The 144,179-nt window shown below is 34.1% G+C and overlaps 1 protein-coding gene across 1 annotated transcript; it reads right to left on the minus strand.

Moving 5' to 3' along the window:
* Nucleotides 1-6,445: 6,445 nt before the first annotated feature.
* LOC126976736 (agrin-like) lies at nt 6,446-106,588 on the minus strand. Its single transcript, XM_050825288.1, has 27 exons — nt 106,453-106,588; nt 93,487-94,311; nt 86,029-86,064; nt 75,180-75,398; nt 73,625-73,837; nt 69,290-69,514; nt 63,213-63,428; nt 60,958-61,179; nt 53,708-53,811; nt 47,696-47,810; nt 39,720-39,959; nt 38,915-39,214; nt 38,301-38,453; nt 36,804-37,085; nt 35,891-36,037; nt 30,053-30,186; nt 26,297-26,597; nt 19,241-19,408; nt 18,312-18,675; nt 16,877-17,089; nt 15,153-15,547; nt 14,382-14,628; nt 12,847-13,011; nt 11,081-11,277; nt 10,190-10,376; nt 9,153-9,259; nt 6,446-6,580 (listed from the first exon to the last, which is right to left on the minus strand). The coding sequence occupies exons 2-26, from the start codon at nt 94,271-94,273 to the stop codon at nt 9,211-9,213; spliced, it is 5,679 nt and encodes a 1,892-aa protein (XP_050681245.1). The 5' UTR covers nt 94,274-94,311; nt 106,453-106,588; the 3' UTR covers nt 6,446-6,580; nt 9,153-9,210.
* Between the last annotated feature and the right edge of the window lie 37,591 nt (nt 106,589-144,179).

The raw sequence follows: 144,179 nt of genomic DNA on the forward strand, positions 1-144,179 counted from the left end.
ACGGCATACTGGTCCGGAGTGCCCCAAACTAGCCGAGGCTGTCAGGGAGTTGGTGTGATTCTTTCCGCTCGAATAGTAGAATGTGTGATAGAGCATGAACATGTTAGCCCAAGACTACTCTGGATTAGGTTAAAAGTCGGACTCACTCGCTTGTTTATCCTTGGGGTCTATGCACCGACGGATCTGTGCGGAGGTGGGTCATTAAAAGCCAAAAAAGAGAGAGAGGAATTTTAGGACAGTATGAGAGAGGTCTTGAATAAATGCGGAGAAAATGAACGGATCGTCATGTTAGGGGATTTTAATGGGTGGGTTGGAGTAAAGCGTGATGGGTATGAAGGAGTTCTGGGTACGTTTGGGGACGAGAGAGTGAATGAAAATGGGAAAAGCCTGCTTGAAGTATGCTTGGAATGGAATCTTTGCGTGGCCAACACAATGTTTAACCACAAAAAGATCCATTTGTATACAAGAGATGAGGGTGAGTCTAGAAGTATGATTGATTTTGTAATTGTAGATGAAAGACTGAGAAAGAAAGTACTAGATGCTCGGGCATACCGCGGTGTAGGCCTCGACACAGACCACTCCCTGGTCATAGCCCGAATGCGCGGCCTTTTTAAACGTTGGCGACACCGACGAGCTGAGCCTACGAGTGTTTTGGACAGAGTAAAAGTGGAAAATCTACAAGAAAAAGAAAGGAAAGACGAGTATGTAGAGAAACTGAAAGAAAGTTTTAAAGGCATAGAAGAGATAGGTGTGATTGAAGATTTGTGGGAGACATTTAAGAAAGGGGTCGTGAATGTTGCTGTTGAGGTATGCGGGGTAGCTAAAAGAAGGAAAGGAAGAAAGAACTATAATTTGTGGATGGATAAAGAGGTATAAATGGCGGTGCAAGAAAAGAAGAAAGCTTGGTTGGATTGGTTAGCAACAAAAGCTAACCAAAAAGTACAAAAGGCAACGGATGACGAGATAAAGGAAGCAAGAACGAAGTATAAAAGATTGAAATCAACAGCGAAAGCAGTTGTGTCTAGAAAGAAAGAAGAACGAAAGGATGATTTTGATAGGAGGCTCACTGAAGATTTCCAGTCAAACATTAAGTTCTTCTGGAAATCCATCAAAACAGCCAGAGGAAAAACGTCTACCTCGGAGCTCAGTATAATCAGGAGTCAAGATGGGAACATTATAAGAGGAGAAAAATGTGTGCTAAAGAGATGGAAAGAGTATTTTGAAAGTTTGTTTGAAAGAGAGGAAGTGCATGAACAACATCCGGCAGCTTCTATTGAAACTAATATAAATGTTGATGAAAGTGAGATAAGCATGGATGAAATAGTGAAAGCATTGAAAAGTATGAGATTAGGTTAAGCTGAAGGTTATGACAGGATTACCGTCGAGACGCTGAGGGCTGGTCAGGGCATAGTGGCTAGCCAGCTGTACCGCCTCTTCAATTTGTGCTGGCGAAATGGGCAAGTACCAGGAGACTGGTGCAAATCTGTAATCGTGCCATTGTATAAGGGAAATGGGTCACGACAAGACTGCAGAAATTACCGCGGTATAAGCCTTCTCAGCGTCATCGGTAAATTGTATGCAAAAGTGTTGATTGAAAGAGTTGTGAATGAAACAGACGAAAAAGTATGGGATGCACAAGCGGGATTTAGAAAGGGAATGGGATGTACGGATCAGGTCTTTTCCTTGCGGTGCAAAGCCGAAAAGTTTTTGGCTAAAAACAAAAAGGTCTATTGCGCGTTCGTGGATCTAGAAAAGGCCTATGATAGAGTGGCGAGGAATGAATTGTGGTCAGCATTGTCCACGAGCGGTGTGAGCAGTGTCCTCATACGAGCATTGCAATCTCTTTATAGAGATTCTAGTGCTTGTGTAAGGATAAACGGGGCATACACTGAATGGTTTAATATCGAAAAAGGTGTTAGACAGGTATGTGTAGCGTCACCGTGGCTGTTTAATCTGTTCGTGAACAATTGCTTGACAGGTTTAAAAGAGAATGACAGTGGTTTGAGTATGAATGAGTTACTCGTCAAATGTTTTCTCTATGCTGATGACCAAGTATTACTTGCATCTTCAGCCGAGGAGTTGCAAGAGATGGTAACTGCTATGAATGGAGCTTTTGGTAGAAAGGGAATGAAGATGAATGTAAAGAAGACGAAAGTGATGGTGCTTGAAAGAGATGAGGTAGTGACAGACTGCAATATCGTGATTGGAGATGAAAAAATTGAACAGGTGAATGAGTTTGTGTATCTGGGTTCTAAATTTACAAGAGATGGAAAGTATGAGAGTGATATTGAAAGAAGAGTGAATGCAGGAAACATGGTGAATGGAGCTTTGCACTCCTTTATGAACAGTCAGAAGGTGTTTAATAAGGCTCGCTTGGCTGTGCATGAGGGGATGTTGGTTCCAACACTCATGTACGGAAGTGAAAGTTGGGTATGGCAGAAGAAACATGAAAGCAGAATAAATGCAGTTGAGATAAGAGCGTTGAGAAGTATGATAGGAGTTAAACTAAGTGACAGGATAATAAATAGTGCGATAAGAAAACGTTGTGGTCTGAAAGAAGATGTTGTGACAAAAATTGAGAAAGGTATGCTGAGATGGTTTGGACATGTTGAGAGAATGAATGAAGAACGATTGACGAAGAAAGTGTATAAGGCCAGTGTGAATGAAAGTGTTGGAAGGGGTAGACCTAGGCGGCCGTTTCAAGATCAAGTCAGGGACGTCTTGAAAAAAGGCCAGGTCAAGAGTACCCTAAACCGGAGAGCATGTATGAAAGGAATAATGAAAGTGGACGAAGCGAAAGAAGTATGTAAGGATCGTAGCAAGTGAAAAAGTGAAAGAAGTGGTCTCTGCCTACCCCTACGGGAAAGAGGCGTGATTTTATGTATGTTTTATGTATGTATGTATGAAAATGTTTTAATAAAGAATTGTTAGGGAGTTAGAGTAAAACAACATCTGTATGCAGTCTCATTTATTTATTACTTTCATTACACTAGTAGATACATCAAACACACACTGCAATACAAATAAAATTTTTACGATATGTCGCAACGTTTCCATTTTGATATGACGTAACTTAGGATTTTTAAAACGTTAAAATGCATTCATTTTTTATCTGATTCGTCACAGATAGCAAACTATTCACTGAGAGTAATATTTTATTGAATACTTGCAACATGTACATAATCCTATGCTACGATTGATTGCCTAGCCCTATATCTAAAGTTACAATTAATAAGTGTACATGATAAGCGAATCTAACATGTAGTTACAGTAAATATACACATCAAATATAGATCTTAAATATTGTCTTTGATTTATTTTAACTCGAATTATACTTCAAAAGTATGTCTAACAATAAGATAATATACAATTTCTTGGGCGTCTAATAAACTAAAAAAATTAAAGGATGGAATAGGTATTCATATAATTTTTCTACATCAAGATAGCACATAACCTATTCTCAACATCTAGATAACTTTACAACAGTGCTACCGAACATTCAATAAAATTTTAATATTATTCAGTAACAGTTAAGCGGTAGTAAAAAAGAACTATTCTATTATTTACATATATTACATAGCGATAAAATGTTTATAATAAATTTTCCATGTTGTTGTAAAATATAATAGAAAAGTAGAAATTACTTGATCGGACAAATTTGCAATCGCAAACTGATAATAAATTAATATAAAAAGTTAATTTGAGTGAACAGTTTTATTGTCTTATTTTGTGATTACTTTAGATTGTGACGATTTTAAAAGCTGCTAATATATATTATTATTAAATATAAAGTAAAACTAAAACCATTAAATATCTACTGTACATAGTATGGCACTTGTGACTCAAAAAATGAAATACTACTATTAAATTAATACGTGTATGAACTTAACAATGTATCTAAATTACTAAAAATGTTAAATGAACAGTATGATATTTCATTTAAAAAAATATTTATACAGAAACGAAGCTCTTATACAAATACTTTAATTCATTATCATCATTATCAGCCGAAAGACGTCCACAGCTGGACAAAGGCCTCCCCTAAAGATTTCCACGACGATTGGTCCTGCGCTCCTCATCCAACCTATTTGGGCGATCTTGACCAGATCGTCGGTCCATTTTATGGGGGGCCTACCAACACTGCGTCTTCCGGTACGTGGTCACTATTCGAGAACTATACTGCCCCAATGGCCATCTGTCCGTCGAACTATGTGCCCTGCCCACTGCCACTTCAGTTTCGCAATCATTTGGACTATATCGGAAACTTAGGTTCTCCCACGGATCTCCTCATTTCTGATTCGATTTTGTAGGGAAATTCCGAACATAGCCCTGTCCGTTGCCCTTCGTCGTTGACCACGTCTGCGTACCGTAAGTCATTACTAATTAGTTTAATTCATACTTTTTCTATAATACAAAATGCCAATAAGTTATTAGTAAGTACAAAACGTTGAATAATATAGTCTTGCTTCTAAGGTCTATAAAGCGTAATTAGACTTTGCATAGACTTTACTTACGTAAAACTTAGCTCAGTGTACGTGAACTTGACTTTTGCATTAGGCTGTCTTAGCTTAAGTTCAGTATAGTTTTAGCTGTCAAATAACTATAAAAATCAAAGATTATTTTAAACTTACACTCAGCTGAGTTTTATGTAAGTAAAGTCTAAGTACACTCTAGATCTCAGTCTAAGAGCTGTATAAAAATTTAACATTAAAGAGATAACTATAATTAAAGATATGGAATGAAATATTCAGTCATGTTAAAGATTGCATGATATCATTGAAATAATCCTCGTACAAGTTTGTATCATAAACTTAATAATAATGGATGTTGTATGCCCACTCAGAATAATTTCATAATATTATTTAGTTGCTTCTTTATTTTAAAGTTATTTAATATTAATTAAAATTAGCCATCATTTAGCGTAAAGCATGTATTATTAATACGACTAAAATTTCTCATTTAATATTTATATGAAATGAACATTTTAATAATAAATATTGTAACATCGTTTCGTTATATTATAATGCGAGTAATCTAATAAGTTAATAATATTATATACTATAAAATTAAAGTTCATGTTTTGCCGTAAAAAGTATTTTTTTAAATATAGAGGTAAATAAAATATGGTTATGGCATCATTCATTTTGGTTAAAATTAAATACAATTACTAAAACCTAATGCTTATTCAAAATTAACGTTAAAGTGCCAAAAAAATTATACAATGTGAAATAAATAAATTTTCTTATACATTTACTGTAAGAGGATATGTATCGACAACGGTAGGTGTATTTTCGACAGGTACGTAGTTGATATTATCATAGTTATCTGAATAATACTTTTAACTATCACTCAATAATTGCATTTTTGAAGTGAAAACTACTTTAGCGGCGTTGAGCACTTTTCTTGGGATGGGTAAAAAATGTTTGCTCGTGTCAGGACACGTGATCTGATCAAAATTTGTAAGACTGAAGTTGATTTTTCTGAGAGATAAACTTTTTAAAGTAATATAATTGTAATAGTGTTAATTTATTTATGTAATGTAAATTATTATTACTGTGTACGATAGCACAATAAATGAATATTGTATTTAAACACATAAATGCTAGTACTTTTACACTGATAAATAAAGCATTTCGTGCGAAATTATTCCTCAACCATTCCAAAATATTCAAAAATGCACAACGTTAATGTTGAAGTTTTCACTTCTGCCGGCACTCCCGGAGTGCAACCCGTTATTTTCTTTTATTCTTAAATCATCCGCAATATTGCATTAAAGAAGTAGGTCGTATGGGCGAGGTGATGTCTATATGTCTCCCGTTTGATTTGACGCTCGAAACACATCCACGTAGGCCAGTGTAGAGTGATGGTGGTAATCCCAGGGGCAATGATGGTGATCCACCTAGTGAGGAAGTATTACACTCATAAAACAGTCATAAAACCAAAGTAAACTGAAGTATTCTAAACAAAAATTGATGTGAATAATAGATAATGTATTGTAAATATTTCAATGTTTTTGATATTAAAAAACTTCCCTGACCCAAACCTCGTGAATTCTATAAATAGTTGTTAAACAAAATTAATCTTTATAAATGAGCTGGTAAAACCCATAAATCTAATAAGCATACTATAAACAAATATAGCAGCGTTTCGTTCTTGTAACGTCCACGTCTACGTCAATTAACAATATTAAACACGTTAAAATAAAACATAATTCTTACCAATCCAAAGCTTGGGATTTGCTTTCGAGGGTACCAGCACAGATTGCGAATACCCTCTAACTGGTGGCGTATTATCGACCTGAAGCATTGCCAGCCTTTTTCTCCTTCTTACAACAGCCGTATGCCATAAGCCATCATCCACTCTAGTTTTCGACTCAATGCTTTGAAACCAATCTTCATAAGCTACAATAACTTCTTTAACATCCGTATCTGTATATATGAGTTGGAGTTTTCCATCGTTAAGACCAAGACCAATAAAGTCTCTTGGTCTTATACCTATCTTACGTCTCCATAGCAAAAGGCCAGAGTCGTTAAAAGTACGGAATTTAATTTCGTATCTAATACCACGAAGACTGCGATTTCTGAAATACGTTAAATTTGCTATGACATATTTTATGTGCTTTAATTAAAAACCTCATATCTGTTTTAATTTCAGTAAGCATATTTATATAAACAGGCAGAAACAAGTATTATTTAGCAAATTGCGCACACGGAGTAAGTTGATATTAGGCATAAATAAATGAAAAGATAAAATGTATATGTTATGAGCCATAAGACAAGCTTCATACGGTCAATTGATTCATTATTAACTTAACTTCATTATTTAGCATATTATCAGTTATGTGAATATTGCTATGTGATTTTCGGGCTATATGAAAATATGGACTTATTGGATGAGGTGCGGAGAGGAAAACAAAAGTATGACAAGTGTTGACGTGTTCTGTCCACGCAAAACCGAAAGTGCTGAAGAGGTAGCATATCTGCTAATTGATATTTTAACACTATGAAATGTATTGAGTATTCTACTCAGCGAAAATGGTAGAAAGTTTGAAAAATAATTGTTCAGTGAGTTTTAACGTGTGTTCTAAATTGAGACTTGAACATTGTATGGTTAGCCTTTTAAAAACAAGGGTGATAAGAAAGATCAAATTAAGACAGATATAAACAATATACTAAGTATATTGCTGGAGGATAATAATACTAATAAATGTTCATAAGGATTACGTTTTATACTTTTAATAAAAATTTAAATATTCACACAGTAATTAGTTGCACTCCATGTGAAGCCATATTTCGGGAAAAGTTGAAAATAAGGACTTAAAAGTTCTTCTTTAGCTCTCTCACATTAATTCAGAAGAAGATTTAGAAAAATTAAAAAAAAAACATCAGTTGGCCAAAAGCCGAAAGGAATCTAGTGGATTTCACCGAAAATGATTAAGTAGAATCACGAAGTCTTCATCGACAGTGAATATATATCCAAAAAAAAGTTTACGCTGTAGTGTCCAAGACTGAAGTGGCTGTACCTGATATGTGATACATACTACGCATAATGGATAGGCATTATACGTAATGTCAAATTCAATCATTTGGTCCATAACATATACATGTCCAAATGCATTAAGTAAATCAAACTAACTAATTACTTAAATAATGCTAATTTGAAATAAAATAAAAAATATATTAAAAGTGTGTTATTGATGAAATGATAGTAATGTTATTCATTGATAAATAATCTTTTATATTAACGCTAAATATGAAAAATAAAAAAAGTAATATCATATTACAACCTGTGAGCAAACATTTGCAGTAATAAATACAGAAAGACATGCCAGCACACAGACATGAAAGCATGAAAGACAAATGTTAGAATAGATAAAATATTTTAAAAGACCCTAAATCTGTGTACTAAATGTCAAAATTGTTTTATTCATTGAATCGAAACTAAATTAAATAAATTAAATAAAGAACAAGTATAAGCAAATACGCTGAATGAAAAGTATGTCGAGTATTTGTATGCGAACAATAGTCGTAATATTCCGAAAGTTATTGTAGATGTTTACTAAACAAATTTCAAATTCTATTATTCCAAGCACCATTTCCAACGTTTAAAACGTAGTTGAGAAAATTTTTATGCAAATAATATGAAAATAAATAATGAGATGCAATACAAATACACGTCTATGCGACAGCAGTTTTGAATTTATGCTTTTATGCAAATATGAGAAACTTTTGCATTAGTTTTATTTAACTCCTGCGAAATTTTGTATTCGGAATCATAAATTAAATTAATAGCCCCTCGTGTTAGATCATACAAACTTTTCTGTGTCATTTTAATATTAATATTTGCAAGCAAATAGTTTTCATGTTAGAAAAGTTAGAAAGTTAAGCAAGAAATGCATTTTAATAGTTAATAGAAGTAAAACATTAGCTAAATTGTTAAAATTTTAACTAAAACCGTAAACCTAGCACTTAGGCTGGGTTGCATCATATTAGCTATTGTTATAGTTAAGGTTTAAGCCAAATTTAACGTTAACAGTAACGATGACTTTAATATAAACTGCGAAATGTATTGCACCATCAGCTTTGCATAGTTAAAAGTAAAAAGTGAAATGTAAAATCAATATAGAACATTTATTTGAAACTTTTGACAGGTCGCCATTTAGATATTTAACTTAAACAATAGCTTTAACCGGCGAAAATTGGACTGTTACGGTTAGCAGTCAAAGTTACGACGTCATCTAAAAATTGTCAAATGGTGCAATTAATTTTTTGCATAACCGGTATTCTAACATGTTTGTTATTGCAAAAGATGTTTGGAGCCAGCCAGCCTAAGCAATCTAAAACTGAAATTTATCCAAGATAACTAAAGCCGTCACATAAATCATTTCAAAGTAGAGCCATCAACTATATAACTTTAAACTATCCATCTGTAACTAAAAGCATGTGTAGCGCTTAGCATATTCCTAAGCTTAACCAAGTCACGTGCGAGCACTTTGGTGTGATCTGATAGATTCAACTCAATTTACAAGGGCTAATGAAGCAAACTACGCGAACAAACTTCCAATAGACACGAATGGATTTGTATCATACACCTCTTGGATTTATTGTCTGTAAATTAGAACTCTATGACTACTACATCACAATTTATATTACCTAAATCTTAAAGTTGATCTTTTAATCTATAAGAATCGTTAAATTATTCTCCATAATGCTATCTTACATCGTAATGTCCATTACCAAACGGCGGGTTAGTGTGTAAACTAGAAAATAAAAGTTGGGTTAGTATTTGTTAGTTGTTCAAAATAAATCGCATATTAAAACATGTAACTGTAATAATTAGGCTGGAAAGTTTAATATTCTTCAAAAGTTATATTGATGTATAAATTAAATCAGTTTCAAACAACTTTCTTCCCCACAGTATTGTAAGTACTGTTGAAATATGAAGTGATAGTACTTAAATATTGTATTATTATAACGTCACTTAGGCTCGATTTCACCATATATTTTTATCTGACGGTTTAGTAACCGAGCGCTTTTAAATGAATAAGTTGCAAATGACCGAATGGTGTAACATTGCTGTGTAAAGATTACATCATATTCAGTTATAATTGCTTTTACCAAAATGACATCAAATATGGAAGGGTAATATAATAATGCTGCAAAATGTTATACGCGTTTCATTAAAGTTATGTCCATAACGTGAACGGCTTTTTCATTTAGCAACTTTCCTTCTGTCAATGTAATTGACATTTTTGTTGTTGCCAAAGATAGCCATGATAAATTATTATTGTAATAATAAATTATTTTTCATTGTATTCCTCAAAGTAATTTCTCCTTATTTGGAATAAACTGTAATTCAGAGCGTCTTACATTATTATTTTGAAACGTCTGTTTCAATGTATCTACATGTCACACAATTTACCACGTTATGGTGCAAAACAATGGTTAAGCTACGTGTGCTTTAAGAAGAGTGAGTTTACGAAGTCAATCGGTCAACGTACTTAATCAATGGTTAGTGCATGATGAACACTAAAATATTAATAAACGGCCGTTTTAACCTTAAACTGTTGTAAATTATTTAAACGACAGCTGGTGAAATCGGCTCTTAGTAATCAAAGACTTAAAATATCACGAGTGAATATACAGGTAGTATGAAGGCGTTGCACTAAGTGAGCATTAATTATACATACCTGCGTCCTCCCCTGCTTCTGTAGGAGAAGTAATTATTTCCGTCGAACTTAATAGGGGACTCATCATTCAACATCTCTACTTTTAATTGCACCTCACAGTTCCTCCCCTCGTAGCCGTCGCGACACACACATTTGTACTCGTTTAATAAGGGTATGCATGAACCGTTGTTCTTACACGGTGTGAGCCCTAAGAGAAATTCTGTCGCTTAATAGGATTTACGTTTTAATTTAAAACAAGTGAAGCGGTAAAATTAACGAATTCATCTGCATAAATAAACGCAAGGGCGTGAACAAATTTAGACAAAAATTTTCACTTTTCCTGAATTCGGTTATAGCAATTCATAGTTGTACAAAATAAAAATGTATTTAAATTTTATTTTGTATATTTTTAAAATTATCCTTATTCACAGCCCTTTCAATTAAAAACCCCTGTTGTTTTCTAAACTTACATTCAATAAAAAAATGTTATTTTGTACAAGCAAATGAAAAAAAAGGAGGGAAATGTTATGGATATTGTTTTCAAGTTGCATTTAAATTTTCCTCGGACACATCTACAGGCTCCATTGCATAGCATTTTTTTAACCCCATTCTTATATATATTTTTTTGAATCCTTAACTCATTGTAACTTATTCATTGTAGTATTGTACTTATAATAAGAGTGTGTAGTAGTTACATATAACTTAAATAGCTTGTAATTATTTAGTAATTTGTATTACTTTTGATTTGTGGTTTTTATCGTTACCTCAAACCTTAAACCGTCGTCTAATTTTTGGAAACTTCACTGCTGAAAGTGTGACTTTTAAGTTCTGTTAATATTTACTATTGTAATAATATTTCCTATACGTGAATAAATAAATAAATAACAGAGATATTGCACATAAAGTACTAACCATCTCCGCAAGGCGGTCCTGTGTACTTTGTTACCCCCGTAGTGGCGCAAGGCAACCGTTCCTCCTCAGGAACAACACCACACTTAGCTGTATCAGAACTGTACAGAGACAGTGGATTCCCATTCACGAAAACCTGTTGAATCGCTCCAATAAAACTGCTGGTCACCCCCGACATTTTGTGGGGCCGTATGTATGCGCTGAAAGTGTATGAATATATCAGTGTATTTCAATGCAACAAGCTTAACCCATATTAATGCAAAGGGGAGCTAATGCAATGGGGAGCAAAAATTTAATGTAAGAGCCTTAGATAATTTATACGTGTAAACAGACTATGACAGCTTTAAACACGTCGTAGAAAATTGCGGTGAAGTGTTAATCTACATTTTCAGCAACGCACGCACAATAAAACTAAGTGACATACGTATTGCAAGTATAAGACGTTGCTTATCATGTACACTAAAGTAATAAACCTGGCCTGTTTTCATGCGTTGCCAAACAGCAAGCGGCTCTATCATAACGTACAAATTATCTTATAAAGTCCCACGATGCTATTTATGGCACTTTAAGCATAATCGCTTACCTTGTTAAATGTTTGTTCTTATGTTTTAGTTCAATATGAGTTTTTAGTAAAAAAAAAGTATATTATAGATTCATACCATTTGGTCTTAAATTGATTTTTATATTTAGTTCTCTAACAAAATATCTTGTGAGTTTCAACTTTTGTTTTAATACGTTTAACAGTTTATGTGTTAAAATATATACACTGTAAATGATTCCCCACTGAAAACACTTTTGTACCCAACTTTTTTCGGATTATATGGAGAAAATTTATTGATATAATATACAACAAACCAAGAAACACAATTCCATATAAAAGGTACATACATACACTTACTACCGTTATAAATATTTTTTTTATACGTACTATATAAAATTTATAATATAATCTAGCAAATTAAACTTCACAACCTAATCAGGAAGTTTAATTAAAACAACGAGCAAAGTGTTCATTCAATGAGACGTGTTAAAAGAGACGAATTCAATAAAAATAATATCAGTACAGTCACGAATTATTGTGCTGTCAGGTGGTTTAAGCAATAGTATATTCAAAGTCTATGATATAAACACGTACGGCCTTACAAACAAAATTGTCACAATAAAGTTATACCTAAAAAATCAAGAATATGCAAAATGTTTACAAATAGACATTTTGCTTCCGATTGGTTTAGTCGGACGTATAAAGTTTCCCGCGTTTATTTGCAAGGCTGCTTGATATTCAGAAAACTTCAGAATTATCATTGTATTGACAGTTTTGTTAGCGATCGGCCGCTTTCAATAAACTATATCTCCATAGTTCTACATACTAGAAGTAGACAAATCTATGATTTTACGCTTATTTACTTTTCAATTACCTAACTTATTTCAAGATAGCATCTTCTACCAAAGTCTGTCTATCTGTCGTTAGGAGGACGGATAGTCTACTAGAGATAGACCTCACACACGGATTGTTCCTACTTGCATTTCAATAATAGTTTCAAGTTATTATCAAATTTCAATTTACATAGCAAATCACCTTGATTGTGAAACTCAAACCATGCCTATGTCTGGGATAGCAGTCTATCCGTACCTAAAAATAATTTATTGAAAACAGCCGATAGTCAATATTTTGCATATTCTTGGTTTATTCTCAGGTATAACTTAATGCCAAAATATTTTGTAAGGCCGTTAGAGAAATGTTATAGTGGATGTCAGCGGGAATTACTTACGGCAAAGATCCAATAAAGAGCGGCAGCGTTAATTCTAAGTGTGTGAGGGGCGGCGCCGAGTGGCCACGTTGTATCGGGTGATGGTCGAACTGCAGGCTGCCGTGGCGACCTACCCTCGCGACACGGACGCGGTGCCATCGACCTTTCGTTATACCCACCGGTGACCTGTTCAACATTAACGACACATTTTCTATGCAGCCATTCATTTGCACAGCTCTCATACTCTCTTTTTTATGGTTTATATTTTGCCTGTACAACTAATTTAAGAACTAAGTATTTATCAAATGCTTTTGAGTGTGTTTTAGTATTCAATATATACCATGAAACTTTTGAACTTTCCATTTTGACATCATAGGGGAAAAACTAATGTCACACACTCTGTCAAAAATGCAGCTGTTTAGCTATAGCGGTTTTTGAGATACACATAAAAGACATACGAACAGATAATTGGTGTAGGAATCCTAAGACCAGATTTTTTTATAACAACAAGAGACAAGAACAGCAGAACGTTCAGCAAATGGTAATCGATACGCCCTACCTATTACCACGCAGGGTCACTCAGGATTCTTGATACAACAATTGCGCTCGTCTCCTTGAGACATAAGATGTTAACTGTCATTTGCCCAGTAATTTCACTAGCTACAGCGCTCTTCAGACCGAAACACAATAGTGCTTACACATTACTGCTTACCCAAAATCTAGACGGCATCCTGTGCAAAGGAGCCTCCAACTGATAAATATCATTACAAAAGGAATTTTCATATCAACATTCTTTCACGTACAAACAAATTATGGATAAACTCTATGTGGAAAAACTCCAGGCACGATTATTCCAGGTCAATAACAAAATATTCCAACAACCCAAGAATGGCCGGGAACTTTCCACATCACACTGATATTGCAAGAGAGCATTATCATTGTCGTTTGCAAATTAATAAGTTGAAGATTATTGTAAAACTATTTTACAAAATATTAGTCAGTAACAATCTAAGTATTAAATAAGAGAGTAATAGTTATTTATGTAATAAGAGGTATTAAAACACGAATGTGGGATTATCACACGAGGCGAAGCCGAGTGTTTTAATATCTAATTATAAAAATTTGTATACAAGACTTTATCTACACCCATAACATGAATCCTCTATAAAAGATTCTGAAACAGTTAGCTTACTGCTAGCATTAAAAAAGCCAGTCCTAGTAAACATAATTTCATCCAAAGGACTGGTATTATGAAAACGGGTGTTATAATGTTATACTGAATTTCATTACAACACTCGTTTGTATAATGGAATTATTAATAGGACATTGGGTGTTTTAATGTTGGCAATAAGCTAACTGTTTTAGAATCTTTAATAGAGGATGTAAACCATGGGTGTAGATAAAACTAAATATTATACTTATCTATTTCTCGTACATCTAATTTGATCTTTACCTATATGTATTCGAAATTTATAAAAATATTGACCATGTTTTTATTGTAGGTTATTTCAATAAACAACACCAACTTAACTAATGAAATGAAATGTAATACTTACGTTATATTAGCAACTCCGCTCCCCAAGTTGTACCTAAACTGAAGGTACCCATTAACTAAGTTAATAGCTATAAAATCCCCCTTAGCTTTATTAGACTGGCCGGTGTAGAGCAACATTCCAGAAAATCGGTTCGTTAAAAACCAAATTTCGATGCGGAACGATTTACCCAGCCCTTCTAGGGGCATTAATTCAACATAGCTCGTCCCGTTGAATTGAGGGGACCACGTCTCTTCCACAACGTTTACATCTGCAAATAATTTTCACATTACTTTGATGAACAATTTCTCTGACTTTTTAATTACGACATAACTTGACTCACAACCACGCTCAACTATGTGAAGCAAAACTCTGCCTGCGCGTCTATTAGGCAGAGTTTTAATACAATAGACATTGAATTTAATGTTCAAACAAATAAAACTAAAAACAAAATTTAATGAACGATACGGGACTCGCAACCGCGACCTCTCAGCGCTCTTTCCAACTGAGCCAACCGTTCCAGTGACGTATCGTTTATAAAATCTTGTATGCTTTGTTCAACTCTCAGGTTGTGACTCAGGTTTCTCAAGTAAGGAGGAGCGCTCGCACGGAACGCGAGAGGTCGCGGGTTCGAGTCCCGCATCGTTCATAAAATTTTGTTTTCTGTTTTATTTGTGTAATTAATCCGAGAAGTTAAGGTTATCATTTTTAAAACATTTGATAAACTTTTATAGACGATTGGGAGACTGGTTGTTTATTATACGTATGTGATTACAACATATAGGTTTAACGTACCATTATTGCAAGTATTTCCATTTGATCCAATTTCACCCCCAAATAAACATCGACAGACGTGTCCTCCGTCAGGTCCGATGTCACACAATAGTCCTTCATCATTTCCGCAAGGATTCGATTCGCACGGATCTAATTTTTCATCGCAATTGGCTCCATGAAATCCGATAGGACACCTACAGGTATACTCAGTAGCTGACCTCTCGACACTTCTACAGATACCGCCATTTTTACACGGCATACTCATACAAGCATTCAATTGACACTCTTGGACGTTTTCTATAGAAACGACTAATGAATCCGGCCGTCCCAACTTCTTTGTTACTTGATGACGTATTATTTTCAAGTGCTTCACGCAGCCGACGAATCCCCTCCGCGTTCCAATGTTATCGTACACCCTATTAATACAATTCCTTTTATTACAAAAGTTTTACTTAGTAATAAGTATGAATTCTAAAATATTTAAATAACACCTGTAAAGGATTAAAACACGTGTAATTGTTACTATTTTTAAATAAGACTTTTGCGTAATTTATTGCCTCGGAGGTGGTATTTGCTGTAGACAGATACCACAAATACCACCGAAAACGAGATCTGGAAAGGTCTTGAAACGTCGGGTTAGCTAAAATAATAATGTAACTTTTACGCAAAATTATACAAATGATTTAGGTTTTCTTTAGTATTAATTCCGCCAATATTTGTTTTTAAAACAATTCGACACGTGTTCGGATCATCCCGAAAAATCACACTTCGCGAAACATTTAATTGATACAGGTCACTCACTCGGAAACAATAATAATTTTAATATTTTACATATATGTGAAAAAGGATTTCGCTTAAATGTGTTACAGCAATTAGAAATAATAAAACACAAAAATAACATGTTTACATTGTTGAATGAACAAACAAATTTAGCCCCATCACCTTTGTTACGTGTCTCTTCCGGGGGTAATACGTCACAACAGCCGACCAATCACAGCGCGTCATTTCATGGGACGAGGGTATAAAAGAGCGGCTTCCGGCTCATTTGATTCAGTCTCGTGCCAGATTTTGGCGACACAACACGTCCTGAGGATGCCTCGTGTAGAGGCGAAACACGTGTCGAATTGTTTTAAAAACAAATATTGGCGGAATTAACACTAAAGAAAATCTAAATCATTTGTATAATTATGGATTTCCGCAAAGTTTTTTTTTTTTACGCAAAAATCTAATGTTAAAACAGTTACAAATACACGCGTTTTAATCCTTATTATTACAACGGCTACTCACAATATTATATTTTATTTATTTGAAGCTATTTTGATCCGATGGTCTCACTCTAGAGAAGAAATGTAACAAAAAGACCCGAATCTATAGACGTCGTTAGTAGTGTGTGTCGTGTATTGGACAGTTAAATACCGAAACGAATTAAGACGGTACGTGGACAGGTTTTTTTATGAAAATAAGGGACGAGACTAGCAGGACGTTCAGCTGATGGTAATTGATACGCCCTGCCCTTTACAATGCAGTGCCTCTCAGGATTATTAAACAACCCAAACATTCTGAGCGGCACTACTACTGCGCTCGTCACCTTGAGACATAAGACGTCAAGTCTCATTTGCCCAGTAATTTCACTAGCTAAAGCGACCTTCAGAGCAGTTCGTGCAATTGGATCGAAATATCGGCTTTAAATAAATATATTAATATATATCGTGAAAGATAAAAGTTTAACAACATATTTTATATACCTGGTATAGTTTGTAGGAATATTTCCAATATAAGCGTCGTCAGCGAGATCTAAAGCTTTGAGATTGCCAGACGACTGACCGGCCACGTCGTCCATATTGTCCACAGATAATATTCCATCGCGATGATATCTTTTTGCAGAAACTTTGTGATATTCATTTAAACTTATCCTTTCAGGGGATTTAAGTATTATCGCTCCATTACCGAGGTTATATCTAAATTGAAAATAATATTCATTTAACGTTTGTTTCGCGTTTTAATTAATAACTATTTAACTCAATGCTTGCTATCCAAAGATTGGAAAAATGATTAAGAGATTTTTAACTCGTCAACAGATTTAAAATGAGGTTCATTTGATGTTACGTGCCAAATATAATTAGGTATTTTATTACGTACCAATCAATTATAATTCTAATTACTACTTATATTTATTGGACGACTCATAAATAGACTAGTGGTTAGTAACCCTGCCTACTGAGCTAGACTAGGTCCTAGGTCCCGGGTTCGACTCCCGGTAGGTGCAAACATTTAATTTATGATTATAGGTGTTTGTTTCCAAGTCATGGATGTTTATAAGTATTTATGTTTGTTTTTGTAAATATATAGTATTAGTAGGGCAAGATAATTTGTGTAAAAGTGTGTTAATATTATTATTAGTTTCACTCCAAATAACAATAAATTTTCAAATATTCATATTAAAACATATATAAATACATAATTAATATCGTTATCTCCAAAACAAACATTCGTAATTTACTGAGCTGTGTTTGTCTTTACGAACACTTCGCCCAGTAAAATTATGTGCCCTGCTATAGTCATATATATTTCAGAAGTCTGGAATAATGGGGACAAATGGAAACACAAGCATTTAGTTTACACATCACGACCAGATAATCCAGCCCACAAGTTAAGTTTGACAAACTATTTTAACGAAACTATTGTTTTATTATATAATTTATTATAAAACTTTATACTTTATGAAAAATAGGCGTCAGATGATATTTTTCATAAAGTAAATATAACATTAAATCCATTAAGATTTTTTTTATTAATAATAAGAGATGTAGAATGAACTCTCAATATTAAAAAAATGTTCTCATAAGTATTCAAACTTTTTTATCTATAATTTTATTTATTTATTTTTAGTTGTAAAATAGCAACAAATGTATGCATGCTTGAAGGTTCATTTTCATCATCACATACTTACTTCATATTTTGCTTGCAAAAAACTTATAAGTTATTTATTATATTAAATTATTAATTCAGTACATTTATAAATCTAAGCTCAACATTGAGAATACAGATATTCTTGATACTCGCTATAGATAGACATAAACAAAAACGATTGTCGTTCTACAGTATAAAGATCCTCAAGTAACATTTTATGCCGCAACAAAAATGCTATAAAACAGTTTTAAAGTGAAACCGATAAAATACCTGAACTCTAAATATCCATTCACGAGAGCGAGGGAAACAAAATCCCCAGTACCGTCGATTTTCTGCTGATTGTACAATATGACTCCGTTTTGCGAGTACGCCTTGAACTCAATATCAATATTAAACTTATGGTAAGCCTTCAATGGTTTCAAGCGAATATACGCTGATCCGTCAAAAGCCGGGGTATCTATGTATGTAATTGTAGAATCTTCTTTCAGGCCCGTTTCACAATTTATACCAGTGTAATGGTCAGCGCACACACAGGCGTAAGTGGAGCCGGGTAGGTCAATACAAGTGCCGAGATTATAGCAGGGTTCTGATAAACACGCACTGTATTCTTCTGTGGTCTCCTGTGCCGATTGTTCTGGAAATAATGCTCATGTTACACGCGTGACCTCGCTTAAATTATTCCATTTTATTATATTACCCAAGGTCTGGTGTAATTAGGTTACATTAATTGTTTTAACGCTTTCAAAGCTTTTATTAAGTTATCGCTATTTGGTACTAATAAAATGTAACAGAATACATGTAAATATTATTAAGAATGTACCCTCTTTTTATGTAAATGATATGATATGAGCGGGACGTTCAGCTGATGGTTATTGAGACGCCATGCCAGGATTATTGTAAAACCCAAAAATTCTGGACTGCACTATAATAATTGCGCTCGTCACCTTGAGACATAAGATGTCAAGTCTCGTTTGCCCAGTAATTTCACTAGCTACGGCACTCTTCACACCGAAACACAATAATGCTTACACATTACTGCTTCACGGCAGAAAAAGGCGACGTTGTGGTACCCATAATGTAGCCGGCATCCTGTGCAAAGGAGCCTCCCACTGGTTAAATTGTTCTAAATCAGACACAACAAAGCTAATTTTATAGATGCATGACAAACATAGATATTATTATGTTATTTAATGACTTACCAACACATGCCTTGCGATGCGTGGTCGGTATATAACCCAGGCGACAGACGCAACCTCCTCTAGCGCACTGGGCTCCTGGTAACGCGCTACAATCGGAGTCCTCAGTACAAAGATCTCCTAATAATGCACCCACTGCACCAACCGTGGCTGTTGTTGCTGTTTGTGAACCTATTAAAGTTACAAAAAAATAATTTAAACATGGCTTAGACACGTGTTTTCTAAACAGTGTCTAATTTTTTAAACGACGTCTAAAGATTGACGCTAAACAACAGAAAGACCCGGATTTGTAATAGAACTTTTTTAGAACAACACATGTTTAACTTTTTTGTAATAAGACCCATAATGTCTAAAAAGTTACTGCATTTCAATTCAAGTTCAATTATTTTAGTTCAAAATAGGATATGCAATTATTTATTTAACAACAGAAACCACTTATTCGACAATTTATGTCTCAGACCTGAGAAGGAGAGGCGCAAGAAACTCAACTGGATTCTTTGTTTATAAAATTACAATAAAACTTATTAATATCCTTAAGAAAGTAATTTATATTTTAGTTACTTTCACCGCAGTATATAGAACGTCTCTTAACAACTCTTTTGAATTTGTGAAACATTTCTTTTGAACATTTTCTAATGATAAATATTTTTAAGCAAAAGAGTAAGTAGATTAACCAATCTATTTGGATTGGGGAAGCTATTAAATTGTCAGTAGCCTTCGAAGTATATGTATAACAAAGAAAAATCGAAACTTCTTAGATAATCGAAATTACTTCTTAAAAAACCGTTACTTCAAAGATAAAAAAAAATAATTTTGGAGACGACAAAGTTGAGTGTACTTTTCCGAAGACAAACTTTTCGTATTATTTTGATGTAACTAATGATAACGTAACATAAAAAATCATTAATAACTAACACTCCCGTCGTGTCGTGCACTAAGTAATGAAAATTAATAATAAGCAAGATAAATCACAGAAGTTGTCCGAGGGAGGTTGTCATGAACTGACAAGGGCAACTTATACAACAAGCTGAAGTAACTTGAATAATCACATTGGAACAACGTGATTAAGACGAATTGTGTGTAAATTAACCGAATACTTTGTTTATTTCATTAAAGGCCTAAAAGGCATTTATTTTCTCAAAATTGATTCCTTTAGAATTCTTTTTGATGTCATTTCTAATTCTGCTTCGGAAACAAATGGCGCTCTGACAGAGAAGAAGCGGCGCAAGAAACTCTCCCAGCATTCTTTTTTTTGCGCTCTTTTCAATAAAAATATACAATATTGTACAGTCATTTCTATCGCTATAAAATAATCACAATCTAGTCCCAGGCTGTCCGATCATATAGATATTCAGCAGTGGAGTAATAGGATTTACGACAGAGCAATTTTTTTATTAAACATTTAAATTTATTTATAGATAATGCCTGAATAGTGGCTGGGACTTTATTATAGAAGTGTATACATGTACCCTTAATTGATTTGTTAAACAGAAGTTCAACTAACTTTATTATTTAAATAACACTTTTAAAGGATTAAAATACGCGATTAAAGTGTGTTTATATATTGGGTTTTCGCGTAAAAGTTACATTTTTATTTTTATTTTAGTTAACCCGACGTTTCAAGACCTTTCCAGGTCTCGTTTACACGCGTTTTAATCCTATAAAAGTGTTTTATTTAAATGTGTAACACTCGCGTTAATTAAAGAAAATACTATGACTTTGTTTCTAAAAATGAAATTGTTAAGATTATAATTTTAATGTGTATAAATCCAGTGTCCTGATGTTTGTTTTCAGTGAACTCCTAAACTAACGAACGGATTTTGATGGGGATTACTTCATGGAGTGCAGTTTAATCCCACTTGATAGGATATATTTGTTTTGTATGGATATACTTTCTATGAGAGAATTTATGGACGATCGGTTTGACAGTTCTGTTGTAAAATAATTTCATTATAACAACATCATATTTTACGAAATAATTCTTAGTATTATGAATGTTATTGATATATTTATATAAAAAAAACAGTTTTTTATTTATTATGTACAGGACAACCTCTTACAAAGCTAAAGTTTTTCTGTTACTGAGCTTATTTCCGGAACTACTATTGTGATTTTGTATAATTTTTGATAAAATATATACAAAAGTTTTTTTTTTAATTGAGAGGGGGCAAACGGGCAAGAGGCTCATGGGAGTATGCTGTTTTCCTGAAGGTCCCTAAGTCGTATCTGTTCGGGAAGACCGCTGCCGGTAATTGATTCCACAAAGTGGCTGTGCGAGGCAAAAACTAGTAGTAAGTAAGTAAGTACTACCAAAGCTCTACGAAATGTCGGTCTCATATACAGGCCACAATTAAACATTATATATTAAAAAAAACTATAGCTGTTCTGAAAAGTTGCAAACATGCGAGTGAGATACCTTGTTTAGATGATAAATAATTTGAATTTAAATGACCCAACAGATATTGATGTGGTTTTCACCAACACCTAAAAAAATTTTCACGGAAGGTTGTTTGCAACCAATTCGCCTAAAACTGTTGTGTTTTCACGGCTTTATAAAACTGCAGTTCTTTTAAAATACCCGAGAAAATTCTGCAATGGTATATCTATATAAGTTAAGATTGACAGTAACCATTACTTAAATCTTTATTTAAATTTGCATTACTAGTGACGTTTTGGACTCTTTTTCTTTATTAGTATTTGTTCAAGTAATTAATAATATTATGAGGCTTTCATTTTTAATGTAGATTATAATTGTCTTTTTCTATTTATCATTCTAGTGAACCCTTTAGAAAATATCAGAGGTGTATTTTTATTCAAACACAACAAATGTTATAACTATATTTACAATACTATGACAATGACAAGATAAATTAAAACTATCATTACGTGGAAGCGTACCAAGAATACTGGCAGCATTTCCGCGTTGGATTGCTAGGCCGATCCGTTGACCGAAACAGCTACCAGCTCTTGGATTTCCAGTAGCACTATTGAGGCGCGTAGATAGTACTTTGTACATTCTCTGTGCCTCTAAGCCCTACAGTGGAGACTACACGAAACGGCACAAACATGTAAGAGTCCCTGAGGCCGACATATTTGCGGCGCTTGCCGTCTTCGGCAGTCGAAACAGCAGCCCCAGCACCAACTGACGTAAATTGTGCATGAGAAGGAGCCAGAGTTGAAACAACCCAGACATACATCGTTGTGGCCTTAGACCTGATCGTTAAGTGCTTTTTCCATTGACCATATGCGGAGCCCTTTTGCTAGACGCTTTCATATTTGTTCGCATTGTGTTACAAAAAAACAGCTGCTAACACAAAAAACTATCGTTCTAAGTCACACCCATGCCAAGCCGCGGCAGGTCGCTAGTTTATTGATATAGGCTCAGAGTAAATATGTTAGATCGTCTTTATTTTCGAAATTCAATTTTCAATATTCAATTTTTATTCAAATAAGACATCGGAAGAGAAACGTGTCTCACTTTATAAATTGTTATCACTCCGGCCTGGAATACCAATGATGGCTATTTTTTATTTTGCTTCGTTGTTACGTGGCTGTTACTAAGAGAACTTAACAAACTAAAAGAACATTAAGACTTTTGGACAACGTTCCACACAACATCAACATTTTCTTTATCATTAAAATTTATAAAATATCTGTGATTTTTCCAACGATTTGGGTATATATTTTCATATGAGAACTTTGTTGTTATTTTTATGAATATCTTTTTTTTACTATGGCAAAGGAGGACAAACGAGTGTACGGGTCACCTGGTGTTAAGTGATCACCGCCGCCCACATTCTCTTGCAACACCAGAGGAATCACAAGAGCGTTGCCGGCCTTGAAGGAAGGTGTACGCGCTTTTTTTGAAGGTACCCATGTCGTATCGTCCCGGAAACACCGCACAAGGTAGTTCATTCCACAGCTTAGTAGTACGTGGAAGAAAGATCCTTGAAAACTGCACTGTGGAGGTCCGCCACCATCTGAATGGTGGGGATGTTACGATATCATCCCCTGTGGAGAGTCGTGAGAAGATGGAATTCGGCGGCAGGAATCAGGTGAAACAGCTCTTCGGAACACTTCCCATGATAAATGCCGTAGAAGACATACAATAAAGCGATGTCTCTACGCAACGCCAAGTTTTTACTGATTTAGTATGTTAAATTAATTTTAAGTAGCCATATTGAATTTGGATTAATGCTGGGAGAGTTTCTTGTGCCGCTTCTTCTCTCTCAGAGCGCCATTTGTTTCCGAAGCGGAAGTAGTATCTAGTATATTAGAAATGACATCAAAAAGAATTCTAAAAGCAAACAACTTCATAGAGTTTCAGCATATGGAGCGAATATAAGTAATAAAATAAGATATATACCCCATCTCACCTCATCAACTATGTTAAAAGTTTATGTAAGGCTAATTGACACGAAGTAAAATATTAAAAAGGCATAAAAGGCATTTATTTTCTCAAAATTGATTCCTTTAGAATTCTTTTTGATGTAATTTCTAATAACTACTAGATACTACTACCGCTTCGGAAACAAATGGCGCTCTGAGAGAGAAGAAGCGGCGCAAGAAACTCTCCCAGCATTCTTTTTGCCCTGTACTTTCCCCGGGGCATAAAAGAATAGGGGAGTCTCAGGCCCATGGGTGTCGTAAGAGGCGACTAAGGGCTTTTTAGAAGTGGGAGTGTCACGCTGCCGTCAGCACAATCGGGCCAGACTCGTCCGGGTTAATTACCACACTCGCACAGAATACCGGCGTGAAGTAGCGGTCTAGTGCCGCTATGTTTCGCATGGGTTAGTGTCGAGGACCGGTGGCCATTCCATTGTATTATTGCATGATTTCCTACCAATATTTGAATTTGATATTCATATCAGAACTGATTTGATGCGTAATAAATAAAAAATGGATCGTGCCGAAAACAAAACCAAGCAATTTTTGTATAAAAACGGGCTTAATTATTTGAAACAAAAAAGCATTAATACATTTTTAAATAAATCAATTGCAATGGGTTGATTTAAAGTTTCATTTGGATTTATTTACTTAAAACATGGCAAAAAATGTTTTCATTTAATTTTAATTAGGGAAATCCCTGTTTAGAGTTATTGTTATTGTTTAGAGTTTAAATATCGTAAGCTATCTGTCTTAATATATATATATACATAAATATCTTTTGTGCGTCTGTTGTAACTGAACTCCTTTAATGAAACTTTCTGTGTGTCTTCAGGTGGATTCGAGAATGGTTTAGATTGACAATTAAACTACCTCCTAAACGGCCGGACCGATTTTGATGATTTTTTGTGTGTTCTAGTGAATTTGAGATTGGTTTAGATTCTCAATTCCGTCCATATAAAATAATTCTCCTGCTCATGTGTATGTTAGTGAACTCCTCCTAGTTTCAACCTATGTATAGACTCATCACGATATCTCTGGAACACTCCTTTCTTCGAGAAGGGGTCAGCTAAGAATTTAACAAAATTCCACCTGCCCGAGTTTTTATTTAAATTATAAACAGAATAACGTCTTTCGGGTCAGCTAGTTTTATGTAAGAAATGTCATAATTATCAAAACATATTTAAAATACAGACTGACAATAATGATGGCAAATAAAATGTTGATAACATCTCTGTCGAAAAAATAAAACAACTCAAACTTATTGGAAAAGAAACAACTTACTGAAATGAGAATAAAATACGAACGTACCGAAAGTGGAACAGGTACCACCTGCGACCTAAATTTGTTCCTGATACAACGCAATTTTATAACATACTCTACTGGTGGGCGCCTAGCTTTAGTTTCTATTAAACTTTATGGCTTTATCTATCCATATCTATAAAAATGAATTGCTCATCGTTAGTCTCGCTAAAAATCGAGAGCGGCTGGACCGATTTGGCTAATTTTGGTCTTGAATTATTTGTGGAAGTCCAGGGAAGGTTTAAAAGGTGAATAAATATGAAAGTGTTCGGAATTAAATAAAAACAACAATTTTGTTTTTCCTTTGATGTGTTTGTCGTTCGTCCGATAATTGTTTTGTATGGACATATTTTCTATGAGAGAATATTTTATTGACGCACGGTTTGACAGTTCTGCTGTAAAACAATTTCATTACGACAACAGGATATTTTACGAAATAATTATTGATGTTATGAAATATTATTGACAAATTCATATAAAACAGTATTTTATTTATTATATACAGAACAACGTCTGTCGGTCAACTAGTTCGTTAATAAATAATATGAAAATCTTACGGATTTTTCCTTCTTAATTTAAAAAATAGCTGTATCAGTAAATATGGGTATATTTTATGAGTTAGTAGCTGACCCGATAGACGTTGTTCTGTGCATAATAAATAAAATAGTGTTTTTTTATGAATTTCTCAATAATATTTCGTAATACCAAGAATTATTTTGCAAAATATGCTCCCTATCAATCACGTTTTATATTATGTATAGAACTTCATTGCTCCCTGTTGTTATAATGAAATTGTTTCACAGAAGAACTGATAAACCGCGCGTCAATAAATTCTCTCATAGAAAATATGTCCAAACAAAACAAATATTGGAGATAAAAATAATTATAGGTCCCAAATCGAAATTGGAAATTTCCTATCTCTCAAGTTGAACTTAACTGCACTCCATGAAGTAATACCCATTAAAATCCGTTCATTAGTTTAGGAGTCCATCGCGGACAAACAACGTGACATTAACGTAATTTATATATTAATAAATTAGATTGGTTATAATCCAAGCGGTGGTAAATTCTTGAAAACTAAATGACTTTTTCTTAGATCATTTATATGTCCTACCAAGGCTGTGACGTCGGAAACCTCGAAAAACTGACGTTGACAGTTCTATTTTCCTCCTAACCTCTATTTTGAGCAATGTACGCACACTAACACAAAATGACATACAAATCGCGAGTGAAAGATGTAGCTTGCCACGAACATTAAAGTTATAAACTTGGCCTGTTTTCATCAATTGTCTAACAGAGGCTCTATCTAGATACATAAATTATCAAAGGACTTTTCAAATAGTAAAGAATTAATTGCTATTCTTTCCTTACCTTTGTGCTTTTGTCCAGATAGAATAGTATCAAAGTCGCTCGGAGTTTCCTTTTTCATCCAGTCATATTTATTATAATATTTGTCAGGGTTGAGTAAATGTCTTGTCGATTTTGATGCCGCCCCATCATCTTGTTGGGTGAACTGTATTGGTGATGAGGGTCTGTGAGGACCTGCCGTTCCTTGGACCTCAGACAATTTGCAAGGTCCAAACGCTTGGACTACGATATCCTCTTGTGTTCTACATGCTTGTAGTTTGAGATGACACTCCGATTCATATGTTTTCCCATCGCTCCCGCATACCTGATTGTTTTAAAGCATATTAGAAAAAAAAATCGAATTTATAATCAAAAAAAAATTTAATCCGAATGTCTTTCTCTCCATTTTTATTCTTTGAATATCAAAGTCATCAATACTATAATAAACATATATGTATATTAATATTCAATTCTGAAATGCTTGTTTTAATTCAATTCCTCGTATATGGGGTAATGATGAGAGGAGAAATGAAAGCCTAATGGTGAGTATAAATGCTTTCACGAGAACAAACTCTTAAACTTAGATCATTTATACGTCTTAATAGACTATGACAGCTGGGAAAACGTTAAAAAAAATTGAGTTAAGACCTAACCTCTATTATGAGCAATTCACGCACACTAACACAAAGTGTCACACTATCTAGGCGTATAAATTATCCAAGCCCTTAAATTTCTGACAGCTTATTCATAAAAACACATAAAAACGCTATAAATATTTAATAAGTTGAGATAACCTACAGCAAAAGTACGTCTTACATATAAATATTCCTACATACGTACAAACTTAAGACAGTTAAACATATCCTTTTGGGATCCTTATGCTCTCGTTTACAATTTTATTACAACCCTACTCAAACGTAGAATCTCATAACAAAATATAAAAACGAGAATAAGCGGCCGGCCATCAAATTGCTTCAAGTAGGTAAGAAAATAGGTCACGACTATTGTACAAACACTTCGTTGTAATAATTTTATTATTTGTTTAAATAACGACAAATAATCCATTATATTGATTTGAGTTGTACATAAAATGTTTACTTACGGCCGTTCCCAATATACTATCTACAGATATAGATAAATTACTACCTTCTACTGTCAGTAATTAGCTGTCAATAATCTGAAGCTGTGCCAATATGCCCGATGAGTCATTATCGCCTTATATTGGGACGCGTGAAATGAAATTTTCATACAAACTTCTATCGCTGGTAAGCTATACGTCGTCCCATTGACAGACAGCGTGTAACGGATAAAGTAAGTCACCGTCGATAAATAAAATTTGAAAAACAAAATTTTATGAACGATGTGGGATTCGAACCCACGACCTCCGGCGTTCCGAGCCGGTGCTCTAACCAACTCAGCTAACCGTACCAGTACTGCCTCGTTATAAAATTCTGTTTGCTTTGTTCAACTCTCAGGTTGTGGCTTCATCATCATTTTGTTTTTCAAATTTTATTTGTGTATTAACCATATTGTACCGTCGATAAGTTTATTGGGACAGAACAGTCAATGATAGTTACGATTTTTAGCTCAAGTCAGAGATATACTGAATATTGGGAACGGCCGTTAGAGATTGTTAATAAAATATTCAACCTCATTTCAGCGTATTGTTTCTTAAAATCTCCCCAGTTTAATTGTGCCATTAACGCTCTACTTAACGGGGAAAAGATATTTAACTCTTGAAGAATTTTACATTTATAGCATTTTATTTAATGGCTCAAGCGTTAAAGTGATGAATATTTTTAATAAAACGGTTTTTATGCTGAAATATTCATCACACTTTAAAATAGTCAGATATCCTTCCCTCTGATATTTACTAGGGTGAATACTTAAATAGCAAGGGCGGATGTAACTACATGTATATACAGATAAAATATCAGACTCTTTAGAATTCCTCTAGGAACAAAAAAATAGTTGTGAGGCGTAGTATATAGCACGTGGGGTCACCGATGACCCTCTCCCAGGTCAAGGGTGACATCAGAGGTTTGAGTTACTTCCATGAGGAGTTTTTTTTTAAATTTATTTAATCAATAAAGAGAGAGTCGCCTGTTGCGATACGATTAAATTTAGATATTTATATTATATAAAAACATAAATCTTGGAATAACTAAGAACTGTACATTAGAAGTTAGGTACTAATCTTGTTAACCCAACTTTCTTACAGTCGCATTGCGAAATTTAAGCGACCTTTTACATTGGAATGATTTAAAGAAAGCAAGATTAGCACTTTACTTGTTAATTAAATATTAACAGAACATACACCAACTACCCCAAAACAATCCTATATAAAAGTTGGCTTATATTTCGCAATGCAACTTTTTTTTATGAGAATAAGGGACCACACAAGCAGTACGTTCAGCTGATGGTAATTGATACGCCCTACGTATTACAATGCAATGCCGCTCAGGATTCTTGAAAAACCCAAAAATTCTGAGAAGGCACTACGATTGCGCTTGTCACCTTGAGACAAGATGTTAAGTCTCATTCTCCCATTAAGCTACGGCACCCTTCAGACCGAAACACAGTAATGTTTACACATTACTACTTCAAAGCAGAAATAGCCGCCGTTGTGGTACCCATAATCTAGCCGACTTCCTGTGCAAAGGAGCCTCCCACTGTAAAGAAGTTAACATGATTAGCACGCCAATGCTACCACGCAAAATATGCGTACAATAGAGACCCTGCGGTACAAGCCACCAGTTACTTGTTAGATATGCAAGTTGCATCTCTGGTGCCGTTTACATGGGTACCTATTTCTATTAGATTTTGACTTACGCTGTAGCTAGTGAAATTACCTGGCTTCGACTACATCTTATGTGGCTAGACGACGACTGCTTAGAACGATCCCTACCCGCACGGTATTGTCGTAGACACGACTCATATCACTTACCATCACGTATATGTCACTATAAGTCACCCCAGCTCTTGCCATAATAAAGACAAGTAGGTACCTATTTTTCGCCTAATATATTTATCCTTATATAGAATGTATTTGTCTCTAATTTATTTAAATGTTCACAAATATCAATATTAAGTGTTAACATCACAAAGTTTCATAATATTATTTCGACACATATTCTGAATGTACTCGGCATGGTTGACGGCTAGAAAAAGAGTCAAACCTCGCCAAGAATAAAAAGGCATAAAAGGCATTTATTTTCTCAAAATTGATTCCTTTAGAATTATTTTTGATGTCATTTCTTATACTACTAAATACTACTACCACTTCGGAAACAAATGGCGCTCTGAGAGAGAAGAAGTGGCGCAAGAAACTCTCCCAGCATTCTTTTTTTTGCGCTCTTTTCAATAAAAATATACAATAATATACAGTCATTTTTATCGCTATAAAATTATCACAATGTAGTCCCAGGCTGTCCGATCATTTAGATATTCAGCAGTGGAGTAATAGGATTCACGACAGAGCCATTTTTTTTATAAAACATTTAAATTTATTTATAGATAATGCCTGAACAGTGGCTGGGACTTTATTGTAGAAGTGTATACATTTACCCTTAAAGCTATTATGTATCTTATTAAGCCTACTAGAATTAGTTACAAGCATTCCCTTATTTATAGTGTTATAATAAAACTTCTTACTTAAGAAGCGGGTTGGAGTGATTTCATGTAACTTAGCATAAATAATACTATAGACCAGTATTTGTAAGATCTTATATCGCAATAGATTTCGCTTTCTGTTAATTTTCTAATTTAGTTAATTCTTACCAGCATGTTGAGATCACTGTCGGGGCACGCACCGGCTGCACATTCGCATAATGCTCCGCCAGTGCGCTCCGTGCACACGGCCCCGAAGTAACACGACAACTCGGCACAAGACTCCGCCACAGCTACGCTCTCAGCTAAGATAACGAACATTTATTATTCACCACAATAATTATAACACCAGCTTTACTAAGTGACTATTGTTTTGATAATTCATCTTATAAATATATATTTATCTACACCCATGCTTTAAATCCTCTATTAAAGATTCTGAAACAGTTAGCATATTACCAACATTAAAACACCCAATGTCGTAATAACCATTACATCATCCAAACGAGTGTTGTAATGTTGTACTGAATTTCATAACAACACTCCTTTGTTTTTTTTTTTCGATCCCTTCATGCGCAAAGAGTTGATACAAACAGCCACATTTTTATTGCTCGATGCGTGGTATCTGTATGAATTTCAAAAAAAGAACATTTTCGTTTACGCGCGTTCTACACTAACAGAACCTGGCGCGCCGTAAAAAAAAAGTAGGTTATTCGAAACCCCGCCATTTTTCTTGAAAAAATGAGCGATTGATGTTTTGACAGCACACCGCCGGATATTTTAAACGCTGCAAAAGAACATAATATTCAAATGAATTTTAATAATTGCACAATACAAAATGTAAATTACTACTAAAATAAATAATAAAGTATTTCATTAACACTTAGTTTAATTGTATAAAATCAGTAATGTATGATATTAAGTTACTACTAGGACTTGCTGTTTTAATGTTAGCAGTAAGCTAACTGTTACAGAATCTTTTAAATGATTCATATTCTGGGTGTAGATAAAGTCTTGTATGCAACTGTTGATAATTAGGTATTAAAACACTCATGTGATACTATTATTAACACTCGGCTTCGCCTCGTGTGATAAACCCACATTCGTGTTTTAATACCCCTTATTACACAACAGTTGCATAAATAACTATTAAATAGTGTTGTGGTACATCACTAGTGCAACTAGTGAGGCGCAGTTTAGCAAGCACGGTCAATCGTTGCGCACACTTCAAATTATCTATCAACACGGCTTTTGTTTAAGGCTCGGCACCGACTCAAAACCTATCAATAGGTAGCACATATAAAATATGATAGTATTTTATTAATATTAAAGGTAAAGGTTTGCATAAGAGCTGGTGTATTAAAATAAATTTTAGTTATTTTATACATTTTCGTTTTTGAAGTCGGTTTTTTAACCACATTTTTTTTTTCATTTAAATGTCAGTTAATAAAAATAATATATAAACAATCTGTATGAAAACTCCTACAAAAGTCGTACACAAAAAACAATTATATCATCCACGCAGACGAAAATCATCATAAAAAATGTTTATACTCGGCCAAACCAGGAATTACTTAAATCGGATCTCAGCGTAATCCGTGTACATACATAAATAAATACCGATTGAATTGAGAACCTCCTCCTTTTTGAAGTCTGTTAAAAAGTCAGTATAGTGTGATACTTATATAGTAACATAGTTTTGGCGTCCTTATTTTTAGATTTCCGCAAAGGAACAGGTCCTAAATGTGACAGAAATATTGGTGAAATTATACTTTGAGCAACCTGATTGATATTAAATAATGACATTGAACAGTGATAAGGACAGTCAATTTTTACGTTGAATACAGGCTTCCGGAAGGGTCAATCTTTTATACCAATCAAAATACGACCTCGTTAAAAAGCTATTTTTGACTATTACTTGTATAAATCTGTATATATAAAAATGAATTGCTGTTCGTTAGTCTCGCTAAAACTCGAAAACGGTTGGACCGATTTGGCTTATTTTGGTGTTGAATTATTTGTGGGAGTCCAGGGAAGGTTTAAAAGGTGAATAAATAGGAAAATGCTACTTAATTAAATAAAAACAACAAATTTGTTTTTCCTTTGATGAGTCCATACATAATTTCTATGAGAGCATTTATTGACGCACGGTTTGACAGTTCTGCTGTGAAACAATTTCATTACGACAACAGGTGCATATTTCACTAAGTAATTTTTGATGTTATGATATATTATTGACATATTCATATAAAAACATTATTTTATTTATTATATACAGAACAACGTCTGTCGGGTCAGCTCGTACTTAGTATAAATGTTATTCAGCATTTTTTTATTATACAAAATACATGTTGTAAAATAACTGAGTTGTTATTTGAAAATCGTTTTTGTTTCATGAGTCGGCAAAAAAGTAACAATGTTCGTAATTTTATATACAATTTTCCAACTTTAGGGAAAACAATATTTCCTTCCGACAAAGTAAGCGTTAAGTATTGTTTCACGCAAACAAGTCGCTTGTTACAAGTGTTGGTATGTTAGTGAACTTACTTCTCGTGTTTTCTTAAGTGTTTGAGATATTTGATGTAGATTATATTATTTTTTCCTCAAGGTTTACGGGAAATATAAAACATTAAAGTTATAATAGCTGTTTTATGGAAAAGAAGGACAAACGAGGGTACAGGTCACCTGGTGTTAAGTGATCACCGCCGCCCACATTCTCTTGCAACACAGGAGCGTTGCAGGCCTTTAAGGAAGATGTACTTCCTCTTGTTGACGGTACTCATGTCTTATCGTCCCGGAAACACCGCTTAAACTTATAGCTTAAACCATACATTACTTATTTGAATGTAACTCTGTCTGTTACTCTTTCACGCTTAAATACTAAACCAATGACATAATTATAACTATAAACTTAGTGTACTACCGTAATAGGCGAACCGTGTGTCAAAGTAATGTAACTACAAAAAACCTAGGTGTGAGAAAGAGACGGAATAGATGAAGACCATGAAACCTTTTTGAAACAATTTAATGTCCATTAGTTTCCTGTCAAGTTGGACCGCATTTTAATTTTAGTGTTTTTATCGTTATTATTCTGTATTTAAACGGATATTAATTAAAAAATATAAAGTTGGTCTCAGTGAATCATACATCTTTGTGCAGTTTGGTGTCGAGACACTTGGCCCGTGGGGCCCAGAGGCGCGGAGAATGTTCAAAATACTATCTTTGCGCCTCAATAAGGCTACTGGAAACCTAAGCGCTGGCAGCTATTTCGGTCAACGGATCAGCCTTGGTATCCAACGCGGTAATGCTGCCAGTATTCTTGGTACGCTTCCACGTAATGATAGTTTTAATTTTATCTTGTCATTGTCATAGTATTGTAAATATAGTTATAAGATTTGTTTTGTTTGAATAATAATATAATGGTGTCGTGTTCTGTATTAGATGATGTTGTTACATAATATAGATAATCTAACTAAAGAAACATTTTACAAGTTAATATTGATTCTTGATTTAAAATTTTCTTGCGCCCGTTTTATATCAGGTCTGAGGCATACTATTTTGAATGAGTGATTTTTGACGTGATTTTAAATCCTATTTTGAATATAAATATTTGAATTTGAATATGAATTTGATGTTATGCCGATATCAACAAGTGATGCGTATGTCATGATATTTAGATTTTGAAGAGAATTTATGTTAAAAATATCATAAGTGAACATCAGCAGACAATTTCAAATTGAAAAAATAAATATTATGGGGTCATATATTATATTAAAATAATATATTAATTGTTTTTTATATAAGAGGATTGAAGTGGTTCACGTAGATAGTGGCAAGAAGTTAAAACACACGTTGTCAGCCCTTAAGAAGGATAAATGAAATAAAATAAACAGTTAAAGAATTTATTTCTCATAAGAATTTACAAATTCACTTTTAGGGAAAACAATTTAATAGCTTAAATGTAAAAGTAAATGCTCGTAAATTTAGTTTTAATATAGTAAAAAAAAAATTAAAATAAAATAATTTATATATTTCATAGATTGCATAAATTGCAACAGAATAATAATATTGTAAGCATAATTTCAACCAGACGTTGGGATAAGTGATATTATTCTAAGAATGCGTAATTACACTTAATTTCAATTAACTTGGTTTATGTTGTAATTAAAAGCCCCTAAGCAAATAACCAATGGTTTAAAAGTGTAATAGAAGACTGAATCCTATTAAGGCTCGCATTGTTACCGTATAGTCACCCCGCAACGGCAAATACTCTACAAATTGAAATCTAACGTCGACCGCTCGGCAAACAACGATTCCGGATAATTATCCAAGTTTGTGAGAAACAAGATTAGTGTACAGATGTATGGATACCTTAAGCTGTGTATATTTTCTAGTTGTTACTGATATAAATAAATTGAAGTTTAATAATAAGCCGACCAAAAAATGTATTTTTAACTTAATGATGGAGGATTTTCATGATTTACTTATTAAGGTGATATTATGTATCCAATGGACTAAATTCCCTCTACGGTGCTAAAATAATGCAATACAAAAGTATTTTATTAGAACTCTGAATATCTAGATACATCTGAATTTGCTTTATATCGCGGCTTTTACAGAAAATCTTATTTTTTTTTATACATATAGATAGTACAGTGAATGACTTGCTTAAACAAAATAAGCTTGGTCAATTTGCTATCATATAATAGTTATTTATGCAACTGTTGCGTAATAAGGGGTATTCATACACGAATGTGGCTTTACCACGAAGCTAGGTGTGATAATAGTATCATCATAGTGTTTTAATACCTAATTATCAACAGTTGCATACAAGACTTTGTCCTAATAACCATTACATGATCCAAACGAGTGTTGTAATGAAATTCAGTACAACATTACAACACTCGTTTGGTTGACGTAATGGTTACTAGCACGGGCTTTTTCAATAAGTTAACTGTTTTAGAATCTTTTATACAGGATCATATTATGGGTGTAGATAAATATACATAAAATTTAAATAATAAACAAAGATTTTCTCAAGTTAAATTATTTCAATATAAAATAGATCAACTTAGATTAGTTTAAGTTATCACTTCTGTCCGGCATCCCGATATGCACACTTTTTTACACGCTTTTTATTAGCTTCACCTGTATATATATTTGTTAGTAACCGACTCATTTGGGTGCGATTTTGACCCAATTTAAACATCCAGATTTTGTTCAAACTTCGTAGATTTATTGAGGACCGATGACAATACATAATTTGATACAATTATTCCATTTTTCAATTTGCAAAATACGATTTTTGTTAATTTATATAATACTAAATCGATCGTTGATAGTGCAGGAAATTATGTTAATTTTAAATTATTATTATTATCTTTAACCGATTTATCTAAAATTAGGAAATTTCCGAATACCAAAGAGAATTTGGTGCTTTTTAGCGTGTTTTTAGTTTTTTTTAACTCTTATATAATATTATTTGCTTTCGATATGATATTTTGCATAAATACATTTGTTTAGAGCATAGTTTCTCAACCTTATTTTGCTCACCGCCCACTTTGAGAATATATTTTTTTCTAGAGTATTTTCGTGTATTTTTTTGCCTTTTTAGACTATATTTTTTAATCTAACCACGCCTCATCTGCGCCATCTCAATGCCCCCTTAATTTTCTCTGGGTCTTCTACTGCCCCCCCGAAAGTCTCTAACGCCCACAAGGGGGCGTTATCGCCCACGTTGAGAACCTATGGTTTAGGGGAAGCGAAGTGCGCCGGTGATCAGCTAGTAATAATAATAATAATCAACACCTAACAAAAAGCCACCATCTTTAAATACATGCCTAATTGTAAGTAAGTTCTTGCAAATTGACGAACACGACATTCCACCAAACACATAATTTTCCACACGAAACGCTGCATTTACTTGGTTTTGAACCGTAAATGCAGACAAACCAGCTAAAGGCTGAGAAAAATTATCAAGTATCAAAATAATAATAATGTATAACTCACGATCTGAGCATCCGTTTGGTCCAAGCCTCCTTCTGTGGTCTGCGCACACAGTACACTTTTGTCCCTGCACTGCAGTGCGGCACACACAACGTCCAGTCATCTGTTCGCAGTCTTCTCTCACCGATCCAAACGCCGAACAACCGCAAGCTATCAACAACATCAACAGTTACTCAACGGGCATCTGGATTATATTGTAGAAATCACAAGACTCTGGGGGATTAAGATAGGACTTTGAGAACAGAAACAATATATATATGAGAAAATTAATAGACGTTAAATAAAGTAATATCTCACCACGGCGAGGCTCCTTTGCACAAATTTGTGCTCCAAAACTCGGTGAAGCAGAAATTTGTAAGCATTACTGTGTTTCGGTCTGATGGACGCCGTAGCTAGTGAAATTACCGGGCAAATCAGACTTGACAACTTATGTCTGAAGGTGAAGAGCGCAGTTGTAATGCCGTTCAGAAATTTGGGTCTTTCAAGAATCCTGAGGGGCACTGCATTAAAATGAGCAGAGCGTATTTGTTACTATCAGCTTAACTTCCTGTTCGTTCCTTATGAATCAAGATTCTTTTATTTTGGAGTGATCTCTCCTATTCCTAGGCTGTGCAAGATGGTAAACACATATAGCGATTACATCGTTATTAATATCACGTCTTCTGTCCAATAAGTTCGTAAATTATTTGATTGTAAGTTTAGTCAGTAAAATGTTGTCATAATAATTATATTTCTTAGTGTTATATAATAATAATTTAATACCAAATCATTAAACTATTATTACCTCTTAGCATACATGTTTTTTACTAATATTTACTTTGTGAAAATTATTAAAGTATGTGTTAGGTAATGCAACAATGTAAACTTATGTAAATGTTGGTATTTCTAAATAAATAAATAAATAATTGTCACTTACGAATACAGCCAGTATGTCCTGAGCCGATACGTGGCAGTCCCCAATAGCCGGGCTCGCATCGATCGCACTTAAGGCCGCCCACACCCGGCCGACACACGCACTGACCGCTATCGTCACAACGATCAGAGAGCGAGCCAAGTCTATTGCAACCGCAACTGGAACTCGTAATCGGACACCCCTCCTCGTTAGGACCGATGGCTGCACTCGACCCGTCCGCACAACACCCATATTTACTCTCCGTACAGAGCACAATCCGCTTATCTTCCACTTGTTTTGTCTCATCTGCATATAAATTCAGGAAAATGAATAAACGGCGCCGTGCTTCACATAAACTAAGGCTGAAAGTGCATTTTTATAACACGAGAATAAAGGACTCAAAGCTGTAACAGCTCGCGTGATTTTATCCAATTTACTCGACGGTCCTTTGCTATCTTACAACGTTATTTCACACAAAATAGTTTCATGTTTAACGAAATTTTCGCATTTTGTGAACGTGTGAATATTTAAAAGATGAGTTCATTTTATATGCCGCGGTATTAAATGGAGCTATACAGAATTTTTCACTGAAATAATCACGTATTCGGTAGTAACCCCCGAAAATACTTCTCTGCGCTGTAGGAATGAGTTTACCATTTTATTTTATATTTCAAATGTAATGAAGCATCTTTATGTTGGAATTTGTAAGTTTCTGTATAAATTTTGTGTTGAAAATATACCCGTCAGTTTATTTCATCATACATTTTAAAGCTATGTCATTTGTGTTTCATATTAGCTTTACTTATTACTTAAATTAGGTATTTTTTTTGTGTATACTGTATATAATATGTATAGAAAAGTTTGAAATTTTCTATTTTAGTTATTATCTATATTTAGAATATCATACATAATACTGAAGGTATAAGTTATTTTTATAACAAGTTCATGACATGAAACTTAAAATAAATGCAAAATAAATATTAAATATTCATCAACTTTTAGAAGTTATACTTTTTTAGGCGCGTTATGAAAAAATTATGAGAGTGAAATTTTAAGCATCACTGTAACACAAAAGTAACAGGGTGAAGTTGGTTCCTAAAATTTTATAACGTTAGCGACATTCGTTATTATTTTTTTGTTTTCTTCGTCCATTATTAGGACTGGCAAAGGTGCAAGCCCATACAGCCGTATTCGTTATTTAATAATTAATTATCAAAGCCACATTTGCAAGTTTTTAACAATATTATTCGATCTACAAACGTAGAATAGCACGAGGAATAAATAGTTTTAAGGATTATTGCTCTGTTACCCCAAAGAAATATAACTTATTGCGTGCAAACAGAGTACTCACACACTTTTTTTTATCGAAAGCATCGATACTGGCCATCTTAAAAACTAATTTATTTACGATCACTGAGCGAACACTTCTTGTCATAAAGATACTAAACCACCAATTGTTATGCTAGAGTTTTAAATGTAATTATAAATTGATATCATTGTCGGTGAAGACTTTCTACTAACTTTTCGGGCAACATCTCGCAGCTGTAAGCGTGATGTGGCAGTAACTCCCCACGGGACAGTCCTGCCGATGAGGTCCATTTCCGCAGTCTATTTCCAGGCCCGTAGATAAATCGATCATTGCCTTGTTGTTCCCGCAGGGTCTAACCTCCATGCCTACAAATATTTGATTACTTAGAAATTCTCATCCCGCTTCATAAATCAGTTCTAACCCAATATTTCACATCCGTAAAAGTTTTCTTTATATTACAACACATAGTAAAATGTATAGTATCTTAGTTTAAGACACTTATCTTTATGATGAATTGGACAATTATTATCTATATATTTAAAGCTTAATACACGTCCAACCGGTGTAGCTAGATAGGTTGGAAAGTAGCAAGAATTTTCACGACCCCGAACTCATATTTCTGACTCTCATCATAGACCTCCATAGGTCCAAAACTACCACGAATAACATGAGTCAAATTTGATAAAAGGGGATAATTATTATCTGGACTGCTATCATAAACAAACCCGTGAAAAATTTTGAAAATAATAAACACAGAATATATTTTAATATTTGTATTAGTATAAGCAGCTAAGATTGTTAATAAGCTTAGAAGATAAAGTCAAACCTTTGCATAAGTCGAGGGGTCGCAAGCGAAGTTCCAATTGTTTCTGACAGCCTTCCTTCCGCATAACGCACAAACTTGGATAAAGTCTGAAGTCAGACGCGCAGACGGGGAAGTACTCGTCCTCTGTCGGACACTCAAAGAGGCACGAGCATCGGGGATAGCCATCCGAACCGATCTCACAGCTGGCATCAAAATCGCAACGGATGTCGCGACAGGCCGACGCGCTCGTCGTTCCAAATTCAGTCGCACCCAAGAATCCCGTAGATTCTACCGCCTCTGTTGTGGTCATTGCGGTTGTTGCTACCCACACCCATGCAAATATTTGCGAGTTAGTTAAGCGATTAAGCGGAAAGTTAATTGATCTAGGACGGGTCACTTTATTGGAATTACAGGGGATGCCAGTAAATATTTTGTATATTCACAATATAAGCGGCTCCGCGATAACAATTTACGCTTACCTAATTCATTTTTATATTAATTATATTTAAGACGTAAGCTTAAACTTGTCAAGAGTAATAAAGACACAATTAATTAGATTACTTAGATTACTCTCGCTTATATCAAGATATATTTATCGAGTAGGAAATCTTTCAGATTTTAGATCAATTAATATCATGAAATTACAATATTGATTAATAAGATAAATTTAATAAAATTATAATCTTTTGCTTGTGAACTAACTTCTTCAATGTGTTAAATGCTTTTTCTTAAATATAAATTATTAATGCCAACTCTATATAGATTGTCGTTAGTAAAGGGAATTTGGCGACAGAAAATAATGGCCTTAAAATGAACAGATACGTACTCATAGCTATAGGTGGTACAACAGCGAGCCTGTCTTTGCAATCTCCGTAGAAAATAACGTGAAGTCTTGTAGGTGGAGAAATTCCGCAAGCAGCTTTTTGTATCTCACACTCATTGGGGTAAGTTTCCATTGTGCTGGCACACACAGGTTCGTGAGGCGCCCCAGTACAATCAGTTGGACACACACATTCCCCGGCCAAACAATGCGCCCCATACGAACACTGAACTCCATCGCAAAGAGCTATAAAAACAACACATCACAATTACTATTCGCATATCATGTGCATACAAAACTGCTCCCTAACAATGTTTTCCCTCGTTATTGTATACTTGTATCTACATATCTATTGTATTCGTATTATAAGGAAAGAATTGTGAAAATTTAATAAAAATTGTTCACAACTTCTGTAAAAAATGAAATACTCGCTAAGGCGGCAGATTACTGCGCCGTGAAAGGACTAGATGCTAATAATTAAAAAATATTTTGCTTCGAAAGGAGAAAAAGGGAAAATGAAAACGGTATGGATGCTAATTAAAAGTTTTGGATTACTTTGCAGTGAGAAAGGATAGAATATCGTCAGAAGGATAAAAATGATAATATCATTTTTTATTCAATTTCATATCACGGATGGATAAATCGCTAATCTGAATTTAGTATACATAAAGAAACATACATTTTTCTTAATCAATGAAAAGTAAACTTTGTTTTCTATAAAAACATCATCAACTCAAATATATTTGATGATGTATAAATAATCACTTAAGTTTAAAACGGAATAACAGGGGCTTACATAATCTAGTAAAATAGGTGCTTTATACATCGCTTAATCGAAAAATAATAACAATATCAAACAGGACATAATTGTTGTATAGAACAATGGAACAACACTCATCAAACCATAATATCTTTTCTTGTCTTTACTTTCGATTAGAAAAGCTATTGTTTAGTGTTTTATTGCCAGCCTTTGTCATTCGTATCTATATTTATAATTTTCTATTATCATCTACATTTTACCAAATTATTTTACCAACAGTACAAACTTAGCATTTTGGTAAGTAAGATCTTTATTTGTTGAGAATGGTAATACATTATATATGATTTAATTAATTATTTATAATGATTTATATATATAATAATTGGTACTCAAAACCTCTCAAAGCTCAAAGTTGTCATTTGACATTTACCTAAGCTAATACTAACCTGTTCAGCGTAAGTTATGAATAAAAGTTTTGTTTCAATAGTCTTTTATGTCAATTTAGTTTCACATTGTATAAGTTACAATAAAAATAGTTATTCTATTATCAAAAACTTTTAAACATTTATCGATTTTTTTCAGTATTGATTGTCCCTTGCCGCTAGCGGATATGTAAAAAAAAATCGAATTTATAATACTTAGCTCTCAGGTTGTGCCTTCATCTACAGTCGAACAGGGCATATAAGATTTTATGACGATACGTCACTCGAACGGTTAACTCAGTTGGCAGAGCACTGGCACGAAACGCCAGAGGTCGTGGGTTCGAGTCCCGCATAGTTCATAAAATTTTGTTTTCAAATTATTAATCCCAGAAGTGAGTGTTATCACTTTAAAAACATAACAAATTGTTTAAATTATAATATAGTCCTAAGACTAAACTATTGTTCTCCTATATATATATGATATTCTAAGCTATACTATGTCGATATATAGATCTTTTAGACAAATAATCGCAAAATTCACAATTTAACATCGTCCTTTATTGTATAATAATAATGCACAACGACGGAGGCTGATTAAAATTTTGGGCGACCTGCCTTCCTATATTGATGTCAACATTCACTTATACATTCCTTCTCTTTGTCCTCGTCTCAATTTGTCAGTTTCATTTCTTTTTGATGATTAATTAAATTTATGTGCAATCTATAATCTTCTGCAATTAAGTTCTCATATTCTATTTTATGTGGTCTTTATTATATAACCAGCTTACAGCTGTACTATAGTACTGTATCTATAGAATAATGTACTCTACCTTTATATATCTAATGCCACTGTTATAGATATAATATATGTAACAGTAACATTATCATCTAAGTTGTAACGTATCAAAAAAAAACGAACTGCAAGTCTATCCTGACCTCATTACCTTTTAATGTGATTATTGCATTACATAAAACATTTATTTATTTTTAAATAATGTAGCTCTGAGCGGAATTTACTCACAACCAGGTAGCGACAATGTACCATTACTTTTGTAGAGTCTGTAACGAAAAAACAATGCCTAGTTTATTTACAATTCTTGAGGTGCTTTGTTCACGAAGAAATGAGCTCATGACATTTTAGAGTGCGTTATTGAAATTATTGAAGATAGATTAGATACTTTAAGTCTATTTAAAAATATTAAACAATTCTATTGCAAGTTACACTTTTAAATAATATACATTAAACGTACAATGAAACCACAAACATCGTATTTTATATTATATTTGTGATAAAATGTCGCACTGAAAGTTTTTACTATTCTCTATGCCCGTGACGTTGATATAAATCATATACTTGCTTTAAAGTTAATCAAAATGAAAGTGAAATAGTGACACAAAGAAAAGTTGGTACAGCGTAGATACGTCACTTCACTGTGTCGTCGAATATTCTTCTCACCTCCTGTGTGAGGGCTGAAATGTTAAAACAGAAGGACATATCCAGATACTGAAGATGATATTCGGTTCAATAGTTATTGCGCGATGATAGAATCCAGATCGGTGTGACCCTAGCATGTAGTGACGAATCTAACAATACCCAAAAACTCTCCCAATGCCTTGGGAGAAGACTGCCTCCTTCAGCCCTTATACAGGACGTGAGAAGAAAATTCAACAGATCAGTGAAGTGATATATCTACGCTACGCCAACTTTTCTTAATGTCACTATTTCACTTTCATTTTAATTAACTTTAAAGCAAGTATATGATTTATACTAAGCTCAGTGGCACAAAGAATGGACAAAACTTTTAGTGCGACATTTTATCACAAATACAATATTAAATACTATGTTTTGTAACAAAGTTCAGGAGGGCGCGCTTTTATAAGTTTTATTTGTGTAATTAGGCAACGGTCCTCCTACACAGTCTACCAGCTAACGAAATCCCTATATTTTAAGGTCTTGTGAGTCTGTGGTTTCATTGTACGTTTAATGCATATTACTTAAAAGTATAACTTACAAAATAACTGTTTGAACTTTTTAATTTTGACTCAAGCTTGGAGATTTTTTGCGATATTAAAGATACAATTTATTTTTCGAAATCGTAGTCTCAAAAATTTTAATTATCTAAAATCGGAACGAACATTTCGAATTAAAAATACAGAAACAAAATAAGGGCGTAAAATTCCATGTTCCATACCATTCCATCGTGGAATCCTAAAAGTGGAATGATCAGTGCGACTTGATGAGTCTTGTATTACAATAAACAGCGCTTTAGGTCCTCTTTCAATGTGATCTGGCGCAGGTTATATCTTAACATTAAGATCTTGAAATTAAGTGGGGTCTTTTTCTGTTTCTCCTATGAGAAAAAAATTTAGGACAGACAATAAACTTTAAACAATATTAAAATAAAAACAATCATATTTTCCATCTAATCTATATAAATAAACCAAAATTTACTATTCATGCGTCACTCGAATGATTGGCTCAGTTGGTAAGAGCGTTCGTACGGAACCTGAGAGGCGCGGGTTCGCGTCCCGCATCGTCGATGAATTTTGATTACAAATTTAATTTGTATAATTATTAATCCCAGACGTGAGTGATATCACTTTAAAGATACAAATTATGTAAATAATTATTTTGGAAGTTATACTTCTCTAGGCGCGTTATGAAAAAATTATGAGAGTGAAATTTTAATATGCGCGCGCATCACTGTAACACAAAATTAACAGGTTGAAGTTGGTTCCTAAAATTTTCTGACGTTTGCGCCAATCGTTATTTTTTTTTTTTTGGTTTCTTCATTATTCGGATAGGCAAAGGGTTCAAGCCCATACTGCCGTATTCATTATTTAATAATTAACTGTCAAAGCCATCTTTTCTAGATTTTTACAAAATTGTTCTTTCTATAAACGTAGAATAGCGCGAGGTATAAATCATTTTAATGATTTTTGCTTCGTTAGGCCAAAGAAGTATAACTTACATACATAAGTACACGCATTTTTTTTAATATAATATTCATAGTATAAACTCGTTCGATTTTACTACGCAGACAGACAAAAGTTATGTATGTATGTTTTAGACAGGCTAAGATAAATTGGAGAGGCCAATCCAATAGAGCGATGTTAGCTATAAATCTACTCAACCGCCAACTAACCAACGGTGGTACAGTATTGTATTCAGTTTGACGTAAATTGCTTATCTAAGATCAGGTTACGCTAAATATAACTCTGGTAATTAAGGTCAAATTTGACTAGAACATCTACATATATATATATACAAAGATCATTTTCACAATATAAATATTGTGAAAATTGATTTTGTTTGAGGCTCAATCACGCCTAAGCCACTGATCTTATCAACATGAAACACCACCACAACGCGAAATTTATCCAAGACGATTTATGTCTACTTATTTTTTTAATTCCAACGTTCCTTCATTAAGTTATTTCCTTTTAAAATTCACCCAGCGAAGCGGGCGAGAACGACTAGTTTAAATTTATATATGATACTAGTTGACCCGACAGACGTTGTTCTGTATATAATAAATAAAATAATGTTATTATATGAATTTGTCAATAATATATAAAAACATCAAAAATTACTTCGTAAAATATGCACCCTGCTGTCGTAATGAAATTGTTTCACAGCAGAACTGTCAAACCGTGCGTCAATAAATTCTCTCATAGAGATTATGTATGGACACATCAAAGGAAAAACAAATTTGTTGTTTTTATTTATTCACCTTTTAAACCTTCTCTGGACTTCCACAAATAATTCAAGACCTAAGTTTGCAAAATCGGTCCAGCCGTTCTCGAGTTTTATCGAGACTAACGAACAGCAATTCATTTTTATATATATATAGGTATGGACTTTGATTGTAAAAAATAGGATCTCACGTGAAGTGCACCGCGAAAAAAGGGAGGTATAAGTATAGTTTGTTCATTTATATTTCTAACAGACATGAGTTTTTTTTTCATGTATGGCCTTAATTGTCGAGTTATGTGCTTCTGATAAATTGACAAAGTTTGAGGACATGTTTGACCGTTGTTTTTGCAATAGTAAGTCACAATTAAAGTTGAAGGTTGAAAAGACACAGTTCATTTTACATTAAAACATAAATCAATTTTAACTGACCATGACGTCATATTTTGAGGACTGGATAAAATATGCGATATTCAAATGATCAGTAATTACATTTTGTTTATTTCAAATTATTTACATATGACTTAATAATTAAAAACACTATTTATATAAAAAATAATGAAATAAAACTTAAATAATCTATTAAAATAAAATACATATAGTAAATATCATTAAGAACGCTGTCGGCAGGTAAGGTGGCCATGAAGCTGACAACGCTACCTCTTTGTATGGCCAAACTTATCCTTTGACAGAGGTACGTACCAGATCTTGGGTCACCTGTTAAATCGGTTAGACGCCCGGATAACTCCTGTATGAGTTTTGTGCCGATGAACCCCAAGGACCCATCGCCTCCACTCCAAAGGGAACAAATATGTATTCATCACCGAGTGATGCATATTTCTTTCGCTTTAGGTTTTCGGCAGATTCCGCCGCTGCACCTCCCCCTCTAGATGTGTATTCAATAAAAGAGGGGGCTAGCGTGTCCACACAAGTAGTTACATAAATAAAAATTAAAAATTACGATAGTTGCGTAATATCAAACCATATTAAACAAGGACGCTGGGGTTGCAGATTTTGGAATCTATCATTAGCGAATACGAACTTGGCTATTGATCTTATGATTTAAAAGTATTTGTGAGGGTACAGCAATGAAATGGAAAATAAGTGCCTTATATTTTACTTAATGAAATATTGAAACTTTATCACTTCCCATATTTTTTTTATCACTTCATTAACTTAATCAGCACTACTGGATTGTTCACTGTGAAAACTGGCTGATGATAGTTATAAAATTCTCTCTCATATTTATATTTAAGTCACGTGCCAGTCTCTAGACCTGGTCAATAGACAGAAATATTTTTGATAGTTTCAATTCAATAGCATCCTTGATTTATTTATACCTTTTCTCTTATTTTTTATCTTTTATTGTTTCCTAGTTAGTAAAAATACTGTACTAATTCAAATTAAAATATTTTTATTCAAAATAGGATGTGAAATCACTTATTGAAAGTCAAAAAAAACTACCACCTATTCCAAAGTGAATGCCTCAGGCCTGAGTAGAATGGGCCCAACAAACTCAGCGGGCTTTTTTTTCATCAAAAATATGTTTTACAATTAAAGTAACATTTACATAGTAACATTGTACAATTAAACTTATTATTTAATAGCCTGAGGCCGGTCGCTCCATTCCCAATCTGTGGTATCATTAAGAAAGTCATTTATGTTATAGTAACCTTTACCACACAAACGTTTTTTAACAATTCTTTTGAATAACGTAACACCTTTGTTTTGAACATTTTCTGGGATCTTGTTGTAAAAGCATATACATCGCCCCACAAAAGACTTACTAACTCGACTAAGCCGATTAGTAGGCATCATCAGTTTATGTGTGTTCCTGGTGTTAACATTATGGTTATGACAGTTGCTGGCAAATTCATTTATGTGCCTATGAACATACATTACATTATCAAGAATATATTGAGAAGCAACTGTCAAGATGTTAATTTCTTTGAATTTTGCTCTCAATGAGTCTCTAGGACCTAGGTTATAAATAGCGCGAATAGCCCTCTTCTGCAGCACAAATATTGTATTAATATCAGCAGCGTTGCCCCATAGCAATATACGGAGAGAGATATAATGAGAGTTAACATGTTCTGTCGAAAAGTGATGAGCGCAATTGCAATGCCGCAAATAATTAAAAAAATTGTGTTGCTGAGCGACACTACATTGAAATGGGCAGGCCGTATTACTAACCGTTACGTGAAGGTTTTGCTCTTTTTCTCGTATAAAACTAATTAGAAAAGAAATAGTAACTTATGTATGATATTTTTCAATTATGTCAAAATGCAATCAACTCATGAATATTTTATCCCAGATACTTTAGTTATTTCCATAGTATTATGTCCTATGGAATATTGCTATGGGGCAACGCTGCCGATATTATTACAATATTTGTGCTGCAGAAGAGGGCTATTCGCGCTATTTATAACCTAGGTCCTAAATAATCATTGAGAGCAAAATTCAAAGAAATTAACATCTTGACTGTTGCTTGTCAAAATATTCTTGATTATGTAATGTATGTTCATAGGCACATAAGTGAATTTGCCAGAAACTGTCATAACCATAATGTTAACACCAGGAACAGACATAAACTTATGATGCCTACTACTCGGCTAAGTAGAGTTAGTAAGTCTTTTTGTGTGGCGATGTATTACGTTATTCAAAAGAATTGTTATAAAAGTTTGTGTTGTTTGTGTGGTAAAGGTTACTATAACATAAATGACTTTCTTAATGATACCACAGATTGGGAATGGAGTGATCGCCCTCAGGCTATTAAATAATAAGTTTAATTGTACAATATTACTTTGCAAACATATTTTTTCGATGAAAAAAGAAAAAGCCCGCTGTGTTTGTTGCTTCCGTTCTTCTCAGGTCTGAGGCATTCATTTTAGAATGTAATTTTGGTGGTAGTTTTTGACTTTTAATGTGATGTCACATCCTATTTGAATAAAAATATTTGAATTTTAATTTGAATTTGAACTACAGTGATTATAAGAACGATAATTACACTTACATCAACAAAGACAACTTAACAAAGTCTTCTAATGAAACGTTGATATATTCAGCACAAATCTGCGTATAAAATGTATTAGTAATGAACACTTACCGCAGTCACCGCTGAATGCAAGCCGCAGATCGCTCTGTTCTCGGCACGCCGTCGACTCTAGATCGCATTGTGACCGATATGTTAGTCCGTCCGTACCACACACCACCTCTGACTCCTATCAAATACATCACAATACTAATCAAGTCCTTTATTTTTTTAATAATTTATTATTACATGGAAACATAACAAACACATCACAAGATTGAACAATATAGGAAAAGTTACAAAATATATATATTGATGCGTCCTAACACATGTTTTATAGATACAATAATAACAAAGAGAAAAATCAAAGTTAAACAGTCACAAACGCTAACATTCAAATAAATGATTAATTTGATTATGTGTATTGATAAAACTACTTAAATTAAATTAAACTTGGGGCAACGATAAAAACGATTTTAATTTTAATTCTAAACCGTGTCTGAGCACAGCAAGGGAGCATAAAAATATGTCCATGTTAAGAAAACAATTGTTATAAGATTTACACATCCTGTGTAATGGCGAAATAACGAAATCCAATGCTTGTTCTTGGGTCGTCCCCAAGTTCAAAAGAAATGTTTGAGCGGAGAGACTTGGCTGGGACGTGAACGCCTACGAGACTGAGGAGCTCAGAAGAAGTCAGCTCACCAGAACATATCTTCTTTAACGTTACACAGTCTGTTATAGTGCGGCGCTGACATAGCTGAAGAAAGTTATATTTCAGCCAACAAATCATTATAGTGGGCTCGGTGTCCTTTTACACATAATTTAATGTGCGTAAGAACATTTTTTGAACAGTCTTGACTCTTTTTTCGCGGATTGAGTAAAAAGGATTCCATATTGGGCTTGCATATTCTAATTGGGGCCGCACGCGGGACTTAAATAGATATGTAATCTTAAATAGTATGTAAAATGCTTGGTTACACGTGTTATGGAGCCTAGCATGAGAAGAGAGATATTCAAAATATGGTCAAGTCTTTAAAATAATATAAATTTAACTGTTTGTATTGGATTGTCGTGTTAAAGCAGTAACGTTCAAATATCAAAATATTAACTAAAATATTGTCACTAGTAAATGAGACTACACTAAGTCAAGACTGAGACTTAGCCAAGCTATTATTATCCATAAGTATTTTTTTATGGACAAGGAGGACAAACGAGCGTACCTGGTGTTAAGTGATCACCGCCGCCCACATTCTCTTGCAACACCAGAGGAATCACAGAAGCGTTGCCGGCCTTTAAGGAAGGTGTAAGCGCTTTTTTTGGAGGAACTCATGTCGTATCGTCCCGGAAACACCGCACAAGGATGTTTATTCCACAGCTTTGTAGTATGTGGAAGAAAGCCTTGAAAACCGCATTGTGGCGGACTGCCACACATCTAGTTGGTGGGGATGATATCCTAACTTGTGGCGTGTCGTACGAATCAGAAAAAAGCAGGAATGGAATTTTATAGGAAATTGATGCAACTAAGGCATCCAGCCTTATTGTATACAAAATATAAAATAATGTGTATTATATAATAGTGGTACATAAATGTACGGATACCTTCAGGAGCTTATTACATAGACATTACATATAACTGAATTTAAAAAAAATAAAAGTGTTTAAATTTTTATGTTTTTACATCAGAACTCCGTTCTATTTTCTGTCATTTGGATTCTTTTTTTATTTGAAAAATATACTTTTATATTAATTCGACTACTAGAATGTATTGAATTTGATATAAGGATCCATGAGTGATTTTTGTGAGGGAACCCCCCAAGTTTCATAGTTTTAATGTAATATATTTTTACCTAACAAAGGCGCTAAAATTGTACACCACTTAAGTTTGGTGTGTTTTGGTTTAACAAAGAAGCCCTGGTACATGTTGCTTAGATGACTCATGATTTCATTATGAAAGACATTACTATCACCGCTACTATATTTATGTTCTCCTAGAGTCTATGTAGTAATAAGTCGTGCGCATGACGTTAGAATATATTAAGGTATACTCGCATCATACATACAATCCCTTCTTCAGCTATGATCGCCTGGTACCATAACACTGTATAATGCTTCCTATCCCATTTTCTCCACGTTAAATCTTATGAATTATGTGTGTCTCCTTTTACTGTCGCTTTTTCGTTTCAGTGACTTTTAAATCACAACGATTCTAAAGAAGTATTTACTTCGATAAATTAAAAACACTAAGAAGACGCTTTATGTAAGACAACATAAAATAAAACGAACCATCGAATTACAGAAGATATTTCACTATCATTAGTTTATTTCGTTTCATTCAATTACAGTTCAATTAATCAAACACGCGCAGCAATCCAACAATGACCTTATATTTCCTCGCTTGAAAAACAGCGGCACGAAATAATATCAAATAATACCTCAGGATGTATAAAGCAATAAAGATTTATTACTACGGCCATAAAAAAGCATATATTTTCCATACAATATATGGATTGACATAATTGCTATTCATATTGGGTCAATTGGTTCGAAAGTGTAACGAGGTACCTTTGTTGAAGCTACATTAAAACTTCCTTCGGTGTAAACCTATTATGAAAAGCAGTCCATGAGTGAGCATGGACTGTATTTCATAAAAGGTTTCTTCATTCTTATGTAATTTTATTTGCTTTACTCAGAACTTTAAAAAAAATGGAATATTAAGATACGATTTTTTTAATTCCTGGCAAAAGAACTAAAATCTTGAGATTTTTTTTTTACTTTTGCTATCTCATAGTATTCATACCAATTGAAAGCAATATAAGAATATATATCAGCTTATCTGAAAGCCTTTGCTCTATTTTTGATGATTTTATAAAAGCCAATTTTAAAAAATAAAGTAATTTATTTACAAATTCGGATTTATATGGATTACAATACATGTGACTAATGGACAACACGTGTATAACCTTATATACTCATGACTGCCGCCTTTGATGTATAATTCAATAGTACCAGGGCTACTGGAAACCCAAGCGCTGGCAGCTATTTCGGTCAACGGATGAGCCTATCCAACTCGGAAATTCTGCCAGTATTCTTGGTACACTTCCCCGTAACGATATTTATAAATTAATGTTATCATAGTATTGTAAATATAGCTATAAGATTTGTTTTGTTTGAATAATATTAGTTTTATAATATTATTTACTATACTTTGTCTGGCCAAAAATACTGTTATAAATTAAAAATAAACAAAAGAATGAATGGTCCTTCCAGCAAGATTCGTCGCCATTTCATAAAAGTTTCGGACTCCATCAGAGCTGAAGACTGGCCTCGTCTAGTCCCGCTCTTACTCTGCTGGATTGTGATTTATGATCAGTTTTAGAGAGTAAGACTTGCTCTAAACGCTATGATAATTTGGAGTCTCTAAAACAATCCGTACGATTGGCAGTGAAGAATTTTCCAATGGAAAGAGTGCGTGCTTCTATTGATAACTGGCCTCAACGTTTAAAATACTGTGTTGAGACCACTTCGAGTAAGATTTTTATATTGTTATATCTTTTTTATATTTATATATTAAACTAACACACTGTATAAAAGTAATAAATGTTATATTATTAAAACTTTCGTGAGTCTTTATTAAATTATTTATTAATACGGCTTTGCTCACGTTTTTGTAGGTGTCGGTAGTGACTAGTTTCGGACCATTCGAAAGTCCTTCATCAGGGTGAGTGTAGTGCGTTCGCGATAACGTCCCACCTCTTACTGTGACTTGGGCCAGTGTATCAAAACGCGTCTCGCAATAAGACCCATAGTGCCGATGATCACGTAGTGGACATTGTGAGAACATTCTGTGCATCCGTGGACACCAATAGTGACACAGTATCAATGATACCGTGCACGTCATCACCGACGCACCCCGCGCCCCCCGCATCCCATTTATAAATAATGTAATAAATGTTATTTGCAATAGAAATTTTTTTTTCTTTGTTCCAGTATTTATGGCAAGTCTACGTATAGTACCAGGTGGACATAAGTGCTATAGTGGTGATAATAATATTTATAAATGTGTCGTCTTGAAGAAACGTACCAGGACTCCATATTATTTAGTTACGCCAAACTATAGAAATATTTAAAGTATTACAGAGGTAAGAGACTTAAGTTTTTGTATAATTGTAAACGTGCCCTTACAATAATATCACCATAATTTTATGAAAAAAAGAAACCCGAGGAGTTCCTTGCGCCCGTTCTTCTCAAGTCTCAGGCATACTTTTTCGAATGGGTTCTAGTTTTTGACTTCAATAAGTGATATCATATCCTATTTTGGATAAAATATTTGAATTTGTAACTTTGATGAACCTAACAGCATAATATCTATATTATTAAAATGATACCCATTTTTTCTAAAATACTTAAACCAATATAAATTTATAACTGAAATGATTTGCAGATGTTGTAACTATTATGTACCTATATAGAATACTTTATCTTAATTTATCAACCACGCCTTGGTGAAAATGGCACACAATCTCAAACCTAACACATATTTTCTTTTAACTGCAAACTCTTCATCATGTTTATTTATAAAAATTGAGAAATTCCCTCAATTATCTACTCAGGTATTTATATCCTCACACCACAGAGAGAGAAAAAAAATCCAAATCATGACAGAATGAAGGAGGTAACAAACATTAAAAAAATACAAACGATTTGATAAAAACACACTCGCCCTATATTAAAGTCAGTAAAAACTTTATCCTAGGGTGTTTTTGGACATATTGTCCTTTTCTTTGTCGATATAATTTATATAAATTATATAACTCTAAAGAGAAACTTTTCACGACACAAGTGCCAACTTTATCTTGATATGTCAGTCCTTTCCTCCGTTTATTCTTATCCTGAACTGTGGGAAAAGGGAACCAACTTCTTCCCTTTATGTATAAGAAATAAGTTAAGGCTGAAGTTGGTATTTTCTTGTAAATTAATAAATTTTGTTTATTTTTATGAAGTGGTATATTTATATAAGATACTTAAATAAGTACTACATAAGACATGATGTTCGTAAAATAAGATATGATGATCTTATATGACGCGTTTCGTCGTCTTTTCGCGGTGTTAGCGACACGAGTATATTAATAATTTTTCGAGTGGAAATGGGGGAAGCTTTTTGGATAGTTGCACCTTTCATTTATGAAACTCGACTTTGGCCCGTTTTATAAACCCACGCTTTTTTAGCGTAATAGACAAACACTCTCCTCATTACGGTGAGACTAAATTTAAAATGTTCATGTGTGTTATTTTTACTGATGTGTTAGTGAAGTGTGTAGTATTTTGCTTTTAGACAATCCCTATGACAAATATTGACAAACGGCGTCATATTCACGTATACAATATTTTATTTTTATACACATTTATTTGTAAATTAATATAATTTTCAGAAAATGGAGTATTAACACTGAAAAAAGATAGAGAGAATAGACACTTAATTTGTTTCAATATGGTTTCTCTCTCCATCTATTCCGTCTCTTTTTCACACCTAGGTTTATATTATGTAAGGATAGTTATCTCACTCTCACACAGGGTTATGTATATATGTTTATCTACATCCATATTTTAAATCCTCTATTAAAGATTCTAAAACAGTTAGCTTATTGCCAATATTAAAACAATGTCCTAATAACCATTACATCATCCAAACTAGTGTTATAATGAAATTCAGTACAACATTATATCATCCGTTTTCATAATAACACTCCTTTGGATCATATTATGGTTTCTAGGTCTGGCTTTTTTGATGTTAGCAGTAAGCTAACTGTTTCTGAATCTTTTATAGAGGATTTAAAATATTGGTGTAGATAAAGTCTTGTATGCAACAGTTGATAATTTGTTATTAACAGACTCATGTGATACTATTATCACAATATTGGCTTCGCCTCATGTGGCAACCCCCATTCGTGTTTTAATACCCCTTATTACATACACAACAGTTGCATAAATAACCATTAATGCCCTTCATTATGTACAGTGACATAAACTCACAGAACAGATAAAGTACATGAGAGCATAAACTACTATTATAATATTAAAACGTACCTGTGGTTCCGTACAGTTGTGGTTACATCTACAGATGGGTCGGCCGGATCCACTATCCAATTCACAGTCCCCGCCGCCAAGACACACGATGTCCGAGCATGTTTCTAAACATAAAATACATAATTTGAAAATCTTTCAGTCTTTTTAACTAGCTATATACCTGCGACATTGTTCGTCTAAACATAACATTAATAATAATAAGTGATAATCTATTTTTCTAATATCAATGCTGAGAATTTGGGTGTGCGTCATATTTTATTTACATCTATCTATTCAGATGTTTTGAGTAAGAAATATACAGGACGTTCAAACTTTCACATTTATAATATTAAGGCGAAGAGTAAGCAGAGAACACGCAAACATGATGTTTTAAGACAAGTTTTGTGGTGAAATTATAGTATTTCAAGCTATGAACACTACTTAATCCTGTTACACATATCCTTAAGTCTTATTTGTAGGTTGCTAATGCTTGCTGTTGGTTATAGTTAACACTGCCGAGCCTTTTTGAGCTACCACTTTTCTTTGAAGTTAAACAAGTTTTTTGGCATAGCGTGACGCATTTTTTTGGTACTTCTCTCAGAAAAGTTATTCTTATAGCTTGTACTTTTTTTGTGTAGATTCATTTATTCAGATTAGTAGTGAATAACGAGGATTGTAAGCATATAAACTGTTTTCCACGCAAGAATTTTGAAAATATTATATAAAATATTGGCTTTGTTACATTGATGGTGGGCCGGCAGCCGTGAACTCATATCGCTCAAGGTCGCTGGCATTTTGTGTCGCCTTAAGTAAAGATTGACCTGACAGATATTTTTAACAATATAATGGAAACTGAAATGATACCTGCCGATTGGACGAAATCTACAATAATTTTGTTGCACAAAAAAGGAGACAAAGAAGATATTGGGAACTACCGTCCTATAAGCCTTATGTCCAATATTTACAAAATTTTCTCGAAACTATTATTAAATCGTATCTCACCCATTTTAGAAGAAAATCAACCAAAAGAACAAGCAGGCTTCCGGAGTAATTTTTCAACTGCAGATCATATACACGTATTAAGACAGATCTTACAAAAATATAATGAGTACAACAAAATATATTTCATAGGATTTATCGACTTTAATAAAGCATTTGATTCTCTGGAACATGATTACATTTGGGATGCACTGCGAAAACAAGGAGTAAACAACAAGTACATTCGTCTTCTCCAAAATGTATACCTGAACAGTACTGCACAGGTCAAACTGGAGACAGCCGGAGAAGAGTTCCGCATCGAGAGGGGTGTCCGTCAAGGCGATCCTATTTCTCCTAAGCTCTTCACAGCAGTCCTAGAGATGATTTTCAGGAACCTAGAGTGGGAATGTTTTGGCCTAAATATAAACGGCGAAAAATTGAACCATTTACGATTCGCAGATGACATCATTCTATTTTCGGAGAGTGAAAACTACCTAGAGCAAATGTTGCAACAACTTGCAAACGAAAGTGCTAAAGCCGGCTTAAAAATAAATGCGTCCAAAACGAAAATCTTGACCAACTCATCCGGCCCAACTGGTTCGATAGTAGTTTACAATGAAACAGTAGAATATGTCACAGAATATATCTATTTAGGACAGTTAATAACCCCTAGAAATAACATGAAGCAAGAAATAGACAGACGCATTTGTAATACATGGAAAAGATACTGGTCTTTGAGTGAAATCATGAAAAACCCCGAGATACCTATAGGAATAAAAAAAAAAGTCTATAACACGTGTATACTCCCATGTCTAACATATGGATGTCAAACTTGGGCTCTAACAGACCATCTCTCGGAAAAAGTAAAAGTGTGCCAAAACTCCATAGAAAGAAGCGTAATTGGAGTTCGGAGACGAGACAAAGTTACGTTAGAAAACATAAAGAGTCAGACAAAATTCAAAAACGCACACAAGCTCTGTCAAAAGCAAAAGTGGAAATGGACTGGACACATTCTGAGGGAAGAGAAAGAGAAATGGACAAAAACCGTTACAGAATGGTATCCAAGAGACGGGAAACGAAGGAAAGGTAGACAGATTAGAAGGTGGGAGGACGATTTTAAAAGAATAGCAGGACCGGACTGGATGAGAGTAGCCAGAGACCGAATAAGGTGGAAGTCTTTAGAGGAGGCCTTTGTCGAGAGACAAATTACTAGTTAAGATAATTTAAGTTTTATTTATAAGAAAAAAAAAAAAAATTAAGTCACTAGTAATAATAAAGGCTATTTTATTTTATTTATTTATTTATTTAAGTAAAGATTTGTAATATGAATAGCCACCGGCATGTTAATGGGATTGTCAGCATTTTAAAGTTTCTTGTAGAATTTACTTTTAAATCGAAAAACGATACCATTTCTTGACTGTAGCTCTTTCATGAACTAAACTTGGCTTTTGTGAATATAGCTAGCAAGTCCAGCTCAGTTTCTGTGACATATTTTTTTCAGGCCTGAGTCATTATAACCTTCCGAAATCGGCGTGCCCCCGCCCCGCGTTATGTCTTAGATCGGCGAGATTTTGGCGAGCGTGCAACGGTCTGTCAATGTGTATTATTTTACGTGTATTAATAGATTACTTATAATTATGATGATTTGAGTGAAGGTATAAGAAAGCTATTTAAACAAGCTATAAGACCATGCAAAATAAGCCATTTGATAAACCAAATGTGGGTCACAACTTAGTCAAGCGTAGTGTACCGTACGGCACTTCCGATTTTGTTGTATCTGTAAAATCTAATGACATATTGCGCTTCCTGATTTCGAGAGGAAAAGACATCTTAAATAATCAATATGTTATGTTTTTAAAGTGATAACCCTCACTTCTAGGATTAATACCCAAATTTTGTGAACGATGCGGGACTCGAACCCACGACCTCCGGCGTTCCGTGCCGGTGCTCTAACCAACTGAGCTTACCGTTCTAGTACCGCCTCGTTACAAAATTCTGTTTGCTTTGTTCAACTCTCAGGTTGTGGCTTCATCTACAGGATCTACTCTACAGTTGATAACCTGCTCAACCCCAATATATGCATATTAGGAAATTGACTTGAGATGTCGCTCTTGTAAATCTAAACAATATGTTATGTTTTTAAAGTGATAATCCTCACTTCTAGGATTAATACACAAATAAAATTTGAAAAACAAAATTTTATGAACGATGCGGGACTCGAACCCACGACCTCCGGCGTTCCGTGCCGCTTCTCTAACCAACTGAGCTTAATTTTGTTTTTCAAATTTTATTTGTATCTTAAATAATATTTTAGAAATATAATTTAAAGTTTTAGTATGCACGCTCTCAATGTAGAGATGTATAAAACGTAAATAACTATTTTAAAACATCTTTCTAACATTACCAAGATAAAAAATGTAAATTTCTAAAAGGAATCCTCTTCAAGAAATTCAAACAAAAATCCCAATGCAGCGTTGTAGACGAAACAGATTTTAGAGAATCAAAGAGCATCTTAGAAAGCAATTCTTAAAGTAGCTAACAGAAACGTCTGAAAGAGATTTCATTAAAATATGAAAGCTATTCAAAAAGAAAGCGTGGTCCAGTATTGATTCAGAAAACAAATAAGATTGTGTTAAATTAATACTTTCTCTCGGTTCAGTAATCTGCGTCTCTTTCCCTTGAGGCGGTTTATGGTTTTAATTGATTTAATCAACACAAGCTCTAAAAGCTTTCATTCTATAATTAACATATTCACTGTATTTCACAAGAATTAACAAAAATAGTAAACGTTAATAGTGATCTGACATGTAAATTAAATAATGAGTTTTTGATTTAAATACGTACTATGTAAAAATGCAAACAATTTGTTATTTTTTAGTGATTTGATTTGATTCACTTTTGGGATTGACCAACCTGAGAGTTGAACAAGACATAACAAAATTTCGGTCGATGCCTCACTCGCCTCACTCGGATGGTTGGCTCAGTTGGTAAGAGCCGCAGACGAAACCTGAGAGGCGCGGATACTAATCCCGCATCGTCCATGAATTTTGGTATACTTACATTAAATTTGTAAAAATGGTTTGTTTTGTTTGACAAACCCATTTGATGGATGTCATTCGGCCAACAAGTTTTTTCAATCAATTGTATCAATTAGCAACAGCTTATATGGTATAAGCGTTAGCAACAGCTTATATAGTTTAAGCATTATACGTCTAGATAGACTATTACAGCTTTAAAACACTTTTCGGACACAGCAAAGTAATTTTCGGGTTTAAAACTACCCGCTATTTTGAACAATTCATGCACGATTACATAAAGTGTCATACAAATCGCGAGTGGCCTACGTAGCTTGTCTCGAACACTAAACTAATATTCCTGGCCTGATTTATCAGTCGTCTAATAACAAAAGACTCTTTATTCTTTTAATTTTATTTTATTCTTACTTAATTATTTATGTTGTAAAACAATCTTTAAATTTGAATGAGATAATCTAAGATTATAGACACTTACATATTTGTATGTTACGCTTTAAGTTATTTGTATGTTGTGTATTTGTATATTCTTTAAATGACAAACCCAATAGCCCCTAATATGCAAAAGTGTTAAAATTGAAATTAAAAAAAATAATATTCAACATAATCCCCACATTTAATCGACGCTACAAACAAATTTCCTCTTTAATAAACCTTTTTATGCCAAAAGAATCCTGTGCGCCTTCTATTGACAACTTTATAAAAGGCGAAGATTTTCATCACAAGAAATTGATAGCGATTTTTCTTCCGAGTGGAATTTTATAATTGATTTCATCTTTACTTTTAAATTCACCGCGGCGAGGCGAGTCTTAAGCCTGAATGACTGATGAAAACGTTTTTGGCCTCGTTAAATATTAGCAAATGGAAAAATGACACAAAATTCTCCAAGGAGTTTCAATATTTTTATTTATAGCTTTATAGAGACTCGATCGCATTTGCCTTTGAGCACTCACTAATTACCTGAGCTTTTTACGCTTGGTATAGTTTTAATGATAGAGTGTTAAAGCACGGAGGGAAGGATAAAACTTTATGAATAGCGGAAGGGATCGTTAGCTAAGCATTTCAATTTAAATTCAGTCGAACGTTTAATTTTGACTGGATTAAAAGTTTTATCGACTGTTCGAATTCTCTCATTTATTACTGTACGCCGTCGGAATTATCTTACTAATACTTTTAGTATGTTTTTATATACATTAATTGAGTATCGACACCTTTATGTGTATGTTGCATTAAGACTACTTTAGTTACGGTTGATGTGTATATGATGATTTTTGGTGTAGATACCGCACTAATTAAGAACAATAGCTTTTTTATTACGGCAACTATTAGATACTTATGTGCGTGGCATCTTGACACTCAATGGCATCTTTCAAATTTTGTAACATACGCTTCGTGTTATTTTACATTGAAATTAATAAAATACAAAATAATTACTGAAGATATGTGATCCCAGTGTCTTTCATATTTCTTGTAGTATTATTTTTACAAAGTTATACTACGCGGCATTTTAGTTTCAAATATTGGCAAAGTTTAACAAAACATTTGGCATGTCAACGTAACACATTGTTCGAGACTTGCTCGAGTACGCCCGCTTGAGCGTAGTATTTGTTGCCGCACTTTGCGACCACGTCTGCGGTATCTAGTTGGAGCGCAGCGGAGACCAATCCTTAATATAAGGTATATATGTTATTTTATGTAGACTGGTTGATATATATACATATATATATATATATATATATATATATATATATATATCTGCTGAAATTTTCTTTTGTTACGCTTAAAGAAAAACGGTTTGACCTGAATTCTGACGCCAAATTCCACCTTTGCACGACACGCCACAAACTCGCGTATCATTCCCACAATCTGGATGTGTGGCGTTCATTTTCAGTGCGGTTTTCATCAACTCTCTTCCACGTACAACTAAACTATGGAATGGGCTTTCTTGCACAGTGTTTCCTAGACTATACTAGGATGGCCATAAATAATGTTACAATAAAAAATAAACAAAATATTACAATATTTGAATTTGGAATCTTTGTAGTGTTCATACGAAAAGGGTCGTCAAAGCAGTAAAGGCAGTAAGAATTCGACGAAATCCTTTTTTTTATGGAAAAAGGAGGACAAACGAGCGTACGGGTCACCTGGTGCTAAGTGATCACCGCCGCCCACATTCTCTTGCAACCTCAGAGGAATTACAGATGCGTTGCGGGCCTTTAAGGAAGGTGTACGAGATTATTTTGAAGGTACCCATGTCGTATCGTCCGGAAAACACTGCACAAGCAAAAAAGCTCATTCCACATCTTACTACAAAGCTCGTCGAAAAGCGTACACTGGAGGACCGCCACACATTCAGATGGTGGGTATGATATCCTAACTTGTGGCGTGTCGTGCGAAGGCTGAATTCGATGGTAGGAATCAGGTCAAACAGCTCTTGTGAACTCTCCCCGTGATAAATGCGGTAGAAGACGCACAATGAAGCGACGTCTCTACACAACACCAAGTGATCCAGCCGTTCACAGAACACTGACAATTCGAGCTGCTCTGCGTTGCATGGGGTCAAATGGATCAACAAGATAATTTTTATCGTAGCAAGATTGCCACTCTTTCAAATCAACATTTACATATTCAACGTTTTACAAATCATTTCTATTACAATGTAATATGTAAAGCTATGCAACAAAAATACTCAAACGTCAAATAGTCAATGACTTACACGAGTAATTCAAATAAGTAAATGTAAATTAAAACAAAACATAAGATATTGAGTACAGTAGCTGCATCATCCACACACACCGTAAGTAAATAAAGGTATTTTGCGAACATTTTATAAGCGATTATAAAAAAAATAGTTTTAAGAATCGATGACCATTGGATACCTTACAAACTAATTTGTTATGTATATTACAGACAAAATACTCTATTTGATTGAAAAGAAATCATCAGGTGACCCGTACGCTCGTTTGTTCTCCTATTCCATAAAAAAAAAGAGTAGCCGTTGAGTTTCTTGTGTGTTCTTCTTATTCAATATAATGCAAATTATTTTAACATTTTAATGACGATTCAATAGCGCTTAGTTTAAACCTAATTGAATAAAGGTCATTTGACTTCGTAACACAACATAAATCCTGTTCTAGTCGAGATAAAACCCCCAGGTGTTAATGTTCTGTATTATTTTCCTCCCGTACTATCTAAGGCTCAGAAGAATAGCTACCGATCGGTGGGTTATATAAATAGTTAATTTAAAAAAGAAAAACTTACGACAAGTTCCATTGTAGAGCACACTGATCTCATTCTCTCTGAGGCTCGCTTGGCACGCGTGCATTCTCATCTTACACTCGCTGCCGTATGTATTGAAGTCCGAGGCACAGATAGGAGCTATGTTGGAATCACAAACAGGACAGGAGCAATGAGGTGAACCCCCTCGGGCCACGCACGCACCGCCCCAAGGACAGCTGGCGCGGGCACATGGGTTCTCGACACCTAGCACATAAATATATCATAATTATAAATAATAACGTTTATGACTCAAATATATATGCAAACTTTACCATTTTAACCGACTTCAAAAAAGGAAGAGGTTCTCAATTCGTTGGTATGTTTTTTTATGGATAAGGTGGGCAGACCAGTAAAGTTGGGACCATTATTGTAACGTATACGTAGGTAACACCAAAATGTTTGCGGAACATAAAAAAGAGAAACTACGTTTAAAAAAAACGACTTCGAAAACTGAAAAGTATCAAATAACTAAAAATTTAATTTAATACACCTCCTATGCAAACCTTTACCTTTAATATTAATAAAATACTATTATTTATATGTGCTACCTATTGATAGGTTTTAAGTCAGTGCCAAGCCCTAAACAAAATAAAACTTAATATTATAAACAGCTTACTAACATATTCTCATCTACTGACATAACAGAGCGTGCTCGTCTTTTGGCCGTGACACAAAATGAGTCGGGCTTTTGGTTACAAGCCTTGCCTTCTGCGCCGATTGGAACGCTGCTTGACAATATGACATTGTCAATATGCGTATCACTCCGGCTAGGTATAAAACTGAATGAACCACATCAATGTAGATGTGGCGTTCAGGTAGATGCTCTTGGACGCCACGGGTTATCCTGCCTAAAATCGGCAGGCCGTATCAGTCGTCACGCCAGCATTAATGAAGTCATCCGCAGGGCATTTGCCGCTCTTAATATACCAGCTGTTTTAGAGCCAAATCGTATTACCCGCCGCGATGGCAAGCGTCCTGATGGAATGACGCTGGTGGCTTGGGTACGGGGAAGGGCGCTGGTGTGGGACGCTACTTGCGTCGACACTCTGGCTCCTTCTCATGTCCATGTTACGTCAGTTGGTGCTGGGGCTGCTGCTTCGACTGCCGAAGACAGCAAGCGTCGCAAATATGTTGGTCTCAGTGAGTCATACATCTTTGTGCCGTTTGGTGTCGAGACACTTGGCCCGTGGGGCCCAGAGGCGCGGAGAATGTTCAAAATACTATCTTCGCGCCTCAATAAGGCTACTGGAAACCCAAGCGCTGGCAGCTATTTCGGTCAACGGATCAGCCTTGCTATCCAACGGGGTAATGCTGCCAGTATTCTTGGTACGCTTCCACGTAATGATAGTTTTAATTTTATGTAGTCGTAGTATTGTAAATATAGTTATAAGATTTGTTTTGATTAAATTAATTATTGTAATATCATCAGCATAGCTTACTAACTGTATTTATTTAGGTTGTCTGGCCTTGCGTGTCTGTCCGCTTGGGTTGTTTTTTTCTAGACGAAACATCCCGCTCAAAGTCACGCGTGGCGAGTGTAGGTACCTTTATTACATTTGGCTTGGCACCGACTTCAGAGCTATCAATATGTAGCACATACAAATAATAGTATTTTATTAATATTAAGGGTAAAGTTTTGCATAAGAGGTGTATTAAATTAAATTTTTAGTTATTTGATACTTTTCAGTTTTTGAAGTCGGTTTTATTAAAAGTAGATAATTTTTTATTTTTTACGTTTTAATGTCAGTTAATAATAATATATAATCAACAGGAATGAAAACTCCAAAAAAAATCCGTACACAGAAAACAATTATATCATCCATTTAGACGAAAATTTTCACATAAATGTTCATAAAATGCTACTGGGCCAAACTATGTAAAAATTTTATGGGACCAAATGGCATCTATTTCGCATCAAACAAAAGAATAATTACGTACATCAGATCATAAATGTCAGAGTAATCGGTGTACATACATAAAACAAATACCGATCGAATTTATAACCTCCTCCTTTTGGAAGTCGATTAAAAAACAACATGTTATAACCAAAATATTATGTTTATTACTTGTCGAAATACTCTCCTTTACATTTTAAACATTTTTTCATGCGATCGAACCATTTTTAAAACAAGAGGACCACAGGACCTTTTTCCTCAAACACGTAGATCTCGAGCAATGAGCTCAATATATTAGCAAATCCCCTGTGAAAGCTTAAGATATATAAAACGAAAACTTACCACATGCGCCAATATAGGCTACCCTGATGTCTCTATTTTCTAAACATGCGGTGCGATCTAGTAGGCAAGGGTTGTCGTATGTTCTGCCATCGCTGCCACACACTGGTCGGATCACTTCTTCACAGTCAGGACCACAACCGCATACAGCCACCCCGTGCACATCCAGCGTACAATATTCCCTCAACCCACACTTCACCGACTCACAGGGATGTTGAGCTAAAAAAGGAAAAACCTTTTTGCAGTGGAGCTCTCGTTATTAATTAAAACGAAAAAATGAGCTAAACTCATAACCGGCTTTGTGTAAAAGGGACATAGGCAATATTACGAGAAAGGAATTTTTAATCTAAATACTGCTATAGACCGAGTTATCAGAAATACAAAATATTTCATACCTAAAGTTATTAGATGTTTGTTTAAATATCATAATACCAACTTTTAGCTTAATATATTGAGCTTAAACATGATATTTTTTTATTAAGGATAGGCAGAAAAGCTAAACTTAAGCTGTGTTTTTAATAAAGGCAGTGTAAGTTACTTCAAGCTTAAAACTTTGTGTCTTTGTTACTACAGAATTAGATGATAGGGAAAGTAAATTTAAACTGTCGTGTAATTATATAGTAACAAAGGTAAGATAAAGACAATGTTTTAAACTTGGTATAGCTTTATTTCGCGCTTAAAATTAACACAGAAGGTGTTCAGAAATAACCATTTAATTATATAACCTAGGTCCCAAAGAATCGTTGAGAGAAAAATTTAAAGAAATATCTTGACTGTTGCCTCTCAATATATTTTTGATAATGTTGTATATACATAGGCACATAAGTGAATTTGCTAGAAACTGTCATAACCATAATGTTAATAGTTAGAACAAACATTATTAGGGCTATTAAATAATAAATTTTATTGTACGATTTTACATTGTTACCATATTTTTATAAAAAAAAATGAAGCCGGCTGAGTTTGTTGCGCCCGTTTTTCTCAAGTCTGAGGCATACCTATTGGAATGGGTGGTAGATTTTAACTTTCATTCAGTGATTTTATATCCAATTTTGAATAAAAATATTCGAATTTGAATTGCTATTTGTATTAATGTAAATGGAGCTCGAAATCTAATTAAATTGACATAAAAAATGTACGAATGTCATGTTGCAGGCGCCCATATGTACAAAATATACCCATAATAATAGAACAACAAAACCCTTTAAGCATATTGAGTTGAGAACTCTAGATAATTGAATAACTCATTGTTGTAGATTTCCATTTCGAAAGTATTCGCTTCGATTCATGCGACCAATTACTTTCAGTATAAGATGTCTCTAACAGGGTTCTAATAAAAAGCGAATATCTGAGGTTACGACGAGATTTGATTTCAGATAAGACGAGCCATCGAGGTGAATATTCGCAAAACCAAAACAATATGTTAGGAAATTTCATTTTTCTTAATTTCATGTTGAAGCTACCGTTACTTGTAGAATCAAAAAAAGAAATTAGTTACTTTTATATTATAATAGCTGATCGGACAGACATTGCTATGTTTATAATAAAAAAACTCTTGTGGGAGTTATTTTGTAAAATCTGTTCTTAACCGATCTCTACTCGGCGAAAGGAATATTCCTACCAAATTTTAAGGCGAAGAGTAAGCCGAAAACACGCAAACAAGGTGTTTTTAGACAAGTTTGGTGATGAAAATATACCATTTAGAGCTATGAACACTACTTTATCCTGTTACACATGCCCTTAAGTCTTACTTGTAGGTTGCTAATGCATGCTGTAAGTTGTAAACTTAACACTCCAGAGCTATTATGAATTTTTGTTTGCAGTTAAGTCGCCCTGTGCTGCCCCGGGGCGTAAAAAGAATAGGGTCACACAATCGGGCCAGACTCGTCCGGGTTACTTACCACACTCGCACAGAATACCGGCGTGAAGTAGCGGCCTAGTGCCGCTATGTTTCGCATAGGTTAGTATCGAGGACCGGAGGCCATTCTCCCCCGTCCTTCCCCCCCCCCCCCTCCAACAAAATATGAGAGCGGTATTAAAAAAAAAATTACCCCAGGAGGGTACCGGCTCTTGTAGAGCCGGAGAATCCCTCCCCCCGAGCATTCGCGCTCGGGCTGCCCCTCGTATTCTGGGGAGGGCACAGTACCGCGTATGTCACAGGACAAACAGGCAGCAACACCACGGCACCCCGCTCCACGCTTAATGTGGACTTTTGTAACATCCGGGGAATTCACTCCAACTTAAACGCCGTCCACCACCACCTTGAGACGGCGCAGCCGGCCTTGTGTTTCCTTACGGAGACGCAGATATCTCGACCTAGCGATACGTCATATTTAACGTACCCCGGGTACAAAATTGAGCATAATTTCATGCCTCATGCCGGGGTATGTGTGTACGTTAGGGAGGATATCTGCTGTCACCGTCTCGGCAATATTGAGGGTAGGGGCCTGTCTACTCTCTGGCTCCGCGTAGATTTAGAGGATCGCGTCCGCATCTATGCGTGTGTCTACAGGTCCCATAGTGGCAACGCAGAAACGGATCACCTCATGGGCTGCGTTCAAGCGGCATTTGATGACGTGCTTGCTCAGATCCCCTCCGCTGAAATCGTAGTCTTGGGTGATTTCAACGGGCACAATGCCGAATGGCTTGGATCACGTACCACAGACTACGCAGGGCGATCTGTGCATAATTTTGCATTGGCGTATGGTCTGTCCCAATTGGTTGAGTCGCCGACGCGGCTCCCGGATGTGGATAGCCACATGCCGTCCTTATTAGATCTTCTGCTGACTACACATCCCGATGGTTACCAGGTCTCTGTCGACGCCCCGCTCGGAACGTCCGACCATTGCCTGGTCAGGAGTGTAGTGCCTATCCGACGCCAACGTCGCAGACCACCAGCGACCAATCCGCGTTTGGCACTACAAGTCAGCAGATTGGGATAGGATGCGTTCCTTTTTTGCATCCTACCCTTGGGGCAGGGTTTGTTTCCCTTCAGATGATCCTAGTGCCTGCGCCGTTGCAGTAGCCGATGTGTTACTGCAGGGCATGGATATTTTTATACCAAGCTCTGTAGTACCGATCGGTGGCAGATCACAGCCCTGGTTCGATGCGTCAGTTAAAGCAGCATCTGACTACAAAAAACAGGCGTATCGAACTTGGGTTGCGGCGCTGGGCTCAAAGGATCCGAACTGCAAAGTTCTTAAGAGGGAATATAACCGTGCCTCCAGATTTTTTAAGCGGCAAATCGCCCGTGCGAAATCGAAGCACGTCGTCAAAATTGGCGAGCAGCTTTCCAGTTACCCGACCGGAACACGCAAGTTCTGGTCGTTGTCGAAAGCTGCTCTTGGTAACATCAACCAGCGGTCCATGCCGCCGTTGCACATGAGGAATGACACCCTGGCCCATACGGCAAAAGAGAAAGCCGATCTCCTGTGCACTCTTTTTGCCTCAAACTCGACTCTTGAAGACAACGGAAAAACACCGCCGACCATCCCGTGGTGTCAGAGCTCCATGCCTGAAGTACAGTTCCGACAGAAAACTGTTAGGCGAGCTCTGTTTTCGTTGGACGTCAGGAAGTCGAGCGGGCCGGATGGCATTTCTCCATTCGTGCTTAGAACATGAGCCCCTGAGTTGACGCCGGTGCTAACGCGTTTATTCCGGCACTCTTATTCAAAAGGCGTAGTCCCTGATTCATGGAAGTCAGCCCTTGTCCATCCGATCCCAAAAAAAGGAGACAGTTCGGATCCGGAAAACTACAGGCCTATTGCTATTACCTCCCTACTCTCCAAAATCATGGAGAGCATAATTAACCGCCAGCTCTTGGTATACCTTGAGGGTTACCAGTTGATCAACGACCGGCAGTACGGCTTTCGCCATTGTCGGTCGACTGGCGATCTTCTGGTATAACTAACACATAGATGGGCGGCGGCTATTGAAAGCAAGGGGGAAGGCCTTTGATCGTGTATGGCACAAGGCGCTCCTCGCAAAACTTCCATCATTTGGGCTTCCCGAGAGCTTATGCAAGTGGACCTCCAGCTTCCTCACTGGGCGCAGCATACAGGTCGTAATCGACGGTTATTGCTCGAATCCCAAGCCCGTGAACGCTGGAGTGCCCCAAGGCTGTGTGCTATCTCCCACGCTGTTTCATCTGCATATCAATGATATGTTGGACACCGCCAACATGCATTGCTATGCAGACGACAGCACTGGTGATGCCGTATACACGGCCCATGCAGGTCTCTCTCGGGAAAACGTCGACCAGTGCCGTGAGAAACTTGTGTCTTCTATCGAGTCCTCTCTCGAGAAGGTCGCGGAATGGGGTAAGTTGAACCATGTCCAATTTTGAAGACTTGAATGAAGACTCAAGTTTGCGCGTTTACCACTAAAAAAACCCCATTTGCCGTATCACCGCTCTTCGAGAACACTTCCCTTAAAGCCTCGCCTAGTATCGGAATACTGCCATTGCCAGTTCCGTGGCCATCTGGAGGGCAAAGCCAAACTGGCTTCAAGAAACTGGGCGTCATAAATAGAGCACGGCAATACTTCAAGCCGGCCCACATTCTAGCGCTCTACAAAGCGCAGGTCCGGCCTCACATGGAGTATTGCTGTCATCTCTGGTCTGGCGCACCCCAGTATCAGCTCGATCCATTTGACCACGTGCAACGCAGAGCAGCTCGAATTGTCGGGGACCCAGTACTCTGTGAACGGCTGGATCACTTGGCGTTGCGTAGAGACGTCGCTTCATTGTGTGTCTTCTACCGCATTTATCACGGGGAGTGTTCCGAAGAGCTGTTCAACCTGATTCCTGCCGCCGAATTACACCTTCGCACGACACGCCACAAGTTACGATATCATCCCCACCATCTGGATGTGTGGCGGTCCTCCACAGTGCGGTTTTCAAGGAGCTTTCTTCCTCGTACCACGAAGCTGTGAAATGAGCTTCCTTGTGCGGTGTTTCCGGGACGATACGACATGGGTACCTTCAAGAAAAGCGCGTACACCTTCCTTAAAGGCCGGCAACGCTCTCGTGATTCCTCTGGTGTTGCAGGAGAGTGTGGGCGGCGGTGATCACTTAACACCAGGTGACCCGTACGCTCGTTTGTACTCCTATTCCAAAAAAAAAAAAATAACAAGTTTTACCTCGGCATGATGCATTTGTTTGGTATACTGCTCTCATAAAAGTTGTTCTTATAGCTTTTACTTTTTTGTGTTGGTACATTTATAAAGATTAGTAATCAATAATGAGGATTGTAAGCAATTAAACTGTTTGCGCCTGTTAAAATGTTAAATTTTCGACGCAAGAATTTTGAAAATATTGGTGTTGTTACATAGGAGCCGTGAACTCTTATCGCCCAGGGTCGCCGGCATTTAGTGTTGCCTTAAGTCTCTGCGCCTTATGTTTCCAGATGTATCGTGATTAGTTAATACATAGGTAAAGGTAGATATAGATAGATAATAAATTCTTAGGCGTCTGTCAAAACCAATAGACTGTACGCCTCTACGCAGCCGTGGTCGCTAACTATGGGCCTGATGAGAAAGCTCATGGTCACTCAGAGGTGCGAGTGCGGTGCTTGGAGTTTCCCTGCGAGATCGAATCAGAAATGAGGAGATCCGTAGGAGAACCAAAGTCACTGAATTAGCCCAAATTATTGCTAAACTGAAGTGGCAGTGGGCAGGGCACGTAGCTTGACAGACAGATGGCCATTGGGGCAGTAAAGTCCTTGAATGGCGACCACGTACCGTAAGATGTAGTGTTCGTAGGGCCCCCACAAGATGGATCTACGATCTGGTAAAGATCGCCGGAATATGTTGGATGAGGGCAGCGCAGGACCGAGGAAATCTTTGGGGGACTCCTTTGTCCAGCAGTGGATGTCTTCCGGCTGATGATGACGATGATGATGTCAAAACAAAATTTGGATATTGGTTAATTTTGCAAAATTTATATTATAATATATAGTCAAACAAACAAACGCTGCTTTTAATAAGTGTCAGTGGCGCAAGAAGTAGAATCGTTGACTCTCACCATGGAGCCCCCGGTTCGATTCTCGTCCGCCACGTACAAATGTGGTATATTATGTTACCTGAAGAACACTCTCCCCTATATGCAATGGAAAGCTGTTGCCTCGTCCGGCACGACTCTAATCGTAAAGCGCATTCACTTATGTAGTCCTTATAGTCAGATCCACAGACAGCTGATCCAGATCGCACCATCAGCTCACATGGAGGTCCACAGCGGCACACAGGAGCTCGTACTTCATTAAGCTGGCATATTCCACCATCAGGGCATTCGTGCTCCGAGCAGGGATCTGAGGGATATATATGATTTGAAACGATTTTACATAAACAATGTGTTATGTTTTTAAAGTGATAACCCTCACTTCAGGGATTAATGACACTAATTTGTTTAGATTTGCAAGAGCGACATCTCTAGTCAATTTCCGAATATGCTAATATTGGGGTTGAGCAGGTTAGCAACTGTAAAGTAGATCCTGTAGATGAAGTCACAACCTGAGAGTTGAACATACAAGATTTTATAAACGATTCGTCCCTCGAACGGTTGGCTCAATTGGTTAAAGCGCTCGCAGGGAACGCGGGTTTCAGTCCCGCATTGTTCATAAATTTTGTTTTCAATTTTATTCTATTTTATATAGAGAATATTTTTTTTCACTTACACGAAACATTTTTTATAATAATTATAAAACTAATCATAGCTATATTCCAAAAAGTATGGTCTGGTGATTTAGAATTCGGATAAAATGTTGTCACAAGTCCAAGACGAATAATGTAATTTGAGTACAAAAGCGGGCTAGTAAAGTAAATATCAAATCTCACAAAGGATGTCGGAATGTGCGGGCACCAGAATTCCTACAAATTTAGTACGAATCGGATGTTTCGAGACAGTTTTGTGAAATGGGTTTGCTAGAATATCCTTCCTTGATATTTAACATAAACTTACAATTATTAAGGTCGCAGCTAAGGGTCCTGGAATATTCACGTTTGAAACTCTGTCTACATAAAACATGTATGAGTATATATTAATATGATTATGTGACTGAATATAGCAGATAGTAATAAATCATAATAAATATCAGTTGTGTTAAATTTGTAACAGCTGGCATTTTGTGAGGAGCTGGTGTCTGAAGTAGATGGACCCTGTATTACAGATCACCAGGACCTCACCCCTAGATATAAGGATCTCAATTATTATCTAAAATATTATCAATCTGTACTAGTAGCTAGAGAAACATTAAAAATAACAATTGATTACTTGAAACTTGTAAATTACTAGCAATTTGCACGGACGAGTAAAAAAGGTCTCCATGTCACAGTGTAGCACCAAAACAAGCCGGTAAACGTGTAAATACATAGCCCCACGCACACACTTACACTAATACAAGCCGATCGGCCGCCATTATGAGATTTGCCATCGTCTGTGACAGAAAAGTTTGCGTCGCAATAAAATATTTTAAGATTGCCGTCGTGCAATGTGAAAAAGTGTAAAAACAATACTATGTGAAAGTATTTGTGGATACATGATTATTTAAGGGAGAAAAAATTGTGTAACTGGTATCCCCCGTAACTGCACACACACTAGCATAAAGGTGCTTCACTTGCTAATGTCACGGCGCGGAGTCCTTCTTTTTTACTAGTCCGTGGAAATATAATGTAATGTGTGTGTGTGTTTGAATGGTATGTGAGTGTATTATACTCTCAGTGTAGAAGGTTTTCAGTGGAGGTATAGTCCAATTTCTGTAACCACTTTTCAAGATGAGCTTGATGTTGCATTTGTATTATACTCGTATATAGTAATCTTGTATTTTAGAAATTCTTTAAATATTAAGACAAAATATTGACTTAATTTTTTTTTATCATATGTTTATTACAATTTAGTTAGTTCTATTATATTTCAACTGGTTTTGGCTTTTGACATTGTGTGACTAATAACTTTTTATTGTTAATATTTTTGTGTGACTAGTACCTATAATATACATGACTAATCTTTTAAATTGTACCTATTAATTTGACATAATGTAATTATTTTTATGGATAACTACACTAGCGCATTAGGTCAGTGTAAAATCGAATGTATAAAATAAATAAATATTAGAGACGCGATGAAAGTGTGAACAACTGTCCTTGAGCATGTGCCGACATGGTACAGAAACTTATTAAAAATATTTATTTTTAATTCAATGTACCACTATAATGAAGCCATTGATTGTACTCGTACAATATGTATTAGTACGCTGCTATCTACATTAACTGTTTCATGATACAGACTCGTAATAGTGAAAATGATATCAAATTAAGTACGTATTCAGACTATTCTAAAACTTCTAAGCCCATGAAAATAACAACCTCTCCAAATTAAGCGAGGATAATTCAATAGAATTAGGGATGAATAGAAATAGAACTGGTTTGAATAATTAATTAATGTATTAGAGCTGGCCAAATATAGCAAATAACTTATGCATCTACGGTGAAGCCTTGTTGCATTTACTAAAATAGGTACTCAATTAACAATAATTGGTGTTAACAAGTTTGCAGCTCTTTTTGTAGCAAAATCTTAGTTGAAACCGCAAATTTGAAGAAGCTGCATAAACTTAGCTAATTTAATATAGCATAAAAATAGGCTCTTCTCCACAAGATGCCAGATAGGTGGTACAAGTCGAAGGCTCCTTTACACAGGATGCCGGCTAGATTATGGGTACCACAACGCCGCCTATTTGAAGTGGAGTGAAGCCGTGAAGCAGTAATTTGATTGAAAGAAAGAAAGATGATAGAAAAATGTTTATTGACGTCATTATACATTCTGATAATAGTTCTTAAAGTTATACTAATCTAATTATGATCTAATGACGCCAATGGACCCCCAACTCAGCATAGTTGTGGTTTCGAAAGAATCCACAACGCTGGTCTTCCGTAGAAATCCAGAGAGCGCTACTAACGCACAGTCCTATCACACGAAGGTGTACAAACTATTAATTCTCTATGAGCAGAAAGCACAAATATAGGTAAACTCGGATCTAAAATTTAAACTAACAACAAATAAAAACAATTAAACTTGATTTAAACTTGTTTCGGTCTGAAAGGCGCCGTAGCTAGTGAAATTACTGGGAAAATGAGACATACTTTTATTATATTACTGGGAAAGGCGTATCAGTTACCATCAGCAGAACCTCATGCTCGTCTCGTCCCTTAGTGTCCTAAAAAAACCAGAGCCACGTGTTTTTGGTCGTGAAGCAGTATTATGCAAGAATTATTGTGTATCGGTGCCGCGCCGTAGCTAGTGAATTGACTGGGCTTAAATCTTAATAATATAATAATATTTTTTATTACATTACGAAAACAACCATTATACAGTTTCTTTCAGAAAATTGAGTTTTAATCAAGATTCCTATGCGCACTGTATTGTAGTTGGTAGGTGGTATAACTTTTCATAATTTGCATTTTAATGGCAACATTTTATTGCTCTAGTGCATCAAAAATAATTTACTTAACTACATATCACTCTGTTATAACTAGGCATTGTATTTTATACCTTAAAGGCATGAAAGGCATTTATTTTCTCAAAATTTGATTGATTTACAATTCTTTTTTGATGTCATTTGTAATATACTGCTACCATGGCTACGGAAGCAAATGGCGCTCTGAGAGAGAAGAAGCAGCTCGAGAAACTCTCCCAGCATTATTTTTTTTGCGCTCTTTTTAATGAAATATACAATATTGTACTGTCATTGCTATAGCTATAAAATAATCATAATCTAGTCTCAGGATTATCGGTAGGTGTCCGATTTACGACAGAGCCATTTTTTAATATAACATTTAAATTTATTTATAGATAATACCTGAACAGTGGCTGGGCCTTTATTATAAAATTGTGTACATGTACCCTTAAAGCTATTATTTATCTTATGATTAGATAATATATATATTAGTTACCATATATAGTTATACGTCTAAATAGCGCCTCTGAGAGCTGTTAGACAGCTCATGACAACAGGCCAGGTAAATATCTTTAGTGTGCATAATAAACTAGATCTTACACTCGCGATATGTATGTCATTTTGTTTCAGTGTGCATGTGGTGCTGAAAGTAGAGGCTAACAGTTGGCTGCTATTTTTTTTGACGTTATCACAGCTGTCAGAGTCTATCTAGCCCTATATATATCTAAGTTTGATACATATAGAGCAACATTAGTATTATAAGAACAGTCAGTATCAATCTTAAAAATTATCGAAAAACACCATAATATACTAACGTTATTATTACTATTATTGAATGAGTGCGTTTTTTGATTTAAAAATAACAGTTAATATAAACTAATATTCGATATAATTTATTGGAAATCAGAAATTCGAATAGAAATACATTATTGACATGAAATATGCGTAAAGAGGGACCAATTTCCTTACCGCATTTCCCGTGATATTTCACGGTTATATTGAGCTGGTTTTCGCATGCGTGCTTATCGAGATGACACGCCGAGGGGTATTCCTTTCCGTCTGTGCCGCACACTAGTTTCCTTCTCTGACACTGTCGGGGACACCGACATTCTGCCTGGCCGTATGTCACAATACACCGAGCACCCACTTGACAGCTAATCGCAGTGCAGGGATCTCCTGGTTCTAAAGAATTATAAAAATAATTTAATGTTAAAATTCATCCAAATTTTGTTACTCCTACTTTGATCACTAATGGGAGAGAACTACTAACGAGGGTGTAATAGGCCTTGATACATTCTAGTTTAGAAATCGCACATTCTTTCAAGTATTTGAAAGTACTTTATGCCTCATCTACGAAGAAATTAAAAATAAAGTATAATAGTCTTAGCAAATAAATTATAAATATTGATGTTAAAATGTATTTTAATTTTATTATTAACACTTTCGTGAGATATTACTTACTGACGTGAAAACTTCTTTAGCTGCATTGGGTACTTTTTGGTAGGGGAAAATCTTATGGGTTCCCGTCACTGACATACTCATGACTGGCACACACGATAAATTAATAATTAAAAAATATATATAACCATAAATATATATAGATAGACCCTTTTTCGATGGGTAAAATCTCGTGAGTTCTCGTCACGGAAATGCTTAAAGCAGTATATCTGTAGCTATACAGCTGACGTATTGTGCAACATTAGTACTGTGTATATCTTATAAGTGAAATTGAATGGATTTATTGAAAATTATTGAAATAGTGTTTTTGTTTGATTATTATATTTTTGAACATATGTTTTAAAAAATAAATTGAAATTAATAATTTGTTTTTAAAAATTGTGATATTTTAAATTTTAATACTACATTATAAGTTCTAAGTTTTCACTTCTATCGGCCTTTACAACTGCCAATTTTTAAATTTAATATGGCTTTATTCACGAGTCATTGGGGTTGGTACCGGTAAGTTTTGAACCGTTCGGACTTCTTTCAGGATAAGTGTAGTGAGCTCGCGGTAACGTCAGGTTTCGCACTGAAATTTCACGGTTTGAAACTAGTCGGTACCAATACCGATGAAACGTGAGTAAAGCCGTTTTAAATAATAATAACAATATTGGCACACTTTTACGCAACAAACTAGGCATAGCCTGTACTATGAGTACAAGACAACGATATATCTAATACATTATACTTACTTAAACATACATAAATACATATAAATATCCATGTCTCGGAAACAAACATTTATATTCATCATATAAATTATTGCACCTACCGAGATTCGAAGCCGGGACCTCTAGCTTAGTAGTCAGGCTCCCTAACCACTGGGCTATATGAGTCGTCACAATAATTAAATATGAAGTTAATAAATGTTGCAAAATTAGTTATAGACCGACAAATTCGACAAAGCGTCAACCCACTACCCGCTGACATCTTGTTACCCCTTCCCTACTACCGTAGGACGGTCGCGCACGAAGTTGTCGGACTATAGAATCGTCTCATAAAAAACTGATGAACGTTTTCATACCAGACTTACCGCATTCGCCTTCGTGCTTCACGCGAAGATTTAATCTTCTTTCGCAGGCCTCTTTCCTCAAGTAGCAGTGGTTACGGTACGTCCGACCAGATGTTGAACACACAGGTGTCGGGATGGGCGAACAGCTGGTAGGACAAGCGCAGTGGGCGCGCCCGTCTCCCAATGAAACACATTCTGCACCCCAGCGGCAAAATGTCTTTTCGCAGGCCTCTAAAGAATTTGAACAGAATAATAAGAACATTGAATAGTGATTGAACCCAAAATGTTTGTAATTATGTTATTAAATATTATGTTAAATTAAGAAAATAATTTACTTATATTGCCATATTTTTGTCAAGCAAAAAAGTTTGTCAATAATATTCTTTATACTAGCTAGTCCGTTCACTATTAATTTGGTAAGACAGTATCCATGAAGATTCTCTTATCTATGACTGCTTTAAATAAAAAAATGTAAAACATATAGTTTGATGAGGTATAAGAATAAATTTAACTGTTAACGAAAAAAAACTGCTAAAATAAATGTGTAAGCATTTTAAGTTACGTTTGAATAATTGGAAACATATAAATTCATTCAAACAAAAAATAAATTATAACTATATTTTTTTATTACACTAAACTAAGACTATTGTTAGGGGGAAGTGTACCGAGAATACTGGAGGCAATTCCGCGTTGGATAGCTAGGCTCATCCATTGACCGAAATAGCTGCCAGCGCTTGGGCTTCCAGTAGCCCTATTACATAATTATAGTTACATTTTAAATTAGGTTTAGGTAAAAATCAGACCTGAACTCTGCATTGAGAAAAATTGTATCGGCAAACGGACTATGACGTTATCCTTGTATTTAGAAATAAATCTAAAAAAGGTTGACATTATATGAATACTTAATAAGAAAACGCGATTAAAAGGACATCAACCGAAATACTAATATATCAATCCGAAACAATCATTAAAGTCTCCATACGAAAATAGCCAGAATTTACTGGACACCCTCCCAAAGGAAATTGTTATTAATTACAAGCTTAACTAATTTATTATCATATAAGTAAGGATTATAGAAAAGCTTAAAATTTTAATTGCAATAATTGTTTAGATTAAACACAGTTTTTAAAAAGAAATATGTAATATTTTTCTCTTGAATTCCTTATATTTTTTATTAAAGACATCCGATCCTAAAACTGAATCGGTGTGTATAAAATTAAACATTCTAGATAGCTTGTTTCCGATAAGATTTCCAATATTCAACCTGGCGCGAAGAAACCGTGACTCAAATTATAAGGACCGACTAAACTACATTGCGAATATCCGTTTTACAACCGCACTGTGTTCGATGGCTTTGGAAATTGTCGATCTTTATCGTCTACTTAATATTCCGAGCGAGGTTTTCAGGTGGAATACCACAGTTGGTGGAAAAAGCTCTTTCAAATATTGTGCTATTTCTTTTATAAATTTGTTACTGCAACATTATTTTATTCTATTTATTAGTTGCTCACGTACACAACAATTATCATAAGTATATTTTTACTAGTAATGCAATTACTCACTGTTTCTTAGCTGTCAGGTATAATATCAAAATAAATTGTATTACTATTAATACTTTTGTGGAATTTATATAAGTAATTTTTTCTTTTTTTTATGAAATATAGGGACGAGACGAGCAGGACCTTGAGCTGATGGTAATTGAGACGCTTTGCCCATTACAAAGCAGTGCCGCTCAGGATTCTTGAAAAACCCAAAAATTCTGAGCGGCACAATTGCGCTTGTCACCTTGAGACATAAGATGTTATGTCTCATTTGCCCAGTAATTTCACTAGCTACGGCACCCTTCAGACCGAAACACAGTAATGCTTACACATTACTGATTCCTGTAAGATATATGCACCGTTATGGAACCCATAAACTAGCCGGCATCCTGTGCAAAGGAGGCTCCCACTGGTGAAATAGTCAAATAAAATATATTAACAATAGTCGATATCCAGTAATATTTTAACGTAGGTATAACCTACAAACCGTTTGATATGGCCTAATGCTCACGTTTCACGGTTTCGCAATAGTATAGTTACTCTGATTGAGAAAAATGTTAAAACTGATGTCTTTTTCTGGAGCTATGATTAGGACAAGTGAGCCTCCGACTCTCCTAATGGTAAATAATCGACTCTGCCCACAAGAACGAGTTATACGAGCGCTTTTTGTTAGGTACCATGAGGTGCGTCGTTTCAAATGTTATCTATTTGAAATTGAGTTTCATCAGGTTTAATATTAGGACTTACTTAATAATAATTATAATCTTTATTTGCGAAAACTGCCACCAAATTTTTTACAAGTACAATAGATATGAACAATTAACATTATATAAAGAAAAGAATGAAATAAAAATACAAATGTTAAAAAACAATAACGAAAGAGATATTAATGCCTTAAAACTGGAAGGATTATTTAATAACTAGAATAACAAACGAGGCAGCAAAAACGAAAGTTCTCAGCAAACGTTAGGACGTATATTCCTAATACTGATATTATGAACTTCCTAAATTTTTTTCCGTTCAAGATATTGGCAGTAATGTGTGAAAAAATAATTATAATATTAGTTAAGCTCAGAGGGGGATGACAACTGGCTGTTTTTAATTTGTTTAAAAGCAATAATTTGTTCGGATTGTCTATGTTCAAATCTAAAACTATACATACACTTTATATGTATACTTATAATCATTAAATTATAAAACACCAATACACAGAGTATGCAAATTGTTATCACACATAAGTACTTAGAAAGCCGTCGAGGGCCGTAAAAGAAAAACAAATTTTGTATTCAATGTGAGATTACATGAAGCATCAAGATTCAGCCACGAACTCATTTCCTTGACTTTTATAAAAGCTTTAAAGGAATCCGCTTAAGAGAAAAAAATTTTTGTGAGAAACAAACAAATGTAGGAATGCGGATCGGTATGCCTTATATAAATGAAGACAGGAGGGGAGATAAAAATGATGTCGAATACTACGTAAACGGAATAAAATTAGAATATTCAGCGTTCAGGTAAACTGTTCTCGACTTCGCTTGGATTCTCAAACTTGATTACTGTTCCACGCTTGATTACGTCAGTCAAACGAACTGTCAATATTTGGAACCGTTATTTAACACAGTTATGTCTTCACTTTGAATACTAGTGTTGATTTTATATTACTGGCTTCAAAAGCCGAGCAGAAATATTACAAGTACTAATTCCTTACCGGACGACTGTTGGTTGCAACGTTCCGGATATTGAGGGATTTGTACAGCAATTGTTTGTACAAAAAGCAAATTAAGAGCGATACAAATAATTATATATGAATATCATTACGACAAAGGCCTAGCATCCATGGTCATGAAATAAATTAAAAAAAAAGATATTATTTTATTAAATCATAAAAAAAAGATCGCCATGAAATAGCAGTTTGATTAGATAGAAGCTTTACTAAGGAAATATAATATTTTTAACCGACTTCAAAAAAGGAGAAGGTTCTCAATTCGATCGTAATTTTATTATGTTTGTTAGCTTAGAACTTCTGGGTGAACGGATTTAGTTGATTCTTTTTTATTTGAAAGATTGCGTGCTTCCCGTGAGGTCCTTTTGCAATCTGTTGCTCCAGTTCTGACGATCGCATCCATGAAAAAACTATAAAAGTCATAAATTTGCCTTAAGTATGTGTAATTTTGATTTTTTATTGGAAAGGATGTAGTGTGGTGAGGTTCTGACTATGGGGTTGTCATGACAAATTAACGAAACTCCTCAATTCTTAGAAACTAATTAACGATACTCAGCCGAATCTTTTATATGCTATTTCATTTTATATATATTTGAGTCACCTACCATAACGTCACTGTCGTTATCAAATATGATGATCAATGGTACTCCTTAACGACATACAGTAAGACATTGCATTGCGCTTACGTTCATTGTTGTTTTTCAAAATTAAGTAGGTCTTCGCATATTCAGATAAATTTTTTGTGTACTTCAGATTCACTAAAAACTATCTTTGGAGTTAGTGTCACACACGGTAAATTTGTAACTGCATACATAGTTTTAGGTGAGATGTGCTTTTGTCGCACGCGCGACGTGACAAGGCGAGAAGCGAGGGTGGGAACACCGACTCCAAAAATAACAATAATTGTAACTAGAGTTGCATTAATTAATTTAATTAATTAGATTGTATCAAAATACGCAATTATATTTTTACATTTTAGTGCATAATAAATATTCTATTGTTTTGGAATAGTTTCTTTGAAGTAGGTTGTTTTTTTTTTGTTTTTTATTATTGATATAGTTGCAGGTTGCGTAGAGTTTCTGCAGTAAAATAATTTGAAATTCACCATATTTACAGGTTATATTACGTCCACCGTTTGAAACAATACCAAATCACTACTTACTCGCTGGTACTATATAATCTTCAAATTTATCATCAAAATTAAACTAAAAACAAAATTTTATGAACGATGCGGGACTCGAACCCGCGACTGAGAGTTGAACAAAGCATACAAGATTTTATAAACGATCCGTCAGTCGAACGGTTGCCTCAGTTGGAAAGTACGCTCGCACGGAACGCGGTCGCGAGTTCGAGTCCCGCATCGTTCATAAGATTTTGTTTTTATTTTTATTTGTGTAATTAATCCCAGAAGTGAGGGTTAAAAACATTAAACGTTAATAACATAACAAAATGAATATAAATTATAAATGGACATCTATATTATAAAAGGTACTATTATAATATAATATTATTGTGAATCATAACCCCAGAGCACTTAGTAAGTAATGCAGCAGAAAGCTCTTTCAGTGAGTTTGAACAAAGCAATTTCGTCGGCACTCGGAGTAGGTATTTACCGTGTCACCTGCAGTACACGTGGGCTCTATGTGAGGGATCAACTTGAAAGCCGGTCTTAATTAATGTCCTCTGAATGTGTTGACTTTTTCATTGCCAAAATATAATTAGCAAGAAAATTATTGCTGGTAAATCTTATATATAAAATTCTCCTTACTCCTCCGAAACGGCTTTACTGATTTTTATATTATGCATTTTCAGTAGGTCTGAGAATTGGCTACTATTTATTTTTACTACCTCTAAGTGATAAGGGTGAACCTTAACATTTTTTTTATTTTATTGACAAAATTTTTTATTTAATTTTATTATGGTTCAGCATTAAAAATACATACAACTTAAAATTTTCACCCGTCTACGATCAACACCTATTTTTGTATCGCAATTTTTATATTATTCTGTTCCATCCACAGATCAGCAATAGAGTTGCAAGAAGGCAACCGAATATAATTATTATTGTAGTACGATATATTTTATGTACGATATATTTGGTAGGTCTGAGAATCGGTCGTCATCTATTTTTTATGCCGCAAAAATTTTATATGTTACATTTTTTTTATTACTTTATTTGGCAATACAACGTTTGCTGGGTCAGCTAGTATATTTATAATATTTTGGTGGTTTTATTGTTCAAACTTACAAAATGTGTAAGATTAGTTAGTTAAATTTTGTATAATACAAATTTACGTTCTTTTTGTGCGATCCAATGACTTTTCTACAAATCTCATACTAAATGTATGGGAGTGCCATAAATCAAGTTTTTGATACTTCTCTTTTGATTTTTAAAAAGTTGTTGAAGTCTTTTTACTGATTAGGTAACGTACTTTCGACATCAGTTTAAAGTTTTTTAATATATGTAAGAGATACGGAATAATCTCCTGGTCACTTTTAACGATAACAGTATAAATTTATATAGAAATGAAATGAAATGAATGAAATGAAATAAAATGAAATGAAATGAAATGAAATGAAATGAAATGAAATGAAATGAAATGAAATGAAATGAAATGAAATGAAGTGAAGTGAAGTGAAGTGAAGTGAAGTGAAGTGAAGTGAAGTGAAGTGAAGTGAAGTGAAGTGAAGTGAAGTGAAGTGAAGTGAAGTGAAGTGAAGTGAAGTGAAGTGAAGTGAAGTGAAGTGAAGTGAAGTGAAGTGAAGTGAAGTGAAGTGAAGTGAAGTGAAGTGAAGTGAAGTGAAGTGAAGTGAAGTGAAGTGAAGTGAAGTGAAGTGAAGTGAAGTGAAGTGAAGTGAAGTGAAGTGAAGTGAAGTGAAGTGAAGTGAAGTGAAGTGAAGTGAAGTGAAGTGAAGTGAAGTGAAGTGAAGTGAAGTGAAGTGAAGTGAAGTGAAGTGAAGTGAAGTGAAGTGAAGTGAAGTGAAGTGAAGTGAAGTGAAGTGAAGTGAAGTGAAGTGAAGTGAAGTGAAGTGAAGTGAAGTGAAGTGAAGTGAAGTGAAGTGAAGTGAAGTGAAGTGAAGTGAAGTGAAGTGAAGTGAAGTGAAGTGAAGTGAAGTGAAGTGAAGTGAAGTGAAGTGAAGTGAAGTGAAGTGAAGTGAAGTGAAGTGAAGTGAAGTGAAGTGAAGTGAAGTGAAGTGAAGTGAAGTGAAGTGAAGTGAAGTGAAGTGAAGTGAAGTGAAGTGAAGTGAAGTGAAGTGAAGTGAAGTGAAGTGAAGTGAAGTGAAGTGAAGTGAAGTGAAGTGAAGTGAAGTGAAGTGAAGTGAAGTGAAGTGAAGTGAAGTGAAGTGAAGTGAAGTGAAGTGAAGTGAAGTGAAGTGAAGTGAAGTGAAGTGAAGTGAAGTGAAGTGAAGTGAAGTGAAGTGAAGTGAAGTGAAGTGAAGTGAAGTGAAGTGAAGTGAAGTGAAGTGAAGTGAAGTGAAGTGAAGTGAAGTGAAGTGAAGTGAAGTGAAGTGAAGTGAAGTGAAGTGAAGTGAAGTGAAGTGAAGTGAAGTGAAGTGAAGTGAAGTGAAGTGAAGTGAAGTGAAGTGAAGTGAAGTGAAGTGAAGTGAAGTGAAGTGAAGTGAAGTGAAGTGAAGTGAAGTGAAGTGAAGTGAAGTGAAGTGAAGTGAAGTGAAGTGAAGTGAAGTGAAGTGAAGTGAAGTGAAGTGAAGTGAAGTGAAGTGAAGTGAAGTGAAGTGAAGTGAAGTGAAGTGAAGTGAAGTGAAGTGAAGTGAAGTGAAGTGAAGTGAAGTGAAGTGAAGTGAAGTGAAGTGAAGTGAAGTGAAGTGAAGTGAAGTGAAGTGAAGTGAAGTGAAGTGAAGTGAAGTGAAGTGAAGTGAAGTGAAGTGAAGTGAAGTGAAGTGAAGTGAAGTGAAGTGAAGTGAAGTGAAGTGAAGTGAAGTGAAGTGAAGTGAAGTGAAGTGAAGTGAAGTGAAGTGAAGTGAAGTGAAGTGAAGTGAAGTGAAGTGAAGTGAAGTGAAGTGAAGTGAAGTGAAGTGAAGTGAAGTGAAGTGAAGTGAAGTGAAATGAAATGAAATGAAATGAAATGAAATGAAATGAAATGAAATGAAATGAAATGAAATGAAATGAAATGAAATGAAATGAAATGAAATGAAATGAAATGAAATGAAATGAAATGTTTGGAATAGGGTATGTCCAGATCTTAAATATTACAATTTGTCCTCTATCCAGCTTAAATTAAAAGCATGCAATAACTTAACACTTATTTAAATATTCATATTTTAAAAAGTATAGATTTTTTTAACTCCAATACTTTTCTAGTTCATGTTAATTCTTCTGGCTAGTTTGTCTGTGTGAATTGTGTTCTTGATTTTATTGACTTGTATTCCAAGTTATATAGAGTTCTGTACGTATTCAATGGGTGTGTTGTTTTCACATGAGGTTTATTTAAATATTCATTAATACTATAAACACAGAGTATGTAACAAAACATTTTGTTTGAAACGTGATAAATTACAATGATAATTATTAATATTTCCATAGTATTAATAATAGTTAAAAACAACTAAAAACACGTTTTTATAGAAAAGCAAACTTAAATGTAGAGAATAATTTTCAACTACATTGAACTACAAAAATACATAATATTTTAAATTTTTAGTTTTAAGAAGATGATAATAGTAGTAACGAATAATCAATGTTTTAGCACACGCCACAGCCCCTTACCAGGTGCATTGGTACAGTCATGACTTGACATGTCATTCAGTCATGTCATGACAATGATTTAGATCAACTGTCCGTTCCAACAAATGCTTATATTATATTCACTCTTTAGATTGATGCTGTCAATCTATTTTTGTCTATCATCTGTACAAGATCAGACCAAATCTTCATTTCAGCCGCAAGACATCCACTGCAGCAAAAAATCCTCCCGCAAAGTCGCCATAACGATCGGTCCTGCGCTGCCCTCATCCAAGGTATTCTGGTGATCAAGACCAGATCGTCGGTCCATCTTGTGGGAGGCCTACAAATACTACGGCAACCGGTACGTGGTCGCCATTCTAGGACTTTACCGCCCCAAGGGGCATCTGTCCTTCCAGCTATGTCTCAGAAAATATTTCCGCTTCAAAATTTTATATCTGTACACCAGAAATTAGTTTTCGGACTCTTACTCATATTAATGTTTCATTGTTAATCACAAATCATCTTTTACACATCTATATACACATCCGCACTCCCCACAAACTCTGTATTTCCCAAACAATTCGCTTAAAAAGCGCCTCCACAGTAAAACACTCAGTATGTGCTACTGTTAGTCTATTATACCTAGGGCTGCTACATTGTGACCATGAGTATGATTACTCTAGCAAAAAATTTTGTAACCATGTTGCGATTATAATTAAAAAATGAATGATCTGACTATGATCACAAATGAAGTTGAGCAAATAGCCGTCTCAAATTGCTATACTTGTTCCCCAGAAGCAAGTGATAAGTATTTTAATTGTTCTCTCCATGATATTAAAATACTACACACTAATATTCGTAGCCTTATGAGCAATTTTGATAAACTAGTGGTATTTTTGAGTAGATTAACATACATGCCGGACATTATTATTTTGACTGAGTGCTGGCTGAGTAAATGCCCAAATACTCCCTTACTAACTGGCTACTCCTCGCACATTTCGTCGTATAAAACACAAAATGAGGGCGTGGTTGTCTATCTAAGAGATTTCTCTGATGCCACTGTCGAAATCCCTTTATTAAATGAGGCAAATGCTCTTCTTCTTAAATTCTCAAATAAAGCTGCCTTCATCGCAATTTATCGACCTCCTTCATATAGAGATTTGACTAATTTTCTTCGCAGCCTGGACAGTTTACTCAGTAGCTTAACTCAATTTAAAACCGTAGCCATCATTGGTGACATTAATCTAAACATTACTCCTGGAAACACCAACCCAAATGCTGATGAATACCTCAATCTTACAGCTTCGCATGCTATGTTACCAGCGTACACTCTACCTACTAGACTCTCAAACTGCATTGACCATGTGATACTCCGGACTCAAAGCTCTGCTACTACTCTTATAATTGATTCTCCCATCACTGACCTTTCTCCTATTATAACCTTTTGCAACGTCAATGTAATAACCAAAACCCGCAACTCCACCAAAGTAAGAATTGATTTGCCTCAGATTGTGGAACAAATTGACAGCACAGATTTTTCCTCAATCTTTCAGTGTCATAACCCGAATGAGGCTGCCGAATCTCATGTTTCCATCATGTCCTCAGTCATCAAATCGCACTCACTTATTTCTCAAATTCCCAGTAGCAAGGGCATTATTAAGCCATGGATTACTCCTGGCCTTTGACCCTAAATGCTGTACCACACGCCGCTCAAATAGGGTATGTAATATTGATTCACGTAAAACCATAGCTGCAAGTCGCCATTACAAACACATAAGCTCTAAAATTTATAACAAAATCAACAAAAGCTTAAACATCTACCCACTGACCAAGAGGAAATGTAAAGCGAAACTTGACTCCTGGTTAAGAACATTAGATTATGAAGATACAGAGAAACTTGTGGATTTGTAAAATATTCATCACTCCCTCACACACCTAAGAAAACCACACACAGCACAAATGTAACAAACTTCACTTACTACGTATCTCTAACACTCACCCACACACTTCACCCAAAACTAAATACATAATATAATAATAATGATGTATATATTTCAAATCCCATGTCCTGTACTATTTTTTAATGTCTTTTATTAATAACCGTACTCTGTTCACTATTTAGATCTTTGTGCATGGAACATCATTCCTTATTGTATTCGGAGAAGGGCGTTGTTAGCTGCGCTGCAGTTTATACTTTTGCAGCTATCATTGTTTTTACTTGTTTGTATTATCTTTGTTAAATTGTTCCAAATAAAAGTTTTATTATTATTATTTATTAGCTATGTGCCCTGCTCACTGCCACTTTAGTTTTGCAACCATCTGACCAAATAAATGTAAGTAAGTAACAATGTAAGTATTTTTTTTTAAATCGATAGCTGACAATAATTGTTCATTAATAATTATTAACATGGTAACCGTCCTGATGGAATGACGCTAGTGGCTTGGGCACGGGGAAGGGCGCTGGTGTGGGACGCGACTTGCGTCGACACTCTGGCTCCTTCTCATGTTCAAGTTACGTCAGTTGTTGCTGGGGCTGCTGCTTCGACTGCCGAAGACAGCAAGCGTCTCAAATATGTTGGTCTCAGTGAGTCATACAACTTTGTACCGTTTGGTGTTGAGACACTTGGCCCGCGGGGCCCAGAAGTGCGGAGAGTGTTCAAAATACTATCTTCGCGCCTCAATAAGGCTAATGGAAACCCAAGCGCTGGCACGCGAATGCTGCCAGTATTCTTGGTACACTTCTACGTAATTATCATTACTATCGTTTTAATTTTATGTAGTCATAGTATTATTCATTTATATTTCTTTTTCAAAGCATTACAGAGAAAGGAGTTTGTTAGTCACACAATTCTAAGTGATCACCACTGCCCATAATTCTTCTTATAAATTCATATTATAAATATCAGTAAAGTTTACCTTCAGGAGCCGGCGGTCGAGGCTGATAATGTAAATCTGGAACAAGAGATAACAAGTAATAAATATCGTTGTTAATTCTGATGACTATTTCGATTTAAACATAAGATTATTCTTGGTACAATCACGTAAAATACCCAAGATCAGTTTGTTACTGATTCTTCAGGTGCTTCTCTCGCAAGTATCGGTGTATGACCAGAGATAGACAAAAACCGTTTTCTAATAAATAGTTTAGTTTCGTTTTAATTGTTAATACATAGTTATAAAATATTTACCATATCAATATTAAAATTATTAATTCATCTCGTCATAATATCATTCAGGGAAAAATTTACAAATTCGGCTACATCGGGAACTCATAAAAATATCGGTTGAGGAGGAGTTACATCTTAGCAAAAAAACGTTAGATAACTGCATGAAGTAATTGAATTCATATCCATTGTTCACGATTTTAAATATATTCCTATTAATAATAATATATCACTACAATATCTCTAAAATATGAATAGATTATCTTTCAATTTTTCTAATCATCTTAAGGTATAAAAATAATATCAAAGGAAATATTCACCCACAAAGGTATTTCATCCGCATGGATTAATTTCGCCTTAGGTAGACCGAACGTAACATTTCGGAATGCGACACAAAGAGGTCGCGCCTAATGGCTTCGCAGTACAGCTAAATATAAAATACAAAGAGCAAACGGTCACAAGTCGGGGTGTATTGGAGCATTTTGCAATATTGTTTTATTGCAAATTGGTTGGCCGTATACCGCGCCTGTCCTCTACATATACGAAGCTATTAACTGTTCATTCGATGCGTGCTCTTTTTTATATACAGGATGTCCCAAAGTTCAACGGTAAGTCGAAACAAGATGATTGGCTTGACCCTAGTCCTAAAGTCTCTGAACTCACATTAAGTCATTGATTTCAGTCGCTCGTAGCTCTTCGCGCGTGGACGACGTATCTAAGTTTTAATTTATATTCCCGTATAATAGTAATAGCCCAATAAGTTTCAGGAATAAATATTGACAGCAGGGGTTGGGATAATAAAGGACTAAATTTTAATTCTTGATATGAACTTCTTGTTGCAGTACATCTTAGTGTTACAACCAATCTTTCTTTTGCACCAATACTGTCTCGTAGGATAAAAATGAAGCAAGAGCTTTTGAATAAAAAGTGTCAGAAGATTAATCTCGAATCCATTCGTAGATAATTTCTGAAGTCCGCTGGATCTAAAACACCCATATGTCCATGTTTGCGAACTTTCCGCGCAGTAATAAATATTCCTATAATCATGTTCTTCTTTTTCTTTTTTTTTTTCTTTTAATTGAGCCAATGGCCAGGGCTAGGCAAAGTCCAATTTTTTGTCGTCTGGAGTCATTCGCGTATAAACTAAATTTAGGTTCGGTTGTGATCAAAAGCTTCTAATTTGTATGTTGCTTCTGAATTTAGAAGACTATGTAATAAGAGTCGGGACTGCCTAAGTAAAATTTAAAATTTAGTTTAGTATAATTATAACCGTCATCTGTCAATCTATCAATGACTGCACGATTCATACAATTTCGTTTTTCTTAAGGAGTTTTGCTAGGCTGCAGTCAGTCACCTTCCGAATCCTGAGCCACTCATACATTTCAAATGTAATTATTTCTAGTTCTTAATAAATTTCATATTTAAAAAACCGATTTTCACATTCCGGATAGCAGAATGTTACAATCGAATGAGTAATGATTATATCTGATAGAAACGCAACAGGAAAGTGAAGAGGAATCGATTCAGATAACGAATCAACTAGATGCGAATGTATAGCGCCAACAAATTGAAATTGATATCATCGATAGCCATTGGGCAGCCGGATATTACGGGTGTCAAGTGGAATCACGCGCCACCAGGTAAAGTCTAAATATTCTTTCATATCTATCATATTCGATTACGGATGTGCCTCTGATGTTTACTGTTCTGTGACGAGAACAATTTCAAACAGATTTTTTTCATGTAATGTAACATACGGAAACTTTAGTTACGAGGAAAAGTTTGTCTGGTTTTTTTGTTTTGTAAAATTTATGTTTTGGTTTTAAGGGATATTTAATTCTCAAAGTGATGTGTACAAATAGATGTGATCATATTACGTTATACTTTAGGTATTTTTGTTATGCTTAGTGACCCTGTATTAGACGTTCCAATCCCGGTAGGTGTAAACATTTTTATGTTAAACATGGATGTTTATATGTATGTTAAAGTATTGTTTTAAATGTATTATCGTTGTATTTCAGCCATTAAGTATAGCATACCTAGTTTTGGGACTAGATAATTTGTGTAAATGTTATGGAACAGTTCAAAATCACTTTAATTTTATTAATGAGCAAATATATTACGAATTTTGCAAATGTTTAATTATCATATTAAATAAACAGTTAACTTTGTTGCAATATTCCAGTGATTTCTAGCAGCTTTGTTTAAAAAGTACTTAACTCGCTTGGTGTTGCAAAGGTAATTTTATATAATTCAAATTTAAATATTTTTATTCAAAGTAGGATTTAGGACGGTAGGACCTATTAAAATATATACCTTCTATAGGCTTCTTTTGTAAATAGAATTTCGTTACAATAAAATTTAATAATTATTAAGGTTTTAACCTGAGGGTGGTCATGGAGCGACCAAGGTGTGGAGTGATTAGGAAAGTAATTAAATTTATAGAAACCTTTACCACATAAAGGTTTAGTTTGGTTTATATTCTTTTGGATTTCGTTACACATTTGATTTGTACATTTTCTTTTGTAATTAAAATAGGTCACAGGTGAGCATCATTTCTCGCGCACCTTTCACTTTTCAGTTGTGTGTGTGTGTGTATATATACTTGTGTGCGGCCAGCATACACAGCTACTACAGCTAACATACTGCGTGATAGCTTACGCATCTAGTATAATATACCTATTAGGGGGTAGTACCTGCTCAAAGACAATCGTTCTTGAGGAGTAAACTCCAGTCGTGCGTCGGAGCTGACACATACACTTTTTTTTGTTCAAAATAGAGGTCAACAGACAAATTCATTTTCAACAATTTCTTAATATATCATTACAAATCAAAATCCAAAATGTTTTTGTAAGTAAGACAGAAAAATAGCACATTTACACGTCTTAAATAATAACTTCAATATCAATTTTTTACTCGTTTGTCATCCAAATAATAATAGTATTAGCACAGTTTTATAGAAATTATCTTGTGCCCAGTGAAAAACATATGAAATAAATATAAATACAATGATATACTTACATAGACATACATAAACACTTATAAACATCCATGACGCTTAAAAAAAATCATATATTCATCATGTAAATGTTTGCACCTATCGGGATTCTAACCCAGGACCACAAGCTCACTAGGCAGGGTAACTAACCACTGGGATATATGGCAAGTGCTACACACTTGCCCCCTTATTCATAATGGTCCGCTTTAAACAGCCGCTTAGAAGTGTTTTTTTCTCATTCTGACTTAGGTCAATAGAAGAAGACAGAGTGAGAATTAGCAATGCTTTAAGTTAGCAGACAATTATGAATAAGGGCTCGTATTTATCACTTTCACACACACACACACACATATGCTGGAGCGCAAGCCAACACTACACGTTCAATACTGATCACACTAGTTCAGTGATAAATTTGATTCGACAAAGACGTGCATTGTGATTATTGCAATGAGTGACATATAATACTGCTATATAATATATATTATAATACTGCTCATATTATATTGGCATTAGCATTAAAAAGGCGTGTGAAGAGAAAGAAATGGTCAAAATATTGGCTGCAAGACAGAGATAAATTGACACACGTAATTTTTTTTAATTAGATTCGTTTGTACGAAGAAATAGATGGGTATATATAATAAATTGTTTTAAACACAATTGGTTACTCGTAAGTGCTCCAGCGGAGGTCGCTCAGCGCGTCCTCCTCCATCGCTGACAGGATTGGTATTGACACGAAAAATATCGAACAGAGAACTAGACGCTCGATATAATATATCTCGACAATATTTCGACAATACTTAATACATCTCGTTCCGTGATACATAACTACACACTCGATAAAAAATATCGCGATAAATATCGAACGTCTATCATTCGCCAATTCAAATAATCGAATATTTTCTAAATCATAACATTACTACGCATATCCTTAAACCCAATTCTTAACTCAGGGGTTAGCCGTCACACTATCGTTAATATCATAAGCTGCGTGCCACAGGGCCTTTACTCAAATGCTATCGTCGAATGAATTATAGCTTTATACTCAATTATTTTATTGTGTAGAACACAGAAGGTGCGGTAGACATGATTTACAATACCTCGGTTTTTAATCGCCGACATGACCCGTTAATAATATTGTGTATGCTGTTTAAAATCACTTTAATTTTATTAATGAGCAAATATATTACAAATTTTGCAAATGTTTAATTATCATATTAAATAAACAGTTAACTTTGTTGCAATATTCCATTGATTTATAGCAGATATGTTTAAAATGTATTTAACTCGCTTAGTGTTGCGAAGGTAATTTTATATAATTCAAATTTAAATATTTTTATTCAAAGTAGGATTTGGGACGGTAGGACCTATTAAAATATACGAGTATACCTTCTATAGGTTTTTTTTTTTTAAATAGAATTTCGTTACAGTAAAAATTAATAATTAAATAGCCTGAGGGTGTTCGCTCCATTCCCAAGGTGTGGAGTGATTAGGAAAGAAATTAAATTTATAGAAATCTTTACCACATAAAGGTTTAGTTTAAATTCTTTTGGATTGAATTCGTAACACATTTGATTTGTACATTTTCTTTTGTAATTAAAATAGGTCAAAAAGAACATTATTCACACAAACATATTTATTGGTTGTGACTTCTCGTTTGAAACTTGGAGTTAAATTCTATTTGAGTATAACGAAAACTATTCAAGATAGTTTATACAGTTTATGAGATTTTATAGAGAAAGTACACACATGTCATAATTAACGTGGTTTAAATAATGATGACAATAATAATATAATCAGGGACAACACGTCTTAGAATGATCTAACGCCTATCGTCATACCATATTATATACTCCCATTACATGTCGATGGAACAGTCTCATGTACTTATAATTACACTAACACATAAACCCCCTTTTTCACAAGGTAATCCTACAGTGATACAATTTTAGACCAATGCTGCCTTTGAAAATTATAAAAAGTGAAAAAAAGTAGGATGAATACTATTACAAACGGAACAGAACATATTAAAACTGAAATAAAAAATAAATTACGGGCCATCTGAGTTCGGGATGTGGAAAAGGAGGGGTGTTTAAGAGTAAAATATAGTTTACTCGTTTTCCGGCAAAACTACAAGTCCTATGGAAAAAATTCGATTCGAAGTTGTATGTAATAAAAAGATCTACAACTTTTATTTCACACTTTTTTCTCAAACTTTATGTGAAAAATTCGAAAAACCCAGTTTTCGGTAATTATATTTCCAAACTTATTGATAAAAATATTAGCAACAACTTTACCATTAAAAACTTCAGTTAAATTCAGATACTGATTAACTTATAAGTGGATCAAAAACATTGATTTGTATGATCGTAATAAAACAGGATTGAATCCAACCGACGTATAATCAAATCGCTAGTAGCACTGCTCGTTTCCGCATTCATGAAGCCACTATTGATATTTACTAAATGGAACAACACGTTAATCCACAACAACCAAAAGCACAAAACTACCTATTTCCAACACAATTCAATGTGCTATCGAGAACTCGATAGTTTGTTCGCATTTTGTTTTTTCCATGTCGAGAGAATTAATTTCTACTGTAGAACGGTCGGGCTCTCAATCAGAGGTCACGTACGGATTATCCTGGGTACTTGCAATGCTTAATCGAACGATTAATTTTCAGGCTATTTGAGCACAAAATTCAATTATTTCGTGCATAGCACAAATTATCTCTGATTCAGGTATGAGGTAAATCGTTTATGTCCATAAAGGTGATTAGGGTCATGCTGACCGTATCACGTCCCCAGCTTAATTACATATTTTACACACACTTTGAAATTGGTACATGCTTACAAAAATTGTCGAATAATTTCTAGGGAATTTTAATTTAAATGTTTGTGAACTGGTTACTACTACTAAGTGTTATTTAAGTCTAAATTTAAATATAAAGTGTACTTAGTGAAACTGTTTAAGGACACATCCTTGTGTCCATATTTTTATTTTTAATATATTTAATTTACATTTATGGATGTATCTGTATTTGTTCCCAAATAAATAAATAAAAATAATAATTAAGATATAAAACATTTTCTCGGAATCTTCTATAAAATAAATTTGACGTCATTTAAATCTTTTTCAGTCCTTTCTATGTAGATCCTGTATATTATGGAAACACAACTCGAGATTTGAACAATCTAAGACTTTCGGATCATAAATCATCCGAACGGTTAACTTAGTGGTTAGGGTACTAGGGAATAATCATGAGCTTTAAGGAATTCAGCACAAAATAATCTAATTATTATTTACAATTATTATGAAATTCTTGTAAAGTATTTCGGAAGTAACCTATAAGAATCTTAATTTTTTATACTTAAAACAAGTAATCCGTTAACCAAAGCCACTACATAGCTTCTGGAAAAGTGCAATTATTGTTGAATCCCTAAATTAAATATCTTAGTATATAAATAATATTATAAAGTGAAAAATCCTAACAAAAACTAACGGTCTATCATTTACTGGACACTATTGTTTTTAGCATAACATGTCCCAAAAAAGCAAATTGTAGCTATACGTATTTAAATACCCTTTCAAATGTTTAATCTCATTCTTTAATTCTGTTAGTTTTGTAGCAATTTTAAAATCCTCTACGTGGCGCTCGAAGTGGCACTAAAATAAATGTTCTGTCAGAGAGAAAAACGAGCGGAACGCAATCCCTCCTGCCCCTCCCAACCCTCTCCCCCAACTCGTCTATCAGCCCCCTCACACTTGTTCACCTCACTATTTCATTCCGGCTGAATCAACTTTATATTACAGGTAAAAGTCATACTTAGATTTATGATCATATACTTACAATGTCATAATATGCACTTAATATTAAATATTTTCCCGAAGCTTTCGCATACTTTCATACAAAGAAGCAGACTATAAAAATTTTGCCATTAACTATGCAAAGTTTTATAACCCGAGATCTCTCAAACTTTTTATAAACCTTTTATAACTTTTCAAATATCAATTCGTATTATTTAACATTTAAAGGGTATCATCATCATCAGCGGGAAGACGTCCATTCCTGGACAAAGTCCTCTCCCAAAGATTTCCACGACGGTCGGTCCTGCGCTGCCCTCATCTAACGTATACTGCGTCTTCCGATAAAGGTTATACTTAAATATAAATCCAAATAATTCTTATATATAAAATAAGTAATTGAATACTTACAGTTATTTGTCAATAAGAACCCTGTAGAAACACCCAACAAAATTAGAAAAAATAGTAGAAGCAGCACAATAAGCGCCGGCTTACAATAGTGGATCCAACAATAGTCTTCAGAATTATCTTCTTGCGTATTTATACACCACATACAACACTTTCCACTTGGGGAGTCTGTTGCCGTAGACCTTATCACTGCACTATTTCCTTGCTGATTAACTATTACACCCTGTATTGGAGCATTGCTCGTTTGTCCATAGTTCGGTTTTTCTGCTAGTCGACCAAACCCTGAACTTTCATCATCTTGAGGATTTCCATAAACTCCATACGATGCTACCATATCCACACCGGAGAGCGACCGAGTGGTTCCATTAGCTCCGTTAGCAGTATTTTGAGTATCATTATTGTCTGAAATAGGCCAACATTCACAGGAACAACGATTCTCTTTTCTTCTTTGCCTCGTTTGTGCTATCTCAGATCTTGGAATAGTAGCGTCAACTTTTTTCTCTTCTTCTTTTTTAATTTTAACTTCTTGCGCCACATTATCGTTGCTGTTAGAAAAGTTTGGTTGAATACTCTTATGATTTTCTATATACCAGTGTTTTTCTTCAGCTCTCAGCGTTGTGTCATTATTGCCTTCATATATGTCTGCATAGTTTGAGAGAGGGTGTGTTGGACTATACACTGGGACTGGAGCGAGTTGGCCATATCCTCGGTCGTATTGAGGGGGTCGACTATTAGACGCATAGTATGTTTTTGACACAGGAACGGTGTACTCGTAGCCCGTCCTGTTCATGTTTAGTCCTTCGGGGACACATTTGAACTTACTTGACGCTGTTGATTTTATTATGAGTTAGTACTGTGCATTATGAAATTTGAAAAGGTTACTATCCACGTTGTAAAATAACATGATTGCGATCAGAACTAATATTTAAAATAATTTAAAGTCCGTAATATAAGCAAAATGTAATAAAACAATATGTTGTATGCAATATAATGTCATATTAATGTAAAATCTTGCAATTAAACTATACTATTTTTGTAATGAGTCCAATGTTGAGCAAAACACAACCTATTTATCTCAATTACCTTTCTTAGTAAACAGTGGTTTGTTGGTATTTATCTTTCATGTTAACGCAAGCTCTCGGCGCTTCTCTACTTCCGGATTATACAAGAATACAACTTGAGTGAGTAAACTTTCCTTATTAAATTAACCTTACTTATCCTCTTGATTTTGACACGTCAAAGTTGCTTAACACAGAGAACAGCTCAGAACAAATGTTTCAGATAAGGAGTTTATGTTAACAGAACTTTTAATGATATTCCTGTGGAAAGGTTATGGAATGTATATTAAGTTATGGCTAATAGTGATTTTAGTGTATTTGTTGGGCGTATGATAATACATTAAAAAACAATAAATTATTGTATGGAAGAGGAGTACAAACGAGCATACAGATCACCTGGTGTTAAGTGATCACCGCCACCCACATTCTTTTGCAACACCAGAGAAATCACAGGAGCGTTGTCGACCTTTGAAGAAGGTTTCCGCGCTTTTTTTGAAGGTACCCATGTTATATAGTTCTGAAAACACCGCACAAGGAAGCTCATTCCACAATTTGTTTATACGTGGAGGAAATTTCCTTGAAAACCGCACTGTGGAGGAACGCCACACATCCAGATGGTGGGGATGATATTCTTATTTGTGACGTGTCGTGCGAAGGTGGAAGTATGTATTTTACCAGTGGGAAGCTCCTTTGCACAGGATGCCGGCTAGTTTATGGGTACCACAACGGCACCTGTTTCTGCTGTGAAGCCGTTATTTGTAAACATTACTGTGTTTTGGTCTGAAGGGCACCGTAGCTAGTGAAATTACTGGGCAAATGGGAATTACTGGGCAATTGTAGTGCCGCTCAGAATTTTTGGTGTTTTTCAAGAATCCTGAGAGGCACTGCATTGTAATGGGCAAGGCGTATCAATTACCATCAGCTGAACGTTCTGCTCGTCTCGTCCCTCATTTTCACAAAAAAAAATTAAATGAGAAATCCTGCTTATGTAAAATAAAGTCAGAAACAAACGTTGAGGGTCTTACAAACAAACAAATTTGTATAGTCCCTAAGCCATCTAGATTTTTTTTTCAGACAAGTTTTTGTAAGAGAATTAAGGCAAAACAGTAAATAGCTTTCAATTAATGTAACTTCGTATTAGTATTATAAGATCGATATAAGTATTATGACGTTCTCCCATAAAAGGAAATTTCTAATAGGTTTGTACATCAAGATTAATTTATTTATTAATTAATTGTACATTAAGTTTTATTATTTTATTTTAATAATTAATATTACATAGTTGTTATACGCCGTGTTTTTTACGTAATAAATAAATATTGGCAGTGTTTGTTTTGTTAATTTTGTTCCTAAATTTACGAAAGTTATTTTAATCTAGATTTATTTCACTTTTAAACAAATATTTTTAGATTAAAATATTTGCATTTGAACTATTTGCATATAGAAAAAATAGCTTCATTATTTATTGCCACGATTTAAATTCAAATATTTTTATTCAAAATAATATATTAAGTCACTTATTGAAATTCAATTTTTTTTTTATAAAAATATGGTAACAATGTACAATCGTACAGTAAAATTTATTATTTAATAGCCTGTGGGCGGTCGCTCTATTCCCAGTCAGTGGTATCATTAAGAAATTCATTTATATTACAGTAACCTTTTCCACACAAACGTTTTGAATTTCCTAATACATTTATTTTGAACATTATCGGGGATCTTGTTGTAAAAGCATATAGAAGCCCCACAAAAGACTTCCTCGACTTAGCCGAGTAGTACGCAGTATGATTAAATTTTATTTCTCGAATAAATTACACCGGAGCAATTCCAAGTTTTCAAGGCGAAAATATCTATTCTAGTTATCACATAAAAAGTATGTTGATAATCTCTTTTGTTCTTTTGCGCCATTCACTAAAACAGAACCTCATTAAACAAAAAGTTTCCACTAGGTATTCCCAGTTTGAATATTATAAAAGTTTCACACTAATCTCATTCCCAATTTTCCTAATTAAAATCTTCTTAATGAAACTTGACATAGATTAAAGGCGCCTTGGGATAAAATACAGCAACCCCAAAGAAAATACGGGTTTGGAAATTTATTACGTTGTTTTAGGGATTAATTGTCTTAGATGACATTACATAGACACAATTCAAAAGAAAAGTTGTCTGTTTTTCGATAACTATATTTTAAACCGACTTCGAAATGTTCTCAATTCGATTGGTATTTTTTTTATGCATGTACACCGATTACGCTGAGATTTATGATCAAATTTCCGCGATTCTTTACTTTGATACAGAATATTTGCCATTTGGTCCCATAAAAATTTGACATAGATTGGCCCAGTAGTTTTCAATTTATAAATATTTTTATATATTTTAGTTTACGTGGATGATGTTATTATAGTTTGTGTACTGATTTTTTAGGAGTTTTCATTTAGTTTGATTAAATTAAAAGTGTGTCTACGATAGCTAACAAACGTTTTTCATAATATTTCAGTGTCTCACAAGAACGTGAAATATGGGATCTATATTGTTTAAGGCATGCGGAATATTTCGATAGCCTACCCATGGCAAAAAAAAATATATTAATTTGTTACAATAAAAAGCAACGAAATCTTATAGTTTACCTCATTAATAACACTAAAAAGTAAAAAATAAAAAAAATACTACGTTTAAAAAATAAGGCTTCAAAAACGAATTAACGTAACTAATATAATTAAAATGTTAAGGCTACCAGTACAACAGTGCAATCTATCTAAAATATGGAGTTGATGATATATTATTTTGTTACATAATATTATTATAAAGGATTGTTTTGTAATAAAGTTACTGGAAACCTGATCCTTTTCTCAACGGTTATAAAGGAATAGCCTTCCATAGATCGTAGTATGAAAGTTGGACCTATCGATAGTTTGGCCACTTACTTTCAATTAGAGTCCGTCTTTGAGTATTAAAGTATCTTTAGCGATAAAACTCCATTACTTAGTCCTAGAAGTTTGAAATTTCAACTTAATAATACTTGAAATTAAGTCAGCCATTTCAACTGAATCTATTAATTTTTTATCAATTATAGAGTTTAAATATTACTTGTTAATATTTACTCAGAAATCATGAAAGAAATTATACACAAATAAAATTTGAAAACAAAATTTTATGAACGATGCGGGACTCGAACCCACAATCTCTGGCGTTCCGTGCCAGTGCTCTAACCAACTGAGCCAACCGTTCGAGTGACGTATCGTCATAAAATCTAGTATTCTTTGTTCAACTTTGTTTTTCAAATTTTATTTGTGTATTAATCCTAGAAGTGAGGGTTACCACTTTAAAAACATAACAAATTATAAAGAAATTATAGTTTAATAAATCATAAAATAACAAATTATGCTATGCACAAGTCAAGTTTTTTTTTTATTATTGGTAGAAGAATAAAGTGTCTCTGGTGCTCTGCAATTCAAATAATCTTGTAACTGTTTTATTATAATATAACGTATGTCAAGTTCGTTATTTCTACTCTCACTATTTTATTAATCTATCTATATATATATATATATATATATATAAATGAATTGCTGTTCGTTAGTCTCGCTAAAACTCGAGAACGGCTAGACCGATTTGGCTAATTTTGGTCTTGACTTATTCGTGGAAGTCCATAGAAGGTTTAAAAGGTGAATAAATATGAAAATGCTTGGAATTAAATAAAAACAACAATTTTGTTTTCCCTTGATGTGTCCCCCGTCGTTCAGAAATCAAATTGAAAGAATAGTTTAAAATGTAAAAGTATATATTATACTAGAATTTATATCTTTCTAACTTTCTCAGGAAGTAAAAAATAAACTTAATTTTATATACAGAACAACGTCTGTCGGGTCAGCTAATTGTAAATAAAAGATTAAATTGAATTTGAGTTAGCTCATATGTGCATTAGCTTGTAAAGATAGGAACTATATTATGTTTGACATATACTCAAAATAACTAATTGTAATCTTATGGCTTCTCGTTTCACAGGTGTTATTTCCTTCAGAAAAATTATCTGAGTTACTCTCCATTCATGCATAAAAATGTTTAATTTAAGAAACAATATGTTAATTGGTAAATGGATAGATATTTCGACATCAATTAGATAGTATACGAATATACCTTATTTCAATATGTCGCTATTATAAACCTTAAAAAAACACGGCGAGTTTTAACAATATTTTCTATAACAGTGTTTATTTTTAATTAAAATAAGGGATGAGACGAGCAGGACGTTCAGCTGATGGTAATTGATACGCCCAGCCCATTACAATGCAGCGACGCTCAAGATTATTGAAAAACCCAAAAAATTTGAGCGGCACCACAACTACGCTCGTCACCTTGAGACATAAAATGTCAAGTCTCATTTGCCCAGTAATTTCACTAGCTACGGTGCCCTTCACAGAAAACAGTAATGCTTACACTATTGCATTTACACTACTGCTTCGGCAGAAATAGGTGCCGTTGTGGTATCCATAATGTAGCCGGCATCCTGCGCCAAGTAGCATCCCACTGGTAAGGTAAGTGTTATAAGTAAGGTGTTACTTAGGTATAACGATTTAACGCTAAAGATTTGAGAAAATTTATTGAAGTAGGCGTTACTTTGCAGAAATCCATAAATATACAAATGATTTAAGCTTTCTTTAGTGTTAATTCCGTAAATATTTGGTTTTAAATAATTCGACACGTGTTTCGCCTCTACACAAGGCATCGTCAGGACATGTTGTCTCGCCAAAATCTGGCACGAGACGAGGCTAAAGATTTGGCCAAGACGATACGAATCGGGCACCTACATATTAGCGTGTAAACCTTCAAAACAGCCCAGAAATTACACCACAGGAGGTATTATTCATAAGAATGAATAATAGCTTTTGTGGTGTAGAAGAAAGTTGGTGGTGGTATCACTAAACATCAGGTGACCGCTACGTTCAACTATTCAAATATTTTTTATTCAAAATAGAATGTGACATCACTTATTGAAAGTCATAACTACCGCCCATTCCTGAATGAATGCCTCAGACCTGAGAAGAATGGGCGCAACAAACTCAGCGGGCTATTTTTCATCGAATAAATATGTTTACAAAGTAATATTGTACAATTAAACTTATTATTTAAAAGCCTGAGGGCGGTCACTCCATTCCCAATCTGTGGTATCCTTAAGAAAGTCATTTATGTTATAGTAACTTTTACCACACAAACGATTTGTAACAATTCTTTTAAATAACGTAATACTTTGGTTTTGAACATTTTCTGGGATCTCGTTGTAAAAGCATATACATCACCCCACAAAAGACTGACTAACTCGACTTAGCCAAAAAAATTAAACATGTGTTGAACACTTGATTTTAAAACGTTCCATGAAAAATCTGTTTCTTTATGTTGTTTAGTGTTAAATAGATATTGCTTATATTTAAACACAAGTTGAAGCTTGTCTAAGGTGTGTCATGAATAGATCATATTACTTTGGTAGATTTAGATTATATTATGACAGCTAACAAAAAATTGCATTACGTTCATTTAATTGTTCCTGTACACTTCAGTTTATGTTGCGATTAACGACGTTTTATTTAAACACAAGTTAAACACTGTTTTGTAAAAGAAAAAGATAGACTCCATTTTAGATGTCATTATTGGTAGGTCACTGACGTTATTTTAGTTAGATCACTGTTTAACAAAACACTTGTTTTAAAAAACTTCTATTATAAATCTGTAACTTTCTGTTGCTTAGAGTTCAACAATCTTTAGACATTGTTTAGGTATATTTAAACACGAGTCGAAGCTTATTTAAGGTGTGTCTAACGAATAGATCATATTCTTATGTAAAATTTAGATTATAATATGATGACATATAGATGACAGCTGACAAAAATTGCGTTCCGTTCCTTTAATTGTTCCTGTACACTTCAGTTTATATTGTGCTTAACGACATTATAATTAAACACAAGATAAACACTGTTTTGTAATAGAAAAAGATAAACTCCATTTTAGATGCCGTTATCGTTAGGTCACTGACGTTGTTATAGTTAGATCACTGCATAACAAAACACAAATAAATGTCAGGCGATAAATAAAAATAAAACGTTACTATAGCGCCTTATAGTAAGCGAAATAAAAGTCCCAATCCATACGCGTTAGTCAGCACTATTTGGCCTGAGCTGTGCTATCGACATTAAATCAATGTAACCGGGAACCAAACTAGGATTCAGCAGTTTCAGTGAACGCATGGTTTACGTTCACTGTTACCTGAAATCTGCTAACTCAAATGATGAAATATTTAAATAATCTGGTATTTTGTATTAGATCGAAGATTTCGACGATTTTCTTTAGTAACTTATATGTATACTAGCTAACCCGACAGACGTTGTTCTGTAGATAATAAATAATAAAAACCAGTTTAATAGGAATTTGCCAAAAATATTTCAAAACATCAAAAATAAATTTCGTAAAAATGCTCCCTGTTGTTGTAATGAAATTGTTTCACAGTGGAACTGTCAAACCATGCATCACTAAATTCTCTCATAGAAAATAAGTCCGTACAAAACAAATATTGAAAATAAAATAATTATGGGTCCCAAATCGAAATAAAAACCATCCTATCTCTCAAGTTGGACTAAACTGCACTCCATGAAGTAATCCCCATTAAAATCCGTTCATTAGTTAAGGAGTCGAGTCGGAGTTAGGATTATTATTATATATAAATATGTTTTTCGTAAAAATATATATTTTATTTTACTTACGCTTACATTACAGGAGTAGTGAATTTCTATCTAAATTATCATACATCTAACTGTATCTACATATCAATGTTAGAACATGTTTTTAAGTTAAAAATAGTGGAGAAAATAAGCATGTGCAACAAAAATTTTAAGCAAAACCATAAATAATTCCATTATTAATTACAATTATTAAAGAGTTGCTTTATTATATTAGTCAAATCCTAACCTGATTACGAGAGCATAAAAAAAGGCATAAAAGGCATTTATTTTTTCAAAATTGATTCCTGTAGAAATCTTTTTGATGTCATTGAGCAGAGGCAAAGGCAAGATCCTATGAAACTCTAAAAAGCTGATTAATATTTATTTATTTTAATTTATATATTTATAAATTTTTATATTTAAAATTGTATTACTTATTTACAATTGAGAGGCTCCTTTGCACAGGATGCCGGCTAGATTATGGGTACCACGACGGCGTATCTGCCGTGAAACAGTAATGTGTAAGCATTATTGTGTTTCGGTCTGAAGGGCGTCGTAGCTGGTGAAATTACTGTGCAAATGAGACTTAACATCTGATGTCTCAAGGTGAGCGCAATTGCAGTGCCACTTAGAATTTTTGGGTTTTTCAATATGCCTGAGCGGCACTGCATTGTAATGGCAGTTGGTAACTACCATTGGAGCTGAAAGTCCTGCTCGTCTCATGCCTTATTATCATAAAAAAAATATTCAACTCCGAAAATGAATATTAAATAAGTACATATTACGAACCTGACCGGTGAAGTTCGTTTGTAATACAAATATCAAATTATGTTAGGACTCTTGAAGCAGGAATCATTACACTAATGGGATAACAAAGTTTGTTTTGAAACAAAACTTCATATGAAACCTTCACATTGTTTCTGGCAATATTATAAAGTATCCCTAGTTTATTTAATTTTGGTGAAGGGTCAAATGTTTTGCGGACGATATTGTCAAAATATATTTTAGGTCATTCTTGTTTTATATGATAATGTTATGTTTTATACGATTTGTTTGGTTTGGATTTTTTTCATACCTAATAAATAAATGTAATTCAACAACAATATTTGCAATTTATGAATTGTTTTTTATATCCTACTCTTTTATGGTGTGAAAAAACACAAAGTACTTTTATAGGGGTATATAATAGGGGTTAAAGTATAAAATTGCTATAAAAGGTACTTCTAATTGACATAGAACCTTCATGGTTTGAGATTTTTGAGTGAAAATAGTACCTATGTGGTTCTTCTTTTTTATTTAATGTGCAACGTTCGATTATCGAATTTCAGTTGTTATTTTAATTCAGCTTAGACAAGAAAGATGGATACATCGAAAATTCGAGTGATTTTTGAATACGAGTTACGATCGAAATAACGTGGTAGAAACAGCTCGCAATATCAATGTTGCGTTTGGAGAGGGGAGTGCTAATGAACGCACCCTGCGATTTTTCTTTAAACGCTTTCATGATGAAAACTTGTTGTTGTATTATTTCCTGAATTTATGTGTGATTTGATAGCTCAGCAGAGTTTCACTCAGCTGCAATATGGTTTTAGCGATGAAGCAAATTTATAGCTGAACAGCAGAAATCAATCTGAGTGACGAATTTCATAATTGTTACCAGGCCTCCGCTTCGTGCAAACATTCCGAGTATTCAGGCACTTTTATATATACCTAGGAATGCGTCAAATACAGTTGTTCACGACATTTATTTTTATTTTATTTTGTTTTATTTTATTTTCATACGGTGACTAACAGCCATCAAAACAAATACATATATCTACATGTTTACATTTGGGCCAATTAAAAGTCTCTTACAGTTTTACAAACGTTTTTACAAATTATTTATAGCTTAAACTAATTAAAGGCATTACTATGTACTAGGTAGGCATCTCACGCATTCTTGCAATTTCAATAGACTTAAAGTATACAAATATTATATTGTCATTATATTAGTTTTCTGTGACCTGCAAATAATATTGTACAATATGTTTCTTAACACTATGTAAACTGGAACAAAAAAGATCTATTACGGATGATTTTAGTTTGTTAAAATTATTCTAAGTACGTAGTAAAAAGGAGTGTGATCTTTTTTACCATAAATTCTTAATCTTAAGCATGACCGCGCTCCACCTGGGGTGAAGAATGGGAACCACATCGCGACACGTGTATTAAAAAACGGATTGCCAGTCGCTAGAAACTCCTGCCGACACGAATGCCTACGATTTGATTTGCATTGGCAGCTGCCAATACCGCTTCAATATAATTATTAATTAGTAACCTAAGTGTTGTGTTACGACTACTTTATACACCGGGGTTTGATGTGTGAACTAGTGAAACAATTTGGAGCACTACGAAGTAAGTCCCCTAGTGGTAAGTTCAAGTTTTATAGGAATAAAGAGAAGAGGCCCCTGCCTTCATATGAAATATTTCATGAAAATGCTAAGTCAAATCTTTAAGATAACTATTTTAAGTAAGAACCACTGGCCTTAAATACTTGTAATTGTAACTTGCCTTAAGTGTCATTTTATTATTTTAAATAGTGCGGTGTTTTTTATAATACCTTAGTTTAAGAAAGTTGTTTTTTAAGCCGCCAGTCGCAGTTGGCAGCACCCAAACAGGTGGTGGTTAATCTGTCTGCCAATCAGTATACATTAGTCTGCTAAAAGTATTAAACATTGACAAACTTAAATAAAATTACGTAGAAGTTAAATCTCTTATTTTTACAAATTTTTATCTGCTGAAGAGCACTGGTTCTGCAAATCTACCGCATGCAAATTCATCTAAAGCACGTAATAGATAAAAAGAAAAGAGGTATGAATTGTTCATCCCTTTGGTTGGAATACACAAAAGAAAAGTATAAGTAAGAGTATCAAACGCATTTAGTAATCTGAGATTTGGCATGATTAAAGTGGAAATTGGAAAAAGCTTTTAAATCTGGTCTATCAAAAATTTTGATATACTAAAAAACACACTAGTTACTGAGCTAAAAAAACGAGCACTTCTCAACTAAGTCTTCTCATATTGTTTATATGATACGAGTATAAGAATTCTGCCTTTCATGAATGTAAATCTGTTTTTCCTGTTACGTCTGTGCGCTTTGTTTGAACTAGGACCCACTATGAAAAGGTTTTTTATATTATTTTCTATTTTAGCAAAATTTAATTATTAATTGAGAACATTAATTAATTATTTGTTTCATAAAATAAGCTAGGAAATTATGGACGTCATACAAAACAAGAAACGGAACCATTTCTAGGAATGTGATAAAATATTAATAATATCACTTGGAAATTCTCATTAGCCATTGTTTACGACTTTTGTCGTTTTAATACATCATAATGATCAACAATAATTGCTGAAGATTTTCCTTTGTGTGCTTCTCATTTATAATAACATGGAAATAGTAAAAAGAGGACTCCTATTTGATGTCACGTGTATCTTTAATGATAACCAGTTTGGAATTTTTTCACATATTATATATTGGGCTGTACTTGAAAGTAGCTCGCAAACGAAAATTGCGTCTGGAACACTCACACAAAAGAGGCTTAGTGTAGCTGGTGATGTGCTTTTGTATCTGCATTTGGTACGAGGTCTTAGGTAAAAAGCTTCAATAGCTTTTTAAAAAAGACAAATATAGTTATTAAATAATATAAGCACCTTCCTTCGTACTTTTTTATGACGAGACGAGCAGTACGTTTAGGTGATGGTAATTGTTACTGCCCATTACAATGTAGTGCCTCGCGTATTGCGCTAGTCACTTTGAGATGTAGGATGTTAAGTCTCATTTGCCCAGTAATTTCACTAGCTACGGTGCCCTTCAGACCGAAACACAATAATGCTTACACATTATTGCTTCACTCTTGAAATAGGCGCCGTTCTGGTACCCATAATCTAGCTGGTAGGATACCAGGTCTAGTGCAAAGGAGCCTCCGACTATTAATGGAAAACTTGGACATCAGAATTACGGCTATCTGCAAGCTAATATTTGTACTGATTTTAAAGCCTAAAATGTTATATTTAATACTAATAGATATTTTATTATGATCTTAACATTTCTTACGGTATCAATGATAATATCAGTATTATATTAAATTAATTTGGCTAAATAATGTAAGACGGAAATTTGAAGAATACCGTGAAAGGTCTATACGATTCTTGCTCACGATATGTTACCTAAGTAAAAGATAAGCGTGGTTTGATAACTGGCAAAGGGTTTTATGAACACATAATATGTGAAAATTCATACCTAAGCAGTGAGATCATTAATGTACGATCTAAAACTGACATACCTCAACTTTGCCTTACCGTAGTTCAAAAACAAAAAAGTGGGTTTAAATTAAGCAATACTAAAACTCTAACTGTGAAATTCTTAATTTAGAAATTCGTAGTTTATAGAGATGTAGGTATAGTTTAAAAGAACCCTTAAAATCAACTCAATAAAAAAAAAATATATATTTATATTAAAATTTCATGCTCAGTAATAGTGGTCTCCCAAACTTTTATTTTAACTAACCTCAGGAATCCTAAGGACTTAAAAAAATTGGTTAAGGTTATTATTACTAGTGATAGATTAAAGATTACTGTATTTATATAATCGGCTTAATTTTTTATATATTATTCTAATTAATATGGTCACGGCGTGACCAGTTATTACAGTCAGACAACAAAAACATTCTTAAATGAATTCAATCTTGTAAAGCTAACACAGCATTATTAAATTAAACCCATCTTTTATTATTTATTTAATCTACGTATAAGTATTAAATTATATATTACATCAACTCTCCACACTGTTATCATAAAAACAGTAATTTAGTAACGATAGATAGACAACTGTGTATTTTCGGCTTACAAAACTGTAGGCATCACTAAATAAATTAATAGTGGAGCTAGTAGATTCAGCGAACTATAGCGGTGACCCAATTTAGCTATATTATATTAGATTCTTGTTTTATAACTTGTAGTTACTGTTTAAGATTTTATTTGTTAGAAAACCTTTAGTAGTTTTCATTAAACTGTGTATAAAAAAATAAGCAGGTGTTGTTAATTTAATAAATTACAACGAGGATAGTAAACTGCTTTGGAAATAGTTTTAAGTTATTTTATTATAGATATCGTACAAATATCTAAGCATGTTAAAGCACTATGTTTAACAAACACACCATCACATAATTAAATACACATGGGTGTGGAACCACTTGGCGTATTCCATCACAAAATAATTACTTTTATGTTAAGGAACGTATTCGGTGTTCGCGCTACGACGCTACGAGTAACGAAAATGTAGCGACGCGATGAAACGCCGCCGTAGCGCGCCGCGGACTGACGGCGGGCCTTACGTACAGGCCCCGCCCGCCCTCCGCGCTCTTACGTTTTTCGTAACCTGACGAGTTTTCATGAATGATGTTAGCCAAACTTTCAAGTTGAACCTTGAAATATATCACTAATTATGTTCGATATTTCAATTATGAGCAATCATTTACCATGACTCAAATATATATTAATTAGCATTTCAAAGTTACTATAGTATATGTATAATTAACACTTTTGAATAGTATCTTATTATTATCATTATAACATTACGACCTACTCCCTAATTTTTATTCAAAATAACTGACGTTCAGTCAAAAAATATATCACCCATCCAACATTGAGTGCTTCAGACCTGAGAAGAACGGGCGCAAGAAACTCGCTTATGTAGAGTTATAATCAGTAAGAATCTCGACAATATCTATATCTACCTATATATATTTATATATATATATATATATATATAAATGAATTGCTGTTCGTTAGTCTCGCTAAAACTCGAGAATGGCTGGACCAATTTGGCTAATTTTGGTCTTGAATTATTTGTGGAAGTCCAGGGAAGGTTTAAAAGGTGAATAAAAGTGTTCGGAATTAAATAAAAACAACAATTTTGTTTTTCCTTTCATGTGTCCCCCGTCGTCCGATATTTGTTTTTCATGGACATATTTTCTATGAGAGAATTTATTGACGCACGGTTTGACAGTTCTGCTGTGAAACCATTTCATTACAACAACAGGGAGCATATTTAACGAAATAATTCTTGATGTTATGACAAATTAATAAAAAACATTATTTTATTTATTATATACAGAACAACGTCTGTCGATTCAACTTTTCCCTAAAAAAAAAACATATCAATATAGTACCAGCAGTAGTAATATCAAATTAAATTTCATTGAGTAAAGGTCAAAAGAATGTTGTTTTCAATAATGATCACGGGGTGACCAAAACAATTTGCAGAATTATCTATATAATATATATATTATCGATCTTCTCTCTTTCTTTCGGCCGTTCCCAATATTCAGTCTATCTCTTACTTAAGATAAAAATCTTAACTATCGTTGACTTTTCTGTCTCAATAAACTTATCGACGGTAACTCACCTTATCCGTGCACGCTGTCTGTCAATGGGACGACGCGACGTATAGCTTACTAGCGATATAAAGTTTGTATGGAAATTGCAATTCACGCGTCCCAATATAAGGCGCTATGAATGACTTATTAGGTATATTGGGACAGCTTCAGGTTATTGACAGCTAATTACTGACAGTAGAAGATAGTAATTTATCTTTATCTGTAGACAGTATATTGGGAACGGCCGTTAGTCTTTTACTGTGTGTCACTTGATTATCTAAGGTATAACTAACTCATATACAAATTTTCACTACCGAATCACCCAAATTTTCAAGCAACACTCAATAATAAATAGTTGGTGACGCAATATATAGAATCATTGACTCCCACAACACAGCCCCCGGTTCGATCCTCGTCCGCCACGTACCAATGTATGTTCGATTTTCAAATTCATATGTAGGTTTATTCGACGCTTTATACGGTCGGTAACGCTCTTGTGATTCCTCTGGTGTTATAAGAGAGTCTGAGCTGGGGTGATCACTTACCGTCAGGTGCGTCTGTCCACCTCTTCCATAAAAAATAATAGAAATTCACAATTTTTGTACAAATTACTATGACAGGATAATGATCTCAATTGGACGCTTGTATAGTTCGCTGAAATTTAGACATTGTTTGTAGCGTCAGGATCATGGGGCGACGGAAATCATTAGAAAGTAGTTACGTTCAGGGATATTGAAAAACGTTCTTACACAGGCTTTTGTTGAGTCTTGCTAGCATGTTATTATATTTATTATATACTTTTCTAATTGTACAGAAAGATCACAAAAGCACTGTTTGATGGCGATGCTTGAAAACCTGCTGTCTGTAACAGTTTACTGTTTTTTTACTAATACAAGTATTGTGTATTGGAATAAATTTATTATTATTTTACGAAAATAACGGACGAGACGAGCAGGACGTGCAACTGATAGTAATTGTAATATTAATAATAACCCAAAAATTCTGAGCGGCAGTACAATTGCGCTCGTCATCTTAAGACATAAGATTTAAGTATCATTTGTCCAGTAATTTCACTAGCTATATCGCCTTCAGACCGAAACACATTAATGTTTACACATTACTGCTTAACAGCAGAAATAGCTTATATATATCTATACTATTATAATCTATACCTTATATCTATAGTATTCTAATCTAGCCGACATCCTGTGCAAAGGAGCCGGGGTAAAGGGTTCCACTTAAATAAAATTAGTGCCTGGTATTTAAATATTAAAATATACATGATTTGTGTTTCATGTTAATGATACTATGATTTTATGACGTATTATAATTTTAATATTGGATTAGTACTATTACGAAATTTCAATAAGTAATTGACGATATTTGGACGATAGTTGAAACAATTTTTGACCCAAATTTAGATTATAATTTAAGTATCATCGCGTTGTTCACTTGCGATTATCGTACAATTCACATTACAAATTGCCGGAAAACAGTTTCGTTTTTGTGCCGGTTCAAAGGCAAGCTTCTAAGAAAAGAAATATCAGAAAAGAACACTGTTACATTATACTAAAGCCATAGTTACCGCCTTGAATTATTACATATTATTTTAACTTGTTTTATTTTATTATTAGAATAAGATTCAAGTACAGATGTATGTAAATACCCAAGTTCTGAATAAATATAATTATATATGAAATGTTATTCAGGTAACTGCAAAAGAAAGACACTTATTATAATGCTATTTAATACATTTAGAATAATTTAGTCTACTACCCTTTTCCTTTACACTTCAAAAAATTATGTGAATATTATAGTATGTTCTAATATTTCCCCTTAAATTATCAAATCTAAGTTAATTTTAGCAATTTGAAGATTACAATTCATATCATAACAACTGTTCAGTTAGATCAAGGAAATGAAATTTATGAGTGTAATTTTTTTTACCAGTTTAAATCTAATTGCCATTCATATAAAAACATTTACAGCTTCATCGTTTACAAATTATTTTAATTATAATATAATATGTAAAGTTATGCATTAAAAATACTCAAACGTTAATTACTAAATGCCTTACACGAGTAATAAAAAATGTAAATTTATAAATAAAAACACAAGAGTTATTGAGTACATTTAAATCTTATCAAAAAATATTAAATAACTTTAATTTTAAAAACTTCAAGCTTTCCGATAGCAGGATCATCCAGTTACCACAAGTAGCACCTGTTCACGAGCATGACGCATAGACCGGCCATCGCATCCCTCGATCATATTTTAGTGATGTCATATCAAGTGACATTAAAATATTATCAATTGCCTTTAACGATCTGAGAAAAATTGCCGGCAATTTTTAGTTCCATCCCAATACGTTCAGAAGCTTGTCGTGATAATGCATCAAATAAAATTATTTTTCATTTTATATGACTGGGCCGGCCATAAATGTCGTTGCAACTTAAAAAAATATACTTTTAGGTTTCCGTAGCCAAATGGCAAAAAACGGAACTCTTATAGATTCGTCATGTCTGTCTGTCTGTCCGTCCGTATGTTACAGCCCCTTTTTTCCGAAACTATAAGAACTATACCGTTCAAACTTGGTAAGTAGATATATTATGTATACCGCAATAACATTTTCACACAAAAATAGAAAAAAAAAACAATAAATTTTGAGGTAAACAACTGTAACTCAAATTTTTTTTTATCAAACCCATACGCGTGATATATATATATATAGGTCTTCAAAAATGATATTGAGGTTTGTAATATTTTTTTTTTCAAAACTGATTGGCTTTGCGCGAGAGACACTTTCTAAGTAGTAAAATGTGTCCACAATGTGTTAAGTATATTATTTCTTATTTGTTTCCATTTCATTACCTTGTAATTGGTTTGTAAACTTATTAAACTTGAGGATAGTTAATACAAGCATTATTGTTCATTTCTCAATCCTAATTTGTGTAGTGTATGGAACGCACACGATAATAGAAAGCCTGTATAATACTCGACAGTTCCAAGCTTAGTTAAGTATTGATTTTATATTACAATACATTTACTACTGATGCGCGTAAGTGGGGATAAGACAATTAATTAAATAAACGTTTTAAGTATATCAAAATAAATTGTTTGTATTGTATATAGTTCAAAAATTAAGGTCTTCTGAGACGGCTTTTTATATCTTTGGTATTTAATACGAGTATATAGTGCTCAGGATATTCTCAAATTAAGCCCGAAACCTGTAATACATATTTTTATATATTGATTGGCATATCGCGTTTTTGTATTATTGTAACGGGCAAAATTTCAACCAGTGGGAGGCTCCCTTGCACAGGATGTCGGCTAGATTATGGATACCACAACGGCGACAAATCTGCCTTGAAGCAGTAATGTGTAAACATTATTCTGAAGGACGCCGTTAGTAGTGAAATTACTGGGCAAATGAGACTTCACATCTTACGTGACGAGCGCAGTTGCAGTGCCGCAGAATTTTTGGGACTTTCAAGAATCCTGAGCGGCACTGAATTGTAATGGGCAGGGCTTATAATTTACCATCCCTTATTTTCATAAAAAAAAATGAATATGTACCCGCCCATCAATATCCACAGTACGTACCGTACAGTTATTGATTTAACAGCTTTTTTTAATTTAACCTTTTTTTATTTATTATTAATACAGGACGAGCCGGTGAACTTCGTATCAGCTACTTAATTTGTGAAAAGTATTATGGTTAAAACTTAATTTTTAGTACTCTTATCTTATATATTTTAATAACTTATCTCGACGCTTCTTCAGTCGGACAGGAAGGATTGCATACTGTCAATCAAGCTATAATTTTTATCACGAAGTGAAGTCTACAAAATTGGTTACTTTCTATCCCTAAAAATTATATTAAAATGATGTATTACACGAATACAGCTTCTTTAAAACGTCTGCTTTAAATGGCAAGAATTATTGATATTGTGTGAATGGAGGCTCTTACTAAAAGTTTATAAAAGTTGTGAAAACAAACTGGCGGTAACAAAGTTTTGTGCTGCGAATGCGAACGTTACTTATCTGTAGCCGGCGAGCCTCCGCGAGGGCTGACAGCTGCAGATGAAAAATTGAAATTGTGTGAGAGATAAAACTACGTAACAGCCGCTTTTACCGCGCGAACAATGTGATGACAACAGGAATGTAATCATTTCAAAGTATACCAAATGCATATTGTGATTTTAACTTGGCAGTTCTATACAGAAGTGAGAAATGTCGTTTAAAATGAATGTTTTAATTTTTAGCTGGGGGGAATATAGCTAGATAAATTTATACGTATCTAAGTATGTTTTTATATTTCAAACTAAATACAAACAAGCTTCTGTCCGTGAATTCGTTTACGTGGAATACAGTTTTATTGCTATCTTATTAAGAGACTCTTCCAAATTATTCCAGTACATAGCGTATTCTATGCCGTTTATACCCTTTGCAGCGTGTGCGAATTTCATAATATTTTTTATAAATTTTAACACCATTTGATAGACTGATGATTATGATTTAAGATCGCTTCAATAGTAAGAATATATACTCATAACAATACGATAATTTAATTTCATAAATAGATATTTTTTTTTTGAACAAATACAATAACATAATAATTAATAAATCTTACGTTAATTTCTTACGTTCTATATATGTCAAACTAAGACTGAAAACTTTTGCACTTAACATTATTTAAAATTTTGTTTGGATTTAATTTTAAAGCTTAATTAGATGACGTGAATACGCATCTACTTTGGACTATTTAATCATAACCCTCAAGATAAACAAATCACATTATCTCGTGCACTATTTGTACTGTTAAATCAGATTGTGAAAATTTCTGACTTCAGAAAATAAAATAAGTAGATACACTCATGCAAGATTTATTTTAGTCCGAAACAATATTATCAACACCGTGACAATTGAATAAATCTTCGAAGAATCTTCGGAAATAAATAAATTCATAAAGCGTTATCCGCATCCCGTTTCGATTGAATACAGAGCGCGAATAGTGACAACGGCACTCGTCTCAAACATGCAATAATAACGAACTATTGAAAAGTGTCAACTTATGACCCTTTTCTATTTGCGAGTCTCCTTCAAAGGCGTGACATGAAGTGTGTCGCAAATCAAAGTCATAAATTCAGATATCGTGAATGAACATTTCTCTTTCGCACGGATGTCTACAGCAGTTCAATGGATAACGTCGACCCTCCCTCGTAGGATCACCTCAACCAAGTCATTTGCTTTTGTTCGTGGGGCAATTAATAACAGGCAGGAGGGCGTTTTCGAACCACAGGCGCCATTGCTATCAGTAACTATCGATCATAGTATTTGATTAGAAAGCTTCGTTGGCGATTTCTTAATTAGAGCGAAACTACTTTCATAGTTAGTACCTAGATTGTTGATTGATAAACTCTAGCAGTATTTTTATTTGTGCTATAATAGTTTGTTATTTATAATCATAATCTATTAACAATTTTTTACCGACTTCAAAAAAGGAGGAGGTTCTCAATTCGTCGGTATGTTTTTTTTTTATACTTGTTACTTCAGAAATTTCGACTGGGGGATTTGGATGATTCTTTTTTTTTTTAAAAGCTGTTGCTTCCCGTTTGGTTGCATTGCGGCATTTGGAGGAAGTAAGCCGTAAGCTATTTGAATCAGTCCCTATCAACGGCGAGATGGAAGTATTATTCGATGGACGAAATCCCGAACCACTCCCGTATATTCTGTAGCCAGAATTCTCTTCTTTCAGTATAACCGAAGCAGCTTATTAGCATCTTGCCACAGAACTTGGTCAAGATATTCTTTCTTGTGCTTTTTGATACTAATCATCATTTTCTGGGCATATAGCGCGGAAGTAAGATTCATTTCCGAACTTTTGTGTGTGCAGCTGATGGTAGCACCACATTCGAAGACCTGCAGGCGTTTTCTAGTTACATACTCCAGAGCCTACAATACGACAGGCCAAATATAACAATGAAGTAGCCTTGTCGAAGTTTTATGTGAAATTGTCACCAACATTGGACTTTTCTCTATTTAATAAGAAGGTCAGGCGATTTCTTTGCTTTGCGTTTTTGTCGGATCCCCAATCTTTATTTACCCAAGCACCGATATATTTATAACCTCATACTCTCTGAAGACGTATCCCAACTATTGATATGTTATCGTTTAGATTTTGACCCCTAGAGACCACCACTCCTCTTATTCCATCAACATCAACAATTTTCAAATTAAGAATGAACAGTCTTAAAATTATATTACGCAAATTATAATTACACAGATTGCTTGTACTATCGAACCAGCAATTCACATTTTAATGTCATCAAAACGTTTAATATAAATCGTACGAATATTCCGTGATGGCTTCAAATACCTAATTGTTATATAGCGTGCCCGTCTCGCTTTTGTCGTGCAGTTTAACTTGTAATAGGTGGCTTTGTAATGAAGTTTACTGCTGATATTAAGTTCATGTAAACATAAGTATATGTATTATAATTTCTTGCTTTAAATCATTTTAAATATCTTATACATACTACATGGTTTTAACTTTGAATAGAGTTTTTATTCTGAATATATTTATTACGCGTGTTAGTCATTATCTAAAAGTAATTTAATAAATGATATGATTCGGGAGTTTAATGTTTTTTTTTTTTTAAATGAAAATAAGGGACGAGACGTGCATGACGTTCAGTTGATGGTAATTGATACACCATGCCCATTACAATGCAATGCCACTCAGGATTTTTGAAGAACCCAAAAATTCTGAGCGACACTACAACTGCGCTGGTCACCTTGAGACATAAGATGTGAAGTCTCATTTGCCCAGTAATTTCACTATTTACGACGCTCTTCAGACCGAATCACAGTAATGTTTACACATTACTGCTTCACGGCAGAAATACACAACGTTGTGGTACTGTGTACTGTATATTGATAAAATAATATGAATTTGAAAATGGAAAACACATGGTACGTGGCGGGTGAGGATCATTATATTATAATCTTTATTTTCAGGATGAAAAATTTGTAACAAACTTTTATTAACAACCTGTATAGTGGTTAGCCATCCTACCAACTATGCTAGAGGTCCCGGGTTCGAATCCCGGTAGGTGCAAGCATTTTTATGATGAATATGGATGTTTGTTTCCGAGTCATGGATGGTTAAAGGTATTTATGTATGTTTATATGAATTTATGTATGTTTAAGTAAGTATATTGTATTAAATATATCATTGTCTTGTAACCCATAACACAGGCTATATATGCTTAACTTGGGCAAGATAATTTATATAGATTTAGATATTAAATGATAAATATGACATACACTTTTGAACCGATTAGATTTTTTTTTATGGAATAGGAGGACAAACGAGCGTACGGGTCACCTGTTAATGTCTATAAATAAGCTTTTAAACGTATCATAATATCAGATAAAATTATTAATGTCACAGTTATACGTTTTATCTTTTACCGTCTCTTCGAAAATTTTGCGATAAAAAGTGATAAGAAACTCATCTAAGTCCGTCCAAGCAAAGTGATACAAAATAATGCTGAATACATGATACTTGAGTAAATTAAAAAAAAAATATTTAAATCATAAAAAAACCTCAAAAGTGTTTGTTACTAAGGTAACTTATACGTCTAGATAGAGCCTCAGGCCAGGTTTATTACTTTAGTGTGCGTGACAAACTACGTCTTACACTCGCGATTTGAATGTCACTTTGTGTTAGTGTGCTTTGCTCAAAATAGAGGTTAACTCTCAACCTCATTTTTTTTGACGTTTTCATAGCTGTCACAGTTTATCCAGACGTATAAATGATCTAAGGTTTGTCACTACAAAAGAAGAGTTTTCTATAACGGGATAGAACAGACAGACAAAGCGGTGCCCTTACGGCTGTTCCCAATTTGCTATTTACAGATAGAGATAAATTACTACCTTTTACTATCAGTAATAAGCTGTCAATAATCTGTCCCAATATTGGGTATAAGTCATTCTTATCGCCTTATATTGGGACGTGTGAATTGCAATTTTCATACAAACTTCTATCGCTACTAAGCTATACGTCTTCCCATTGTCAGGCAGCGTGTACGGATAAGGTGAGTTACCGTCGATAAGTTTAATGGGGACAGAAAAGCAAACGATAGTTATGTTTTTTTTTTATCTGAAGTAGGCCACAGAATATTGAGAACGGCCGTTAAGCGAGCGTATCGCATGGATCAGCCTTCTCTTCTCTCACCATATTTTATGTAAGACTACGACCTGCCTACAAAGACGTCATCAGCTATAAAGTTTATGAAGAGCGAGAAACACGTTACCTGAAACAAAAAGAAAATATATTTATATATTAATGCTCACTGAGTCTGACTACTAATTTCATTTAGTATTTAAAAGTAATGTCAAATGTTAATTTTCTAACAAAAAACTTATAAAGTTGCTGAATTTTTATTATACAACATGTATATTTAAATAAAACACTTTTTTAAGGAGTAAAACGCGTGAAATTGTAATTGTGTTTGTACATTAGTTTCTGCGCGAAAGTTACATTTTTATTATGATTTTAGTTGACCCGATTTCAGGTCAGAGCTGTCACAATTACACGCGTTTTAATCCTTTAAAATGTGTTTTATTTAAATGTGTAACACTCGAATAAATCAAAGAAAATAGTAAAATCAAAGTATATTAGAGTATTAATATGTTTATGTAAAATACACTAACATCTAACAGGCTAGTTCATCTATAATTAAAACGTCAGCTGTATCTAGGCTAAGTCTATAATCGCTGTTGATATTAGGTCAAAATTTGGGCGTGGATTGTTTAGAAAGTATCAAGCAACAAACTTAAATAACAGGCTGTTACACAATTTTTCAACACGGATTTCTTCCCATTTTGCGCGTCACATTACGCTGGCGACATCTTAACATCGGCCAACTTCTACATTGTTGTTTACGAGGAACTTGGAACTTAGCAGGGGCAATTCAAGCCATAAATTTTCTTGTAATAACACCTCTTAGTTTCCCTAGACACTTGCTGTGGTGTTATACGATGTATATTCCTGAGCAAGGCCTTCTGCTGGTATATGTAGGCTCAAAGTTTATAGCTAGTGTAAATCACTTACCAAGGTTTCCGTGCTGATAAAATAACAAGAATTTGTTCGACATGACATCTACTAAGATGGTTTAACTAATAGAAACATAAAAAAGTACGTTCATATGTACAAAAGACACCCGTTTCATTTTCCGCATGCTTGCATGCATGCCAATATGGTTTAAGTATAAAGTTCCCTTTAAGTATGTACTTACAACTCATCGGTGCTGGTAACTTCTTGTCTCAACAAACTTGGAACCAACCGACGAATTTTTCGCAATTTGGACAATTTTTACATATTAAAAAACGTATTCTCTAGGAGCATTACAAACCGCCTTTACTTTCTGTCGAATTACTTTAGTCCAACTCTGCGGAGATCTACCGGAAAGGCCTAAATGACCTTTCCGTGAGATGGCAAAAATGTGTAACGATCGTAAATGCTTTGATTAAATAAATACATTTTAACTTGCAAAATGTGTATTGTATGTTATGTTGTAATAATTTATGTTGGTTTAAACAATAAAGCATACGAAACTAACATTTACTAAAATTTCATAACACAAAGCCTTATGTGCGCTACAACCTTATTACAGAATGTTATAACGTATTCATTGTCAATTGCAGAATTCCAAAGTCTCGGACAGAACAGCAACCCGAAGCCTAATTAGGCTAATATGACTTTCAAACTACGAGAACTCGACAAAGGCCTCTTCATATTGCACGAAAATTTTCATATAAATTTCCTCGTTACTGCTTAATGAAAGTTTTACAGGAACTTTGCTAACTTAGAATTTCTACAACATTCGTACCTATAAACTGAAACACACCCTACACAGAATTTGAAATTCAATCCATGATCATGGAAACAAATGTATCTAAATTTCCCACGGTTAAACCCAAGCTGAATAGCAAGTATGTGCGCTCGGTATAAAGGATGACGCTTAGCCGAATATATTCCTAAGTACAGCTTACTGAGGTCAGAGGGTAACTGCTACCGTAGCATCTAATATTAATAAATTTTCCGCCTTATTATGCCATCGATTTGGTTTTAAATCGATTATGACTCTTTCTATATTATATTGAAATATGATTTCATTTTCGGGATTATTATGTGGCGTGTTTTATGTAATATTGGGAGACATGAACTCACGCTTAAGTTTTTAAAGTTATAGTTTGAGATGCGTTTGGTTAAGTTACATTCACAGCGTACTTCACACTACAATACCACGTTCAACCATTCTGCGGGATGAACTTTCTAGCGAGGTCGATATGACTGCTTAGGAGTAGAATACAGGAGTGGTAGTCATCTCCTACTATCAGGTATCAAAACAATCATAGAAAAAAATCTCTCAAAATAATAGAGTATGGTATTTCTGTAGATTGATTCTGTAATTGATAACTTGAGTTATACTATCTTTGAAATTGCCCTTCTGCAGTAAAATAAATAATATTTTGGTGTCATAAATACAGAACATACATAAATAACCATTATATTATATATAATACCATTTTTAAGACTTTTATCTGTCTGTTTTTTCGGGCTACCATCCGTAATGACTTAATAGATTCTGACGGAATTTTCAATAACTGGTAGCACAATGTGTTACAAGGAGTTCATTTAATAATTTGATTAAGTGACTTAGGTGATAATATAAATCCATTCAATGCGATTGTCTGAGTGAGCAAATAAGAAACATTTGCAATGGTGAGACTTACAAGACAAGTAATATTACTATTAAGTCATCGGAAAAGTCACCACAAATAGTATCTTCATTGCATATCACGAGGAAATTGCAGGTAGTTTTAATTGAATTTTTACATTAATTGTTTGGGAGAAATTTTCAACTTTTCGTTGCATTTTAAGGCCTAAGCTCCCAGGATTATAATACAAAGTACAAGTAAGTGATCAGCGTAATAACGACGTGACGACCGATATAGCCGAATGTTTGGTGACCCTGTCTACTAAGCAGAGGGCCCGGGTTCGAATCCCGCTAGGTGCAATAATTTATATGATGAATATGGATGTTCGTTTCCGAGTCATGGATGTTTATATGTATTTATGTATGTTTAAGTAAGTATATTGTATTAAATACATCGCTGTCTTGCACCCATAGTACAGTACATGCCTAGTTTGGGGCAGGATAATTTATGTAAGAGTGTGTCAATATTATTATTATTATTTACATGTCATTCAGAATATTGGCTTCTATCAAGAACCTGGAGTGAAACTACAATAGTAAAGGGCAGGGCATTTACTATCAGGTGAAAATCTTGCACATCTTCTCACTATTTCTTATAAACACGTGATGTGAAAGAGTTATAATTAAAGCGTTTCAATCCTAATAAAAGTATTCTATTTAGACTCTACTAACGCTCAGTATGAGAGCGGCGTACTTGTTATTTCGAATAAGTAATATTTTCCTTGGCATTCGATATTATTTCTAGTCACGTCTGTCCAAGAAAGTTGACCGTAGTACTAAAAGAGAAGACCAACTATAAATCATATTACAGCCATTTCAATTTACCGAGCATAGCTGTACCTAACAGTAATAGGTCACAGTTCCCAGTTTTGTGTAAGACGAAATTGAAAATTGTATTCACAAGACGTTAGTATCATTAGTCAGCGAAATTTCCTTCGCATTCAACGTTGTTATAGAGAGCGTGAAATGCATAAATATTATTTAGTAATTGCTTTTGATCTGAATTGCAAATGATCGAGACTGGACGTTGTGTCGATGAAGTCAGGTGCCGGTGTTTCGGTCTGGTACATTTACTTGTCAACACCATTAATAATTCCAAGTATTAATTGAATTGCGATGCGGTTGTTACTGTCGCCGGATACAAAATTGAAAATAACCGAGTCGCTAAGCGTTGCTTTTAACGTAATCATAAATGTAAAAGAGACACTTAAAATACCTTGTTGTTAGATGTCTCCAACTTTATGGATGTTATTCCAGTCATTTTAGTGTGCATAAAACGTTGGGAATAAAAACTTCTTAATGGTATTGAAACCACTAACACAACTGAATGTTTAAACCTATTATTTTTAAAACTGAATAAATGCGTTAGAAACAATATCGCATGAGATAGGAATAATTTGAACTTTTTTTCTTCTTAATCATGTACAAAGTTTGATCTTCGCGCCTTAATAAGGCTACTGGAAACAAAAGCGCTGGCAGCTATTTCGGTCATCAGATCAGCCTCGCTAACCGACGCGGAAATGCTTCTTGTATTTGTAATTGTTAAAATAGTTGTGAACGTCACATAAAGTCTTTCGTGTTAGCGCATTATGTATTTTATGGACTTCAGTGATGGAACCAATAACAGCAAAACATAACAAAAGTAATTTACGGGTTGCACTCCGGGAATGCCGACAGAAATGAAAAATTATTTTGGCGCGTTAGAAATTTTATAGGTGGGTAGTAAGGTTATTGGGTTATGAATTGTAATTTACTAATTATTAAAAACTGAAATATACATTTAATATTCTTTTATGAATCATCGTTAACGATTTCAACAACTCTTGTATTATCCTCATCGTGATTAAAATTATTACAATCTCAATACAGCCAAATTTTGAAATTTAATGTAAAGCTCGATAAATGATAAGTTTATTTGTGAATCTATTACACTTAAAATCAAAAATTATCGAGAAATATAATGTTCAAATCATTAGGTTTAATTATCTTATCTCAAGGAACGTAAGTATTTACCAATAAAACGGCCACAATATTGGAAACAGTGATAAACACTGAACTGGAATTCCAAACAGCTCTTTAATCACAGTCATTAAATTTACAATTTAATCCATTGAGGTCCAGATGTGTTCACATTTTAAGTGTGGCTCATAAGAAACATCACTTCATTAGCTCTCTTAAGATATGAGAGTTCCTTACACCTATTAATGTTGAAGAAGAACAGGACTTTGAAATTGTACTTAAACACTTTATAACTGAACTAGCTTTGCGACCATTTGATCGAGTTTCTTATTTTAAAATAAACTACTATATAACTTAACTGAGGTGCAATTTCATCTTTAATGACGAAACAAAACGAAATGAACGAAGTGAACGAGTGAATAATTGAATGTTCCTGGTTTTTTTTTAATGACAAACATTGTGAACCATGAAATGCAAGTATTAATGTAATATTTTTGTTACTCATATAACAATAATCCCATATTATTTAATGACTAGTTGGAATATGGTGTATTATGTGTTTTGGTTATTAATTAAATACTCGTATATACCTATACCAATTCCTATCAACGATAAAATTTTCTACTGTCTAAATGATTATTATTTCAATTTCATAGAGTTATGTGTCAGTTTTTGTGGAGTCTCACCTAGTTCGTATTTTAAAATAAGCAAGTTATTAAGGTAACTTTTTGTAATAAGATAATATTAAAATTGATTCAAGATAATAACGGAAAAAGTTACTGTCTTCATAAAACCTTGTTCACAATTATTCACAAACATCTTGTAGGTATATTAAGAAATGAATAATATTTTGTGATTTTTAGTTATTTTTTAAAGGTTCATGTAATCAACCTTTTAAGTATGTACTTTCTTGGGCCAATTAATATTGTGGTGGATTAAGTTCAAGTTGATGGCGCCCACGTAAATTGATAAATAATGACATTTTGCGTACATGAGTTCTTGGAGACAATATAAATAGCTATATTTTATTGAAAGAAGACTTTATGTTATTTTTGAAAGTTAGTACTTCTGCATTCAAAGATTTTCCCAAAATTACTTGCCTCGTCTGGGAATCGAACCGACTGAAATGTAAAAAAGAACACCCCTACTTTTATAATGCCAATCGAATGAATGGCCAAAAACTAATAACTCTTCTTAAGTAACATAGTATTTTAAAAGAAAGGATCAACGTAAAATGAATGTTTCCTACTTGGATTGGTAAGAATGGACCGATTAGATGGTCGGCCAGATCCCCGGACCGTACACCATTGGATTTCTTCTTTTGGGGATACGTGAAAGATATACTATACAAAAAACGATACGAGAACGTGGGCGAGTTACAAACAGAATTGTGCCATATCATATTATCGAGTATTCACCATAAAATGATAAAAAAATCAACAGGCAGCGGACTCATTAAAAGATTGGCGATTTGCATAAGACAAGAGGAATCATATTTTGAGCATTTAATTAATTAATTAACAAAAAAATACCCACTTAATTGACTACTTTCTTTTAAAATACTATGTTACTTAAGAGGAGTTATTAGTTTTTGGACATTCTTTTGTATGGCATCATAGGGATGTTTTTTTTTACATTTAAGTCAGTTCGATTCCCAGACGAGGCAAGTAATTTTTAGAAAATCTTTGAATGCAAAATTACTAACTTTTGAAAATAACACAAAGTCTTCTTTCAGTAAAATAGCATATCTTCGATATTTAAGGTACTTTCCCTTCATGTCCCTTAACACCCTGTATAGCACTTTTGACGACCCATATAGGCCAGTGGTTATCGAATTTATAACAAGATATGTAGCTTGATTTTAAAATTTCGATTATTGTATATTATATAGAATTATAATTTAAATATTAGTTAAATTCAAAACGTTACAAGAATATTTGCAGGTTGATATCTTCAATTGTATTACTCAAACGACATTTAGTATTTTTTTTTTAATGAATAGCAAGAGTTTTCTGTTCTAGTTATGATATAACATAAAATCATTTAATTTTCTATTGTATCAGACAAATGGAATAGAAGTGGGTGGTAGATTTTGACGTAAAATAAATTATTTTAAAATACACACTGTATTACATATATATATATATTATATACTGTTGCTTACGTTTACCAAATGTATGATATTAAATTATAATGCATTCTTTACTTGTGTTTATTCTAATAGCTTCACATGGTCGGATTTGGTACGGCCAAATCATCGGACTGTCCAGTTGGCGCTTCGCATCAATTTTACCAGTGGGAGGCTCCTTTGAACAGGATGCCGGCTAGATAGTGGGTACCACAACGGCGCCTATTTCTACCCTGAAGCAGTAATGTGTAAGCATTATACTGTGTTTCGGTCTGAAGGGCGCCGTAGCTAGTGAAGTTACTGGGCAATGGGACTTAACATCTTACGTCTCAAGGTGACGAGCGCAGTTGTAGTGCCGCTCAGAATTTTTGGGGTTTTTCAAGAATCCTGAGCAGCACTGCATTGTAATGGGCAGAGCGTATCAATTACCATCAGCTGGATGTCCTGCCCGTCTCGTCCCTTATTTTCATTAAAAAAAAAAACGGGTCAATCGTCGTTCTCCGTACAGTCCGGACGGTAGTTATAATTATTGTGTACGATGGACAATGTGAGGTACTATCGAATATTGTCTGCTACCAGAACGCGTCCGATGGTCAAACAAAGAAGATTTTTAGTTCTATATATTTGAAATGCTCTTTGATACAAAACCACAGTGAATATCTTAAAATTTCATGAACTATATTCGCATTAAAACACAATATGATCTAATAATGATCAGGTTATTACTTTAAAAACATAACATATTGTTTAAATTTACAAGAGCGACATCTCAACTCAATTTCCTAATATGCAAATATTGGGGTTGAGCAGGTTATCAAGTGTAAAGTAGATCCTGTAGATGAAGCCACAACCTGAGAGTTGAACAAAGCAAACAGAATTTTATAACGAGGCGGTACTCGAACGGTTAGCTCAGTTGGATAGAGCAACGGTACGGAACGCCGGAGGTCGTGGGTTCGAATCCCACATCGTTCATAAAATTTTGTTATTCAAATTTTATTTGTGTATTAATCCTGGAAGTGAGGGTTATCACTTTAAAAACATAACTTATTGTCACAATATGATCATTGGTATAAAAAATAATTCAACACAAATACAGAATTCACGATGTTTACAAACTTCGATGGCATTCAGGAGAGACAAATATTTGTGGACCATTGTAACCCTTTCAAATATTTAATTACTTTACGGATGCTCGTATTGTACAAAAGGTCGGCACGGTAGTGAAACCTCGTGGGATGTGAACTTTTAAATATTACTCGTATACAAACGGTATGTTGTAAATAAATAATACAGAAAATTAAATTTATAAGTACATTGTGCGATGAATAAGTAGCGTTTATTATTGAGTTGGGCAAAAAGAATAGAGACGACCCAGGCCCAACGGTGTCTCAAGAGGCCTAATGTAAGTAGTAATAGTAGAAGTAATGTATAAGCATTACTGTGTTTCGGTCTGAAGGGCGCCATAGTTACTAAAATTACTGGGCAAATGAGACGTCTTAACATCTTATGTCTCAAGGTGAGTGTACTGCCGCTTAAAATTTTCGGGGTTTTCAAGAATCCTGAACAACACTGCATTGTAATGGGTAGGGCGTTTCAATTACCATCAGCTGAACGTCCTGCTCATCTCGTTCCTTATTGTCCTAAAAAACTTTTTCCTTGATTATTTCTTCTATTTAAAATCAAGGTATTCCTTTACTTACCTGCTAAAAGATGCATCGACCCACGCATTGAAACTAAAATGGCGATGGCTGGTCATATATAGACAAGACAAGAGATGGTCGATACAGACAACTAAATCGAAATGTCCGATAGTCATTAGAAAAGTTGAAAGACCGTGTAAAAGTTGGACTGATGATGATGATCAAATACCTATCTACCTTAGTGGCACTGAGGAGAGTAAAAACGCTTTGGGTAGAAGAGTAAAAATACTGAGATTTATACACAGACACACACACAGACTGACAGGTCTAAAGCTCATTCATGGCGAGGTTTTTTTTGTAATACACAACACAACATTGAAATCTGTGAGTGAACAATAAATCCCCACTATTTTTCCACCCTTAGGGTAGGATTATTCCCAATTCAATAAAATAGAGTTATCAATATCGTACTACTCTTTAAATAATATATAGGTTATACATAATAAAAAATACGCGATGACTTGAGAACCTCCTATTTTTTTTAGTTATAAATTATATTTTTTTTACAATCGTTCAAAAAAAGACATATTGTCTTAACTTAGCTTAAACATTTTAGTTCCATAAAGAGATAGTTGCATAATGTTGGGAGATCATAGCAACAGAACGAATCTGTGGACGTAACTACATGCGCGGTAGATTAGTTTAGGAGACCAATAGTATTGCAATAAAGCATCGGCGGTGGTGATGACTAACTTAACTAAGGCATTGAGTATTTGACGTTTGAGTATTTTGTTGTATAACTTTGCATATTTGAAATGATTTGTAAATTTAATTGAAAATAGGAATTTCTAATACCATTCTGCTTTGAAAGGAGCAACCTTAGAGTTTCTTGCTCTTTCTTCTCAAAGGAAATCTGCTACACGAATGAGCTGTATTTAAAAATGACATATTACAAGTGTCATGCAATTTACCTACAAAATATAATATTTTCGATTTGATTTAACCATCAGGTAACACTAAAGTGACGTTTTACGTCACGTACGTAACCCTAACGTCTCAAGGTGACGAGTGCAATAATAGAGCCGCTCAGAATTTTTGGGTTTTCAACAATCCTGGGCGGCACTGCAATGTAATGGGCAGGGCGTATCAATTACCATCAGCTGCACGTCCTGCCCGTCTCGTCCCTTATTGTCTTAAAAATAAAACCGTTTATTCTCCTATTCCATAAAATATAGTAAGTTTGCGTTTAAACTGATATAACTGTGAAATAAAAAGTATTCAATCTCAAAATATCTGCAGTATTTACTTTTTCGAAGCTTAAAATCATTGTATAAAGCACTGATAAAATAGCACCGTTCAAACTAATTTAAATTTCTAATGAGCGCTATAATCTCGCCGGACACAAGCGTCGGACACCCGATAAAAACTTCATTTCTTTTCAGCTGATTGCGCACGGTTGCTATTTTACCGAATTGCCCATAATCATTCCCACTTTGTAAGCGATTTGTACCTGCCTGTTCCATTTTGTTCCATAATTAATGTAAATTAATGGCTAAATATGCAGAAAGCGTATTAGTTATGTGGAACAAGCATTTGGCGAGAGTCACGTCTGTAAATTTGTCTTTAGCGTCGCATAACTTACTCCTCTGCTAATATCATATAGTTATGAAGCAACATGTAATATTTAGGTTTTGTTTGTCCGTCTATCAAAACCCCTATCAAAATTTTATGAAATTGAAGGTAAGTTTAAATAGTTTGTTATTTTTAAGTGGTATTCTTCACTTCTGGGATTAGGTGTACAAAATTTTATATCAAAATTTATAGTTTACTTTACTTTTTAGTTTTCAGATTACTTAACTTTTTAGTTTATTTTATAATCTACTTTATAGCCACAACCCGAGAGTTGAACAAGACATACCAAGATTTACGGCCAGTGCGTCACTCGGACGGTTGGCTCAATTGGTAAGAGCACTCGGACGGTACCCGAGAGGCGCGGGTTCGAGTCCCGCATCATCCACATTAGATTATACTCGATTTATGTATTTACTTATATTATATGTTTGATTTGCTTCCATAAGTACAAGCTATGCTTATGCATAGTTTGAAACTACACAAATAGTGTGAAAGAAATAAAATCTGTGACGGTGAACCCCAAGGAGGTCAATCATCTATTTATCTTCCTCTTGCAAACAGATAAAACTACATTCTGTATATCCAATCATTGGTAAAAGGATATAAATATACCAAGGTAGTAAAATAATTTACATGAAAATGATCAGGACAGAATGTCAAATTTTATTACGTTCTTTAATATAATAAATTATTAAGTTTACCTTACACTCGGAATAACGAACAATAGGTAACGTTTAAAATACTGTAGGTAGTATACATAAAGTACACGTTTCATTGGATATAAAATATAGAAAGAAACTTTTATTATGTTGTTATTTTTTTTGTCTTTTGAATGAAAAGGTCTGAGATTCTTTTTATTTATAGAATTGTATATTGTGAGAGAGCGAGTTGAAAAGAAAGGCCGGGATATGTTACGTTTTTGTGTTAAGTAATATTAAATCAATGTTTTTTTATGTAATAGGAGGACAAACGAGCGTACGGGTCGCCTGTTGTTAAGTGATCACCGCCGCCCACAATCTCTTGCAACACCAGAGGAATCACAGGAGCGTTGCCGGCCTTTAAGGAAGGTGTATGTTATCACTTGTTCAATTATACTTTAAGCTTAAGTCAGGCGAAAACGCTACAAGTATTGCAAGCAAATATGCGCGACAGAGTTCATTCATTCCCAGGTAACCTTTGGCTAACGGCCTTTTTCAGTAACCTATCCATCCTTAGTTTAACTTACTAGACGTAGACGTATCCGATGCAAAATTTACATTAAATCTCTAAACTGCATAATTATAAATTTCTGGTTAGAAGAAGGCTATGAAAAATATTACTACCACCGCTACCATGTTTATGTTCCCCTGGTGTCTATGTAGTAATACGACTGACGTCAGAATATATAAAGGTATACTCGCGTCATATAAACAAGATCTCTTCCTCAGCTATGATCGCCTGGTACCACTGTATAATGCTTAATATCTCATATCTCGCCGGCTGAATCCTATACAATTTATCTGTTTGTGTCTCTATCATCTTCGTTTCATCTAATTTCATATCACAATGATTCTATAGAAGTTTCACTTCAAAACTCCACATTGAAACAATAATAAATAATATATTCATTGATATGATTACTGAAATTTATTGACATTATATATATTTAAAAGGGTCACGAAAGTTTTAATAATTAATTTAAATAATTTGATTTATTATTACAATTACAACAAAAAACTCATTCTCTAAAACATTTTAAGAATAAAAAAACAAATAACGGGTTGCACTCCGGAAGTGCTGGCTGAAGTGAAAACTTGAACATTAACGATGTGAATTTTTGAATATTTTGGAATGCTTAGGGAATAATTTCGCACGAATTGCTTTATTTATTAGTATAAAAGTAGAATATATAGCATTTATGTGGTTAAATACAATATTCATTTATTGCGCTATCGTAAAAAAATGACAATTTATATTACATAAAAAATGTAACACTTCAGAACTATAACAACTATTTTACATTTAAAAGTTTATCTCACAGAAAAATCAACTTTCAATCCATAATTTCAATGACTGTCTTACGAATTTCTGACCAGGTCACGTGTCCTGACGCGTGTTTACATTTTATACCCATCCAAAAGAGCTCAACGCCTCTAAATAAGTTTTCACTTTAAACAGAGAATATTTTGTACTTTGGATGTATTATAACTTTAAAATAAGTTGCAGATTCTTAACTACATAACTTACAGGTATTAAAATAGTTTAAAAATATATGTGCTTGTTAACCAGGGTATGTTTCACAACAAAATTGTTTTACATTATTATAATTATATAAATTATAATGTCTAAAGCATACTCCCACCTTAAAGGCCGGCAACGCATTTCTTGACACCGTTGCCTCACTTCTCCCCATCCCGTGAGCCTTTTGCCCGTTTGCCCCCTCTTATATTAAAATAAAGATATGCCTCATTATTCCTTACTGACAATTAGTAAGATTGGGAATCACTATTAAGCGCTAATCTGTATAATATTTAACAGATACTTATTACATAGTAGTTATCTGGTACTCATGAAGGCATAGAGAATAAATGCTTTTAAAAATAAATTGTCACCATCATAAAATTTAGTGTAGTTTGCTGTTGAGTGTAATTTGTCTCATTTGAATTTACCACATTGTTCGAAGCCTTCAATACACTGGAACTTTACTTTGTCGTCAGCTTTAAATTTATTCGTACTGTATGTACCAAAAGCTTCTCCTAACAGAAATTAACATTTGGACGAATTGTTCGTACAATATGACATATGTTTTTATTTAAATTACTTATTGTTCATAATGAAAACAACCTGTTTAATGTTTTTATGTAATGAAATTTCTAACGTTATAAATGGCTTTATTTATAAAGGTAGGGCGATAATTGTAATTGCAAATTCACGAATTTTGACCCCATTATACTATATTTTTTATATTCAACAGAATTTTAAAAGTGACATGTTTCAAGTTACGTTTTTATTCACGCTTTTCTCATGGTAATTGCCTCTTTATAATCAATTAATTAGTATAGATACTGTACCCTGTTAAAACTTAATTTAATTTTTAATTTTCTGTGATTGAAAACCCTACTTACCATGAGAAATAAAAGTTTTATTTCCTAACATGTTTACCGTGCCAATAGTACCACCCTTAACATTCAGGGGGATGAAAAATAGATGTTGTTCGATTCTCAGACCTATACCAATATGCACTCAAAATTTCATGAGAATTGGTCAAGCCGTTTCGGAGGAGTTCAATGTTTAACACCATGACACAAGAATTTTATATATTAGAAGATATTTAAAGTACTTATAAATATCACAAAATAACCCTGACATACCGGCCTTGTTTTACAAAATAGTCACATGTATTTAAGAACTCAAATATATTAGAACAAATCCTATTCGAAAATTATCGTAGCAAGGTTTCTCAGCTTCTAATTAAGTTGGAGCATAGCCTACCGGCAGGCTCGATTGCGCTGTCAAAAAAGCGAAGAATTATTCCGGTAGTAAAATAAACTTGCGCGATTTTAGACCTTATCGTTCGAGTTCAGGCATATTAGCGAATTTATACGTTCAATGCAATATGCCAACGCTGGCGTATCGAACCGCCATCGCTAGTCGAACGCTTTTATTAAAAACAGAGTTTTATTTATTGACGTTCCGAGGTTGGCTGAGATTTTCTTGGGACACACATTCGATTATAGAAATTGTTTTTATTGTTTGTTCGGATTTTAATACATACGATACAATAAGTTTGCATTCCCTAACTAAATTTAATAATATTGACACAACTTAACACAAATTATCTTGCCCAAACTAAGCATGTACTATGGGTACAAGACAACAATATATTTAATACAATATACTTATTTAAACATACATAAATACATATGTATTTATGTATGTTTAAATCCATGACACGGAAACAAACATCCATATTCATCATATAAATGAATGCACCTACCGGGATTCAAACTCGGGACCTCTAGCTTAGTAGTCAGGGTCACTAACCATTCGGCATCATCACTTAAAATTCGTAAACAGATAGACTAAACAATTTTCAACTTAAATGACCAACAAAAAATGCGTACTTACAAAGTACACAATATCTCTGAAATAAAACGTCTTTAGGAAAACTAATTCTAAAATCTCGTTTACATATTTTATAAAGCTTTAGATTTCTGAGACTTAGAGAGAGGGAAAAAGGAAGATATATTAGGAAATTTTTGAAAATAATTGAAGAGAATTATTAAAATATACTTTTTCTTTAATCATATAGTTAAATCTCAGATGATGAATATTTATTAAAATCCCTCGTATATTACGTAAACAGTAAAACTACGTAACCTCAATTTAAATAAATAAAAAATAATTGTAAGCTAATTATTATAAAAGAAAAAAATTAATAAAATTTAAAATGACAGCCTAATGCAAAAGTCAAGTTCTTGTTTATCACTCCCGGCAATGTGTTACGTAAGTTAAGTCTAAGCAAAGTTTAAGTACGCACTACAGATCTCAGCCTTTTTTTTAAGAAAACTGTACAATGAGCAGGACGTTCAGCTGATTGTAATTGACACGCCCTGCCCATAACAATGCAGTGGCGCTCAGGGTTCTTGAAAAATCCCAAAAATTCTGAGCGGCACTACAACTGCGCTCGACACTTTGAGACATACGATGTTAAGTTTCAATTGCCCAGTAATTTCACTAGCTACGGCGCCCTTCAGACCGCAACACAGTAATGATTACACATTACTGCTTCACGGCAGAAATAGGCCTCGTTGTGGTACCCATAATCTAACCGACATCCTGTTCAAAGCAGTCTCCCACTGGTATACTGGAGCCACCCATTATTGTCTTATTGTTACGAAATATATTTTTTTATTATTATAATTTCTATGTTGAGGAAGCATTCCCATTAAGACGAAGATATTCGTTGACACGTTATGTCTACAAGCAATTAATCATATTCAAATTAAATATGGTAAATATGATTTCGTTTGCTTGTTACATTTTCACGCCTTAACTTCTCAACCGATTATCTTGAAATTCAATTATTATAACTATATAGAAGGGTACACTTTAAGCCGTAATTTTTAGAGTTTTCGATAGAGCTATCGAATGAAAGAAAACAATGCAACCAGAGAAAATGAGTATATTGTGTTGCAGAGCTGCAATTCGGCTTTCATTTACAGTCTTTCTTTGGATGTGGAAAAGAGCTAATGCGAGCGAAGTGTCAGACATAAGCTAGTTATTTATATACACATTATAAAAAATTTAAGAGTTATTTTTTTCTATTAAGTCAGAGAATTACAACTACTTACGTGTGTTCATAAGTACGCACACACCTTCTTTAGGGAACTTCAATATAAAGCATACTCCCATCTTAACGCCAACAACGCATCCTTTGACCCCTGGTGCTGCAAATGTCCTTGAGTGATCACTTCGCCAAGTTCCATCAGTGAGCGTCTAGCACCTTTATTTGCCCTCTCTTATTTATAAAAACACTATATACATGCCTCATTTGTTACTACGTTATCAAAGATACGCCACAAATTGAATTTTGATTTCAACTTTGAATATGGTGATTCACACAAGGCAAAAGATGCAATCTGTACTTCGTGGCTCATTTGTTTGTGAAGTTAGTTAGACTTCAAATTTTACAGACTTCGTTCAAATTTCAATGTTTGCTTCGGAGACTACTTATCAAACAGATTATACAGCCTATATAGTACCTACAGGCTGTGGCAGTAGTTTAGCAGTGGTTGCTGCGAGAGGCCTTTTCAAACGTTTTTTTCCTTCCACGGAAGACCAGCGTTGTGGATTCTTTCGAAACCACAACTATGCTGGGTCGGGGGCCCATTGGCGTTATTAGATCATAATTAGATTAGTATAACTTTAAGAACTATAACATATCAGAATGTATAATTTATTTATTTTATTTAATTTAGGTACAAAAACGATTACAAAGTAAAACATGTGTAATATAAAATAAAAATAAAGTTCTTATCACTATAAAATTGTTAATCTAACTATTGTACACAGCGTTATATTATTTATAATCACATTGAAAATATGTAAGTACAACTAATATTTGAGTTCTATGGTACAGTGCTTCTTAATTGTTAATTTAAAATTATGTAAACTTTGATTAAATATGTCAATTTCACAATTTTTAATACTATTTAACTCGTTATATAATTGGCACATACGATGAAGTGGATTATTATATGCGACATTGTTGTAACAGTGCGGTATTGCAAAAATTGTAGGCATACGAGTGGCTTGCTTGCGAGTAATAAAGTGAACATCTGTTAATAAATCATTGCTTTTTAGCAATCCTGTCCCATGCACAATCCTGTGTAGGATAGCCATGTCAGCAATTTCTCGCCTGCATTTAAGAGTTTGAAATTTAAAATATACCAAGCGGTCCTCATACTCAGGTATGGCTCGTCTCAATCCCATTCTTATACATAATTTTCTAATGAATCGCTTTTGAACTGTTTCTATACTATCTTTGTCAGCTTTGTAAATGGGTGCCCAGACTGAGGAACAGTACTCAAGTTGCTGTCTTACTAGTGAGGTGTAAAGTATCTTTAGCGAATCTATGTGCTTGAATGGATTTGATGTGCGCATCATAAATCCTAGCATCCTACTTGCTTTTTTCACTATGGTTTCATAATGATGTTTAAAACTTAATGATGAATCGAACCACATACCTAAATCACGTAGAACACCAACCCTGACTAAATTGGTACCATCTATGGAATAGTTAAAATTTATTGTATTCCTTTTTTTTGTGAAGCTAATAAATTGCCATTTTTTTATATTTAATGACATGTCGTTAGTTTTACACCATTCATTTAAAGTATTAACGTTATCCTGAAGTAAATAGCAATCTTCAATTCTTGATATCTGGGTGTATAATTTAATATCATCAGCATAAGCTAAACATTTACATGTCATTTTATCAAGAAGGTCATTGATAAAGATCAAAAATAGCAGGGGTCCTAAATTTGAGCCCTGAGGGACCCCGGAAGTGGATTCAAAAGGAATAGATTCAAAACCATACAATGCAACTATCTGGGAACGATTCATGAGATAACTATGTAACCAACGATGAAGATTACCATTAAAACCTAAGTGTTCTAGCTTGTTTAAGAGAATAAAATGATAGACCCGATCAAAAGCTTTAGAAAAATCAATATACACTGAATCCACTTGGGATTTACTATTAAAAGATTGACATAAATAATTTGAATATGTTAACAGATTGGATGCAGTAGACTTACCACTGACAAAGCCATGTTGAACCGGATTGAGTCTATGCTTGAAATGATTATAGAGTGAATTATAAACTATACTCTCAAATATTTTGGCAAAACAGTTTAATATACTAATAGGCCGGTAGTTTGTTGCGTCAGTTTTGTCACCTGCTTTATGTATGGGAGTGATTTTAGCAATTTTCCATAGCTCAGGAAAAACCCCTTCACTTAGTGATTTGTTTATAATAATTGTCAAAGGTACTTTCAGAGACGACGCACACATCTTAATAAATATTGGTGGTATCATATCTGGTCCACTACCTTTGTTAATGTCGATTTTGTTGATGTGCTTATATACTTCATATTCAGAAAATTTAATTGAACATATTGAGTAACTGGAACTTGGAAAATCTGGATTATACGCTGTAGTTGAGTTATTAGATTTGTAAACAGATGAGAAGTATTCAGCAAAAAGATTCGATATATCATTTCCAGAGCTAGCAGTTTTATTCAAATATCTAATTGACTTAGGCAGATCATTGGTAATACGCTTAGATTTGGTATATCGCCAAAATGCTTTCACATTATTTTTAAGACTGCACTCTATATTACATATATACTCGTAAGACCGGAAACATTGGTTCATCAATAATTTTGAGCGAGTCCTTAGCAGAGCATACTGATCATAGTCGCGAGGGTTGTTGTAGGCTTTAAATCGATGATGATATTTACTTTGCTCTTTTAATGTCTTAATTAGTGGTTTGGAAAACCATGTAGGATGTCGAGTACTTTTACGAGATCCAGAAGGCGTATTCTTATTAATTATATCCCAGAGATTGTTATAGAAAAAATCTACGAAATCATTGCATTGTAATGAATCAGCACTGAACCAATCAATGTCACCTATTTCTGTGATACATTTCGCGTAGTCAGTTTTTCTAAAATTTAACATAGGAAATAGTGTGTTCTCTCTTAAGTGCTTGGATAAATCTATAGTAAAATCAATTGGTGGATGAAATTTATCTTCTGGTCTGCTTATAGGAACAGTGCGAGACACATTAATTACATTCAGATCTGTAAGTATTAATTCAAGAACATTATTACAGCAATTTGTAATTTTATTATATTGCATTAAGTTAGTTTTGTTCAATGACGTCAATAATCATTTTTTCTTTCTTTCTTTTTTCTCCATATTATATTTTTGACCATATATTGTTTACATATAGGCGACCAAACTAGTTGGTTGTAAGTCGCGTTTCTTTTGTTGGCCTATATATATGACGATGATGATACGGATTTGAAAGAAAGAAAATTTTATTGGGTACCATACGTAGTTGTTACATAATATCTATTAGAAAGTACGTTGGTACAAAGTAACTTTAATTTTACAAGTGTTCTGGCCTCACACTAGGATTACCTGTGTCGTTAGGTCCAGTCTCTTTCCCTACATTAATACAAAATAAAAAGAATTCACGCGTATGTGTGTGTGTATGTTTAGAAGAAAATTGATTGCGTTGTTAAAATAATTTTAATAATTGATTTTTAGTTTTATACATTTCTAAATTTTTCTGTATCATCGTATTTTAAAACTTTTAGCACTCCTATTTTGATTGTATAATTTACTGTACAGGTAAGGCCCCCGGAAATAATACTATGTTCTTCGAGCAATGGAAGAAAACACTCTTGTGCGATCCTACATTAAAAAACGTGGTAAAGGAAATTATCAAAATTACTTTCTTAATGATACTAGCACTGAGGACGAAGTAATATAATTATTCCTATTTTCTAATAAAATATATGCATTTGAATTTCATATTTGAAAGGAAACTTTAATGTATTTGTGTGAGTAGGACTATCAGACTATGGATTAAGTACTATAATAGTTTTTTAAACTATTCAATATTTTAATTTGCGTGACGATATATCATAGTTTCTATATAGGATTTAAAATCCAATTTCAAAATTTCAGTTGTCTTGGTAAGGCACACTAAAGATAAAAACTTGCAGAATATTTAATATGAAACCTTTAACGTACTCTGTGTTAGCTTTTAGGAATACTTACTTTAAATGCTGCAGAAAATGCTTGCTATCTTTGCATAATAGTGTTAAAGGGAATCGGGAATCTTACAACACAAAACCTATTTGCATATATTGCTCTGTAGATATTATATGCCCTTGGGAAATGCTTTCACGTGCAACGAGCATTCATGAGAAACAACATTTTCCAAGGAGTCATACTTAAGGAGCTTCGTTTTCATTCGTTTTTCAAATTGTGGGTGATTAAATCATAATTATGGAATCATATATTACAAGGAAATGGTTTTTCATAAAGCAATGATTGAACTAAAAGCAAATAAAGTATTTTTAATATGATTACTACGTTAGCCAACTTCCAAATAAAAATTTAACTATTAAAATAAGTAATACGAATTTATATACGATGTATAATATATACTTAAACATGTCGAGAATGTACTCGTAACTCTATCTCAATAAAATTCATGGTTGATTTATTTTTTTCTGATATTGAGTAAAACATACAAATTTTCATGCTTATGATATTCGTAGAGTACAGTTAAGTTAAGCAACAGTGAAGTCTTTCTTCAGAATTTTCTTCTAAATTACATAATTTAACTAAAAACCTTCCTGTAATAAGACCATCGATGGCAGAATATTTATTATCAACAAATTCATTGTGCACTGTGCTATTCAGGTTACGTTACCTGTATACAAATTCTAAAGCATAATTGTATCGGTGAAATTAATATCCGTACGTTTAATAACTTTTTACCGACATTCCACCACATCATTGTCTCTTTTGGCGGCTATTCATCAATCCCTACCGGCATTCGTTCGCATGAAATTAATAATGAAACTAATGATCTCCGTTAGGTATCATGTGATTGATAGCTTTAGTTTGTGAAGGCTTTCGGTAAACAAAACAATACACGTACCGCTATTCTTTCTCTAATATACATTTATTTGTAACTATAAATAGTATATACTAGCCAATCCCATATTCCGCTATTTCGCTTTAAAATTATATCTAACTAAAAGGAGAAAACACCTTGATTTAATTTCTAAGCAGCAATTTTTTTTATGATGGTAATTGATACACCCTGCCCATTACAATACAGTGCCACTCAAGATTCTTGAAAAACCCAAAAACTCTGAGCGGCACTACAATTGCGCTCGTCGTAAAAGACATAAGATGTTATGTCTCATTTGCCCAGTAATTTCACTAGGTAGGAATGCTTACACATTACTGCTTTACGGCAAAAAAATAGGTGCCGTTGTAGTACCCATAATCTAGCCGGCATTCTGTGCAAAGGAGCCTCCCACTGGTAATCGCAAGATATCCACTGTAATGATTACTTATAATACCCGATATTTTGACTCTGTTGCGTATGGCATGAAATTATGCTAATCAAATTATAATACTAATATTATTAATTTTAGATTGTACACCTTTTTGTTGTAAATAGAATTTGTCTACATCAATGGGGATGTATGCCGTTCTATCACAGTGCGATTATGAGGGAATTTTCTCTTTCAACCAAGTCGTGGAATAAGTTTCCATGCCGGTGTTTCCAGATCGTAATGACATGGGCACGTAAAATACTCACTTATCAATCAGTCAACGCTTGTAATTTTAGACGTGTTTGCGAGAGAGTCTTGGAGGTAATCATTTATCATCATCCTGGGATCTGTATGATCATCTTTTTCTTATTCTTTTTTTCGAGCAGGACTTTCAGCTGATTGTAATTGATACGCCCTGCTCATAGCAATGCAGTGCCGCTTAGGATTCTTGGAAAACACTCTGAGGGGCATTACAATTGCACTCGTCACCTTAACATAAGATGTTAAGTCAATTAAGTAATTTCACGAGCTACGGTGCCCTTCAGACCGAAACACAATAATGTTTACACATTACTGCTTCACTGTCTAAAAGGTACCATTGTTGTAGCCATAATCCTGTGCAAAGAAGCCTTCCACTGGTAAATGCCTTAAGATAAATCGCCTCTTACGACACCCTTAGGCCTGGGACCTCGAACCGTCAATTGTCGGCATTAAACAGGTTAATTATATTGTCTATAATAATGCACATAACATCTTCATTTGCGCTGGATGGATCATTAAATACTTGGTAATTGCTCGGTCTCATTTCATAATGAATATTGTCAACAACCGGCGTTCTACGAAACAAGATCTCGTCTCATTACTCATGTAATACAGGAGTTGGTTGGTAATTCGTATTATTAAAATTCATATAAAACCATTTGCTGGGTCTTATAAGCATTTATTATAGATAATAAAGTTGTTTGCTCTCACAAATATAAATTGGTTTTATAGTAATTATGTTATCAAACGTTTTTACAGTGATTTTATAGCTGGTATAACTTGATATGCCTATAATCTTTCTTGTTCGATCTTATAGCTTAAAGTAGAATGTATTGACGAATCCGTATTTTTATGTTTTTTCTTTGTTTTGCTTCCTGTAATAATAACGGTTCAAATATGGAGTGGTAAGAACATAGGCAAATTACATCGAAAGAAAGGGAGAAGGCAGTAAGTCTGGATAAAGCGAAGGCCTTTTATCGTATTTTTTACGAGGTGCTTCACTCATAACTTCCATCATTTGGCCTTCCCGCGATTTTACGCAAGTGGACGACCAGCTTCCTGACTGGGCGCAGCACACAGGTTGTAGTCGAAGGCTACTACTTGCACTCGAAGACCGTGAACGCTGGAGTTCCTTTCTAAAATATTAGAGGTGCATATTATGCTTTTACAATATGATGCCAGATAATGTACAAAACAAATGTGTTACGAAATTAAAAGAATTGTTAAAAATCGTTTGTGTGGGAAACGTTACTTTAGCAAAAACAATTTTCTTAATGACACCACGGACTGAGAATGAGCGGACACCCTCAGACTTTATAACTATAAATGTTTAGAAAAACATAAGTACGATACAACATTGTAATCCATATTTTTGTAACAAAGAGATGATTTTCTTGCGCCCGTTCTTCTCAGGTCTCAGTCCATGAATGGGTGGTAGTTTTTGAAATGCTTTTTTGAAGTGATTTTGAATCCTATTTTATATCATTTAAATTTGAATTTGAAACGACCGGCAAAGCTTCTGTGAATCCTCTTTCTATTTTATGATTCCTTGGTATTACAATATTGTGAGCGGCGGTGATCACTTAACTTGTAGATTATTCTCCTCTTCCATAAAGAAATATTATTACCATGTCATGAGTCGTGATTGATCTTCGAAGGGACACCTTTGTAAATACGAAGTAAGCCGGGTCCCTTTTGTCCTCGAAGAATAACCCAGATGATAATAGACGCTGTCAAGTCTCCAAATTATTTGTCATATATTTACGTGATCGGAGGGTACTTTTAACGCTTCTGTATGTAAAGTTAACAATAGCGACATATATTAATTATTTATTGACGACCCATATATTATTATATATATTTATATGATGAACATGGATGTTTGTTTCCGAGTCATGGATGTTTAAATGTATTTATGTATGAATTTATGTATGTTTAAGTAAGTTTATTGTATTAAATATATCGTTGTCTTGTAACCCATAACACAGGCTATATATGCTTAACTTGGGGCAAGATATTTTGGGTAAAAAGTGTGTCAATATTATTATTATATAGCCGAATGGTTACTGACACTGACTACTAAGCTAGAAGTCCCGGATTCGAATCCCGGTAGGTGCAATCATTTATCCGATGAATATGGATGTTTTTTTCCGAGTCCACAACATCCATATGTTTATATATAGTTATGTATATTTAAGTAAGTAAATTGAATTAAATATATCGATGTCTTGTACCCATTACAGGCTATGCCTAGTTTGAGGCAAGATAATTTGTGTAAAAGTGTGTCAATATTATTATTATTATTAGATAAATTATTATTAAAGTATAGTTATCACTCATATAAGCAGTATTACGCGGTTTCAGATATTTTGTGCGTCTGGACTTTTAGAAGGTTTGTTAATTAGTAAGCTTTGTATGAAATTATTCAGTATGTTCTTAGTTGGTTTATCATTACTGCGCTTTGCTGACTTTTATATTTTTTTAATTAAAAATAATAGTTAAAAGTGGAAGTAGGACTCACTGTTTACACTTTTTTTTATGGAATAGGAGGACAAACGAGCGTACGGGTCACCTGGTGTTAAGTGATCACCGCCGCCCACATTCTCTTGCAACACCAGAGGAATCACAAGAGCGTTGCCGGTCTTTAAGGAAGGTGTACGCGCTTTTTTTGAAGGTGCCCATGTCGTATCGTCCCGGAAACACCGCAAAAGGAAGCTCATTCCACAGCTTTGTAGCACGTGGAAGAAAGCTCCTTGAAAACGGCACTGTGGAGGATCGCCACACATCCAGATGGTGGGGATGATATCCTAACTTGTGGCGTGTCGTGCGAAGGTGGAATTCGGCGGCAGGCACTTATCTGAAGTAGTACTATCACCTATTTTTTCGGCAATATTGTTGTGATTATATTGTTGTGCTTCAGAGTTGTCGATCCCATTGTTGTAGCTTTGTAGCTACAACAATAAATAAAATCATACCTAAATAGTCTTGTGACTATTTAGGTATGATTTTATAACTTTTATTTGGATAATAGAGATGATGAAATCTCACAAATTACTTATCCGTAAAGTAGATATGTATGCCGTTGTATAAAATGTAGGTATACAACGGGTGGTCGGCACTCAACAACTGAGAAAGTTTGTGGTCACCGCGCACAACTCTACGCCTTAGATCGCTTTTTGATGCATTACGACTTAAATCATGTTGATAGTTATGGGCAGATAATGTTACTTAACATCCGATTGGCTATCATTTCGATACCATTAGAAATGAAACTATCAGCCTCACAGTAATGTCAATAAAATGGTCTTACAACCAGCGAATATACAATCAAGGTGTGCGAGAGAGAAGAAGATATTTAAAGGAGAAACAGCAAGACAGAAAACAAAAGCGAATCTTTTGTTAACTTTATTTTGATTGACAAGTCATAAATAGTAAGAAATTAGCTCCTTGAGGAATCCAGCGGAGATAGGTTACCTCTCTCGCACAAGATCGCCATAGTTTTAATTCAGAGTTAGAAGCATTTATAATTTATAACAAACATAATACTATTTTCTTTACAAAACTAAGTCATGTTAAATAGTGAATCGAGATTGAATGATTAACATAGCTCCAACTGTAAAAGTTAGGGGTATTTTAGTGATTAATTTTTCGCACTGTCTATAAAAAATAGAAATGTAAAGAAAAAATGATTTTGTTCTCATATTCTTTAGATATATAATATTTTTTTGTAAAAATATAAGCTTTATATAAAATGTCAAGAAATGGTTAGCGGCCTTAATGTAGGTAACTACTAACGCACACATTAACACACAAAAATTTTTCACTCATTATATGACAGTCACACCTAAACGCTGCTATGTTCTACATTTGTAGTTTGTTTGTAGGCAATACTATACTTCATTAGGTTTTTTTTAATAAAAAATGGGACGAGACGAGCAGGACCTTCAGCTGATAGTAATTGATACGCACTCCCAAAAAAATCTGAGCGGCACCACAATTGCGCTTGTCACATTGAGACATAAAATGTTAAGTCTCATTTGCCCAGTAATTTTACTACTCATCAGGTACGAATAAAACTATTTTGTATGCCGGTTTGCTTTTCCTTCGAATTACTATTTTTTAATATCGCATACCAACTATTATTATTAACAACTGTTGTGAATAAATTGTTGCGGACTGCGGGCAAGTCAAGGGCTCTGTGCCGCGTGCTCTTTACGAGCCATGTTTGCGACATTATACAGTACAAATAACAGAACACTACCCACTTCCAACATTCCATTCTGTCACCCGACTCTCCCACCCACAAATCTCAGCCTTTCCTATTTTTATTACCATAGACAGCGGTCTCTGTTTTCTCTTAAAACTTATTGCCGACTCAGCACTCATAACCTACATTGCATGTAGGCGTTTTATTGTTCTATTATGAAAAGCAGCTTTGTTTTAATTCAACTAAAGATGACCTTAATTCTATACGCCTTAAAGACTAAAGCAGTCTGAACTAAATTCTTAATAATACTCGGTTATAATTGTCTTGATATAAATTGCGGTTTTGTTGGAGTATTTACAATTTGTTCTTTTACAAACTAGCTGACGACTATAAGATATAACTTAAGAAAAAAGTATCTCACTCGTTTTTAATTAGTACTCCAATTGTTATGTGCTGTGATCATTTATACAATTAATATTTTATAAAAGTACACCGATTCAATTGTAGGATAGACTAATAAGCAATTTAATAGAAAAATTATATATTATTTCTTTTTTAAAAACTGTGTTAAATCTAAATGATTATTGCAATTTCCATTTTAAGCTTATCTTTATCCTTACTTATATCTCAAAAACCTTATTTACGTCTTATTATTTAGTCATTTAGCCCTTTAATCTTATTTATGTACTTGGGGATAAAACGTTGTTAAGCTTATAATTTATACAAATATAATTTTGTGAGGGAATCCAGTAAATTCTGGCTTTTCGTGGGTATCATTTGAAGTCTACGTCTATCGATAAATCGATGTGGACTTGTCTACTAAATAAAACACTTGAAATAATTCTTTGATTACTATTTAATAACAAAACAAGTTAAGCGGGTTTGTGTAATTGATGGGATAATTTTCCTCGATGCATTGAAATATTCAAGATACAAGTGCGGTGCTTTAAATTTTAAAACCGTTTTTTCATCGCGTCTCACCTTTCTTTCGTGATATTATAATATGTCACAAAATCTAAATTTCTATATATTAATGTCAGTAGAAGTAGATGAATATATGTTTGTTATGAATGGGATAATAATGAGATAAGAGTTTTAAACATTATCGACCTTACAAATATACTTGGTTTAAAGTTATACCTGAGAATAAACCAAGAATATGCAAAATGTTTACAGACAGACATTTTGCTGATTAGTTTATACGTTTCCCGTGTCTTTTTGCAAGGCTGCTTGAAATTCGCAAAACTTCAGAATTATCATTGTATTAACAGTGTTGTTAGCGATACAGTTAACATTTTGCAAATTCTTGGTTTATTCTCAGTTATAACCTTATACCAAGTTTATTTGTGAGGCCGCATGGGTTTGCAAATGTAGAATAACATATTCAAACCTGATAGAATGTCGAATGACATAAAATCTGGATTCTAACTAATCGTTTGAAATGGTACATTAAAATCGGCAATCATAAAAAGATAAATTTAAGAATAAGCAAAGGTTCTCAAAGTTTTCTATGATAATTGACCATTAGATTGACCATCTGATCTTCTGATCTGCTGCATATATCAACAGCAGTTCAATTTAACCAACGTACATTACGTCAGTATGACAAATTTTACGAGAACAAAGACCATATCTAGCATTCTAAGATGTCACTTTTATAATAAAATGCCGGCTGCAATATTCCCAAACTAATACGACTTCAAAGTCAAATAAACTTTATTCAGTTAAGCTTAAATTAATCGCATTTGAATCGTCCCCATAAATATTTCTTTTAAATTACTGAACCATATGTTCGGAAAAAGTTGAGCTTGTGAGATGAAAATACAAGAAACTCAACGGCCACTCTTTTCAATCAAATAGAGTATTTTACAATCGCTGTAATATGCATAGCAAATTAGTTTGTAAGGTGCTGCATCCAATATGTGAATGAATCGTGTATAAATATTATTATTTATTTCATAAAATGTAATAAAGTATTAACTGTATATATATAAATCGTAGCAGAAAAATATCAAGCTTCCGAATATTGACCTCTTATCTCTATCAGTAGACTTCTCTTTCCATCAGGTAAGTCGTCTGTCCTTCCAAGTCTTCCGATATTAAAAAAGGGAATTCGTGGCAGAAATAGGTACAGCCGCTGAACATTACCAGCGGAGGCTCCTTTGCACAGGCTAGCTTATGGGTACCACTAAGGCACCTATTTCTACCGTGAAGCAGTAATGTGTAAGCATTACTTTGTTTTGGTCTGAAGGGTGGTATAGCTAGTGAAATTACTGGGCAAATGAGACATAAGATCTTATGCCACTCAGAATTTTTGGGTTTTTCAAGAATCCTGAGCGGCACTGCATTGTAATGGGTAGGGCGTATCAATTACCATCAGCTGAACGTCCTGCTCGTCTCGTGCCTTATTTTCATAAAAAAAAACATACAGCTCATCTTTCACAAAATAATTCCACAGCAATTTATCCGTATCAAAAGCGATACATTTTACTCATTCAATATTATCTTAAGAGCTAAAAATGTGTAGATATTATAATTATTCGAGTTAATATTTGAAACACGAGCTATGTTAATTTAAATTTAATTTTTCAACCAAGTTTAACATCGTGTTTCTCCAAAGTAATTTCCCGTGTTCTTAAGCGGTGATATTGTCCTACGTTTTGTAAGCACGCCGGAAGCCTGTATAAACTACAACCCCTAATTGCAAAGGGGAAACGCAGCTGCAATTATTGTAAATTCATGAAGAAATTTCTAAAGGCCTCTCTACATACTCTACTGTTATATTAATTATATGTACAGCCAAGTGCATTACTACCAATAAACAAACGCGAGAGATATATTTATAAGAAATAGTGACACACTATATATTATATTATATCATATTGGGCAAAAAATTAAAACACACATCTTAGTCGAGCGTTCAAAATTTTTACGGGCGTTACAAAGTCGACTGTGACAGTTCAGTCTTTAAAAAAATATACTTTAATAAAATTAATGAAATTGAAATAATAATATTATTTATATAATAATAAATGGAAATATAGTGATTGTCCCTGCCCACATTCTCTTGCAACACCAGAGGAATCACAGGAGCGATGCCGGCTTTTTCGAAAGATGTACTCACAAATAAGTGTACGCACATCGCCCACTATAAGACTAACTAACTCTACCTAACCGATTAGTAGGCATAACAAGTTTCTGTTTGTTCCTCGTGATAACATTGAGATGCAACAGTTAAACTGATTACTTCTTTAA

The sequence above is a fragment of the Leptidea sinapis genome, chromosome 42 (genome assembly GCF_905404315.1).
Source record: "Leptidea sinapis chromosome 42, ilLepSina1.1, whole genome shotgun sequence".
NCBI classification, from domain to species: Eukaryota; Metazoa; Arthropoda; class Insecta; order Lepidoptera; family Pieridae; genus Leptidea; species Leptidea sinapis.

Bases quoted from the DNA above. Each gene is read 5' to 3' on its own strand.
- LOC126976736 (XM_050825288.1), bottom strand. From the start codon at position 94,273: ATGAACAGGACGGGCTACGAGTACACCGTTCCTGTGTCAAAAACATAC. The intron at 15,548-16,876 runs GTATATAAAATA...TTGTATTAATAG, and splicing joins ATTCCTACAAACTATACCAG to GGTGTACGATAACATTGGAA. The intron at 14,629-15,152 runs GTACGTTAAACC...AATTATTTGCAG, and splicing joins TGGAAATACTTGCAATAATG to ATGTAAACGTTGTGGAAGAG.